We start from the raw sequence: 106599 nt of genomic DNA, 5'->3' as shown, positions 1-106599 counted from the left end.
TCTTTCTTTCTTTCTTTCTTTCTTTCTTTCTTTCTTTCTTTCTTTCTATATAAAATAAATAATAACATAAATATTAATGTATGAATATTATTTTAATAATTTAAACAAATTTAAATATTAAATATATTTAATAACTAATGTTAGTATTAATTAATGTTAATATATATAATTCTGAAAGAATTTACTTTCTAAATGAATCATATGAACTATAAGGAAATAATCACAGAATCACAGAATCACATAGGTTGGAAGAGACCTCCAAGATCACTTAGTCCAACCTCTGACCTAATACTAACAAGTCCTCCACTAAACTATATCACTAAGCTCTACATCTTATCAATATTTCCAGCCAATATTTTAACTCTTCTGTTTCTAACTTCAGATTAATTAGACAAGATTCTTGACAAGATTTTTTCTCTAATTGGATTAAAAGTCCTGCTGTTATCTGCTTCACTTTAATAAACCTTTTAAAGAAAATGAATTTTCAACATTATCAATCTCAGTTAAAGACCTTTGACCCCAAATTCCCCTTAGTTTTATCTTCAGTTTCTGGAAATTCTTTCTAATTTTTCTGACCTTCAAGGAGGTCACATGTTCAGCTATTAGTCTTAACAACTGTGAATTTTACATATAAGATGTGTTCTTCATAATTTTAATTGAAAACTCTTTGGTTAGTAGCTAAAAACATTGGATATGTAAGTAATTCTTTGTCTTTTAGCCTTGGTAATCAAGTACTGGGAAATCACAAAATACTTTTAGACACCATTTTACCATGAACTATAAGTGAGTATTTCATTTTGGATAGCTTTTATAAATATTAGTCACATAGGTATTACTCACCATTGCAAACAGCCTTTCTCAACAGGACACCCAATAGTTGTGTCATGTATTGTTTTGGATAGGACTTCATGTGCTCAAGCTGATAGCTCTCCATAAGATTATCTGCATAACCAGGGACTAAAATGCTATTTAATATTTTCATGACTTTGCTGGTCTATACAGAAGCAAAGTAGATGATTTTTTGCTAACACATTTTGGAATGCAATATTGTTTAGTGAGGTTTTTGAAGATTAGCCACATTCATTTAGAGCTCAGATTATTACTCCTATTACTTAAGTCAATCTCTTAAATCCTGCCTTCCCTGCATCTAATAACAGTATAGATGTAACCATTGACCAACCAGAACTGACAATTTTTCTTGACTTGTGTTCATAGAAGACCCAAAGGCCCATAATTAAAACTCAAAATTATAATTCATTTTGAAGGCAGAGGAGAAACAATATTTATTTTTATTATCTGGTCTTTGGTCAAAGGTTATTGCTATAGGTGAAACTTTATTCCTCAGCTGACTTGAAAGGCCAAGCAGGAACCTTGCCTCTATGTGTATGCGGCGACTTCCTCTAAGCAATCTGCCCAGACCATAGCCTGAAGAGGGCCTCAAGGCACATAAATCTCAAAGGCTATGAGATAGTCCAGATGGCCTCAGTAGGAAAGGGTGTCTTTTCTCTATGTATTCTCATTGCATTTTGACTAATGTGTCTTGGCCAGTAAGAAGGCTTGGCCTAGATGTAAATATGATCTCTTTTGTTTTCTGCTAGTTTTCCAAGAGGGCAGGCACTCCTTGAAGTGCTGTTAAGTATGGAGTGGTTTTCAGGCCCCAAACCATTTGCACTTGCCAAAGGAAAAATACTTTCCTATTTGACAATAAGAAAATATATCTGCACTGTAAAACATTGTGTCTGTTCTCGTGACTTCAGAGACTCCTTTAGCTTCCTATCTTCCCCCTCTCTCCCCACTGTTGGTGGAGTGCATGAACCAGGGTCTTGTGCCTTGATCTGGGCAAGGAGGAGCTCTGCTCCATCTGAGAACATTTTATATGACCTTCAAGTCACGTACTTAGGAGAACAAGGACAGGGCACAAATACATGAGTCTCTGGACAGTTAGAGCTGAGGGACAGAAGGCTAGCCAGCCCCCACAAGTTTCCAGTACCATGGCAACCAAATAGTAAAAAATAAAGAAGAAAGTGGGTGGGATGTTATATTTTAGTCACTTACAAACAAGAGATGTTTTTTGATAAAAAAGACCAGGGAAGACCTGTGTGGGCTGAGCAGCCTTAAGAAATTGTGATGGCAACAGAGGGAAAGCCTCCGTGGGCAAATGAGGCAGAGAAGGGAAAGGAAAAACTGTGTCAGAATGAGAAAGTGGAGCTGGCTGGGAGGTGTGTGGAAGATTGTGGCCCTTCTGCACCCAGGAAGGGCTGGGATGAGTGCTGGTTGGTGCCATACCGGTGGTAGTTCCATGAAGGGCACAGGATGGGTCATGGAGCTGGATGAAGGGAGCTTGCAGGTCTGCTGGGCTGCAGGAAGGGAACAGCAGCTCATGGAGTGATCAAAGAGAGCAGCTCAGGTGTGGGCATACTAAGAAAGGGACATTTGTAATTCTGTGCATTGGATAAAATGCAAAGCTTTATTTCATATTTCTTTGTGTATTTTTGATCACCCATCTGAGAAAGTAACTAAATACGTCACATGAAAGCTATGCTATTTCATGATTAAAAGCCTGTCTTAAGCTAGCACTAGAAGTGTTTTAATGTGGAGCAAGTCAGATGTTTCCTTCAGAGCTATCTAGTTATCTGTATCTAGGATCTTTTTACATTTTCAGAATGTATATCAGGATGTACATTTACATATACATCTTTTATAGCAAGGATGATATACAAATTTTATATCAAATTAATTAACCAAATTTTAATTTTAAAGATGTAATTTTGCATAGATTTATTTTAATTTATATATTGGATTAAATATTAAAATATGTATTTCATTTTTGTGACACTGATGAGACATCTTTTTTTTCAGCCATAATATTTTGTAAGTCTTTAAAAAAAGTTATGGGACAATCATCTTCAGATAGAGATCTTTGGCGTGTGATTATTTCTCTTCTGGCCAGGTGCTATGTGCCAGTCTGTGCCTGTGTTTTCCTGTTTGATCTAAACCAAAATTATTAAAAAAATAAACACACACACACACAAGACAACAAAAACACACACAACAGGTTTCATGTGTGTCCTGTTCTTACAAGTTCTTTAAACATATTTCTAAAGTACTGTTTTTATCTCAGTATTTATGGGTCAGCAGGGATGACAATAAGAATCTCTTCCATAGGACCATTGTCACTGAAGAGTATTCCCACAGTAGCTTTGAAATAAAGTATATTAATTCAGAAAGCAACCTCCTAAACTTACTATATTATATTAACAATTTCTCTGTAAAATGAGAATTAATAGGTTGTTTCTGGTGATGACAATTGCATTAATACCAGTTATGGTTTTCTTCACCCATCTATAATGGAAGTAAAAATATGGGTATTATATTAATTCCATTTATAGTAATAAAAATATGGGATAGTGAAGGATGCAAGCAATCAAGGGAAAATGAAAATAAATATAGCATAAATAACACTGATGGAGCTTTTATTATATTGCATTGACAGACTAACTTGCATTGATACACTAAAACTGCACTCAATAAAATTTGTGTTCATCACAATGAAACTAAAATGAAATTCAGAGAAGACATTATCTTTCCACAGATATCTAATTATATTACAGCCTCACCAGAAGATTATTATTTTTCTGGCTGTTTTCCTCAGACATCTACATTAGGGGCTTTAAAATCTTCTTCTTCTGCAATAAATATAAGCAAGCTAGCTCTAAGCACTTTTGGGTCTTCTGATGAAATGCATGGAGGAACTGAAAGTTGTCAGTGTAGATCAGGATCTGCTTTTAAGCTCTCCATTCTAGTAAGCATGAAATGCTCTCAGGTCAGACAACACACGTAAATCACCTTTTATGTCAAGCCAGGCTACACATAAACTAACAAAAGAACTATTTATTTACCAAATATAAATAAATGTACTGCACTGTTTGCAAAAGTTGTTCAGGAATAAAAAGAAGGAACACCTATCTATGTGGTATTTTTGCTTCCAAGGTCCATTCCACCCTCCTGAAGTCAGCTAGGAATCTGACAGATGCTTCAGTCTTCCTGTCTAAAGCCTGTTTTGCATGCAACCTGATTTTATTCAATTGCATTCATGGAAGTAGATCCTGGATTTGCTGTTTCTGCTTCACAAATATCATAATTCTCCTGCAGAGATTTAACAGATTGAAAATTCCCTCTGCAAGACTCATGATTTTGGGCAAAATTTCAACTTTCCTGCCACCAGAAAAGTGTCTGTTTTATCTAATCTGGAAAAGTTAATGTCTCTTGGGTATGATCCAGGACTAATCTTATTTTTCCATGCAGCTAATGAAGGATTATTTTCATGGTGAGCTGAGCCAGTAGCAAAGTCATTCACTGTAGGGCAAAAACATTTCCTACTTGTCAAGCCAATGATTTATATCTCTTCTCATTGACCCTGATTTTTCCTAGAAACATAGGACTAGACAACCATACATTATACTAACATTCATTGTACTAACACTACAGCTTTTTTATGGCTTTTGATAGAAAGATATTTTCAACAGACATGACATTAATGGATCACTTTCAGAAATTGTAGATTCAGAATGGATATCTTTGAGCAATAGTATCAGAATACACTATACACAGGGACAAGTTACGTTAATAAAGTGAGTTTCTACTGAAATTTAATTTGTGCCTCATTATTCTCTTCTGCTTATCTATATGGAACTTTCTAAAGTAATTCCGTATGGCTTGATTGTCTTTGCAGGATATGGGAGACACTTTTTTAACATTATCAGTATATTTTAAAAAGAGGTGTCAATAAAGTATTGTGATTACAGCCCTGTAGTTTAGTAGCAAATAAAAAACAGCAAACAACATTAGCATAGCTAATGCCATAGCTAATACTATGCCTGTCTGAATAAGAAAGGAGTGTAACATATGAACAGGTTATTTAAATATTTTTTTTTTTTATGAAAAAAAAAAAAAAAAAAAAGGTGACATAATCTGTTTAACTGTAAAGTATCAGCTTGGGTTAGAACCCTTTCTGCCTTCACAAACAATTGATCTCCACATCCATCACATGTCTGAATACTTGGCTACAACCCTGGGCTTAGCAGCTTATGCATAAATATGTTGCATAGAAATGAGAAGTGGCACCCTATGCAAAACTTGCATCTACTTTCCATCTGCTTTTCTTCTATTTTGTGCTTTTTCCCTCCCTTACAAGGTCCTAGCAGATTCTGCAGAACTTCAGGCAGAAAGAAATTTGCATATGCAAGTGCAAACAGAATGACACTGGAGAGGGAGAGCTGCAATTCGATTATCTCTTAGTTAAATGCTGAGAAAATCTGTGATCTTTGGGGATTACTCAGAATGTCTTAGGAGGCTGTAAAAACCTTACATTGATGAAAGTCACTTTGAATATATCATCTAACCTTCCTGTGTGAAAAGAGTTTTTCTCTCCCATCCCCCCGTTGAATTCTGGCAAGCTCTTTGCATTATCTAAAGCTACTAACATTTCTGCAGCTTCAGGAGACGATCTACAGAATCCTGAGGAATCTACATTAGCATCTCTGGGGTTTGGCTAGGTTTTGTGTTCCTTGCAGGCTGCTCTAGGGATTGTATACACTTCATGCCAGTGTGTTGATGGATGTTTTGTGATGCTATATAAATATTTCCTCTACTTTTTTTTTTTTTTTTTTTTTTTTATACTTTAAACTTTACAGGTGGAGAATGGGTATTCTATGTCTCAGAAAGGGTGACTGTGAGAGACTTTATCAGAATGGCCAAGTTAAAATAATTGTTTATAATTTAAAATTCACTTCCATTTAAGACACTTAAAAATGCTGAGAATACCACATCTACTTATTTAACCATTTGGTGGCTGTGCCACTTTTCCTCAATATTCCTTTATAAGAGCAAATGGATCTACTCAGAGAAACTGGTATCACACTGTGGGACACAGCTTTCTTCTAACTCATTTGCAGTAAGGTGCCTGATGTAATAATTTTCAAGTTAAAAAAAGGCACTACATTCTATTTCTGTAGGGCAACAAGAATAGGATTTCATAGAAGGCTATTCCCAAGGGCAGGCCTGTGGGAAAAGCTGCAATAAACTGGCTCCCACCATTGTATTGTCCAGCAGACCAAAAAAAGCAAACAAATAAGTCTCTTCCTTTCTCTTTAAAGAAACACATATCATTATAATTCTGTTGTACATATCATTATAATGCTGTTGTTTAATTTCTGTGAAATATGAGTAATATCCATGAATAAAAGCATCCAAACCTGGCTGCTGGCAGTTACAGCATGAGATTGATTTCTCCAAAGACAAGTTCTGAAATGATACAACACTGCCTCAATTCATTGTGAAGAGGCCAACAACCCTGTCCCTTTAAAAATATTTGTCTTCCTTTTTTTTTTTTTTTTTTTTTTAACTTCCAGCCTTGTTTAATAAAACAGTTTTAATGCAAGATGTCCACTTAATAACACATCGTTCAAAGTTAGTAATATTTTGTCTTGTAGAATTTTTCATGTCAGGATCATGAATTAGCTTACAAGTACTTGCTTAAGCCAACTGAAATACTGTATATTTAACAGATGTGGATGGAAGTACAGAAAAAAGGATGTTAAAAGAGGTCCTCCAGATCATGGATTTTCCTACATTCTGGTTGTGATTATTATGGGTGGTGAGAAGAGAGTGTTTTTTTAAAGGTTTTAGATTATTTCAAAATACATACCAAAGGTCTTCCAGAAATGTAGATTGCCTCATTTACTAAGCTGTCATTCACAATAATAATAATAATAATAATATCTTTTTTTTTTTTTTTTCAGACTACATGTAACTTTTGTTATTATTTTTTTTCCTAATAAATGGTGTAAAAACACAACCAGAGTCCATGCAGCTGCCAAACCTAAAGAGACTTAATGCTTCCTCTTGAGAACTGCTCTCACTGGGAAAAATGCTGACTTACAAAAAAGCATCAAAAGTGCAGTCTGTGCTAGGGAAAACAGAAAACTTGGCTCAAAGAGAGGGAAGGTTGATCCCCTAGCAGAAACAACAGTTCATCCCCATGGAGCAGGCACAGAACTCCACAGAGGTGGGGTGTGGATCTGGGGGACGTGAATTATGGAGCCAAGAGCTCTGGAGACTGAGCAGGAGCCAGTGTTGTATCCATTTTACCACTATCTAAGGGCTCGTGCAAATAGTAAAGATCCTGCCTAGCCTCAAATGCTTACAATCTGAGCATTTACAAGAAGGACTGATCTGAGATCAAAGGAAATTTGGAGGATTTCAGGGGCCTGGGCAGAATATCGCCCCTGCTTTAAGCAAGGATTGAGATAAGAAATCTAACTCCAAAAATATGATTTAGGGACCCAAGCTATAAACAATGCCAGCACTCTCCTGACAGCCAGCTGGCTCAGGAGCCTTTGGCTTACTGACAGAAGCCATCAGAAGGCTCCAAGCCAGATTGTCATATGGGTGATGGTGGCTTTTTACATCCCCTTTTTTGCCCAAATCCTCTTGGATAGTTTTACTCTCTTGCTTTGTCAGACCTCTAGAAGTAAAACATGCCATAGCTAAATAAGACTAAACTGAGTTGACAAAAAATCTTCTTTTTCATTATCTAGGTCTTCCCAGCAATTATCAATTAAAATCAGTTTTCCTATTTAAAGGGAAGTGTGGTTTTATGTTATCTGTGGGAAATCTCAGAAGACTATTCTTTGTGAAAGACTGTGGGCTGCGGGCAGGCCTCAGGGTGTCAGGCAGGGCAGGGCTGTCCCAAGGGGGAGCGGATCTGGGTAGCAGGGTTGAGCTTGTTGTGATGCCTCACTTCTCAGTGTGTGGTTCTGCAGGCTCTGGTTAGCACGTTGGTTTGATACATAGTTTTGTTTTCCTGCTGCTGGTTTCCCATATAAACATATAGCTTTGGATGGGAGGTGAAAATAGAATTGATCGTGGCCTGGAGCATGACGTGATCGTTGCTTGAAGAAATGTCCACATCTTGTCTCACACAGCTAATTTCTCCCAAAACAGCTTTTCCTTCATCCATAAGTTTACAAGAGTTTTGCACAAAGATTGTAACTCCTTTAATTTCGTTCTGCAATTCTCTAACCATCTTGTCTTCCAGTGATTTCTAAGCCAAGATCTGAAACCCCCAGCTCCTTAATTTAACTAGTGTTGTCACAGCTGCTCGAGCTGTTCTCTCTCCCATTCCTTCAAAAATTCATATATATATACATCTCAGAGTGCAAGTGTTTACACATTCATACCCATCGTGAGGGTCAGCCCCTGTTTGAAGAGCCTGGCATGGAATCATCTGATTACCCTGACTGTCATTCTTTATCTTATAAACTCGATTAACTGTGCTCACCCAGAAGCTGCTTCATGACAGTCCAGTTCCTCTGAGGTTCTCACCACTTGTACTTTGCCCTCTTCTTTCAACATTTTTCTCAGCTCTGACACTGCAGTCCCTTTCTATTGATATTCCTACTATTTGCCATCTTTACTGCTTGTCCTGCTGCTTCCCACCTCTCTTCCTTCAGGGCACTCCGTTGTCCTCCTCCTCCTCTCCCAGCTTCCAGAAGTCACTTGAAGTATCCCACTCCCTGTTGCTTCCTTTGATGCTGACCAAACAATTTCAATTTGCTGTAACTGGCTCCAAATAGTGTACAATCTCCAGTTTACAACTGATTAACACCCCCCAAAGCATCAAGCTTGCTGTTTGACCAAAAGTTGAGGGAAATCACCAGTTTCAGTTGTGCAACAGGTTGGCCAAGCCACAGCTCAAGGACTCCCCTTTGATGCAGCCCTAACCAGCAGGTCAGGGTTTCAGTTTGATGGAGTGAAAGCTGTCATGGATGGCCAACAAAATCTAATAAACTCCTCTGTGTATTTAACAGACATTCAACTATATGTTTTTAATTTTATTGTGTGTATTTGAGTGGGATAATATTTTCAATTTATTTTTCCTTGCACTGAATGAATTCCTTTTCATGTGTTCTTTTGCACTTTAGAAACCCAGCATTGTTTTTCTAAGAAATTTTAGACAGCAGTAAATGTGAATAAAAGTTTAAATTTTCTGAAAACAAGTAAAATAAAATTTAAAAGGTTCTCAACTCCAAAAATGAAATTATGGTTACAGTTCTGATTACTTACATAAATAAATCTGTCATCAGCAAATGCAAAAACAAATGATTATAGGGAATCAAGTTTAAACATAATCCGTCATAGCAAAATTTAATTAAAAAAATGGTGTGTATCTACTTTATTTTCTACCTTTATCAGGACGTGTCAAAACAAAAAGAAGACCAACCCGGCAGACCAAGAAATTGTGGAAAGACCATCAACTCTGTTTAATGCTGTGTTCAAATATGATGGTTAGATGAGATGATCTTGAAGGCCTTTTCCAACCTTAATGATTCTATGATTCTCTCAAGCAAAGGAAAACTGTGGTCAAGAGAAGCCCTTCTGCAAAGCTTTAAACTTGTTTATAGGTCAAGTGTGAAAAGTGGAAACATTAAAAGGGATTGTGACAGATGATGCAGATTGTGTTACACAATGCCAGTGTTTTGGCACGGTGAGAAAGATGTTCACAAATCCTCTTTGGACCTTAGACATGCTATCTCCATCTCAGAAGAAGCAGACAGCAATCAGTTAAGGTGAACTAACAGTAACTTCATTCTCTGTTTTCTTCTCAGGTCCCATTTTCTGTAACACATAATAAATAAGTTAGTTTATGTAATATATATCTAAATGTAATTCTTGATTGGGACAAATCAATTAATTCTCCTTCGGCTAAGGAGCTCAAGAAGTGCTTTGCTCCAGTAATGATTTCTCAAAGCTGCTGTGGACAAGATCTGAGTCTCTATGCTCTACACTGCCTTTAACACTATCCCAGCAGTCTCTGGATCATCAGCTACTTCTCCTCAACTTTACTTCATATCTCAATGTATGCAATGCCTGTCATTAACATTCTTCTATAGAAACACCACTCTTTTTGCTCTACCACATTCTCTGTATTATTTTATGCACTTTCAACAAAAAAAACAACTCACAGCAAAATGATACATCTTTCATGGTACAGATGGGTACCACATGACATTCAGAGAAGGGTTTCAGGCCAAGTGTTATTCAGTGTGCACACAGCTTATGTACTTCAAGAAGCATCACCATCTACAGTAAGAACATGACCCAGGGTGTGCAACTTGGCCTGGACTTCAGGGAATGCTTCTTGTGGGCAGTGTCACTGCAGTAGTACACTGCAGTAGTTACAATTTAGTAGAGTAATGCATGCTTTCAGTGAAAATTGCTGCTTACAAGTTGGGTGCTCTTTCATGGGCAACTTCGGGATCTAGGCTGCCAAGGGTTGGGACAACATGTACATTATAGCATAGCTCAAAATGTCAAAGTCACAGGTTACAGGAGCCAGCTGCTACAATGAAGAACAACAGATGTGCCTCAAATGTGAGCCCAGATCTTTGAAGACTGAGCCTAGGAAGTCTAATTTTTATGACCACCTAACCTCTCATCAGCACAAAGCCTATAGTAATTGTAGCTGGATTAATTGAGTCAAAGCAGAAAATTCTCAAAAAAAATCCTATTTTCCTACAAAACTGTTGAATTGAAGTAAATAAAGGCATGAGAGATTTTATTTATTTATTTATTTATTCTGTGAAACACATCCCATAAACTAGGGTGAAAACTGTGTTTAATACTCCGTTCTCCAGGTACTAATAGAATGTATTTGGGCCAGCCTATTCTCTCTCTCCTTCTCTCTCATTTTTGGTACCACTGATGTGAAATTTTGTTATAAATCTTTTCATGTCTATTCCTTTGATTTAACTCAATGTTAAATGTATGTAAATATACAATGGGGCTTATGAGTTTCCCTAATATTATGAGGGAATTATATCCATTTGGCATCTTCAGAATGAGTGCCAATATACTTTATCAGGAAGCACATTTTATATTTCATATTTAGAATTACTGAAGTGGTAAGTGCTATCTTTATAGGTTGAGTTTATATCAAATGCTGCTTCTGTATGCTTCAATGTCAGGTTTCATTTAGTGAAAGAAGGTGGTTTCTTTAGTTAATACTATGTAGAAAAAAAATTCAATTACATAAGACCCTGTGAAAATTAAGAGCTTCAACATAACCCTTGTATTCCTTCTGGTGAAAAGGAGATAATCTAGGCTGTTAGTATGTAATGTTTGAATAATAATAATAATAATTAGTTCCATATGTTTGAGAACTATGCGTTTACTATCTGTTTAATCTAGTCATTTTACACTATAGTCTAAGTTTATTCATTCACTCAAGAGAAGTTTTTACAGGTTTATCTGAAGTAGATAGGAATGGGAGGGTGGGAATAGTGTAGTAGTATATCCTTAGTCACTTGTGTATTGCCTTTCCTACTGAATAAGATATTTAAGCATATTATCTATAGTTTTCAGTTTAATGTATTATGGATTCAAAAAACAAATTTGTTAATTTGAGGAGAATTGGATTATGAAAACAGGAAAAAAATCACAGTCCTTTCTATAAATAAAAATACTTCTACTGTTTTGACATACCTAATTCTTGAGCTGAGTAAGGGTAAAAAGAGTTAACAAACTAAATATATGTGAAGTGACTACTGCTAACAGTTCCTCACAATATTCCAGAAATGTTCCATATGGAAGGAAGCAGATCTGATACGATTTTCAAGAGGGAACTAAAAATAAGAGGATGAAAATAGACAAAGACTCTTCTGTCATAACTAGAAGAAATTGGTCCCTTAGGTCTGAGAACTAAAGTTTGCCAGGAGAAAAAAGAGTACGTTTCCTAGGGACAACAGCAGAGAAGAAATAGAAATCACGATAATGCTGTGAGACTCAGTTATGAGAAAAGATCAACTGTCAGAATGCTAAAAGTGCAAAATCATTCTCTGAGACTAAGGTTTTTGAAGAATAAATACTATTGTATTAATATTGTATATATGGGGGAGGAGTAATTATTTGCATTTCAGGATTTTTTGTTGTTGTTGTTTTGTAGCATTTCTTCACTAGAAGGATAGAAATGTGATTTTCATATATAATGTTTGTTAAGAACCAAATAACTCCACACCACATCTTAATCTAGTATAAATTCCATTACAAAAATATTTACTTTTGATTTTGAAAATAAAGTTGTGTGTCAGTCAATAGGCTTGGATGTTCCTCTTCCACTATAGCCAGCCATGGCTCTTTTTCTTTACATTTTTTTTTTCCTTTTTTTCTTTTTTTTCATTTTTTTTTTCATTTTTTTTTTTTTTTTCCTGCTTGACTTGACAGTGTTACACAGTTCTTGCAGTATACAGGAAGTCCTGTAAAAAACTGTACTCCTGCATCACCTTAGGCTGCAGCTGTATGCTTGCAGGCAGCTGAGTGGATCTAACAAACTGCCAGAGTGAAAGGAGGTTGGATCCTGTCTTCGCCAGCCCTCTTCCTTCCTTGCTCCTTTCAACCAGACCTGCCTGGGAAGGGCCCTTGTACTGATGCCTCTGAGGCTTGCTTTTCTCTTGATATTTATGTGTTACCTCAATAAGTAGATTGCCAGTTTGTAGATTCCCTGGTGTACAAGCTTTTTCACATGGAAATATACTTTTAAATATATATATATATATATATATATATATATATTTTTTTTCCAAAGCCTTCTGTCCTTCAGTGCTTATGTGGTTTCTAGCAATAGGCGATCAACAGATATTTTTTATATCAGTCAAAATGCAATGACTTCTTACCTAAAATGTTTCAGACTTTAAGTGATTTAAATGCTTACAAATGCTTACAAATAAATTGCAATATGAATAGATGTAGTTAAGGTAAGCAGCTCAAAATCTCTAGTTTCTGCTTTGTTTTAGGATCTGTTTTTCAGAAGTTATGGAGAGGAACAGTATCTGTGGTCTTTAGTGTGTGTTTTTAATGCTCAGTAAGTGAGGCTTTAAATACTTTAAGGATGGGTTCTTGTGTTCCAGTCTGGTAATTAGGATGTGGCAAGTTTGTCACCTTTTAAATCAGATATTATAATTTCCTACATCTATATCTATAGACAAGCTGCATCTATAATTGTGATTCTAGTTCATTTCAGTTCAAAATAAAAAACTTAAGTCTTTTGCAAAATAATATTGCACCTGAAAACTTTACTGAAAGATAAATACTAAAAATGAATTAATCTTATAAAAATATGTTAAAATTATTAACATATTAACTTATTTGGGCCTAGTTACTTTGATTCATTTAGGAATAAGAGTTTATTACATGAACCATCTATGTTTTTCGTAAAATATTTTTTCACAATACAAATGCATTGTCTTGCTCATCTAAGAGAAAAACAAACAAGCAAAGAAACTAAACAGCAAGCAAGTACTTTTCTTTCTCAGAAATCCTCAAGAATGTTACCTAAGTAAGCTTCTTGCCAAAAAAGCTCTGGCTTCTTTCCTTCTTCCTACAGTCATGCTTAACTTTATCAGCTGTATTGCTCTCTCTGAAACCCACAGCTGGTGCTGATACCATCGCCCCTACAGTAGCTCCTAGATTAGATTTGGAGAAAGCTCTTAAACAGATGCTTGAACAGTAGGCCTCTTTATCTGCAGCTTATTTTATTCTTGGCTTGTGCCGTCATGATGGAATACCAAAGTAGATGGAGACTTATGAACATACTCATCTGAGTGTTAGTGCCTAACATCTCAGTGCTCTGGAATTTCCTTCCAAATTAGATGTTTTTTTTTTAATATCCACAAGAGCTTAGCTGGTCTTCTGTTAGGACTGATGATGTATGCCTGGGAAACTCACTGGCTGTACCACTTGTTCAACTTGGTTCAAGACTAGTATCATGTTGCAGCTGTTTGCTGCAAAGTAAGCTGTAAATAAATGTAGATTTAGAAGTGCTATTCTGTATCTTGTGTAACATAGGAAATATTGATCAGAATATACATTTCATGATGAGCTCTTACATCTGTCCTCAACTTGTCCTCAAGTGGATTTTTATATAAACAGGTATTGGAATTTTTTCAGGTATTGGAAATTCCAATAGTTTCCACTGTGGAGACAGGACAACCACTGTTATATGAAATATATAGAATTGCTTGTAAAGAAAATATCATTGTCCACTGATTATTTTACAAAAATTCCAGATTGTATAAAACATATATTTTTCTCATTATCACTCAGCCTATGCAATTTGAGTCCTTCTAGCTACTTGGAAATCAGCAAACTATTTCACTTAGCTTTTCCTTTTTCTTCCACATCATGTTATTGTATTTGTTTGGTATTTCCTTCTTTCCTTCTTTCCTTCTTTCCTTCTTTCTTTCCTTCCTTCCTTCCTTCCTTCCTTCCTTCCTTCCTTCCTTCCTTCCTTCCTTCCTTCCTTCCTTCCTTCCTTCCTTCCTTCCTTCCTTCCTTCCTTCCTTCCTTCCTTCCCTCCTTCCCTCCTTCCCTCCTTCCCTCCTTCCTTCCTTCCTTCCTTCCTTCCTTCCTTCCTTCCTTCCTTCCTTCCTCCCTTCCTCCCTTCCTCCCTTCCTCCCTTCCTCCCTTCCTCCCTTCCTCCCTTCCTTCCCTCCCTCCTTCCTTCCTTCCTTCCTCCCTTCCTTCCTTCCTTCGAGCTCTCCAGTCTCATATTTCTGGTTCATTGTTTGTCCACTGATTGGTCATATATGCAGAAAAACCTTTTTCCACAATAATGTGTTTATTAACCCTTTCAAAAAATTGAAGGGCTTTTCTTTTCTCACTCTTCCCAGTAAATTACAGAAAAATGTTTTATGTCTCAGTGCTTGTGCAAAAGAGAAAACCCAAACACCACCAAAAGCTGACTTCAGAGTAAAGCAGATTGTGGATTGGCTCTGAGCTTTCCAGCCATTCTTCTGAAGAACGGAGCAAAGGAATTTATTTAGGGCATCATATTTTGACAAATTCCATATTAAACTTGAGGAACGTATGTATTAAGAGTATTTCAACACACTACTTTTATAGAAGAGCACAAGGCCACAGAATATGAGACAAAGAGCAACAGGTCCTAAAGAAAAGACATAGGGTGGACATTGTACCTTTCATAAAACATTAATATTTTTCTCCTCTATTTTTCTTACATCTCATTCTATTTCTAGCTTCTTTTCTTGATTTTGTTTATCATTTGTTCTTTTTGCCATCATTTAGGTGTGCCTTGTCCTTATAGTTATCTTGGCTATATAACGAATGTTATACCCCTAAAACTTCCACTTCCCATACCAAAAAGGACTCTAAGCTTCTCTGAAAGATTATGATACCTTCTGTCACTTTGGTGATGGAGATGTTAAATGCCAGTGGAGGTTGGACTAGACAACCTCTAGGCATCCTTTCCAACATATTTTATGTTTTTGATTCGATTCTGTGGTTTAAGGATGGACAAAGGGGAATATACCTACCAATTCTCTCTCTTTGGGGACTGAAACGCACCTTTTATGGGTCAACTACAGGCTCTGGTTTTATATGTGTGGCAAAACATGCCTGAGAAAATTGGTGTTCACTTGCTTCCCTGCTAATCTTTTGGCTTTTCTTATGTGCTACAGGGGAAAAAAAAATCAAAAACAAAATAACCCACATCCCCAAAACATTCTGCAGTGTCTCTGCCAATAATGGAGAGCTTGTTCTTTCATCCTCCCCTAAAACTCTTTACATGAGACACTCAGCTCTGGTTTTTCTCGCCTTCTGTTGAGACCAGTTCATTATGTCCAGCCATCGCAAGCTGGCATCTGCACAAGAATGTTTTATGGGTCTGTGCATGTTCAGATGAAATATGCTCCAGTGTATTCTTCTGTGCTTGTGTGCTTGGGTAAATGTGTGCCAGGGAGAGGGGCAGACCACTCAAAAAAGGGCAAGCTGGCGCTTACCTAACACTTTCTGAATTTTGAATGCTGGATGGTATGCATATGTAGTTGTGGGTATAGCTTTAAGCTTGAGTTTGGCTTTGGACAGGATGGAAACCTAGACACTACAAATTACTGATGGATATTCAACACGGCCTGCCTTCCTCTGCTGTCATTTGACCCTGTACTCTCTTGCTCTGTATCTCCTCTGTGCACTGAAGCTAACAACAGCTTCCCAAATAATCTCTGGTGCAATAAAAGAAAGCCCTATGGTTTTAGGGATTGTATTCTCAGACAAAAGAAAAAAAAATAATGATAAAAATAAGGAAGTCAGAAAGACATGCTCTGAATCAGATTACAGTCCTAAGAAATAGTCTCATTAAAGGTTCTTGCTGCTAAATGCTGTTTCACTTGCCTTCAAAACTGTCTGCATTAATTACTACCTCCACTTGGAAGTTATTTACATAAAGTATTGTTCTCATGTCACTGCTACAGATAGCAGCTCCTTGCTAGGTGTGAGAGAAAAAGAGCAAGTTGCAAATTAATTCAGAGAAAGTTGGTTTTAACACGTGGTGGGAGGGATGAAGTATTCATCCTGTAATGCCCCCTCTTGCACAGCGGGGTATGGCATCTCATAAAAACCTCACATTGGCAGTGAAGGTACAGAACTGTGTGACAGTTACTGTGTTACAGAACTGTCTGTGCTTCACAAATTATGTGCCTCACTTTACATAGCTTGTGCCCCCCATTATTTGATGTTTTCTCTCGTTTACCGTGGGCCCATGGGAAACAAAAAACAAACAAACAAAAAAGAGGTGATCCAGATATCTGAGGAGAAATCATAGGAAACAGGAAATGTATCTGCTTATATTCTAGGCTGGGAAGCATTTTTCCATACTCTCTGAGGGGAAGGTGTGGTGTCTAGCCCTCGTGACTAGAAGTGAAACACATAGAGCAATAGAGGTCACCTGTCTGTCTGTCAAGTCCTCTATTGCCAAACTGCTTCTACCCCTACCCCTGGCCTGGGTCAGCTTCACGTGGCTGGTTATGGATAAGCAAATGCAAAATAGTCTGAAACATTGCATGTCCTCTTCCTTAACTACCTTCTCCCCCTGCCGCCCGGAGAACATTTAAATGTATGTATAACACAACTTAAGTGTGATTTAAATTCTGCTCAGAAGGATTAGAAAGAGTAAAAGAATTCTTTTCTGCTTTTGGCCTGTGGTACAGAATTGGCTAGAGAGATTATATCTGAAGAGCAAACCTTATCATATGCAAATCCACTTGATAGCATGTGAATCTTCACCTAGAGCAGGAGAGAAAGGAGTACAGAGCCTTTGAGAATGTCTTAAAACATAGGTTACACTGCAAATGCTTGCTGCTGAAATGCCAGCACCTGTTTCTGTTTGTTTCTAAAATTTAAAAGCTGATTACTTAAAATAGCTATAATGACTGGAATCGAGAAGTTACTTAACAGTAACTTCTGAACAGGCATTACTTAATTAACAGGCATTTTTACTTAAATAAATGGATATTTAGAGATATAATTGCTATATAACTCATAATGTGCATTTATTGAAGATAATGGAATAATATATACTCATATTTTGACAAAATCTTGTAATACCTTTACATTATGCAATATATATTAAAAGTTGAGTAAATAATTCTTTCTCAGATAATGTTTATTTTCCAGCTTTTCACAACATATTTGTCTAACAGGTTTTAATGTTTTTCCATTGCTGGTTTTTATATTACATCAGAAATGTGTTTGGGCTGGTGACATTTTCATTAGCAAAGTTAATTTCTATTAAAACAAGGTTTAAATTACAGCAGAAAATCTTTCCTTGTTATCTCTATTATGCAGTTAATTTTTACTTACTGTTGGGCATCCAAATTAAAAATAAGACTGTTTCTACCAAATTAATTTAATCCCTTTCAAAATGAGTTAACATCTTTGGAAGTAGACAGCATTAGTTCAAGTTTAGAAGGTCCATTCCTGATTTTAGTCAGGAGTAGCTATTCTAGAGCAATGCCCACGTAAGCAACTTTGCTCAGAAGCAGAACTAGAATTTCCTTCTTTAGTGAAATGCTACACTGTTGAAAAATGCTTGTGTTTTGAAGTCAGATTCAACTACCATTTTTTCAGAAAATCTAAGAAAGAAAAATTGTGGTGAACATTTCTGTTCAATATGTATGACGACTTCTTAAAAGAAAACTTCAGTAGCAGTTCAGCTATTCAATGTTTGGATAAACTTCTGTATGGCTGCTGAGGCTGACACTGACTTCCTAGCTAAAAAAAAAAAAAAAAAAAAAAAAAAGGAATTAGAGGGAAAAAAATCTACTGATCTCTCGCAAGCTGAAATACCTGAAAACTATGAGGTTAATTCATTTTTTTTGTATCTTTCTTGTGATACCTACTTAAAAAAAAGTGAGATTTTTCTGGATCCAAATAAGATTAAATTGGGGAGTTTCAATATTTTATTTTATTTTATTTTATTTTATTTTATATTTTATTTTTTTAAAGGATTTACGATACTGTCCTTGGAATAAACAATGCAGATAACATGCTCGGCTGATCTCTAAAAGGAAAAAAATTGAAGACACTAATCAATTTTATATATTGTAAAGTGATTATACCCAATGGCCAAATAAAGTGTAGTTATGTAGTTATGTTATTTTTCTAGGGTTAAAAAAAAAAAAAAAAAAAAGGATTTTTTTTTTTTTAAAAAAAAACTAACTGAATTTGTTTCCTCAAGGTTACAGTTGGAAATAAATTCTGCATTTTAGTACTTGCAGGAAAAAAAAAAAAAAAGAGAGAAAAAAAAAAAAGAGATAAAAAAATTACTCAAATGCTTTTGGAGCCTGGAAAAGTAACTCTTTTAGAAAGAACACTTCAAAACTTCTTTCAATTCCATTTCTGTTTCCAGCAGCAGCACCCAGTGGATTTGGTTATATTTGCCCCGCTGGTGCTCTGAGGTCCTGACTATCACTGAGAAACTTTGCCTGGAATGACTGAGGAACAAAGTATGCCTCGAATAACTGGAAATTAAACAGGAAGGGAGTGTTCCATCTTACTAATTATCATAAATCTAGTTTCTAGGGAATAACTTCAGAACTGGAGCTTGTGCTTTGATGTTTCTGGAGATCATATGGTACAACCAAATATCAACTTTTGTGTTGCAATGCTCAGTCAACATGCTTGTTCTTTGGATGGGTGATTTGCCAGCTCATTCTGTTGGCATGTTTTCTTGTTTCTTCTTAATAGCAAACTGCAGTTAGATGATTAACATAGGCTACAAAGTGATTTTTCACATATTCAGGTGTATGTTATTAGTCCTCTGCTGTATCTCACTCTCAAGATGGCAGAATGTATTATGAGAGAGGTCCTCAGTTCTTGGAGGGGTGTTTCCCCTACCTCAGCTTCATTTCATTAAATATAAGTATTTTTTAAAGTGTTTCACATTGATCTGGTGATTTTATATCTCAACAAGCGAGAAATTCTCACCTGAGCTGTTCTGCCAGCGTTGCTCTGAAAGCAACAACCTCAGGCAGAGAATTTGTAATAAATGGTGGGAAACTATAGCACACACAACCTCTAGAGACTTCTCTGCAGTTATTATTTATTTATTTAACTAGAACTGTAGCTTTGGTTGATTTCCAGAAATGCAAAGTTCCAAAACATGTGCTGAAACAGAAAGAAACTTGTAATGAGACTGGAAACAATTAATGAAGTCACGAATGAAGTTCAGTTCAGAGATGTATTTGGTAGCTTTGAAAGCAAGTTAAATACCTTACTGATAGAGCAGAGAACTATTTAAGGACAGTAAAATGGTTGTGATCAGATTAAGTGAAAAATTATTATAAAGGGTATCATATACTCTTCAAAGAACAACTTGTGTTTTCTTGTTTTGCTGCTTCCTCTTCAAACAGATTTCTACTTTTCTAAGAGGTGTAACATCAAGTAGATGGCATGTTCTGATATTTCAAATGCTTTATTTAATTGCCAGAACTGTATGATGGCTGCCTCTCTCTCCTGCATTTGAACTCTGCCCTTATTAGAGCACTGTTATCACTTTACAGAACCACACAGGAGAGTTTGATGTGGAAATCAGATTAATTTAAAAAATAATGTTAGATAAAACTATCAATAGTTTACTGCATAGTAAATTTGCTTTCATATCTCTTTCAGTTCAGATTAGATGGATATTTGCAACACACAAGGTCCATTATAAATTTGCAGATTAAATTCAGGAATCCCTGTGTGAAATTCTTTGATTTAAATGCAAGAGTTTCATGTTAACTAGTTAATCTGAATAGATTTTTTTTTTTTAAAAAATATATTTTATCCTCTTCTTTTATGCTTTTTATGATCTTCAAAGTAATATAGAATTCCAGGATCTGGAAATAAATATTTCTGATTGATATAATTTTGTACCGTTTTTCCCTCTTAGGAGATACAGTGCTTAAAAAACACAGTTTAATTTAATGGGCCAGTTTAACCATCAGCAGGGGCATATAGGCTGGGGGCTGATGTGTTCTGCATAGGAGGATTCAGGGGGCTGAGCAATCCCTTCTTTGCCAGGGCATAACAGCATTCTCCACCTTGCTGTGGGAGACCTGCACTTTACCAGCTCCACCTTCCAAGCTTGAAAGGGCCAGCTCCGTACTGCACAATCCCTGCCTTCTCTCCATGAGGGAAGATCAGTCTTCCTATCACCACACGCAAGGAGAATGAGGCTAAGTCCTTCTCTCACTCAATAGATTAATCATTAAAGTGTTTGCCTAGGGAAGGAGGACAAGTAAAATTAAAATTACTTCTCAAATTCCTACTCATGAAGATGGGAGCAAGGCCACGCTCTTCCCTACCTCTTTGGATCAGGGTTGCTGTGCAAAATACAGTGCAAGCATTCTGGGACCAGAGCCCAGGGAAGCTGAAGACAGGCACCACTTAGCATGCCCTCTCTTGGTGCATGACTAGCTGGGGCACAAAAATCTGGCTATGAAATGGTCATAAGAAGGTGCATGTGCTGCTGGGTCTGGTATGCTGCATGTTTTGGTTCAGGATACACACACTGCTCCTCAGCCTTAGACACCACAAAGAGGCTGGGTAATGAACATGGAGGTAAGGGATGGGAAGCACATGGGGTTGAGTAGACTCATGGCTGGAGAAGTCACATCACAGGAGGTGGTGGGGATGCAGCAAGATGAAGCCCAACAAAATGAATGGAGGCTATGATCAGTCTGGCCAAGAGCAGTGAGAGAGTCACTACAAGGAGAGGTTAAACTTCAGGTGGTCTCTAGGCAATTTTATCAACAGGAACTGTATGAGAACTGATTACAAAAACAAGCAGATGATTAACTTCACCAGCTGTTGTTATCTGATAGGCAGGCATGTTTAGGAGAAAATAGGGTTAAATACCTATGCAGCATGACTTTTTTTTTTTCCTCTGAGGACATACTTGCAGTGGGTTTCTGTACTCACAGCCAACAAGTGTATAACTGTGCAGTACTCCTTGCAGTCAAGCTAGCAGTGCTCCAGTTATAGCTGTGCCATGTCCACTTTTGGTTGTCATGGTGACCTCACACTTCTTCCAAGTTACAAAGATAACAACTTTTGAGATTAAGCCATCTGGGACAATTTCAGAAGTCTAATCTTTATCTAAACAGTTTGAAGCTTTTCCTTCCTAAACAGTAACTCAAACATTTACTGCCTGCATAAAAGAGCTTAGCAAGGCCTCTAAGCTCAACTGGGCTGCGTGAAGTTTTAATTGAAGAATATGACTCAAAAAGAGGCTGAAGTCAATTCAAGATAGCTGCAGGATGTGCAAGATGTATGCACGCAAGGAAGGAAACCTGAGGTTCAGGGAATTTTTAGGTATTGTCCATGCTGAAATGCAGAAGGTCTGTTTGAGTCATGCAACTCAGAGCCAGATTTTGAATCTCAGTGATAAACTTGGTGGCCTACATGGAGATACAGATTAATTCATTTTAGGTGCCCCCAGGGACATGGTAGGTACATGTGGTTCTGGCATGTGCAGTCACAGAGAGGTAATGGTGCTGAGCTGCAGATGGCTAAAGAGCCCAACTCAGGGTGGGGCACCCACAGAGCCTTTTCATCAGTGCATGGGATTTGGCAATCCTGAGGCTTGCTCTTGCCAAGAACTGGATTTGTGAAGATATTCTGTTACATGCAGCCTTCCTCCAGGGTATATGACTGAAGTTCATGGTAGTTACCTGTAAAGTTTGCTGAATCCAAATACTGCCTCCTCCTTCCCCCCAACACCCCTCCATCCCACACACATGTATGTATGCACCACATTACAGGTACATTAGTATGCTTACTGAAAGTGTTTCTCTGTATCAGCAATTCTATTTGAAGTGTAAGAAATACCCAGTTGCAGCTTGTAACAGTACTATTCATTTTCACAACTGTTTTTTTTGATGCAAAGGTTAAAGCATTTAGAACAAAATCATTAAAATAATAGGATTGGTAATAGGATCGTTCTAGAATGATATGAAACAATAACAAACTGCCAAGCAGTACAGCAGTGTCTATAGGATACTTTTTTTTTTTTTTTTTTTCCTCAGCTTCTTGCAAAGGAGTAATTGCCCCAAGGAACTCATTGCATTATATCCAGGGATGCAGTTCAAAAGATTTAGATGCTGTATCTCTCCTTTCACTGATGCTATTAATTGGTTTTGAGACACATCCCCATTTTGTCATTTCTAAAGGTGAAGGCTGTTCTGTGTTTTGTTCATGATGACAGCATTGCTGAGAAAAGGAAGGTCTAAAATATTTAACTTTAAGAACATGACAGATAAAATAACCTGTGGGGTCCTAATAATCATCAATCACAATGTAAGAGATGACAAGGTGAAATTTCTAAGATGACATTTTGTCACTTGGGGTAGTCACTTAAACTGACAAAAGCTATACATTCTGCTCTGCAGCTTCTTTACTCTAATTGGGCCAATTTTACTATCATGCTGTTATCTTGCACAGCAGAACTGGTGACAAACAAAGAGGCTTTTGTGATCTCGGTTGAATATTTTTCCATGAGCACAAGAAAATATCTTCATTGCCAAAAACAAATGAAAATTGTCCCTGTATTTTGTGACTGGCCAGGAGCCCAGGGCTCATGTCTGCCTGAAAAACAAGTCTAATCTGGATTTTAGTTCCTGCTTGCTTATCATGGGATCGTGCAGAAAGGGCCACAAGTCAGAGGAACTATAATTGCATTAGGGATTTCTCCTGTTATGTGTTGAAATAACTTTCCTCAGGATATTATGGAGGAAAAAGAGGAATAAACTTCCATTCCCTCACTCTTCATGATTTTGGCAGTCTGGTTTAATTTTGCCTTATTTTCTATTATGCAGTAGCACATAAAAAATTCCCTTTAAGCATATACCAACATGAAACTTGATTGCGTTCACACATGCTTCAGTGTGGTTATTAGGAAACTTAATCCCTTTTAGAAAGTTTGAATTTTGGAAGAAAAATTAACACCAGTGGCTACATGAGAGTATTAAGGTAAAGGATCTGTAAGTTGTTAATGTAGTATTACATTAGAAAACACTTATGTTTTAACATTCAGAAACTTTGTGCAAAAAATGTAGTAATGCACAGTTGTTAATATGGAATAAAATTACACTGGAGTCGCTGGGCATATATCCAGCTGATGAAAAGTATTGTAATTTCACAGAAGTGTTAAGTCATTCAAATGTACTGCTACTGAAGAACAGTAGGTTATTATAATAAGCATTGTTGTTGTTGTTTTTCTGATTGACAGAAGTAGGAAAATGCTATTATTAATGCTTTACATGCCTTGGATAAAGATTTCATTTGTTTTCATCCACTAAACAAAATGCTTATATTCATTGCTTTGGAATTCCACTGAAATTGGAAAACTGAGGGTAAATATTTTCCTCAATCCTTTAGCACATTTAACTCTCCAGAGTTCAGATTAAGTGGTGGCGGACAGTAGTTAGTCAGAAACATGCATAAGGCATCAAAAAAATGTAAGTCAGACTACCAAAAATATTATGTTGGTGTCTCTTTGGCTGAGGTTATGTCTGCTTTCTCAGTATTTAATTATTGTCCATTTCCCCATCTGTGTACACTACAATTACCATGATCCTGACATCAGTGAGAGCTGTTTTGTTAGCTGAGAGCTCTCACATCTCATTGCCATATACCCTGCTGTTAATCCTGCCTTCCCAAACTTCCAGGCCAAATTTCTCTCCTTTATGTTACATTAATGATGTTTTCAACATAAAGTATGGTAATCTCCAAACTCTGCAGCTACTTGGTGCTCATTTATCTGTACCTGAACCGAGTGCCCATTGTACCTCTAACCCACCCATGCCACCACTGTTGCTCCTCAGGTTATGACTTCTGGTACACCATCAACTCAGAGCCCTGCTGCTCTGTGGCGTCCTTCAAGCACATCACAGAATCACAGAGTCACAGAATGGCTGTGGTCGGATGGGATCTCTGGAGGTGTCATGGTCCAACTCCCCTGGCCAAGCAGGGTCACCTACAGCAGGTAGCCCAGGACCATGTGTGGACATCTTTTGAAGATCTCTACAACCTCTGTGGGCAGCCTGTGCCAGTGCTCCATTACCCCCATAGTAAAATGCTTCCTGATATTTTTGCATTCCACTTTGTGCTCATTGCCTCTTGCCTCATCACCAGGCACTAAAAAGAGCCAGGCTCTATCCTCTTTGTACCCTTCTTTCTGGTATTTATAGACATTGATGAGATTTCCCCCAAGCCTTTTCATTTTCAGGCTGAACAGTCTCATCTCTCTCAGCCTTTCATCACAGGAGAGGTGCTCCAGTCCCTTCCTCATCAGTTCCATCAGTTCTGCCCTTTTTTCTGTATCCAGACAAACAACCACAGCTCTTGTTCTTGTCCATGCCCTAAGTTCTGCCATCCCCAAATCCTGTTCTGCTGTCTCCCAGCCCATTAACCCTGCTCTCTGCTCCTTCTCATCAGTCCTGTCTGTACCTCACTCCTATTTGTAAGCCTCCCATGGCTTTGCTTCTCTTTCAAAGCTCATCATGTCTCTTTTAGAGGTAGGTTGAAAGCCTCAGCAAGTTTATATCTCTCTCTTAGGCTGGAGTCATTTCCTTCAATCTCAGAAGGGGAGAGGTGCCAGAGCTCCCTGAGCAGCTCAGTTTTTCTTCCTATTCCCACCCCTTGTCTTGGGCTTTTTACTGAAAAGACAGAACAAATTGCTGAAACCTGAAAGAAAGGATAACACCCTTATGGGATAAACTCTGGTCTCAGCTAAAAACACTGGGTTCTTAAGTGCCATTTACTGCAAAAGAAGTGCATTAACAACATTCAGAATTTGTAGTGGTAAATTATATCAAAATCCTAGTATTTGGTTAATAGCAAGAATGGGATGAAAAAGGTTGCCTAAAGCAGGCACAAACAAATTTAAGCCCATTAAGGAGCTACAAGAAACTTTCAATTCTGAAGCTGGAATACTTTGCATAATCAAAGATACACTATAGATTGGAACTGGAGGCTAATAATGAGGACATATGCTTTAATGGCACAAAACTTTAAAATGCATGATTAAAAAATGAAATGCATTATGAAAGATTCTGTGTGTAGTAGCATATATTATGGAAGAAAATTCTACAAGGAGACAGGACTTAAAAAAGCTTTTAAACAATACTGACACAAAGTAATACACTCATTATTTGGCAGTGCATTATATCTTTATTTAGAACAATAAAGTATATGTATATAATGTAAATTCCAAATTTGAACTGGTATAAAAAAGGATCAGGGAAAACATCTGTCTTTAAGAGGACACATATATACACACATCACATTATATAAATTTTGTTGATTACCATCAGTCAGAATATAACTATGCAAGACTGTGCTAACATTTACATCAAAATAAATGAATTTGCCCATGATACAACCAGCAAACATCTGTGTCTCTATCACTAAAGAGTCTGAAGTTTCCGCGTTCCATCACTTTGATAACATAATAGCAACATGCCACCATTACTGTAGATCTGCATTCGATAGACAGTTGAATCAGATTCCTGAACAGAAGAATCTTGGATAATTGTTAAATGTAAATCTAACTCAAAATATCTGTACTTTATATGTATGATTAGCTTTTCAATTTAATAGTTGTACTATGGGTGCTGAACAGTTTCAGTGTATTACAAAGAGAGAGCAACAGAGAAAACAGAGCTGGTGAAGACCAGAATCTAAAAATTGTGCAGGTTGTACACATACTCCATAGTATAGCACATTAGTTGTTCATAAGCTTACTTATACAATGACCTTGTGATGAAATAAGTACCATTAATTTATTCAAGTAAACACACATCTAAAATAGCACATTGAGTTACTCAGCATATCACTATCTGCTTTTTATTCTCACAAGGCCACTATTAATTGCATGCAAAGTTCAACTACTCCAAAGGAAACCTAAAAATTTTAGTTTCTCACAAAACCACAGATATCTGAAACCCAAACTTTTAACTTTCATATAAAAAAAATATAACACTCACTTCTCCCCAACTTCATTTTAAGAGAAAGGGCATTCATTTCTAACTGAGTTAATAATGCACAGGCTATATCTACCCAAAAACAAAATTGAAGAACTGATCACTCTTCAAAAGTCAGATAGGTTACAGCTGGATAAAGAAGCAACTAAGGGACTATTTCTGCTGCCACTATTCCCGCAAAATAGTAACTCATCCTACTTCCATTGATTTCAAAGATGACTCATAAGTCAGTAGTTTTTCAAAATTTAACTACATCTGAAGTAAGAGCCTCCTTGATGGGTAGACAAAATGGGCACAAAAGCATACAAATAATTTCATGCTCACATTTTCAAGTGCCATGACATCCATTGACTTCACAAATGTCTAGAACTGTCCTTCTACCTTGCAAAATGACTGAGACCACCTAATATCTTGTACAAATCTCTCAAAAGTGGGTAGGAAGAACAGGGAAACATGAGCTCTAACAACAGTTCTGCTAGTCTGTGTTGTACTATGTTCAGTGTATGTACAAAACAAAAACAGATTGTGATGTCAGGTTGGAAGGTATATATATGAACTTTCTTTCAGTTCACACATAGCCTTAAATTTACCTCGATCTGCAGCAGAGCTTGAAGTACATGACATTATATGAAAGTGACACAGCTACTATTTCAATATGTTACTCTTAGAACATGAACATTTTGCTACTGTCTATCTGGGTTTAATATATGCTTCAATTTAAAGCTGATATTTAGTCTTTTACTATTGAACAGGTAGAATGTATATTAAGGAGTCTAAAACATCATATCTTTTGAATTTAAGGCACCCCAATGTGCAATGTGATTGCGTTTTTGATTTTCTGGAAAATATGTATTTAGGAAAACCAACATTCTTATAAACAAGGAACATTAATAAATATATATTTTTTTTTTGTTTAAATGAATCATTGAAAAATACTGTAATACTTTAAATGTATAAACTTGCTTTGAGAACGTATAGGATAGCAACATGAAATATTGAAGTTTTTTTTGTAAAATGTGTAAGGATAATTGCTTCCACTTTATGTGGATACTTTTCATTTCTTTCAAAACCTACCTGAAGTTATTCTCCCCCTTACCATCAACTGGGTCATGCTGACTTTTCTTTCAAGGTAACTCTTAAATAAGTTTAGAGGCCTAGTGAGCAAATAACTACACATTGTCAAATGAGACTGAATTACTGATGGAAAATTCTGACTGATTTTTGCAGAGCTGAAATTTGCAATGTGCTCATTTTGTAGAACTAGTGGGCAACCCTTCTCAAAATTATTTCTTGTTAAATGGTGAGTGCTCCAGCATCTTCTGAATAAAAATGAAGGCCTAATTCTCATACTGAGCTTCTATAGAACAGAAGTTCCTGAAATGATGCAAACCCCAAAGCTCTGTTAACATTAATTGAACTGTGTTAATTTGCAGCAGTTGAGCAGGACTAGAGGGCACTTTTCTGACACTCAGTCAGGGCAAAAGGGCCTTTGTATAAGTGATAATGATCCATATGATAATAAATAATGATCCACATGATCATACTTTGGTATCAGAGAATTCAAGAGAAATTTCACCATTGATCTCAGTAGTGTAAAAATGCAATGCAGGATGTCTACATGCACACATCAAACATCTGAGTTTATTTTTTTCTCTTGATGGGTATGAAAGCCAAATCAATTTTACCAATAATACAGTTGTGCAAACATACACTTATGTTATATGTAGGTTATATACTTTTTATGCATGGTTCTCAGGAAATTAAACAAATTATTAAAAATTCCAAGAGAATTCTTTAAAAATTAAGTCTGTCAGTGTACAAGCAGCATTTGGACAATGATCTTAGATATGGTTTAACTCTTAGGTTGCCCTGTGTAAAATCAGGACTTGATGATTCTATGAGGTCCTTTCTAGCTCAGGATATTTTATGAATCTAAGTTAAGTTATACTATACTTTAAAGAGAACTATAACTTTCTGCAAAACGTATTTTTTGTTTTGTTTTGTTTTTTCTTTTCTTTTTTTTTTTTTTTTTTTAGAGTTTTTTCAAGTAACTCAAACTAAAACTCTTATTAACCTTGCCAATTTGAAGTGAGCTACCCTTACCTTCTAAACTGAAACCCCTAATACATATGAATGATTCATATTTGTTATCTGGAAAGCGCCAGGATGAAAATATGCACAACTGCACTGGTAATTTTTACCATTGTATTTTTAGGATTTACTTGAAAATGCACATGTGTACATCAGTCCTGTACAGATTCCATGGATGCTATAGCAGCAATAGATATAGAAGACAAGTGAGAAATAAAGCCTTTCTCTTTTGTTTTAGGAGAATTAACCTTAAGAGTGGAGAATGCCAGGATATTAAATATTAATAATCATTCAAAAAACAATGCAAATATTAATTACAGATGATGTAAGTAAAAGTTAATACATTCTCAGGATCTTTCATATTTTCTATGCTATACATTTAAAAACAAGATATCAATGGCATGCATCTTCAGCATTTAAAATGCATTTCATAGGTTTGTCTTTATTTTGATGTTTGAACGCAGTTCAGACTCTTTACTTTCTCTTCCCATGGCATGGCTGGAAATTTCACCACTGTTCATGTATCCAGCAGTTACTCCTAATGCTTCAAAGCTCCATGATGTATTATCACCTCCTGTTTACTTTGTCTTCATCCAGTATTTGCTTCTTCTGAGCAGACACTGCCAAAGCTGATGAATTTTTGAGGCTTTCTGGGGCAGGCATACAGCCACCTGGCATCCAACAGAGACCACATGTTTCTGTACACATGACCTTTGCCAGGCATAAACCCAGTTCCTTATAAGTAAAAGGCTAGTACACTGATCCATGGCATGACTTTACTTTCAAGTTTTATATACAATATGGAAGAGTATGTTATCTGTATCCATTTCCATGCTTTCTGTCAGTTCACAGAACTCCGTTTGAAGACACCAAGGTAAGTTAGAGGACACAGAACTTAAATTAAGGATGCAAAGGTATTTATGACTTTCAGTGATTACAAATAGTTGGAGGCATTTGAAAGATGCTTTTTGTTCCGGACACGTACTTTGTTTGCCAGAGTCAGCTGCAAGTATTAATGCAATTTAAAATCCCCAAATGCCACGTAAGGTAGATATTCACATAAGATACAATCCTGCTAAGTGCACACTCTTCTTGTTTTTGTTCAATTCAGTGTTGGTTTCACAGTAAGAAACACAAATTGTCCTCATACTACGTCATGTCTATGGAGTCATGGGCAGCAACAACAGATGCAGACTCAGTCTGTCACTCCAGAAGGAATATGAATGTGCTTAAAGCTGCTTCATTTATGAAGCGAACATGTAACTGTTACCTGCCTGAAGAGAAAAATGGAAATTAAAATGTTGCTGATTAGTATCTCTGTATTGCCAAACAGTAGAGCTTTTCACAGATATGTAACACAGACATTATTTCTCATAATTTTGGAAATTTATTCCACAACACTTGCATGGCATTCATTTATTCAGAAACAAAAAAATATTGTTAATGAGATGTATTTTCAATTTCATGCCAACTCCTGTCCAAGAACACACTTGCCATAAAAAAGCCATTAATATCTAGTTGACAGTGATAAGATAACTCTCATGGTTGTGCAGGGCTTTAAAATGTTCTGGACAAGCCAATATCAAATGGACTTTCCATTTTTTGAAAAATAAATGACTTGTCCAATGCAGTGATGATTTCTCTTTTTAGTGAGCAGATGTTAGAATAAATTAGCTAGGGAGACTGAAAATGGCTATGAAGATAACTACCAACAGTTTGGAGTGGTCCTGAGAGTGCCCACTGCAGGGTGCACTGGAAAGCCTGGACTGCCAGTTGTACTCTGATGCTTGCTCCTTCCACTCTGACATAAAATGAAGCATTCAGCACTTCCTGAATCTTCCAGACCTTTGCCAGAGAGGCCATCCACAGGCTAAGTACAGCACTAGTCCTGCAGAAGAAGCCCCTTGCCAGAGACGTGGTCCTATATGTAGAGGACTGCTGAGACTGAGAAAGCTCACTCGTGTTCGCTGCTCACTCTTATATAAAAACACAAGAATGATGGATCTGATAAGGCTATGGAGACCGCAAACTGTGTCGAGTAAACAGCTGAAAGAAGCTCAGCTCTATCCTGCTATTTTAAGGATTTTGTTTTTTAGATCATACTGCTTTGAAACAGCTGTAGGAGAAGAATTCTCCGTATTGGCTGTCAAAACCAAAAGAGAAGCAGTAGCTGAATTTTGGAATTCTGCCATTTTTCATTTTGTAATATTTACATTAACAGTTAAATACCTAAATTATTGATTCAGAATTAGGAGCTAAAGACCTTCAGGTGCAAACAAAGCCTACTGATAACAAGTTTTATTTATTTATTTTTTCTTCCCAAAGTGGACTCTGAATTATACCACATTTCAACAGACAGTTGAACACAGTTAAGCTTGTGTTAGGACTTTCAACCATAAGAACTTACCAGTACATGAAACAGTAACAGTGTTGAGGGAGAAAAAGTAACAGCTACACTTGTAGATGTTCTTTTTTTTTCTGCTGCAACATCCTGAAATAAAAAATAAGTACTTTGTTACTACAGTGCTAGTACTATAGGTACTATTGCTATAGTTTCAACGAATTAGAATGGAAGGTTTTATCGGTTAGTTACAATAAAAACATTTACATATAACAAAAGGGGTGTTTGTAATGTAACCCAAACTATTAGAACTTTTGTTTACTAATAGGTTGTTCCTACTTATAGATGAATTTTCAAAATTTCCTCAGGGAAGAGGAAAATGTATGTCATATTGGTAAGAAGTCTTCACGTATAAAATGTAACCTGTTTAAATTTTCCTCTTAGGCCAATGTCTTGCACTTAACTAATTGTTCAGTTTTCCTCTTTTGTCTTTTCCTCCTATAAAGCAATGTTTTATATTTCCTGTGAAGTCAGAAGGAAGATTCATATTCAATTTCATGAGTTTTAATACTCGTGAGGATGAGGTGCAGGATGAGTTATTTTGAGCAACTTATATATTTAGTAAATATGCAGTCTTCCTTTCTATGAACTGTTCATGAAGAAAAAATATGTTAAGTATGTGTGATTCTAGAAAGTTTAAATTCACTTTTTCTGTTAAACATTGAAACTTGCAGCACAAGTGACCAAAAGTGCTAGATCAGAACCTTCTCTATTCCTGCCTTCATCTATGGGCAGCATGAGGCATGTCATACAATATGAGAAGTCTACAGTATAAGATCTGTTCTTCAACACATTAGATCCTTTTCATAATCCCTCACAGTTAAAATTTGACTAAAGACTCTGAAATATTATATTAAATAATATTCATATTTTATTATGAACTATACTAATTTGAACTATTCTAACTTAAACTGTCCCTATGTCCTTTTTGGAATTGAACAGACTTCTCCCCCTCTGCTCTGCTCTTCTGAGACCCCACTTGGAGTACTGTGTTCAGTTCTGGGGCCTGTAACATAAGAAAGGCATGGACCTGTTAGAACAAGTCCAGAGGACGGCCATGAGGATGACCAGAGGGCTGGAGCCTCCTATGAAGACAGCCTGGAGAAGAGAAGACTCTTCAGACACCAGCCTTCCAGTGCCTAAAGGGGGCCTACAGGAAAGCTGGGGAGGGACTCTTTGTGAGGGAGTATAGTGATAGCACAAGGGGTAATGGCTTTAAACTAAAAGAGGGTACATTTGGATTATATGTTCAGAAGAAATTCTTCACTCAGAGGGTGGTGAGGGCCTGGAACAGGTTTCCCAGAGAAGCTGTAGATGCCCCATCCCTGCAAGTGTTCAAGGCCAGGTTGGATGGGGCTTTGAGCAACCTGGTCTAGTGTGAGGTGTCTCTGCCCATGGCGGGGGAGGGAGGGTGTTAGATCTAGATTACCTGTGAAGTACCTTTCATCCTAAACCATTCTGTGATGTCTTGACCCAAGTTATATTCAAGCAACTCTGAATGTCTTCCATTGTTATTTCTGGGTATATTTAATTGACTGAGTTATACAGAATTATTTCAGCTTAAAAATAGATAAAGCTTTAAGTATGATTTAAGCATGATTTAAGTATGATAAAGATTTAAGTATGAATAGGTTTTCTATGAAAGTTTAACAAACAAACAAAACAACAACAACAACAAATAGAAAACAGTATAAGATAGGGGAGTGTCAAAAAGTGAAAGAACGTTAAAAATGTTAATGCAAGACAGATTTGAAAGGATTTAGAAGCACAGCTAAGAAGATACTGTTTTCTTTTTGTTTAATATCAACCTAGTTTTACACCTTACAACATATAACAAATTCACTTCTCTTTGTCATTTCTTTTACAGGTCTCAGCCATCCTGGGTTTACTTTGTTCCTCCCAAGTAAGATACTCCTTTGAACCTTCTGCTTCTCATCACTATTCCTTACTTATGGTGGGAGTAAGGACAGATAAAGGAAAGGTAATGCCTCATTAATAAAACGAGGTATACAGAAATATCCTCCATATCAATTCTTACATTTCAAATAGGAGCTCCTTTAAAGGACACACCCTACCTAAGCACATATTTTGACTCCATAGCAAAACACTTGATGATTTGGTTTGGTTTTGTGTGTATGTCATTCTGAGAGCTAGAGAGGAAACTTCAGGAAGCATCTCTCAAAGATGAACTTAAAATTGTATATGTGTGTGTAAAGTGAAACATTATACCTTATCTCATTTTCCTCTTGACAGCCATGACACTCTGTAGTTTCATCACTTTCTGGTCTGGATTTGGGATGTGCTTTCTAGAAGAAAAGAAATGCATTAAACGTAAAAATTCTAAAGCTTCATTAAAAACTCACAAAGCAATTGTTGTATGTCTCAGTTTGCTTCAGATTTTCAACATTAAAATCATCTTGTAAAACATAGGACAAATCTTATGTAGGCCACATTCCTACTCCAATAATTTTACAATTAAAGCCTTTGTGTTGTAGGTAAGCCACAATGGCTAAAAGTAAAAGGATCCTTCTCGTGATATAATAGAAGAACTGAGAAATTGGGTAAATCCCCTGTTTTTAATTTCCTGTTAGAGAGCTAGCATGTTGCTAAGACAAGATTTACAGTTTGGTGATGGAACTGAAGTATTTCACAACAGAGATTTACATTTGCATGTCACACAGTTCAGTGAAGATCAAAAGAGATGTCTCTTGCTTTCACATGCAGAATTGTTCTGTTCTTCCTGCCTTTGTATAACTATGAAATATGCTATGTAAACAATTAAATGTAATATTTCTTACCTTCCAATATATGGCTCCCAAAATAAAGCCAATAAGAAGAGACAGTAATGATGTCAATGCTATGCTGATCCCTTGAAGGCTGGAGCTGCTAATGAAGCCAAGTGCTTCTTCTGTAATTACAGATGTTCTCGTTAGTGAAGACAGATTTATGGCAGAAAACTATCTTCAGGGCAAAACTATTAGTAAGAGCACTTTTATGCACCACCTACATAACAGAATCTTAAATAGCAGAACAGATACTTCAAAGTGCTGTGTACAAGAGGTGCATTTCATACAAAATCTCACAGGAACTGTTTCGACCACAAAGATGGTCCTCCCATTTCTGCAATTGCCCTGTTTAATAGTTCCAAGACTAATTATCCTTTTATCATTTGTAGAGCATTTTCTCTTTCCTTTACTTAAAAGTGTTGGATTTATCAGTTTTTAACAGTCCTATTTTGTAACACAAATTTTTTTGAAGAGAAAATATCTGCCACTTCTAAACACTCACTTCATGTATTTGCTTAAGTTCAATAAAACACATCCTACTGACTGCAGATAGACATTCTGCCTTGCTACTAACGATCCATCAACACAAGGCCTCTCAAGGGAGATTATTTTAACAAAATAAGCCTGAATTCACTTCTAATGTCTGCCTGGAAAGGTCCTGGTGATTTCATTAAGATCTAACCCTTGTAAGTTGAAGTCTAGCTGTGTGCTATTTTGTTGCTACCATTTTTGAGAGCTTTTTACATTTCATATGGAAGAGCCCCAATCCTAGTCTTTTATGTACACAAGCAATTCCATTCCCCTCACAGAGAGCTGTATACCTGCCGAGACTAAAATGAGGCCATCCAGTTATTTAATCAAGAGCAGGATGTGGAAAGTCCTATGGATTCACCCTGGGATCCACCTTCTGAAATGCAAAGTGAGAAGCAGGAGACTGCCAGTTTAGACACCATCCACTCAGTTTTAGTTGATATCAAGATCTGCAGTCTGCAGCTCAAATGGTGGGCGTATTGTCAGCTTATAGGAAAAGAACTAAACTAAGCACAGGGAAAGTGTAGGTGATTAGGCATAGAAATGAAAATGGACTGATAGCACTAGCAATTTTTGTGACTCATAAAAACAGCAAACTTCTAAGCATGTATGGTATGATATTCTGGGTCAATCGATGTGCATTTAGTACATTATTAAACAGCCACTAAGAAAACACTCTAGAAAGGAGCATTCTCATAATATCTGGAAACCTATTTTCATCTCTCTGAGTTTTTCTGCAAGTCACATTAGAAGCTTTTACACAAACACTCTTTTTATCTTTGAAATCCGTCCGTGTTTACAGAGTCACCACAGGGAGAACTAAAAAATAAGAAAACAGAAAGTCTGAACCCCATTATTATGCACCATTTACAAGGCTCCAGATTCCTATGATAGAGACTTCAATTTTACTTACATAGAGTAGACTTGTCACACTAAAAGGCAACATCGGTCAAGCAGAATAGGCAATAGTTTGCTGTGAAAGAAATCTGCCTACAGAGGAGAAGGGAAACAAAGTTCTACAGAGATGAATGCCAGTTGAAAAGAGACTATTAATTAGTCTGCCTCTGTCTGCTCAGACATTAAAACCAAGAGCAGAAATTAATGGGAGGGGCATATCTTTTATCAAAGTCTGTCCTAGGTTAGGTATAGAGGACGTTGGCTTACAGAACTGAATCTGGCAAAGTCAAGTAGTGTAGAGAGAGCCTGAATAGATTAAAAAATAAAAAATAAAATATTGTCATTATTTTATGAGACTTGTATTCTCAGAAGAAAATTCCTATATTGTTCTTGTGTTCTAGTCAAGAAAAATTAAATGCTGCTTTGTCTGATCACATTAGCCACTCTTCCCAGTGTGAGACTGCTATTATACAACTGAACTTTTGGTGATGGTCATGTTTCCTGGATTCTGCCTAACGTTCAGAACGAAATGAAAAGTGAGATAAAGATCAGACGAAAAACTCTTCAGGTCACATGAAGCATAAGCCATTTGATAAGATGTTATAGCAGAGTGTAAAACCTCAAAAAACATCTGACTGCTCTGCAATGCCAGCCCACATGCTAAGGCAAGCTTGCTGATTTTTATGTAAACTTCTTGAGAAATTGTGTGCATTCAGGGAGATCATTGCTAGTCTGGCATGTTGATTTTTACAAATTCTCAAAAAAATTAGATTGTCTTAAAACAACAGAAGAGCTTTCTTTTCAATTAGGCATCTAAAAGTGGAACAATGATTTTGAGAAGATATCTTTAATGCAGATGCTTTCTTCAGCATCTATGGAAAGGATTCATAGAATCATAGAAACATGGAATGGTTTGGGTGGCAGGGACCTTAACGATGATCTAGTTCCAACTTCCTTGCCATGGGCTGGGACACTTCACACTAGACCAGGTTGCTCAAAGCCCCATCCAGTCTGGCCTTGAACACTCGCAGGGATGGGGCATCCACAGCTTCTCTGGGAAATCTGTGCCACAGCCTCATCTCCCTTTCTTCCGAATATATAATCCAAATGTACCCTCTTTTAGTTTAAAGCCATTACCCCTTGTCCTATCACTACACCCCCTGAAAATGAGACCTTTCCCAGCTTTCCTGTAGGCTCCCTTTAGGTACTGGAAGGCCATTTTGAGGTCTCTCCACAGCCTTCTCTTCTCCAGGATGAACAACCCCAACTGCCTCAGCCTGTCTTCATAGGAGAGGTGCTCCAGACACCTGATCATCCTCGTGGCCCTCCTCTGGACTCATTCTAATACTTCCATGTCCTTCTTATATTGGTGGCCATTGGCAAACATTGCCAGCTCACGTTAAGCTTCTCATCAACCAACACTCCCAGGTCCTTGTCCTCAGGGCTGCTCTCAATCTATTCTCCACACAGCCTGTATTTGTGCTTGGGATCGCCCCAGTCCAGATGAAGGACCTTGCACTTGTCCTTGTTGAATGTCATAAGATTTGCACAGGCCCACCTCTGAAGCCTGTCCAGATCCCTTTGGATGGCATACCTTCCCTCCAGCGTGTCAACCACACCAATCAGCTTAGTGTCACTGACAAGCTTGCTGAGGGTGCACTCAATCCCACTGTCTGTGTCACCAACAAAGATGATAAACATAAATATAAGTTTTATGCATAACATATAACTTATAATTATATAATATAATTAGCTTTCCAAATTTACCTTTAAAAAGCAAATAACAAAAACTTATTTAGATTTACTTTCAAGTCTGGAAAAAAAATGTCTCTTGGAAGATCTGGAGAGAATGAAATGAGTCATGGTAGATTTTGTCATGTGCCTTTTTTAGGAGCATCTAAAACAGAACAGGTAGGGAAATTTTCGGTCTGGAGAACCTCTGCGAGATCTGCATCCTAATGAAGAAAGAGGAAATAAGAAAAGCAAGCTGGCTGCCAATAGTTTTATTATAATTATAATTCCTTCAGTAGAGACTTTTACCTCTGTTAGAAAATTGAACTAAAACAGCTCTACACTAAAACATTCCAGCTCCCAATGGTTGTGAAGTCAGAACAGGATAAGAAATAGGAGGAACCAGATGGTTTGGTAACTGAACTTCTTGGGCAATGCCAGAGGAGCTGCTGGCTCTGCAGTTGGTATATTATTCACTTGAAATAGACTCTATCCTGTAAGGTGCTAAAGGGGAGTGGAAGCAGGCCAGCACCCCTCCAAGCTCTCACTTCACACCTTGTGGAAGAATCCTCTAGGAAGTGAGCTCATTTGAAGTAGATTCATTTATAATCTTCATGGATGTTAAGCTGTGATTGAAATGCATTTACATTGAAAGCCACTGAGCTACACAATGAAGTTATTGAGCTGCTTTCCACCTTGAGCCATGTGTGTAGGTTTAGCAAGCAATTATGATTCCAACCACCAGCTAGATTTTATTACCATTTATGTCTCAAAGGAATTTTCACTTTACCTCTGCTTAGCTCCAACACAATTACCACAAGATCTTATCTACAAAAATGTTGAACAGCTCTCACCTGTTCATTAGGGTTTGCCATTAACTGTAAAGGTGGAATAAAGAAACAAAGGCACAGAATGCAGCACCAGTTGCATTAAGCCATGGGTAATATTTTCAAATTGTTGTGCAATTACTGAATTAAACTACAGTATTCTTTGCTTAATTATAAAAATCAACCTTCTCTCTAAAAACACCTCTAGAAGTCCCCGTGTTTACAGAGCACACATGTTATTTGAGCTGTTCAGTACTGAATAATAAAGCTTAATTATTGTGAGGAAATTATAGGCAAAAAATGGAAGAAAGCAACACTGAACCTTCCATAAAAATATAAATTGTACTATAGAAGCAAGATGCTAAGGTGAGAAGTGTTAGTAACAGCTATCAAGTTTAAGTTTAAGCTGGGAAACATGAGATTCATTTGGTAGGGTGAAAACAAACAAACAAAAAAATACTATCTACTGCTTGATTCAAGCACTGAAAGAAGAGATGAAGTTCAAGACCTCTTATCCTGACATTTGTTCTTTACATAGGAATCACCTCATCTGCATTCTCTAGACTATGAATATGCATGGGATAACGATCCAAAGAACACCAATGGGACTGGGACTTAAACAGTTACTCAGAATTTAAATTGGATTACAGTTATGTAGAACCAAGAGAAGAAAACATAAATATCCATATTACATTTAGTTGGGATATGATTTTTGGTGTAGACCTTGTCAGGGCTCACCTCTATTACAGTAGCTCAATTTTATCATTGTGTAATAATGATGAAGTAACGAGATATGACATGCAATAAATGTGGCAGCAACATGAGAAAAATGTAATTTAGCTAATTTATATTATATGCAATTCCTATGATAATTCTTTCACAAATTATTTTATTAGATGATTTACTTCAGGTTTGCCTAAGTTGAATTTAGAATAAAGAGCAATTCAAGTCATCTGGCTCTCTAGGCAGACTTTCTTAATAGATTCAATATTTATTATTCATCTGGAAGGATTCTTTTGTAAACTGTGAATGCTTCTCAATAGCCTAGAAACCATTAATTTAAAATAGATAATTTTAAAACTGTATAATAATAAAGAGGGTTATTACAAAAAAAAAAAATGTATCTAGGGATGCTTTTTTCAGGTTTTTTCTCTTCTCCAAATGTATGCCTTTCTGAACTTTGAATCTAGTGATATTGTTCTGATAACAGACCTGCGGCTGGCAGACTGGGTCCCCTGTGCTGAGGATTCTCCTTGTGGAAAGTAATAAGGCTTATTCATTTTTTTCCTTCTAGGAAGGCAGGGATTAATTTGAAAAAAGAACCTACTCAACAGTAAAGCCAAAACAAACCTAAAATTGGTGCCAAAGACCATTCTCTGGCAGTAAGAGAGAGATGCCAATAAAGATGTCACAGATCTTTTACCCCAAAAGCTCCCAACTAATGACAAAAGTGTAACCAGTCACCATCCAATCTCCAAGTTAATGCAATTTAATCTGATTATGCATTCAAACTGTCACCAGCCCTAGACATTCAGTCTTTGTCATTTCTACATAAAGCTGTTAACTGCTATCCAATTTTCAAATAAATTGCTTAAGAGAATGTTAATCGGTTAGAATACACCTTACAGCATATGGCCAGACAAGCAATTTCTTTGACTTACTGCATTACTTTAATTAGGCCTTTTTTTTTTTTCTTTTTTTTTTTTTTTCCTACTTGATTATCAGTTCCAGTTATAAAGCAAGATTAATAAGCCTGTTTCTGTACTCCCGTTCACAGTACAGACACAGATGCCAATTCAGAGGTTGAAGCCCTGGCCTCTGCCCTCCTGTTACTCTGATGGGTCAAAACTCCTTTCATCTGAACTGCTCCTGTAATCTCTCTCTATCTTTCTTTGGCTCCTTGATCCATTCTCATTGCTTCAGGCTGCATTTGAATATTCTTCCTCTCATAGTTACATCAAAAATTATCACATGTTCAGACCTGAGAGATACAGTTATGCACTTTTTAGCCCCCTCCTCATGCCTCACAATTGGCTCTGGGCTCATAAGGTTATTTGCAGCCAGCTCTGTGACCTCTTGGATATGAATTTATGGCAGTGAGATTTCTCTTTTTGAGAGAGACAAACTGGCAGCCAGAGATTGAAGGCAGATTTTATTCCAACCTTCTTCTCAGAGGATTGGGGAGTGATAACTTAAGACCTTGTCTTAATTAGAAAGCAACCAGAAGGGCTTTCAACCTGACAACAGCTGTAAGCCAACTAAGAGGTAGCATATATGGTTTTGAAAACCCAGAGAATAACTAGATTACACATTTGCAAGTGAAAGATGAAGAGACGAAATCTATTCTTAGCAGTATCTGTCCCACAGTCAGGAGCTTCCATTGTGCCTACCAGGCCACAACAGGCTGCCTCTTTGGCTATGCTTTCTTCAGCACAAGGAGCACCAGCCACACACTTCAACATCACACATTCAGATAATATGGGTGTTTGTGAAATGAAAGAGAGAAATAGTAAATAGGGATGCACACTGTCATCCTGACGTGTCTGGGTAAAAGGAACAAGGGAAACAACAATATGTATGATAAGATTTATGCACCATTTCAAGAACCTCTATGGAAAACCCCCTCCTTTTTTTACATGGAAAGTTCCAGAGAGTATTCACATTGTTGTACATTATGTCACTAAAGTCCCCTGAAAATCTGTTATTTCTCTTCACCTCAGGTTCCTGTATCCTTTCTAACCTGTGATGGGTAATGCTGAGATTCTTACGGGAACAAATCCAGGCTGTCTGACCTGTCAGTGACCAGTCATGTAATACACTGATCAAGACAGATGAGAAGCACGAAGATGGCCATGCCAGACAGAAGATTAAACCCTCAAAAAAAGTGTAGTAACTATGTTCTTGGTCTCAACTGAAAGCACACTGAGTGTGGAGCTGGTCTTTTTGGAACTACAACAAGTAAACAGCAGTCTTCAGGTTTGGTGTCAAGTCTGGCATCAGCAGTACTCTCAAAATACAACATACAGACAAATTTTTCACCCAAGTAAGTATCCTGAGCCCAATTCAGGACTGCTATTCTATTATTTGGAGAACCTTCCTCTTCTGAGAGTTAAAATGAGGTATCTGGAATAGCCAAGTTTGCTGAGGTCATATGACTAGTGAGACCTCATGACAGCAGTGAGCCAAAATGAGGAGACCTGCCTCTCCAAGTGCATGAGAGCTGTCACAGCATTGTAACTTTATACCATTTCTAAATTTTGATTAGACAGGTTCATTGCATTTTACTATTGCAGCTGAGAAACACATAGTACACCATCAGGCACAAGTAATTTCCCATTAATTTGTACAATTAAGACATTCTTTTCCTCTGAGCTCTCATAACAACCAGCCACCAGAACAAAATGGAGACACATATATTAATTCAATCACTTGTACTTACTGTTAGTGTTACTGCCAATGCTGTCATTCCTAAGGGAGCTGGCAGCAACAGGAGGAAACAAAATTGTTTTTGTGACAGCGACTCTGGAATCTAAATAGAAAACGAGTGTGTCAGCATTATGTAACTTAAAATACAGTTCACTCTATATAAGATGATTAGCTATAGGACTACTCTGATTTGGCTACAGGGCTGTTCTAAAAATTTAGTTACAGGGCTTTTTTCTTAATAAGACAAGAAAAAGGAAGCCTTATTAAGAGACATATGTGTCCACATACTGAGCTGCTGCTGAATAGCTATTCTGGAAAAGCAATCACTTTAAATGTGTTCTTAGGCTGTAGCACTGATCTACTTCTAGTTACTACTAGTGTAATTGGGCAACTAGATACATTGCCCTTATTAAAACAGCTAATAGCTGTCACTAGAGAAAGTAAAAGAAAGAGAATACAAAACCTCAATTTACTGGAAGGATGAGAATGAACTGCAAGAGCCTCACCCAAGTTAAATCTTTTAAATCAAGCAAACATGACCCTTTTCGGGAGTGGGATGGTTATGGAGACGACTTGAGAATACTTCAGTTTACAACTTGTCCTAGCTTCCTATTCTTTAAGTAGTGCAAACTTGGACTCCATTACTGCCTTATAAAAATTAAATAGAGCATTAATAGTAGATAAGATGAAGAATAAGAACAATGTAAAAAGCTGATCCAGGATGTGTTTGGGATGAAAAGAAACAGAGCAGAGTATTGTGAAGTTATTTGGATTATATTAAGGAATGATGTCATTAGAAGTGATGGCATTATCTTTACTACCAGATATAACTCTACTTAGAACAGAAATACAAGTTTTGGTGCTGGTCATAATTTTAACTTGCAGTAAAAAGAGACATGGAGATACAGCTTCAGATCCTCACCATCTCTGAAATTGAAAGAAAATCACCCATTTCTATATACTTAGTTTCTGTTCCCCAAAACAAGAGCCATCTTACCATTCTCTGGTGTTTCTACTGTTGAAGGAAGAATGCAGTCATTCTTATCCAATGTGTCTGCAAACTCCTTGTAGACCTCAATGGTACTATTAAAGACCTCAAAAAACTGCTCAGGAAAGAAGCGATGTTCTTCATAAAGGTGACCATTTTCTTTTATAAAATCCTAGGGTAAAATATAGAATTCATCTTGAAAGGGTGAAGTGAGACGCTCATTTCATCACTTCAACAGATGATTAAAGTATCCAAAGATGACATAAAATAGCTAAATTTTTAACCTGCAGAAGACCAAATCTTCTGTATACAACCTTAACGAAACAAACAAGCCCTCTGATATGAGGATTTCAAATTAATCTTGCAAACAGAAAAATATTAATCCATGGTTGTAAAAATGCCAAGGAATGAAAGCAATCTCCCATCTCATGCTGAAAATGAAGAGGTTTTTCTTTTTTTTTTTTTTTTTCTTTTCTTTTCATATATATATATATACATCTAAATTTGAGATCACTCATTAAACAAACAAATAAACAAAACCTTGATTTCACATTACTTTGTTATGTTCTGCACGATCCTTTTAATCTGAATTCAGGAACACAACACAATCATAGCTATTGTCGTAAGAGTACAGGGAACAGAATACAATAGCTAGGATACACCGTGGCATAGAAGCAGGCTGAGATCTCTGATAATGTACCTAAAAATAAGAACAGGACTATAAACAAGGAAGCCCAATTACTTTGAGGTCTAACACACAAGTTTGTTATGCCAGACTAAACAAAAATATTGAGGTCCATGTTAAGATCATTTATGTTTTTTTTTTTCTCTTTTTCTTTCTACCTGACCCTGGCTTTCACAACAGCTGTTTCTTATGCCAGCAGTTCAAATTTGATCTGGGGTTGCTACTCTTTACTCCTAATAGGAATGGTAAGAAAGTTAAATGTGTACCAATGAAAATTTCCTAGTTCTTGGTTCCAAAATTATTTCCTCTTTAATGCTGAATTTCTGTGAATTACAGGGTATTTACTCATTTTTGCATTCTGCAAAATAAATTTCCCCTTTCCCAGCCATATTCCAGTTGAGGGTCCTGAATCATAATGACAAGAATACAGAAAACAAACAAACAAACAAACAAACAAAAAACATAAATTGAAGATTGGACAGAATTCAATTTGGAATGGAAAGATAGGGAACATCTAATTACAGAATAAATTCTCAGAAATATAATGGCAATATATGACAAGGTTACAAGCTTATACCACAACAAATGACATTGGGTGTTTTGGGGCATTTAATTCATTCTAAATGCAAAGAAGCAATTACTACATCTGAGGACTTCCTGGACAAAAATAAATGTATAGGGAAGATGAAATCCTAGTCCTATAAAACATGTAAAACATGATGAATTTGGGCCATTATTTTTCAGTGAGACAATACCTTTGACTACAGAACTTTTAAATACTGATAGACTGGTTAGAGCTGGGTAAGAGATTTGAAAGTTAAATTTTCCCTATCAATTTCATCCTAGAGAATCAGACATCTCATATGTCTGATCCATCAGATATCCAGAGAATCATAGAATCCTCTCAGCTGCTGCTGGCTTTCAGAAACATATGGAAATGGAGCAATATCTTCTAGTCTTTGCTGCACCTTAAAAAGTTACATTAAATCATGGTGAAGCTTTCTGAGCCTCACAAACTGTGATACGTACTTTAAGAGTATATTAATAGTTTCAACCACATGATTTTTACATTACGTTAAGGTCACTAGGAAAATATGCAATTTAAGCTGGATGTACAAGGAAAATTTCTACTTGTTGGAAACAGACATGAATGAATTAATTATCTTAAGGATGGTAATTTCACTACTTATATAACTGTATAAAGGTCTTTGCATATACTGTAATTTCATGTAATCCATTTTTCTTTGAAACAGGAGATGACAACTATCCAACATTAGCACAATGCACACAGCAGGAACAGGAACAAAGCAGGATTTCAGACATACAGCAATAGAAATGAAAATAAATTGTAAAAAAATTAAGTAGAAGTATCCAACATAAAAGTAGAAAATCTGCATTAGATTACCTTATTTTTATCAAAAGCTAGACATGCCATAAGATCATTAATTATCCTTGTGAGATTATTGATGATTGAATAGTTGCTTAAAACATCAGACATATCGGAAATATCAGAAAATTTCTGGAGAAGACTATGTAGACTCCTTGAAAATTCAGGCACCATCAAATGCAACCAACAGTGATTAGGCTGTCAGGGGATAAAAAGAAAGACAGAGAGATATATTAAATATCACACTTTTCCAAAAACTGGTTATGCAACTCAATGTGCAAAAGATTAGTTTGTTCTTTCAAATTTATATTATCTTGAATGTCTAAATTAAAAATCACCTTCTTTTTTGTCAGCCAACTTTTTCTTCAGTCCTTTTGGTAAAATTTCTATTCTCACTGATACTGACATATTTATAGTTGCCTGTTTGATGCCATCCTGTCATTAAATTCTTAATGAATGCTAAGCATCAATCTGTTGAGAATTTGAGCCTTAGGACATACTACTATGAACCCTCTTCCATGCTTTCATTAACCTTTTTTTTTTTTTTTTTTTAAAAAAAAAAAAAAAAAAAACTGCTTTTTTTATTTTTTCCTCCTTTTTTTTTTTTTTTTTTTTTTTAACCATACTCAGTTTTCTTTGTATCATTGTTACCCTACATGACTCAGTTAACCCCAAAGATTCTTGATTTAAATAATCCATAGATTTAAATAATTCCATAGATGTTTTGCTATGGAAATCCATGTGTGCCTTTATCCACCTCTGAACTAGTTAGCTCAGTGAACTTCTCTTAGTGCTTTTACTAAATGCCATTCCTAAGAATAGTTTCTATACCTAAAAGTCTTTCTTTTCCTGAGTTCTTTACAACAAAAAAGTTTTACACAACCTGTCATGGTATCTGCCACATCCGTGCCACCGGAATAGAGTTCAAACACTTTAACTGATTCCTGTGCAGCTAGATTGCAGATAGAGTTTATACAGCTGTCCACATGATTAGAACCTGGTCCTTCATTTTGCCACCTTACAGGGAGTTTTTAACTTCTTTTATTTGGATTTATGTAACAAAAGTAAATTACAAAGCCACCCAGTTCCACTCTCCCCAGAAAAACAAAAACAAGAACCAAAACAATACCAAAAACAACAAAACAAAACAAAACAAACAAACAAACAAACAAAAAAAAGAAAAAAAAAGAAAAAAAAAAAAAAAAAAAAAGAAACCATCCTAACTCCTAACCCAGTATGGTCAATAGAAATGCAGGTGACGTGTTGATGTGTTAGTCACATCGCAACATGTATATGGAAATCTCTTCCCAATAAATATTGCATTATTCACAGTAAATGTTATGGAAATTTGTTCCATATATGGAGCTAATTTTTCAACTGGTAAAAATGTCAAATGATCATTCAAGCCTGCCAGCTACAAAGATTCTGGCCCAGCAACCCCTAAGGAAGATGTACCCACCGTATTACTAAAATTGTTTTGAATGTTCCATGAATGTTCCACAGAATCACGTAATCACAGAATGTTAGGGATTGGAAGGCACCTTGAAAGATCATCTAGTCCAGTCCCCCTGCTGGAGCAGGAACACCTAAATCATGTCACACAGGAATGCATCCAAGAAGGTTTTGAATGTCTCCGGAGAAGGAGACTCTACAACCCTCCTGGGCAGCATCCAATGAGACTATTCATTCCTCCTTCTGCAGCACAAGGGAAAATTCTGTCACTATACCTGTTTCTAGACTTAATATACCTGTTTCTAGACTTTGAGTCAATTTCTGCAATAAATCTGCATACAGATTTTTTATTCTAAAAAAACTATTTACTACTATCAATATCATCACCTAGAGACAAATAACTTTCTAAGTAACAGAGCTGTTCTGCCATGATCTGTATATGTCTTTGATGAGGAAGAAACATCCATACTTTCAAAGACCAACCAGATCACTAGGCTTCCATGCTTAGAGAACTGAAAGCAAACATTGTTTAGCTCCACCTCAGGTTTCATTTTTGTGTACAACTCTCACACACTACTAAGTGTTCTGTAATTATATCAATAGCTTTAAAATGAATGAAACAAAATGTGAAATGGATAGTGTTTGGCTTGATTCTCTGCTTCCCTTTTCTCATTCAAGCACTACAACAGGAGGAGAGAGGCAGAATCAAAAATCAGCGTTGGTTTGTTGAAATGTACTCCATTCAAGCAGCATGCATTGAGGCATCTCCCATCAGGAGACAGAAAACAAGTTTTCTTTTGCTTTGGTGTAGCTACTCTGAGCTGCAAACTTGCAAACTTTCTCTGAGGTTTTGTGGATATAAATTCTACTGTGGCAGAGATGCGCAAAATCTAATTGCTTCTAGTGTGCAAGAGGAGCATGTAGGAATTTCAGCAAGGATTCTGTTTTGCTGCTCCTGTGGTTTAGCAAGTGCATGGGAATCTCCTCTGGCTGAACTGTTTTGACCTCCAAACCTGTATTTCACGGGAACTTTAAGTTTTCTTTTTAATAATATCAAGACATGCATTCCCATGCTTTCTCAATACCTACTAAACACGGGGATGAAACTGTTAAAACTGACAAACCTGACATTGTTTGTCAAGGAGAAACAGAGGTTTGACTCTGCTCTTTTTATGTGTTTGTGAATTTGGACTAGGAATTATATCTTGTAGTACTTACAAACCTGACTTCCTCTGTATTTGCAGGTACAATGATGACATTTAGCTTTTTCTTTCTACATTTATCTAAAAGTTTGGAGTTTATCTCTCCTTTTGAATTTAGCCCTTACTGCTGTCATCTTTGCCTTTTAACCTTCAGGTTAGACTACACACTTCGCTCTTTCAAGACTACTTTTAACACCACTCAAGTGCCTTGAGCTAGTGCATAATGCAACAACCATTCTGTTTAATGGATCAGGTCAGTCTGTTCCTGTTACATGCACTACACTGGCTTTCCATCTCCTTTACTTTCACTCTGCCTTCCTACCTTTAGTCATTTACATTCTAGTTTTTCTACCTTGGGTACAGTTCTCACTTTGTGCACACACTGGAGACTGAAAACTATTGAAAAACAACAACAACAAAAAACCTGCAAAGCACTGTTTCAGTTTTTTCAAAGCTGAACAAAAGATGTTTGCTTTATGCAAAGCCCTAGGTTTCTCAGCTTGCAGGGACCTTTTAGATTCCAGAACAAAACCTACATATTCAGCGAGTCCTTGCTGTGGTATGTGCTGTGGTACACAACCTGAAATCCCCAGAGAGGAATTTGGCAGAGCAGGACGTGAATACCGCTGAATACTTCCTCCTGGGAAGGCAAGCAGCCAAGAGCTGCACCTTCCCTCACCACTACTGAATGTGGTGTACAAGCAGAGTGAATATGGAAATCCCAGCTCTAAACTTCCCTTCTTCTTATTTAATTCTTGGCTACTCATCATAAATGTAAACTGGATCTAGGTTTCTGGATGTGATGCAGAAAGATGACATGGCGTTTAAACTATAGAAGAAGAAACTGCTTACTGGCAGCCAAAACTGAACCACAGAGGGAGGTAAGAGTTAAGCAGTGAGAAAACCGGGAGTCTATCGCTCAAGCTGACTCCCTGGTCTTCATCCACAACATAAACACTTCCCATAGAACAGCAGAGAGAACTTAGCTCAGCCCACACTGGGCAGCTTGTCCCTAAGTGGACAGCAGAATCCAGGCTATGGCTGCTCTCCACCGATGCTCATCAGAGTAGGCATTGAAATCGTTGAATTGCAAAATGCATTGCAGCCAGGGGATGGTGGCCTGTCTTACTGGTAATGGCTATTTTGAGCAATTAATTATTTTTTTTTAAATTAATTTTAATTGTATTATATAGGACCTAGTGTACATGACTTCTATAGAATTTGTTTTGCTGAATTTTCCTGCCAAAGGAATAAAGTTTAAGGAATATGCATTCAGCAGAATTTCTGTGTTCAACTTCTTTTCTTCTTCTCTCCTCTCTCCATTTTTTATTTTTTTTTACTGCAGGCAACAACCGAGAGAACATATTTGAAAATATTTCAAAAATTAGACAAATATTTAGTAGAACAAGCAATAAGATAGTATGAAAAAGTTTTTAATACAAAAGGCTATAAAATTTTAAAGAAGGTAGGTGTTTACTTAAAAACATCATTATGTATTAACTATGGAGTTATATAGAAAGAATGATACACAGCATGTTTGAATGAAATAATGTCCTCACTTTTTGTCTGTTTGTTTAGTCACTGACACTGTTATTTGCTCAACTTGGGCTTCTCTTCATTGTCTAGTCCATTTGCTGTACTTTAACAGAATTTCTACAAGCTTAAACTAGAATGACATTTTAGGATATATTCCAAAGTACAATTCATAAGAAATTATTTGTTTAAGAAAAAAAAAAAAATCAATTGGCATAATGAAATAATACCATAGTTAGGTGTATTTATTTTTTTTTTTCAGAGAAAATGATAAAAAAAAGGAACATGAAGAAAGATTTTTTCAGGATTCTTGTAATTAACAAGGTTTTTAGTGACTTCAGGAATCACTATATATTCCTGTCTTTTAAATGAATACTTGCAAAAGTGGAACAACAATCCTTCAACTGTAACTTATTAAGCCATAGGACTAGCTACAGAATGTTATCACCACTATAGGTTGTAGTGGGCTGTTTTATTGGAATTATCATGAAGTGATTGTACTTACCAAGCTATCCATCTTCGGGACATATTTAAGGGTTATCATATAATCATTTGGCAGATTTCCAACCTACAATAAATAGATAATAAAAATGTTATTGCCAACTATAAAAATTAAGACATTTTCCATCATATTCCACTGTTTTATATTCAACAGAATCCATCAAATATTCAACACAGATTTGTGTAACCTACAAGATGCTCTGCTGATGGTAAAAGATGAGAGCTCAGTCAAAGTGAGGGAGTTAAATTTGTGTACAAGTTCCCAATTCACTCACAGCAAACAGGCTAGAGCCCCTGATGTAAGAGTGAAGAACATGTTTGAACTAAACTTGCATACAGTTTCCTATAGAATTGCTACTAAATCTTATTTGCTCAGGAGAGAAGTATCTTCCCACACCTCCCTAACTTCCCCAGATCCAATCTGATCATGTTCGACACTGCACAGAATAATTGAAATCACTAATGCGGTGAGAAGAAGTGATGGTCTGAGGTTATTCACTACTGCAGAAATTCCACGGCATTTCCATCTTTTAATGGCATGTCTTCAACTGTTGGGAAAATTTGTGTGGCAATTTGTATGTAACCTGAAATTCTCCAAACAGGCATACCCAGTAGTCTTTGATCAAGCCCTTTTCCTTCAAGTAACTTTCAGCTCAAGCAGGCATTTGAACCTAACAAAATACCTGGCTACATTATGCTTACAGAAAAACACTTAAGCACAACTTTAACTTTGAAGCCGTGCCTCCTACTAACAATGAGCAATATAATCACATCACAGAAATGTCCTGGGGCAAAGGAGGGCTTCTGCATACATCAACTAAGCACAACTCTACCATTGTGGGTAAGTATGGGGTGCACTGAAGCAAGGACAAGGAGTGGAGGAAGAAGTCTTACTGAACTATACAATGCAATCTCCTACAGATGGGATACAATACTACTCTGAGATATGCTTGATATGCTATCATATGGGGAATGTGCTGACTGGCTGGGGATATGCTGCCCTGATCCACAATCTCTTGAAAAACCTTGTCCAAAAGGTCTACCAGTACTATGATGCTTAGTGATACAGCAAATCTATTCTCATTTGTATTGGCTAAAGATTCAATGCATACTTCTCATTCTTATTTGAAATCCATTTAGACAAAAGATGTCAAGCATATACATAATTCCCTTCTTGAAGTAGAATCTACACTTTGTTCAGCAAAGCATTTCTGCTCCTTTGGGTTAAAGATCATTCTGTCATGACTGTTTCTGCTTCTGCTGCTATAGCAACCAGCAAAGTGATTTTTTTTCTTTCTGTGCAGTTTTTAGGTAATATTTTTTTTGACACAACAGAATGTTTTATTGTTAATTAAAATTTAGTTTCATTTAAAAGTTGAAACAGCAATTTCAAAATGTTCAGTTTCAAGAAATGATCAAGGACAATACTTATGTCAGTCACTAGCAACTTCCAAGCATTTGTTTTTGTTTTTTGTTTTTTGTTTTTACACCATGGACACCATGGACACCCAGTCCCTCAGTTCAATGACCTCTAGCTTTCTCCTACAGCAATAAAAAAAAAACAGGTTTTATACAAACCATAATGAATTTGTTTCCATAGATCAATTTTCTTTTATTATTATTATTATTATTTTTTATTTTTATAACCACACATTCTCAAAGCAGCAGCTGCAGAAGTGCCACTAAAAATCTCTATATCAAATTCTGTTTACCTGGAGTTTTGAGGAATTGATTCAATATACTAAAAATAGAGAAGATTATTGCAATGCATTTGGTCTTTCTTTAGAGAACCTTGAAACTGTCTGATTTATTCTAAATTCTTATCCACATTTTTTTTTCTTTCTCTAAAACCACCCTGACATTATAACACATTAATAGATAATGCAGTTTCTTTCCAGCTTCCTTTGCGTGCCTAGAGAGGTAGGATTAGCAGCACTTCAACTAGCAAAGATAATGAAGATGCTACTCTATGTGCAAGTTTCCCCTACTCACTCTAGTGGGATTCAGTACTTAGCAATGTCAGCAAAGCTACTGTTCTTTAAGAAAGGTCACTGGAAGATTAAATTTGTTCCAAATCAATGAACACTACAAGAATTGATATGCATTATGTATACAATCTACTTTACTGGCATCAGAGCCTGTCAAGCACTTTTCGTGCATACTTAAAAAATGTAACTGCCCAAGAGCTCTTACAGCTCCTCAAACAAAGCTGGAAAATACAGCTCAGTCTCAGATTTTTTTTTTTTTTTCTTGACAGACTGCGAATCAGAAAAGATATTTTTGAATTTATTATTAAAAATGAAGACCAGTGAGGGGGGAAGGTGTCAAACACAAAGTACATGCCCCACCCCAAGACATAACAACTTGTTAAAGTTTTATTGATAGAACTCCACATGCCAGATGCTCTGCTGATGGTAAAAGATGAGAGCTCAGTCAAAGTGAGGGAGTTAAATTTGTGTACAAGTTTGACTTCCCAATTGACTCACAGCAAACAGGCTGCTAGAGCCCCTGATGTAAGAGTGAAGAACATGTTTGAACTAAAGCTGTGCATTTCAGCTGTCTTGCCTTCCTGAAATGAATCTTGATATTTTGTTGAAGGCCAACCACCAAACCAAAACTAACCACTTGCTTTTTAACTGCGGAATTATCCTTATGCAGGAATGACAGTATGGGCCAAAAAAGGGTCAAACATGGCTGCACACGTTTTGCACTTGTGCACAAAGCCAGAAAGTATTCTGTGTACCAGCTCTGAGCAAGGTGGCTGGCTGCTGCAGTTCCCAGCCAGGAGCAGCACAATGGATAGAAAGGGCTATGAGCTGCCTGAGCAAAAGAGGATGAAACATGACTGTCCCTTGAAACTTCCTGAGTTCTGGAACAGCCTTTCAGTTCCCTTGCACAAGTCCTAAAGTACAGTGATAAATCTGGGGAGTAACAAAGCACCTGCCTGCATAATCTTCCTTGTTTTATAAAAGAGTAAAATTTTTTATGATAATCTTGGAAAGTAATGTGTACAAAAAAATAACCCTACACTGCAATTAAATTGGCCCCAAATTTTCTCTGATTTAGTGGTTGGTATGGTTGCAGAAACTTTATCAGGCTCTGAGAACAAAATATTATTTCCAAACATTAAGAACAAGGAAATTAAGTCTTTAAATTCATATAAAACCAATATTAAGTTCTATATTGCTAGTTGTAACAAAATCTCAAACTGGGGAATATAAGATTCCTTTTGACATACAGAAGTTTGAATATTCAATACAGCACCATTAACATTGCCCAAATATAATTTTTGAAATATGCTTATGATAACATAGATGGGGAGATAAAAAGAGATGTTGTAAAAGTGGTTTTGGTTCCATAAACTGCATTTCACCACAACAGCAGAACAGAGGAGAGGTAACTTATGTCTGCAGTCAAGTGCTTTGATATGAAGGTTAATGCTCTTGGAAATTTTATGGAAATAAGCTTAAATATCACTATTTTTTATATGGAGACCAATGATAAAATAAGTCTAGAGTAAATATTACCATTTGCTGTTGTAAATGGTTTCCTTTTTTATTCAGAGGCACATGATGGAAAACCTTACTTTCCTTTTTCATTTCTAACTCTCATTTCTCTCATCCTCATTCCCATTTTTTTTCCATCTTGAATACATCTGCTTCTTCCCTCTTTTCTTCCTCAGCTTTTCTTTTTCTTCAGGAGCTTCCACTTTCTGAAATCTACTTTACCTCATCTGCTAATGAAGCAGTTAATTAAATCTTTATCATTTGGCTTAAGACAACATGTTAATGATTTCCGTTCACACTTCTTACATTTTTTTATTTTTTTTTCCATGTAACCCTTCACTCAGTAGAGTTGGATCCATTTGAAAATAAATGTTGCAGAGAGTGTAAAGTGCACGTTTCCAGAAAAGATTCAATGTGAAAGCAAGGTGTTTGAAACAACATCTTGAACAAGCAGTCTGGTTAGTAAATGCTGAGTATTGTTTGGGCTTCCAAAATTCAAAAATATATATATATATATTTAGAAAAGTAGATCACAGAAGAAGAGATGAATACTTTAAATGTTGTTAATGAATGAACCCAAAGTACGTAGGTATGCTGTATATGCGCTCCATACCTCAGTAAAAATTCTACTTATATTTAGGCTTGATATACCTATTTAACAAACATATACACTGTACACTGAACAACTTCTTAATTCTTATGCAAAATCAAAGCCACAATTACAGTAATGTAGTACCATAGCTTTATGCTGACTTACTCTGCTGAAAAGAACAATGGGGACAGGCTTTACTGACAAGTGCTGCAATTACAGTTTTATAATACGGAACATTTGTTCATCAAGTAATGTGTTTTCTTCCAGACACTTTCATTAAAAAAGAGGCATCAGTTCAAATGATTAGTGATGCAGAATTAATACTCTCTAAATACCTTAATTCTCTATAGGTATGAAACTATGTTCTTTTAAAGTTCTCTCTATTTAAAAGTAAAAATATTTTTGAATTGTTCTGTTCTTCTTAAAATGATTTTATTTAGGATACCTTCTACATACTACAAAATTACTTTATAAAGATTTCAATAAATTTAATCTAACAGAAAATACTATGAATAATTTTTGTATTAATAGTCTGTTTGTTAAAACTCAGAAACCTTTATTTTATTGAATCTCTTCCTCCTTTCTGATTATAGCTTCTGCTAAGAGTCTATTATGATGCTAGTGAAAATACAGTTTAACACCACTGAAAGCAAGTTACACCATACATCTCTCCTCAGTTTCTTATTCAACATAAAGTTGATTAAGCTAATGAACCACATTTTCAGGCACTGCACAGTGTGTCTTATTTATTCTCCACCAGCATAGGCGTAGTAGACATGCCTGATTTATATTCACAGAAAGTGTTGACTGGGGAATGTTCTTCTCATGTTCCTGGAATACAGTAGTTTAACAGAACACAGCCACAAGAAACCAGGAAATATTTAGGAGATGCTACAACAACTGTGCAAAGCCAGAATGTGTTACGACTTCACAGGCAGTGTAAATAGTGCCTTTGAAGATGAAACACGAAGCTTGCCATTGATAATAAAACAAAAGATAAACAGCTTGAGGGAAATAAGTAGAAGATATATGGTCAGAACAGCACAATAAACAGACAGAAGGGCAAAATTATAGAGGCTGAAGCCAGAAAAAGACTTTTCAGTAGACTGGATTTTAATTCACCGAGAATCTGGAAGAAAGATGTTTTTGTATAGAGAAAAAGCTACATAAACACTTTTTTCCTCTTATGACAGAAAAAAAAAGGAAAAAAAAAAAGGCATTAGAAGTGAACTTAATACACATTTCAGAAGTGGCAAGAGACAAAATGGACACCTTTATTATAGACCTGAATAGCTGGGGAGATAGCGTAATATTACTTTACAGTGAGAAGAAAAAGGCCCAGGAAAGGATAACATTTGAGGGAGATGAAGAGCTCATAACCCTCCCATGTGGAAGATTCAGTCCATACAGAATCTAAGCTGATGTCTGAATGTTTGTGAGGAAGACAGGCCAACATCCTAAGATAAATGATGGTACCTGAGTATTACTGCTGCACAGTAAGTTATCTCACACAGATACTGAATTAGACACATGACTTTGAACAAAAGAGTCCAAAGAACATGGCAGCGTGGCCAAGAATAAAGCCTGCAGAAATGACTGCCATATTGCTCTCAGCAAGCATGATAAAGATCTGCTAAAAGCCTTTGTATAATAACATCACAATAACTATGGGCAATAACAGTACATACAATAATATTATCTTCTGTGAAATCCCCAGCTCCTTCTGGGAAATCCTACAGTTTGTTCTCAGTGCGAAAGGGGAAGAAAGTGATTAAAGACACAATATTCTACTGGCATAAACTCTTTGGATCATTGAAGAAATAGATCTATAAAGACCTATAAAGAACTCGGTCACCTATGGAGGCTATGTCTAACGCTGAAGGCTTAAATCTTCAGAATATCATTTCTCAATTAAATCAGCATATTTTGTTTCAAAATGCAGGCGTGGTCCAAAATATTTATAGTAATTTACAAGAGTCATAGGCTCTGCCTGAACTAAATTTTTAAGCAAACATGTTGGAGTCCATATTGTATGTACTAAGTATATACTCCATATAAAATTAAAAAAATCATGAATACAAAACAAATACTTCTTGAAAACCTGTTACCAAATCTATTGCTATCCATCCATTCTGAAAACAATGTTTCTCTTTAATTAATCCAGATAAGTTAATATAGTAAAATACAGTGCTATGCAGAAATGCTACAATTGTGAGTGGTCTGCTCCAGGTATTAGAAGAACTACAGATGTTTACCCATACCAAATGTATGCAGCCATGTTGAGAACGCCAGCACTTAGGCTAGGATTTTTTTTTAAAGTAGTTCAGGAACCATTCCACAGCACACACACAGTGGTTTATGTAGACACTTCCTAAGACTAATGGAAGTGGGGTGGGAAGAAAAGATCATTTAGGAGTTCAGGTAGACACCATTGCTTTCAGTGATGTAAGCTTCATGATGCAGCCATGATTCTCTATCAAAAATTTGATAACAAATTTATACCAAATATGGTTTTAACATTATTAAGAATGACAGTGTGCTTTTCAGCTAAATAATATGGTTAGTCAGCATTATCTGTGAGTTTCTGCCTTCTCTTATAAAACTAGTCAGTCTAATTAAAACCAAGAGTTCTTGTACTCAGTTTAAGATCCTACAGTTATTTCCACATTATCTCTTCAGTTCAGGCTTTATAGAAATGATTTCTGCACAAAGAAATCCATGCAAATATTAATATACACAGACAAAACAGGGAAACAGAGTCTCATCAAAACATTTTCAAACACAAGTTTAAAACAAAGATAACTCAGGTGTCTGGTGTTCAGCCTTGGCATTCTCTGCATCTGTCTGTTATTTCTCACACCCAAAATATCTTTGAAGCTTTTAGCTAACTTCACCAAAATTTTGCATTCTATAAAGAGATATGAAAGGCATATTGGTAAGTCAGGAGAACAACAGTACAGCATCTTCACTGAGGAGTGGCAGAGGAGCTCAGCCCAGTCGCATTCTGCTCAGTCTTGGCAGCATCAGAAGGGCAGTGTAAGCCAGATAGTAGGCAGGGTTTTTCTTCCAAGACAAGCAGTACACATGCATCAAAACATTGGCCACGTGAACTCCTTCTTTCCAGCCAGCAGCCCAAGTAAAAGGGGATATGAACCTGGTAGGAGCTCAGAACATTGCCCAGGTATGCCTCATGCCCAGGGGCCATGGGAGAGAACTAGCAATAAGGCTGTATGTGGGGAGAGGATGAGGAGGTGTGAAGGAGGGTGGGGGTATGGAAACATAGTGCTGCAGTGGTATGTGCAAGAACTGCAGTTGCTGGACTAGACAAGAGGAAGATGCAGGAATATGACATGGAAAAATCACAGTCAAAACAAAAAACGACTTGATTTTTGTTGTATTAGGTGTATGTCATAATATTTCATAAAAGGAAAGTGTGATTGCTCAAGCTGCATAAAAATATTTGTTATCTGTATTTATACATACTTGAAGTTTAAATTGTAGTAAAGGGAAAGTCAAATCATATGTTCTGAGGGTATATAATTAACAAAAAGTTATTGCTAACCTTGTCCCAGACAATTTCATCAGCCCTCACAGGATTTTTGTTGTTCTGTCATGCTTTCAACAGTTTTAAATCAAAGCTTAATACTCTTTCAAGAGATGAAATATTATCTTGAAAAAACACGCCAATTCTTCAGACTTATGCCTAAAGGGACTAATGTGAAGCAGTAAGCATTTAAGAAGGACTATAGAGGACCCCCAGAGATTTGCACTATGTGCCAATGCATATAACAATGCCCAAAGAAAACAAGAACATTGCACTGGCAGCAAACGCAAGGGACTCCAAATTAAGTGTCTGAGAGCATAAACTCCAGTCTTGCAACTGTTTCTCCATACCACAGCCATAATTTTCAGCTGAAGACAATAGGTAAGTGCAGGTATTCTTTTTAAATGTTCAGCACATAATATTTCTTCAAAACACTGGTGCTAGATCCTGTTAGATACTGTAAGTCAACATAATCAATGACTTTAGTGGAGCTAAACACCAACTGACTTCACACATGAAGATGCAGTTTTTCAGGTGAATGCAGTGTTCAATTAAGTAACAGTTAAACTATACTTAAGCTGATTTATAGACGCAGCTGTCAGTCCTTCAGATTTAAACTTCTTGGTATGATAAAGCAAGTAGAAACAGAAACATAGAATATTCTTTGTAGCCTACTCCCACCTAAGATTATAAGAGTTGTTCGGTCATTATTGCTTTGATTGCCACAAAGATATTAAATATCACATTATTTTTTATATATGGTACAAGTTTCCCATAAAACTAAGGTAAAGACTTGCGTTTCATTTTCATGTTGTTTGTCGTCAGTCTACTCCCTACATGTCAACAATGCAAAGGCAGCAGTCTTTCATCTACATGGGAAACAGTCTGTTCCCAGAGAATGTTTGAGGAATCAAAACTTTTGACAGTTTTTATGGAAGTTTGGAGACAACAAAACACATATGTATATGTACTCTAAATTGGTCAAAGAAGTCACCTGTTATACACACTGAAACTATTCCCCATTCTCTGCAATAAAGGTTTTGGCTTTGATCAGGTGACAGATGTTAATGGATTTTTTTAAGTATTCCTCTAGTTCTAATCTAGATTTGTTAACTTTCCTTAAAAATGTAAGGCCATTATCCAGTGACTATTGTTTAACATAAAGAATAATTTAAAATAAATGCTACTTACCAATTTTGCAATGTCATTTACATCATCCGTCACTGGATTCCCGCAGGAACTCTGGGCTTTGACAAGAGGATTAAGTAGGAGTAGTTGAAGACAAAAGCAAGTGATAATCCAAGTCTATATTTAATAATAATAAAAAAAAAAAAAAAAAAAAGTGAGCCATCTCCAAACATGAAGTAATAATAGACTGTAGTAATGCTTTTCATATATGAAGTCAAGATGCAACAATACTTTCCATCTTTCATGAGCATCTACTCATACTGCTATAGTATGGAAGGGGTTCACAGAAATGCACTTAATTGATCTTTTCTGGAAGAAAGTATCTTTAGAGTAATAATGGAAAACTTCTTATTGAGCCATCAGATTGCTTGTGCAGAATCCTGCTAGACTTAATTGCCTAGGTAAGATTCTGCAAAGTTAACAGATACCAAAAAAGAGAAAAAATCACTATATTCTTCATCATTGACATAAAACTAACTAAATGCTTCTTTCATCTGATAAAGTATCCAATAAACCTGTGTCTCTAATGTGATAATGGATGATTAGGAACAAAATGGTAACAGACCACAGCAAGATAAAAGGCAAAAGTTTTTATCACAGCCATTACATTTACAAATTTAAACTGTCAACAAAACCATAACTGGACTCTGCCCAAATACTGAGGTCTCAAACAGCAATACCACACTTTTTTTTTCTAAGTGACATACCCTGGCCTATCGGGAGCAGTAGCTTGGCTTTGAAACTACCTTTCTCACTAAATCCTATTGGAAGAACAATGTAATGTACTTAAACAGGCTTGTGAGATTCGGACAGAACAGATAACTAGAACTAGCTGTGATGCACCTGGGTTTCTTCTTGGCTACATTGCCTGAACTTCCATCACTTTCTGCTGTTCCTTTGCTTTGCTGGTTTTCCACGGAGACCTGTGCCAAGTTTAAGCTGTAGATCTTTATTTCCAGAATGTTAAAGCATCTAAGTTATGGATAATCAAAAGTTGCCTCTGGTTATAAAGCTTCTTGTGCCAGCTGACTGAAGCTGTCAACAAGAGTCAATGATGTGTACATATACTGCAAGTATGGAATTTGCCTGTGCAGGCTCCCTGGCTTCCAAAAGGGCAGGACTGGGACCAGCATTTGCTTCTGCACGAACTGTGACACATCTCAGACCCATCTGTTCTCTGCATCAGGTAGTAGGCTCACAACTTCAGCCTGGATTTCCTCAACCCTCAGTTTAAAACCAAAGCAAATCAAACAGTCGGGATGAAATTCTCTACAAAAGCAGAGAGATAAATTACAGATTTAAGGTACTGAATATCATTATAGTAACCTAGAAGGGCTAAAGAAGCATGAAAATTAAGATTGCTTGGGAGCTACATTATTAACATGAGGGAACAGTGCCAGACACAAGTTAAGTAAGTAAATCTCTCTCTTATCTTTCTTAAATCTTACATATATCTTATATCTCAAGTAAAACTTGTAAATTGCTTTCTTAGACTATGGCTTCCTGACTTATTTAGGCAAAACTTCAGTGTGGGCTGCAGTTGAAAAGGATAGTCTGGCCTTTTGTCTTCTCTTCTCCCACTGTCACTAGTGAGATGGCTGAGTAAGCTGTAACAAACAGTCAACTTCCATTCTTGTTACTCTGCACTATCCTTCAAGCAGGCCAGCTTTCTGATCCAGCTAACTACAAAACCATGGAGGAGTGAGTACCCATACACAGAGACAGCAGAAATGCTTGGTTATATTTGTACAAATAATCACTGGGAGAAAATAGTAGAAGTAATGTGAAGTGAGGTACCTAATAGTCTTTAAAAAATAAAAATAAAAAAATTACACCATACAAAGCTTTGAAATTGTGCAAACAGAAATAATCCAAGCTCTTGGGAGATGAAGCTGTCAGGCTCAGAGTGAGGCTTGATACACAAAAGACAACAACTCTGTGTCTATTTCTGGTTTTCTGATGAAAGGGCAGTGAGACTTGGAATGTGGGGGCCTGGTTCTGCTGATTTTCCTCCTCTTGAGTAATTTGGCCAACCTCATTGTGTTTGTTCCTTTGCTCTCTATTTTGCATATAGAAGTGACCAGGATGCTGTCAGTCTCTGAAAGGACCTTTGAGAGCTCCTTGCAAAATTCATGTATATGAGCTCAAAGCTTAGAGAGAGAACTAGCTTTAAGTGGTCAGAGAAACATCTCCCCCTCTTCACATAAGCTGCAGAATTGAAGAGGAAACCAAAGGGGACCTCAGTTAAGAGACTACTTTCCCATTGCAATTTTTTGAAAAAAGCCATTGTAAAAAAGACAATAAATTTGGATAATAAATTTGGATAATAAATGGGACTAGCTATACTGTTTTGAAGTAATATACATATACATGATATATATACAATAAGTATGTATATTATATATATAACTATTGTTTTATCTTCAGACTAAACCAGTAACTAACAATTACACTTCCCAAGGATCAGGGATGTTTTCCTGATTTCTTCTTTGGAGAAGAAGTCACTGATTTCTTTATTTGGTTCCTCAGAATTGAGGAAGATAGGAGTAAGTAAAGGAAGATGGAATTGTTCTCTGACTTGTGTCAGTGTCACAGCACAGACCTAACAATCTAAAAATCAGAAAAGTAACAAAATCAATTCATTGGAAATAGTGTGTTGTTTGTTTGTTTGTTTTCCAGATCAACTCAGTAATATGAAAACAAACAGCAGCACATTCTAAATAAAACTAGAGCTCTGATGCATCCTGTCGATTTTTGTACTTTGTGATGCAAAAGGACAATCCATTGATGAAGTTTAAAAATCTCTACTTCTTTTGTAATTATACAAATCAATAAGAATGCAATGTTTTTTGAAGTAATGGGATTTAAAAGCACAGTCATTTTTATAACTGCTATTAAAAACAAATGTGTTGTAAATTTGAGATGATCTGAGGCTTTTCTTGCTTATTTGTCCTATGTCATCCAACAGGAACTGAAAGTCTGAAAAATACTGCTAGTTTCAACATGCCTATCATCCAAAATCTTTTAATTATTTGCACTTACAAAATATTACACATGCCTATAGGCACATTGTTCGTAAGGACAGAAGAGATCAAAGAGCTACGCTATTTCTGTGTTATTTACTAATGGCCAAACCTGCTGTTTGAGCAAAACTTGAATAGACTGAATTAAATCAAAGGCAGAACAAAAGAAAAGCTTAAACAACAGCTTTATAAATAGATTCCAGTTTTACACTTTACTAAGCATAAATGAGAGTTACCCACACAGCAGTCATAACAGATTTCCATTTATAATTACTTCTCAGCTAAAATGGTATTTTCAAAGCTGGCCACAGGATTTAATCACACATCATCACATTACCTATCATAAGCACCCTATACCACAGGGCCTTGTTCTATATTAGTTTCAAAAAAAAATTGTTATTCAATAGTTTTCATGTTTTGAAATCTCTTAAATACTGAATTTAAGAGATTTCCAAAAGTTGCTTTTGGAAAGGGAAAAAAAAGTAATGATTAGACTAGAATTACAACTATTACATACTTTTGAACATTCTGCAAAAGATTTTTATCATTGCCACAATCTATAATTTCAATTAACATCTTTTTAGAGGCCTAGCTAGCAATCCAATGTGTTGAAGGCTGTCCTTTCAGTTGTAAATCAACAACTTTTTCATTCAGGCTGTTTGCTTATGATCTGGAGTGTTGACAAAAGCTGATGAATGAATGTCTTTGCAACTTTTTCACAGTATGATATCAAAGATATTCAATTACCCTGGTTAAGTGCAGCTAGATTCTTAAGTGAAAAAGCAGAAAGGGGAAAACCACATTGCTAAATAAGCAAAACATTGGCAAGTCTGGATATTTCCAAATATCTAGTTCATACTGAAAACAATTTTAATTTTAACTAGGAAGAAATCATCAAAACCAAATGGAAATAATAAAATGAAAAAATAATTAAGCACAGGGAGAGATAGCAACTGCACAGATGACCAGGTTCTACCTTTTAAAATTTCTTGCATTCAGAGCAAGTTAGCCACAGAATTTTTCACTCAAGTTTCTTGAGTAAACCAATTAACCACAAATAAGACACAGCTGAAGCAGGGTTAGGTGACAATGTAGAACAGAATTCACCCTGGCCCAAGCTTTCCAATTTTATTTTATGTTTTATTTTTTTACTTCTTCTAATGCTGGGGTAGAAACATCTCTCAATATTGGCTCCTCAGGCTGCTTTGTTCATTCTGCTTTGCTGAGGCACAGGTTGTGAACCTCTGCTATAGATAGCATTGGTTTGTCAGTCATGGATAGCTAACTTAATGTTTGTACTTAAAAAATAGCTAATAATGTTCATATCTTAAAAAAAAATATTTTGTAATAAGATACAAATAGAAAATGAAAATAGGAAAAACAGATCTTTCTTGCCACCCCCCCTTTTTTTTTTTTTCACAAAAAAAGTATCCAGAAGCATAAAAGTACAATAATTATTTGATATGCCTACTAACGTATGTAGTTATTTAGCTGTGTTAGAGACATTTAAAGACACGGAAAAACTGTTTTTAACCAACTAATTTTGGCAAGTAAGTTTTGAACTGGGAAAAAGTTCAGAAGGAAACTTACTTTGGGAAGTAAGTTTTGAACTGGAAAGTTCAGAAGGATGGTACTAGTCTCACAGAATATAATAGCCTATAGATTAAGGTGGTCACTAATGAGTGGCAGATCTAGGTTAAATTTCCTCCAACCACTGTAATTTCAGCTCACAGGAGCTGGGATCTGTTTGTATGGTATCTACCTCCTAATTACCAAAGAAGGGACTTTTCCACCTGTGACATTTTCCTCATTAGAAGGAGCCAAATGAGTTATGTCTGATTACTTCTCCCTCTCTTCCCCCCTCTCCTTTTTTTTCAGAAAAAATGTGCATTTTACACTGGAAAATTGTTATGTAGAGGGAAAATTAAAAAAAAAAAAATTCTCTGCACAGGCATCAGAACGTTTATGTGTATCCTCGTCTTGCACATGCTACTCCATCTGGGCACCCTGACTTCTGGGAAGCTCCCCAGTCAACATGAGAGTTTTCTTGAACAACCTTTTGGCAGTCCATTGAACAAAATGAAGCCTATCTCCAGCTAAGTGAGTCACCCTGCTGGGATGAGACAACTAGGAATCTCTGGATCACGCCCTAAATGCTTTGTTATGATTACAAAAAGCAGATGCATACTTTTCTAGTGACTGATATTCTTCTTCATTTTTTCAACATTGATGTAGTAGAGAGAATGGTGATAAAAGTAAACAAAATTCATTAGAGAGCATCAGTGTGACTTATTTGGATTCTGATTTAAACACAGGCTACAGAAAGACCAGTTCATCTTGCTGAGTAAGCTGTGAAGTTCTTTAGACATTGAATATTAGAACACATATCCAGTTACTTACAAAATGCAGAAAACTTTTCAACCTAATTCTGCATATACTATCTAACATACATTATACAAATGTACTATAGGGGGTAAAGAGTAAGGAAATTAATGAGTTATTGTTACAAACAGAAATAGAGAAAGGGTCTCTTGCCCCTTATATTCAGATGAATTCAGCAGGCAACCTGCTTTCATAGCTGTTTCATCTATGTGTAACATCCTATATTTGACTTTCCATAAAGTTCCCAACCATAAAACCTCTTCCCCCTAACCTTTGCAGATTCATTTATTTTTCAGTGGGTGACTTTAGGAATGTCTAATGACAACTGATAAAACCAGTATTTTTCAGCTAATTGTCCATTTGATGACAGAATGCCAAAGTGGCACTTGCTGGACTCCACCAGCTGCATGTGAAAAGTTGCTGTATCCAGTTGCTTATAAACCTTGTTTCCTTCCAAGCTACACTGTCATTGAATCATAAATCACTCTATTTGAGTCAAGGGATAAACATATTCTAAACCTGCTAAATGCTAATATATAACTACATTTTCTTCACTGTGTTCTTCAGTTAGAAGGAGAAACCATTCCCTAGTTCTGCAAAGATATGAACATCTTCCTGAGGCAGACAACTTTAGGATACAATGTCATATTGTGCTGAGAAAAGGATGAATCTCACTATTCTTTCCCACAATCCAGATCTTGGGAAACCTAGGAAGCTCCTCAGACAATATGTTAACTTCGTTTCATGCAAATTCAGGCCGATTGCTATAATCATTTTTCCTTTCTAGCTCTTCTTGACAGATGCAAAAGCAGCAGGCTGCTCCAGCCAATATGCTATTTTTGCACTTAGTAAGGCACTATCCTGCTGTGCTTGGTTTTGTGTTTCAACCAGAACTGAGATGGACATTATAAGCGGAAGTGTAGACTGATACAGACTTTGCCTTGCAAACCAATGTGATACAGGTATTTTGTAATTGCATTTGGTAGACTACAAAATAGTGCTTTTAATGCATAAATTATTCATTTTCTACCCCTGAAAGGATACCTATGTAAAATATTTGGCTGTCCTAAAAATGTTGGCTTTGGCTCTTCAAAGATGTTATCTGTTCCATAACAAATTTTGTCCACTTTTTAATCTCACTTGACAGTCAGGGATTCAGGCAGTTTCCTTGCAACCTAAATCTGTCCTGGATGACAGCCAGTTTGTTTGATTCCCAAACACTGGGAAGTGAAGTTACCAAGAGACAGGTAATAATATATGGATGGTGCCTCTGGAGCTTATGCTAACAGTGTCCATATAAATATTTACTGATTTTCATCCATCAGATGGCATTCTAATTCTGCCAAAAACCAAGAGTTCTATGGACAGAAACATTTAAATAGGTAGAAAGTCTAAAACTAATAATAATAACAAAAGATGTATTTTGGAAGAAATCTTCTTGTTAAGTCAAAATCAGAGATTATAAGGACTTCACAGGTCATGTGTATATAGCATAGCATTTTTAGGCCATAAGTACCAGCAAGATATTTTTTTTTCTTCCTTGTAAAGTTCCATTACATTCATCACTGATCAGTACTGAAATTTTACATTATTCTTTCCCAGTGAAGTGCAAGAGAAAACAATATTTATTTCTTAAGGGAGACATGGAGATCCAAAATACCTGCAAAATTAATTCAAATAGTAATAGCAGAAGACGAGACTTCAGTTGACTCAATAAAACATCACACAAACTCCAAAGAGGAAGTAGTTTTTTTGTTTTGTTTTGTTTTGTCCCTGGGAACTTACAAAAGAATATTATAGCATAAATCCAAAGGCATTATTAAGTAATTGAAAGCAGAAGGCAAAGTAAAATAAAAGATTATCTTGGCATGGAGGAGAAGATCCTCACATTGTATGGAGGTGGATGATCTGACTTCCTCAGGGAATGAAAAGATATTCTCTTAAATAAAATGCTTAATTAAAGATTGTTTTTAAAGATCTCTTTATGATGTTTTGTTTGTTTGCCAATGTTCTGGAAAAAAAAAATCACTTTCTTGAATATTTTTTGGAATTATAATGAAAATGTATACATGACTACCCCTTTTAACCTTAAACTTTCAAGCTCCAATAAAGGAAATGGAAGAATAGTTGTTACAGAAGTTCTTTATAGGATCTTTAATTCTTACCATCTGCTACAAAGTGCAATTAATTTGGATTAGAAGAACTTCTACACTGACAAAATTAAAAAACAAACAAGCAAACAAACAAACAAAAAATAGTGAAAGTATGCAAGCATCAATGATTTTGGCATGAAATGAAACTCATGCACATGATGAAAATGTCTCTGTTTTCCCTAGTAGCTCATTATTAGTATTAGTTTTATTATACTTTATTAGTTTCATGGCTACAGACTTTGCTAGAAAGTTGCTGCACTAGAAATCTGAAGAGTTTCAGTTCACATTTGAACTTGTGAAAAGAGAAAAACAGGAACAAAACTTATTCTTACACAAAATTAGAAGGGTACTAGATTTATTTTTTCTTTCTGATATTTTATAGACTCTTGTGGAAGTAGAGGATAATTTTAAAATAAAAATCACAGATTTGCCAACTTGGCTTAAACCAAAGACATGTCTCAGAAATACACTCAGAAATATAGTTGTTTCTGAACTCTGAATAACTTTGATAACTTCTCTGATGGGTCCTGTATCTTTCTAGGGATATAAATTTGGAACTATCTTCTCTGACCCTCTCAATAAGAAATTTTAGTCAGAAACCTCATTATAAAACGATAATTGCTCAACTTCAACGAAAACTATATATCAATGCAGTTGAGGTGATGTGTTTCACCCAGCTACGTTAATAGTATTACTTTTAAAGAACACTGTTCAGATATCTCAGATCTGCCCACACCAAAATATGCTTTCATAGCTCTGAAGAATAATATTTTGTCACATTGATATTGTATTACATATTGTGAGACTATTAACTTCCTGACATTTTACAGCTGATATCTACATTGGTGGCCTACAAGAGCACTCAGAGTAAGGTGAGAAACGGTGGCTGCAAATGATATGGTCTGCATCATGCTAAATAGTATGGGTTTGAGTTCCAGCAACTTTCCTCAGTCATTCTGCCATTGTGAAGATCTCGTGAACAACATCAGGCAAATGTGTTAGTCTGCAGTTCATCTTAGAAAGCACTTATCTCTGCTATTACTGAAGCAAATGGTATCTATAAGTAACCTGTATTTCAATATACAGGGATAGGTCTAGGCTGTTCTTCCAAACAGACAAATAATTTAGGCTCCTGGCACCTAAATCTCTTGACCAACTTTATTTGCCCAACCCCACAACAGGTGTCAGTTGTCAAAGTCACTGTGCACTTCTGGTAACTCCTGGGATAAGTACTGACCTGGTAGAGTGCTGTGATAACCCACTCCTTTGATATTGCGGACAGCTTATATTTGTAATAGGACAGGATAATATCAAATGGAAGGAATGCAGGAGTGAAGTGGGAGTGGAGGGAATGATAAAACTGTCTTGGGAATTTGTTCCAGATCTTCACTGTTCTCATGGTTCTTATACTGTCCAATTTGGGTGTACTGATGGCAGTTTATATCCCTGTTTTCTTATGGCAACACTGCTCCTTTGCTTATGTAGTTATACCTCCATCTTTTCAGTTTGTTCCTTTGATATATTTCTTCAGATCAACCCTATCTGAGTCTTTATTATGCCTTATTAACAAGCCTGTATGACTTCCAGCACTAGATTACATGGAGGCAATATTAAAAAATAAAATAAAAAAATAAAAAATAAAAGACTCATGGAAAACAAACCAACGATTCACTTCCTCTTACCTTCTCCCAGATCTCAAATTTTATTGTTTTACTCTGTATAGTGCCTTAGCTTCACAGGCTTTCCCCTCCAGCAAATGTAAATAGAGGATTGCCCTACGTCTCACAGAGCTTTGTTACTGCAATTACAGTGGATGCAGTACCCAGCCAGGTGGTTGCTTATGATTTGAAGAAAAGCTAACAACTTAAAATCAACACTTTATGTCATGCAATTTTTAAATGGGATTGCGTCTCATTAGTCAGAGCATTTTCTCCCATTGATAAATAACAGCTGACATAAAATGTATTCCTAATTTACTCACACAAAAGCTGGTTTCTTTGGATATACTCCAGGCAGTAGCACCTGCAACAACTTATAAAGGCCTGGAACAGGAAATTTTTGTGCACCGGAGCTGAGCTTTCACTTTGATCCCCCAAAGACTCAGCTGATAATTTCAAATTATTACATAACATGCATTTTTCTCTTGTAAAATGTTAGTGAGGAAACTGATCTTGCATTTAGAAGAGGTTTTTTGTTGTTGTTGTTTTGGTTTGGTTTTTTAAGTAAATAAATCAGATATTTGGACAAACTTGTAGTTACATTTTTCAACAGTAATTACATCATTGACAAAAGAAGGTCATTCAAGTTTTCAGCTGCTTTAAATCCTGGATCTTTGGGGGAATACTTAAGGGTTATTTTACATTTCCTTCCATCATCAGTAGTGATACCTGAACCTTTGAACATAAGTAAGTAATAAAAGCTGTCATCTACTCTTTCAGAATTTAAAAGATACTCTTATAAATACTGTCCCAAACCCATAAAATTACCTTGGAGTATGTAACAATGCTGAAAAGTATCCATGTAATATTTTACCACAGGATGAAGGACTGCCATTACAAATCTCAGATGCAGGAATTGGGCCAGGTCATGTTCTTCCATGGTGGAATTTCAGCTTCTACTCCTCAAAATTTATTTATTTTCACCCATAAGTTTGCCTTTTGGACATCATATCCATTTATGGCCTATATACTGTTCATGATTCAGAAATGTGGGTTTACAGATTTAACACAGACTTTTACAATCATCTTGTGTACAAAACACCATGCAAAGTCAATAAAAGACCTAGTACCTTCCATTGTGCATATTAGAGGAAAATATAACACAGCACTGCATAGTTTGTTAGAAACAGTATGAGTTTTAAAGCCAATAAATAACTTTTCACAGTGTTCTGTTTGCAAGAAACTACTTGTTAGGAAATGAAGTAGGCTTCCGACCCCCAGAACAGGCATTGCATACATTTCAACAGTAATCTATAGTCATTTTTTTATAAAAAAATGCAGGAATTTTCTGGAAGATAATTTTTCAGAGGGAAAAAAATCAAAGCCTCTACAGGCAAGCCATTTAAAAGCCAGTATCAACAAAAAAAAAATCAACAAAAGTAAAAATGAAAGCTGTGTCATTTGGCTTTGTTTCTAAGTTATCAAAACTATCAGAAAAGGCAGAAAACGAGGACTTTGAATATTGCTTATTTGTCACTATATATAAATATAAAAAAAAATTATTTACATTGTGTTTTTTGATATAGTAGGTAGATAACCAGAAGGTCTGTCACTATACCAGCTTGAGAATAGTTAGTTTAAACTTTATCATTCAAATCATGGAACAAATGACTCACATTTGTCAAAAATCAAATGAAGTTTCAATGAGCCCATCAGAAATGACATTGATAGGCTTATATTCTTCCTGGACTTATTTAGCAAGATTCCAGTAGGTTTTGACTTTTTGCTTCTTCCTATCACTGTACCTGACAAACTGAGATGCATTCATTAGGAATGCTTCAAGAAATTGTTTATGACATTCATGCAAGTTTATCTCAGTTATTTCCAAATAAAACTGAGTAAAACAAAGCCAGATTTGAAGTTGTTTCCTGGCTGGGAAAAACAACAACACTTTTTAAATTTCAAATCTTGATTTCAACTCAACTTTCTCATACTTATTTATGAGAGCAACCCAGTTGCTTTCTACTTCCAAAAATTACTCTAAGCTCTTAGACAGCTTTTTAGTTCCTGCATAATTTGGATCAGATGCTTTCCTATACATAATCAAAACCATAGCGAACAATTAAGCTTTAAGGTAATGATCTGTAAAAGAATAACACAACCTTACATTCACACTGCTATTAGAATATAAGGACATTAAGAACTAACATATATCTTTTGTGAAAAGAAGGTTTATCTGAAGTGATACACTGATGGATGAGATTAATTTCAAATGCCTTCAAGTTAACAGTTTGTGTGACTGCAGACAACTGACACATCAAATTAGAAACTAATCTTCAAAACATTTAAGTATGCTTATAAGACAACATAATTCCTGAGAAGGCAATAAGCCATTTACTTCAGCAAGCTGGAATTACAAATACATTATGCCCTGTTCTAATGCCCTGTTCTAAAGCTATTACCTTGGACATTAGTAAGTTCAACTACACCTTTTTTTTTTTTTTTCTTTTTTCTTTTTTCTTTTAACATTTTACTCTAAATTGAAAACACTTCCATATGTCAAAAATGTCTAAATGATTATTATTTCAACTGCAGATCTTCTTACCACAGAAAATGAACATCAACTTGTTTTTCATCGTATACTAAAATATATCTTGCCATAATTAATTTTAAAAGTTCTTCCTGAAATTATTTTCATGGGATATATTTATGTTTTACAGAAAGCAAATTGCCAAAACAGCCATTTTAGGAATTTGAAGCACTGTATAAAGTCACTCCAGGACAATGTAAATTGAAAATGGTAAAAAGTAATGGAGTAGGATGGGACTGATCAAAATGTTTTCTGGAATATAAAAAGCCAGTGCATGCATCAAAAACTTCAAGTATATTTTGAATTCCTATTCAGTCCCACAATGGGAAATAAATATTTTTAAATGCCTTTTCCTGCTGATGTTGAAGTACATGAGTATCTTTCAGGGATGCTCCTTGGAAACTCCACCATCTTTCAGTGGCTAGATCTACATGTGTCAGCACTGCATAAAATTTTACGAGTTCTAACCATTCATACTCACATGCTGAAAGAAAGATCTTTCAGCATAAATGTCTCAGCTGTCATTACTTCAGTAAGTAATTGGAGTTGAGATACAATATATTTCAAAGGGTTTTCCTTTTCTCAAAAGTACAGACTGAATTGTTACAGATGGTAATTTTGGCAGATGGTTGTATATGAAACTGAGTTTATAATTAGTCCAAATCTGACTCATGCAATTAAAGCAATGAAAATTTGAAAAATAAGAAGTGTCAGATCTGTACATGATGAGTCTGGTAGCCATAGGAAATAAATAAATAAAAATGAAAAGAAAAAAAGAAAAGATCGTTCACACTTGCAGAATGTATTGCCTATATGATATATTTTCTAATTCCATGAATTAGAAGACAAGAAAGCTTTCATGGTCACAGTGTAAACTAAAGTAACCATGTATTTTAACCTATTTAAGCGTATAATCCTTTTTTCTTCAGTGAAGGATAAGGAGATAGGCTGAAGCAATCTAACAGCTCCCTGCTGCTGAAAGAGAGCTCTCAGCGTCTCCTTCTCTGTAGCTTCCCTTGCTCTGACATTCATTCGACCCTTCACCATGTCAGTAAATTCAGAGACAATGACTAGCTAATTCAACTCAGAGACACAAAACTAATCCCTGAGGAATGACTGGAGGAGGAAAAGAGATGTGCAAGGATGAGAAGACTGGAACTACTCTTCACTAGTGACCTCTTGGGCTGACTCTGACATTTATCAAGGTGCACTTCAAGCAATATTATACCCAGTGTCAAAAAGCTTTCCAGACTAGTAACTGTGTGTGAAGGTAGCACTGCCTGTTTTAGCATCTTCTGACTTTCAACTGTGTTGGATATTTTTTTGCTCCTGTAATAATGAAAATATCAGTAAAGTCCCATAATCATTCTCTCCACTACTTGTATACCACTCTTCCTAGACATCTCTCTCAGTAGTTTCTTTCTTTCAACTTTCATTCCATCTTCACATGCAAATCGTTTCCATATAATGCTTTTGTCTATTTTGGTAGTACTATTTCTGTTATATTCCTTTTTCAGATGGAGCAACAGGGACTTTGTTCAAGGTGGCTGACTATCACCATCATAAAAACACTACACTTTTTATGTTTCTCTTTCTGCTTTCTCTTCATTCCAGTATCTTGGTTAATTTGTTCTACCACAGGTACAATACACAGATTTTTCATCCATTTTTCTTGACCATGTATAGATACAAGAAAATTAAAATAGAGCTTGGAAGTATTTTTCAACTGATTAAAACTACTGTTTTTTATGTAGTTACAATTAGTTCAAAATACTCCTTCCAAAATGCATCCCCTTGCACTTCTACACAATGAACTCCATTTGCCATCATGCCATCTGTTCTCCTGTCTTCTCTAAACCTTTAAAAAGTTCCTCAGAATCTCTTTTAGTTTCAATTAACCTGAGTAATTTATGTAGCCTGCACATGTTGTCATCAATCTGTGAACCCTCCTTCCAGATTGAACTATATGAGGTTGCTGACAATTAAAGAACATCACCACTTAGGCTTTGCCATGTTACAAATTAACAACTTATTCCTACACTTTGCTTTCTGTCCCAATACAATTTTTCCTCAGACTGTTATGATAAGGAAGCTACAATATGGGGCTACTTAGTTTTCTTCTTAGACATTTTTAGGGTAGGCAATCTAAGCAGGTCACTGCATCATTTTCCCTTTATTCACCTATTTTGAAACACAAAGAATCCAATTACATGAAAACATTTCTTTTACTGGAACTAGGATTTTCTATTCCTTTTATTAAACTCTTAATATAGAGTTCCCTCCTTCCTCCTGTTGAGTGATTTAAATACAGATCTACTGACAACACAACAATAGAGTCAAGCTGTTAAGAAAAAAATCTTTTTAAAACTCTGGACATATTCATTAACTCTGAAGACATGAATTAAGAGTAAATGTGTTAAGAGTTACTGCATATTTAAGAAAACGAAGGGAACGCCATGATTGCTGATTTTTTCCAAGTTATGAACACCTTGCTTTTACTGTAAAATTAACCTGAGTTGTAAGTTATATCCTGCCCAAAACTCTAGACCCTTCCACACAAACTGTAACTCTAGTATCCAGGTGATTTGTGTGGGGGTTTGAGGTGTTTTTTGTTTGCTTGTTTGCTTTTTTTTTTTGTGTGTGTGTGTGTGTGTGTGTGTGTGTGTGTGTGTGTGTGTGTGTAGTGGTGGTGCAAGGGATTAATTACATGCTGCACAGTCTAACAACTGCTAGCTCCACAAGTCCCCTGTGTTTTCAGGAAGACTGGGCACATTCCTCTGATATATATCAACTTGCAAGTACAATCTTTCAATTCTTTACAATTTTGGAGAAATATAAATTCCTGTTAAATGCACATGCCTTTAACATATAATTTTTAAGACACCAGTAATACAGTACGTTGAATTTAGTAAATAACTGATAAAATGTAGATATCTTCACAATATTTGCAATGATGAAACAAAACAAAACCCTTTGAAAGAAACTTCAATTTTACTTTGATTTTAGTGATGATTTTCATGGGAGTTACTTATGAAAAAATGCAGTTGTAAATTGTGTGTAGTAAGTTTAATTCTTATAGAGCTTTACTTTTGGTCAACAGATTTTGTGGGAATTAGAAAGAACTATAGTTTTCAGTAGTGAAACAATTGTGATGCATGTTCAACTGCAGCCTTGCTACAGACATGCTGATAGGAAAACTCATATAAATATTGACGTGATCTAATATGATTCTTAGATGATTTATACAGGTAGTTCTCCAAAGTTTCCTAGAATTGCTCTTTTAAAAGAACAGGCATTAAGTTGCCTGGCCTATCACGTTTATTTATTTTTTTTACTTCTGGAATTAATCCTACAGAAAATATATCCCATCACTGAGATTAGTGCAAATCTCCTCAAGAGTATGCATTTTTCAATGTCTATACTCTAAAATTCCAGTAAGATTTGAGTTAGTGCATCATATCGATCCTTATCAAGTTTATTCAATTGATACTTGTCAGGTTGCACAAGAAAAAAATCTTCCTAATGCTGGAATTGTGCAATTTAATCTGAAATAAGTAATGGAACATGTAGGTTAAGAAGATTAATCAATCACAGCAGATAAAGCCAAAAAGCACATCACAGTTGGACAACTAACACTTCAAACAGGTAAAATTCAACAGCAACTTAAGTAATGTTTTTGGGTGCAAAACATGAAGGATTTGTTGCAATAGAAATAAACCAGTAGGCTAAAATCAGATTAACTTTACTTATGTCTCAGACCATTTGTAGAGGTCAACAACATTCTGTTGCAGCTTTAAATGACCGGAAGTATTGCTGACAATCTACTAGTGGCAGATATTTAGTTGATCACTAAAACCTGCATGTGAGATTAAAAAAAAAAAAAAAAAAAAAAAAGCTGATGAGAAAGAAAGAGAAGAAAAAACAAGAAATTCACCCCAGTTGATCTAAAGGACAAATGAAAACACTAAATTAGATATTTCTAATATAGTTACATAATAAAGCTAAGAGATACAGCAGAAAGCAGCAACAATTGCTTCTACAAGAATTTCCTTTGATCTCATTATGCTCATTATGTATGTGATTCTTCCAAAAAAGTACAAATTTCATTAATATATTAAGGAAGAAGAAGAAGTGTCACTTCCAGAGTAGCAGACCAGTATTTCAGAGGGCTCTTCAGTTAGATTATAAGTATGTGTTGTGATCACATAAATTAAAATATTCCACATAACAGGAGATTTATTCTAATCCCGAAATGCTTAATTTTTTACAGACAAGATGAAATGCAGTAAACAGAGATTATTCAACAGAATAATTTTTGAAGTGGGTCTTAAAAAGTTGATAGGAAATAAAAATGGCCACTCAACAGACTACTAAAAACCTATAGAAAACACTCACCAGAGATGAAGCTTTGAATGAGTGGAAAAAAACAGAGAAGCGAAAGAGAAACCTTCCAGATTTTGGTTTCCAGAAGTGCAGAACTTTCATTTTAAAGTGACTTAAATGCAGCTGAGGCCAGGAAAGGTGCATGAAGAAATTAGTGTAGCACTATTTTCTGTCTGAATGGGGAGAGAGAGAGAGAGACGATGGAGAAATGCACAATCATTTTTAGATGTGTGCTTGAGATGTGACAACAGAAAATGAATTCCAGAAATTTTGGTCACATACATGGGAAGGGACAAAATCTTCCTCCATCTGTAGCAAAAGAGAATTTATGGGGGATTATGAACACTGCTTGGGAATGGAGTCCAGTCTTCACCAAATTCTAAAGTACACGATTTTCACTGATTTTAGTAGCCTGAAAACAGGGCTCACCATCCAGCTTTACACTACTAAAGGAACAAATACTGAAGAAATTTAACAAAACAGTTTGAGGCAGACTATGCTTATGGCCAGAATTTTAAAAGGACACGGATTTAGAGACTGCATGGCACATCTAGGGCATAGTCTTTGCCAGGGATTATAATACAGAAGATCAAAGCAGCTTCAGTGACAGTATTTAAACTTACAGTTTATAAATAAGTTTCATATTTCCTTGAAAATAAAGAATATAATACACATCAGAACCATTTAAACTTGTGTCAAGTACAGCACTGATAGTTTTTGCTATTAGAATGGAAATGCAATCCACACACTGTAGAACCATAGTAATTTCAAAAAGACAGCAATTATGAATATTGGAGATCTTTTTATCTTTTTTTAATAACCACCAAAAAGATCAGTTTATTCAAGAACATATATATATACATATATATATATACGTATATATATTAATACAAATGAAAGAGGGTGCCAAGCAGTGTTATACAAGCTTCCTAACTTCATTTGGCTGACTAATGTTCCTATTCCTGCATGCTTCAAAGTTGTAAAAGAAAAACAAATTTCAAGATCTGACGTGTAGATCTATATCAGTTTAAAGACAATGCATAATGTTGTCTGCTTGTCATTTTCTGCAAAAGACAAATTTTGCTGACTTCACTTAATAACTAGCAAATGGAGGCTGGAAATTAGAGGTCTGGAGCATAGGACTTCTTTATAAAAAACCGTTAGCATGTTTAAAATTTCAACCTCCCTAAATTTCTAGGCACTTCTTTTCATTTGTGATTTTTTTTTGCATATATGCAGCATACTATTAATTTAAATATATCATTTCTGAGTCCTCACTGAGTCCTCACTGCCTTACTTCAGTCCATTGTTTCAGTTTGAGCACAAAAGTCAGTAGCTAGGTATCCTACTCCCATTTATACACAATTACAAAATCTCCATAAACAGAGGAATTTTTTGGATCAACATGAAACAAAGGAACACAACTGACCTAATCCCTGCACACCCTAAAACCTCCATATTTACAGGAGTATTTCAAAATAATAAGCCTTGTACATCAATGCATTACTCTGAGATTTCAATATGTGCTGAACACACTGTAAGCTCATTCTTTTGTCCAGGAGCAACTCTTTCAAAGAGAGTTGCTGTGTGATTTGCACAGGGTTTTTTCTCTATTTTAAATGGAAATAAATTGTCAGGACATGCACAAATTAGTTTCACAGTCTGGCTAATATCGCCAAGATAACCTTTTTTCAAACGTAATTAAAGGTCACGTGTTACCAAACAGACCTATGAATCCACCAGAGATTATATATCATACATAAACAGAATGCATATATTGGTTTGCTTCTACCTAGCAAGTACAATGTAGCAAAGAAAAAAATATTTTTTCTCTCTGACTTCCATATTCAAATAAAATGTATTTATTTTTTTCAGGTATCATCATAAGGCCTCTTTCAGAAAGGAAAAAAAAAAAAAAAAAAAAAAAAAGGATCACTTATTTCTTCCTCAGAAAATGGAAAATGAGGAATAAACTTTAGTTTATTCCTGCCACTGAATTCTATATTTCACAAAGAACAAAAACACATGAAGAAAAAGCTATAGATCCAGTTGACAAAATGGTTTTAAGATTATGCAGTGTAGGACTCAGAATTTTTTTTTTTTCTGAGGAAGTTCTACTGCATTAAAGTATTCATTTATCCTCTGCCTTACTTCTTTGGCAGTAAAGCAGAATGTGAATTCACACACAGATTATGTCTCTGGTGTGAAGGAAATACACACAGTTGGCATGTATTTCTGCACACGTTATTCTAGCCTGAACCTGGACATTCCCAGGCTTCAGTTATTCCCATGTTACACACAGACTTTCAAACCTCTTGGGCAGAAGGCTTGCACACCACTTTTACTCTTAGACCTAAACTGCATATAAATTTGTGCACAAGCATAGTCTGGCATACAGATAAAGAATACTTAATATGTATCACTGTTTTTGCATGGTGTGTGCTCCTCTGTATATATGTGTACATGGATTAAATGGTATGAGGTAGATGGACTCCTCCCCAACTTTCAGTAGTTGCAAGGAAAAAAAAAAAAAAAAAAAAGGAAGTCATTTATATATGCAGAAAGACATTACAAGACTATCAGTACATTTGATCCTGCTCACATCAAGTACTTAAGATATTTCTAAAGCAATACTTATGGTCCTTCTAAACTTGTTAAGATATTTCTAATGAAGAGATGGTAGAGCAGACTGGACTACACTTATACATGGCCTTAACTGTCAGTGAATTAAAGTTCTTGGAGCTTGGCAGCAGAACGAATGAAAGGCAGCAGACCAGCTGAAGACACTAGATGAGAATTTATTTTCACTGAGACGGTTAACATGATTGCATTGAAGCTAGGTTCAGTCACATGGATGACCACACTTGGAAATACTAAGTTACACAAAGAAGTAGTGCTGGCTGACTGATTTTTACATACCTTGATTTGCAGACTCCTAAATCTTTCTGGAGGTTCAAAGGCTGGCATAATTCACAAACTGCGATTTTGGCCTTATGGCCTGAAAGGTAATCCCCCCTACATTCCTAGTTCATGTGTCAGCCCCCTTTGAGATTGAACAAATAAACCTAGCAGTTTACTTAATTTGGTTTTAAAGTATGACTTAATCCAGAGGAGTTAAAGTCTTCATATGACCCAGTTCAGATTTGGAGCAACACTAAAGTTATGCTTTGTTTATTTTTTATTATTATTTTTCCTCTGGCACAATTCATAATTACTTATACAAAGTAGAACAGATTCAACAAAATGGAGTGGATAGTTAGACCCTCCTTAGAGACCTGATTTCCCCCCAGAGAAAAGATTGGAACCTTGGTTTGTCTCACTCCAGTGAGTGTACTCAAGTAAATTATTTTAGATTAGTCTTTTTCTCCATGGACTGAATCAAGGCAAACCCACAATTAATTGCTGTAGACCACACACGCATCCTCTTATGATGGTCCAGCCTAAACCTGGTAGTATTGGTCTGAGCTGAAATCTGCAATCCAGCTGTGCTCCAGCCCCATGGCTGCAAGCACACATCCCTCTCTGACTCCCCATCTCCACAGCCCAAAACTAGTAGGAAGTCAATATCAGTGGAGGGAATACCAAGATACTCAGCCTGATTCCTAGAAAGACTTCACTGAGACATTAAGAAACACCCAGTGAATGGCTGTTAAACAGGCACCAAATCATAGATGTGAGAAGAGGTAGTTCTAAGGCTTGGGCTAAATAGGACCTTGAAGGTCATTTCTGTACCTGATCTCCATCCAGTAAGATTTGAAGCACTAAAGAAGAAAATGAACACAAACAAACAAAACAACAAATACTGCTGTTCCCACATATTTACAAGTGCTATTTAACAGCAGTGAAGGTTTAGGTCTAGCAGCTGTCTGAAAACAGGGTCTGCAGTAGACCTGGTTGAGACACCTCTCCAGGAGCTCCCTGAAGACCTGACCACCATCAGTGGATAGCACTGGGCTTGCAGGAGGGAGCCTGCACCCCTCAGCCTGCACCACTTTGTCTCGTGTCTAGCATTGCTTCAAGTGTTGATCTGGAGGCTCAGGACTTGACCACTTTGCAAAACAGTATGCTCCAAAGCACGGCACTAGCAGTGAATACCATAAGGGCCTCCCTTAGGGAATACCGGTAATGACTTAAACTTGGTTCTATTTTTGCCTTGCACCCAGACTTAAATCTGCTCCACATAGCAACAACAGCACAGGAACATGCATAAAGCAGAAAATTCCTAATTGGATCTACAGTGGTTATCCCACCCATCTACCTTGTGTAATTTAAACACTGTTTAAAAAGGAAAAGCAACGAGTCTTTCACTCAGTGATTATTAGATAACAATGGGAAATTAGGGCATAATTTATTTCCTGCGTTATTTTGATCCAAAGTGTTCATTAATCTAAACTCCTTAACTGGTTCTTATTTAGACTTATAGTAGAAATAATGTCTTCATTAGTGTATCTACTTTTATTAACCACAGTTATTATGCATGCTACCAGCTTTAATCAAATTAAACACCTAACACTATTTTTTTGTTGTTTGGAATGTATTTTTAATTTTCATTCTCATACTAATATAAATACCTGATACTTTTGCCAATAATTAAAAAACATCCAGCAAAGAAATCTATATTTTACAGCCTCCTAACAGTCAGTTATTTCAGTATCGATAATACTTCTGAATGTTGTTTTGCAGATTTCCACAGGACTCAATACACAATGCAAACAACAGCTGATCTACCAAAATAATGAGGAACACTAATCCCTCTCGACTCACCTTACGTTGGTCCATCTCCTTTTTCTGCAAGTGCACAGGAAAAAGAAACAAGCATTTGCAGTGTGTTTAAAAGGCTGATAAGCCTCAGGGTTGGCATACCGAAGACCAGGGAAAGAACAAACGCTTTCATTTTCCTCTGTCTGCTCCCACACCACTCAAATGGAATTGCGTAGGGAGATTTTTCCTGCCTTGCTTCAAATAAATGGGTGTTGTGTTTACATACTGCATACTGAGCATTGCCCAACCTAAGCCAAGGGCTGTGTCTTGCCAACTCTTAACTTGCGTACAATATGGCGATTACATGAGCCAGCATACCATTAAGTCACACAACAAAACTCGGAGAATGGCACTGTCAGCTTGCAGAGCCATACCTGAACAGCTGAAATGTCTTGCACAGAAGGAGAAACTACAGTTTTGTGCAATGGCAGAACAAGGTCAGAAAGTAGACTGAGTCAGAAGACTCAATCTAAACAATAAAGCCGAGTGCAATGTAGTTCACAGAGATAAAAACTAACAGACATAATGCAAGGGGGGGTTGGTGGGGGAGGGGGGAGGAGGAGAAACCCTTACAAAATATTCCCCTACCCTAAAGTCTTCCAGGTTATCTGCTGTGTATTCTCCATATTACAATTTATGAAGAACAAGCTGTCCAGGATGTCCTCCCCAGCTGCCACATTCACAACCTGACCTCCCATAAGCAGAATCAAAACTCAGGAAAAGAGGAAAGAGACCTTAGTCCATTACTCTAAGTGAAGAGCGCAACATCCTCCAGGCTTCAGCAAGTTCTCTTTATCTATCTGATAACCAGATCTCTTTATCTACCTGATGAGCTATGGTGAGCATGGTGTATGCTCACCATGAGCTTCAAGTATCTTCTAGTGCTTCATGTTCATTTTCTTGCAGAATGGGCAAGATAGATTGAAGATCAGAGCTTATAAATAATGGCTCTGCAAGCTCACACAAGTGTATCAAATATTGCCTTTGTATTTCTGTTTTAGCCCACCAATATAAGCCAGGAACAGGTAATTTGCATACTAACTCTTTTTTTTCAGGTATTTTTTTCCCATAATAATGCCTACAGAGGCTCCTACATCAGTGACACAAACATACTCTGGACAGGACAACCTAAAGAGATCATTTAACTACTAGCAATAATACGTGCATTTAGAGGTGAAAAGCCAAGCTCGGATCTCAGATCCTTCTAGCACTGAGGTTTCTAAGAAGTTATGCATCTAACGCACAGCTGAAGATCAAGTGCACAATCCAAATACCAGACAGTCTGTAATATCAGAAGCCTTCTGAGTTATCCTCATGCATGACCTCTCCTTGCAGCAACAAGGAAATAAGGAAACAACAAGAACAAGGAAATCAGAAACCTGCTATATGTTTTTGTAAGATTGTATCATACACTAGCTTCGGTCATCCTATTTTCAAAATTTATAAAGCTGTCCCAACATCAGTGGTATTCTTGTGTTGTAATATTGGCATGCAAAATGACATGAACTCCTTCCAATAATAGTTTTAATTACTAAGTATGCAACCCTGCAAATCCTCTCATACAAGTGATCCTTCAGTAAGATTAATTCATGGGAAATGTCCCTTTGAAAAAAGACTTAATATGACTGGACCCTAAAAGTTTAATCATATTTCTAAAGGCATTACCACTTATATATATATAAAGGAGGGGGGGTGGTATATTTAAAACAAGGGTTTATATAACCATCAGACTCTAGAGTTTCAGAAAAAAATCGTGTTAGGACTGACACTGTTGGGGAACATGCTTCTACAGTTCCCCCTGTCTGTCAGGTTAAGACTGAAGTAAATAAACTGACCAACCTGTTCACTTCTAGCCTAGCATTCAGCACTCCTCCTCTCTTTCAGCACTTCATTCGAACTAGTGTATGACTCAGCTGCTCCTTCAGCTACACTACTTATATGTTTTCCCCATGGAATATTACCTTAAACGTCAAAATCCCTGATCTATTTCAAGCACTACCCAGGTATTACTAAATGTTTCCAGGTACAGTGAGGTAGAGGTTCTCACTTTCTGTAGCAAGTCTACTGCAGAATTTATATTAAGAAATCTTAACTTATTTTCTAGCTTTCCAATCCTGATCTCTTCTCTAGGCCAGATATTGGTCAAGACAATAGGAAAAGTAGCCACAGAAGAGCATGAAGATTCATTTTGACGTGCTGAGTGCCACAGCGTGCTTAAGTCCTCCTTCTTGTATCCACATCACTTGCTCTCTCTTTGTACAAGGGTCTTCATATTTTCAGCTGAAAGTCTTCCTTGAAGTATCTCCTGCTCTGATCTCCCTGGAATGATTAAAGATTTGGTATCCTATTTGTTTGCTAATCTTTAAAATGAAAGAAACAATCCTTTGGAAAGCTAGGAGTCTGTCACTGTCTCCAAAAAGCAGGAAGCGTAGCTGCTTGAAGGCTGACAGATGCTTCACCACCATGACAAGAAGCTGTTCCACGGACTACAGCTCCTGAGCCCCTGAGTCAAGCCATATGGTACTGAATGTCAGGACTGCCTGTCTTTCCCAGTTTAGTGGGAGAGAGGGATTATTCCTGCTTTGCTCTGAATTTGCAAAAGTACTCTGTTGGTTTTTGAAGTTTACAGTTCATAGGAAATGAAATGCTTGACTGCTTGCACTTGTAAACCTTCATTTGCTCGCTGAACAGTTTTTTTCTTCTCTGAAGAAACAGCCCAGCACATGTTTCTGTGGGCTAGGATAACATTTTACGACTTTACTGCTTCCACTCCAATATCAAGAGAATGCATAAAACTCAGCACACAAATATAGCTCTTACAGCTTAATGAGACCCTTCCCGATTAATAACCTATCCAGCACATTTGACCAAGTTTGTGTATAAGGTCTGAAACAATAGTTTGGAGGCACAAGGCATCTTTAGTCACCTAAAGGGAATGGCTTCAACAAACATACACTGTTAGAATTCAGAGACAATCATTTAAGGCTATACTTTGCTGCAATTCAGCATCGCAAAAGTTAACAGTCAGCAATTAATACCTCCTTAAGCATGAGTGCATTCTCCAGTGCTTTGGCCAGCTGAGGCTTATATGTTTCAAAAAGCAAGTGTTTCAAATTCCTGTAATCTTTTGAAAAAGTATTTAACTACCCCAAAGACCTTAGTAAGATGCTTCCCATTTTCTTAATTTTTACGTCTTTTCCAGTGACTGTATGGTGATGTCTTCAGGCTGCCAGTGTGTGGGGGACAGCAGCTGCCATGAGACAGGGGAAGGCAAAAAGTATCTTGCTTCTTGAGAAGAAGGGAAGGGGGAGGCGAAAACCCCCAGCACGAGATCCGCAGTGCGTGTGTCCGTGCAGTTCTCTCTGGGAGCTCAGCCTCTGCTCCAAGCAGCCCTGACTCTCACGGAGGTCAGCCAGGATGGAGGGTAGCGGCACCTCGCAGAGTCAAGCCTTAAAGTTTTCTCTTTAGACTTTCCCCGAGCTGCTTCTTGTTACAGGATGAATTTTCCACTTTTCTCTACTTTTGCCTGCCCCTAGCCTTCCTCTGAAAATACGCACAACGTGACAATTGTAATCTGTACAGAACTTGAAGAAATAAGGGCATAAACCCCCACAAGGGTACAGAGAAATTCTTCACGGTAGGGTGAGGGAGGGCGAGGGGAGGAATGCCAAGGGGCTAGCTACAGAACCGACCCGGTGCGGCACGCCGAAGCGGCTTGAATGGAACCACTGAGAATAACAGCCACAGCACTGCTGCCTCAAATTATTTCATGTTTTCGCACTCGGTTCGTGTAGCCCACGCTCAGCAGCGTAACACAGGCAACTGATTTATTACGGCAGTTGTTTTTTTTCCAAGTGCCTTCCGAGGTTTCTTACGGCTAGGCAGCCGATCCGGCCCGCTTGCTGGAACTTTTCCACGGGCTGCGGACGCCGAGAAAAAATTTACCTGGCGGTAAATTTTGTTTTTTCCTTTTGAAAATTATTCCCCCCCCCCCCAGCTCCCCCCAGCTTCCAAACCGCTCCTGGGCGGCGGCGGTTCCCACCCGAGGCGCCCCTCACCTGGCGGGCCAGCGGCCGGACACCCGAAGGCAGCCTCCCGCTGCCCCGACGTGCAAGCCAGCAGCCGCCGGGGCCCTGCCCGCTCCTGGGGAGCCCTTCTCAGCCGGGAAGCTGCCCTCGGGCCCCTGCCAGCAGGCAGGCAGGCAGGTATCTCCCGCGGCATGCCCCCCGCCGTCCCCCAGCCGCACTCACTTGTGCCTTCTTCATAAGGAACGGCAGCGCTGCAGTCCAGCCCAGCCGGCCGTGTGCAATCTCCCTTCAGCTGAACTGTAGCTCCAGCATAATGCAGCAGCGGATAGTCCACGCATTGGGGTTGCCCACGGCGAGCCCCGCGCTGCCTGCCGCCTTCCTCTTCCTCCTCCTCCTCCTCCTCCTGCTGCTCTTCCCCCTCCCCGCCGCCGCCCTGCGCGCCCCGCTGCGCCCCTCTCGCCGCGGCGTGAGCGCAGGCACAGAGTGGAGCCGCAGCCGGCGCCCGGCCAGCTCCTTTATATCCCCGATCTGCCTCCGGCAGCAGCGGCGGCGGCAGCCCCGGCAAGACACGCCTTTCCCCTCCCTCCCGCTCCTCCCGGAGGACGCGGAGCCGAGGCGGATCCCGCGGGGAGGGGGGGAAACCCGAGCAAACTTGGGGGAAGTTGGAGTCAGGAACCAGCCCGGCCTGCCCCTTCCCATCGCGGGAGGGCAGCGAACAGCGGGCAGGGCTGCGGCGGCGCCGCCGGGACTCGCCCGACGCCCACGGGCGCCCCGACGGGGCGGGGGGCGCCCGGGGCCGGCCCGGGCGGGCGAGGGGCTCGTCCTGCCCCTCTGCCCGTCTTTACATCGGGCTGCGGCTGCTGGAGAAGCCCGGTGCCCTCGGGTAATCGGTGCTGGCCGGGACGAGCCGTCGGTCCCCGACGGGACGGGCAGGGCAGCGCAGGACCGGGCACCCCGCGCCCGCCGCCGCCTCGCCCCGGCCGGCGGCCCCCGTGGCGGTGCTGCCTTCGCACGGCCGGCCGGCACGGGCTGCGCGCCCCAGAGAGCTGCAGAAGGCTGCTTACCTGCTCTGGCCTCAGAAAAGTTGTTGAGCAGTGCCTCCTAATGCTTGCGTGAAGGGCATCCTGCAGGTGTTCCACCGTGCTGCGAGCATTTGCATGCTGTGTAAATGATTCAGCGGGGTGGGGAGAAGCGCTGGGGTTTTGCCGTACGGCATTCTGCTGGCAAACCCATCCCAGCGGCAGCGGCAGGATTTGAGTCCTCATCTGAGAAGACGGCTGTCAGGTTACTGCAGACGAAACCTCCGGCATGCATTAGGTGGAAAGACGAGTGGGTTATGGATATGCCATTTCCTGAGACAGCAATCTTTAGTGATGATTAAAGAGCACGTTAGCAATGAATGAAGAGACAATAGTCTGCCCAAATCAGTGGTCATTTCCCAAGGGAGATTAGATGTGCTATCACAAAGTGCGCAGTAAAGCATTCCACAAGAAAAAGTTCGTCTAGTTTTAGCCTGGAATTAATGATACATTTTCAAAAATCTAGGGTTATGGCCAAAGTAAAGAAGAGTTTTTAAGGCACAGAAAATAAATAAAAATAAAAAAATCGAATGCGTCCTCAGCTCCACTGAGTATTTGGGTTTCAGTGCAGGACAGATAAACATATAATCTCATTGTGTGTCTACATCCAATACAGAAAAGTTGGATAATAATATTCTTTTACAGCATCAGGCTACTGCTGAATTCAAAACTTTTTCCTTCATTTCTTGATTGCTACCATGCTGAATTACGTTGCAGTTCCTGTGTTACCTTCTTATCAGACTGTTTTATATATCCTTCTGCATCTAGTGATCCAAACACTAGACAAGCAGTGAAAGGGAAGAAGCCTGTTTTAAAAAAAAAAAAAAAAGGGGGGGGGGGGGGGGGGAGAAAACACCTGCTGAAAGGATATTTCTATATCACCTAGCAGTTATTAACCCTTACTGCTTTCACCGTATACACATTTAGTAACTAGGGCCAGGAAATTAAAATGTTGCAGCATATTTCCTCCTTTGAACAGATGACAGGTTTAGTCTCCTGGGGAGAAGCACTGGAAAGTGTGAAAGAGCAGTCTGTCATAGCAGTTACCTACCTTATGGGAAACACTTCAGGTCTTTCTCTGCTTTGAGCTTTGTCACAGTCCACCATTAGTCATCACAGGAAAGCTTAAATGGATGCCCTGTGTGACCCTATCAATGCAGAGAGGATAAGAGTTGGGACCCTAATAGGTTTCTTTACCAACCAGGCATTCTCCATCTTTTCTGTCCATCCCTTATCCGAGTCCTTGAACTTGCCTTTGTATTCAGCCAAGCCCAGCTATAATGGATTAATGCCCTTTTCATCTCTTCCTTCACGCAGACAATTCACGTGCATGTTGTCCTTGGCCTCAGTACAGTTTGGAAATTCTTTTCTCTGAAACTCAGAGTTTAATAGTTTAAACACATTAATTACTCATGTCCGAAATCCATAAGAAAACATGTTTTTATTAGTCTTGCCCATTTCCAGCACAGAAGTGACTGTTGACTTACCAAGTAAGCACAGGTTAGCCATGGACTGTTAAAGCATTGTGTGGTAGGTTTCTAAAGCACAACTGCAAACCACATTCAGTCTTTTATGGTTTACCTCATTTGCAGTTCTAAATGCCTGAGGGTGAACACAGGCTCCTCTCACAGTTCTGTGAAAACCTGTTTCTTCTCAGGGAAGCTATGGAAATAGTGCTGGTCATCCCAGCTCTTCATAGGATTTGGGACCTACTGAACAGGATTGTCCTTCACCAGGAGTGCTGTTCTATGTATATGGAAATAGCAACAAATGAAGTATAAACGAAGCCTTTCCAGTCTACTGTGAATGTTGGAGTCTCACCATCTTCTGCAGGTGAGAAATGGCTGCTAAATGCTAGCATTATTCGAGAATTTTGTGTAATATCTGCTGTGCGTTATATAACTCCAACCACGAGAATGAGCTGGAGCTCATGGGAGTGAGCTTACCACTGTGAATGAGCTCACTTGGTGCGTCAGTAGCCTGGCTTCTTGTTGGAGCAGCCAGAATCAAGGAGTATGCAAAATCAGATCTAGCTTCAGCAGCTGATGTTGCAGAGTTAAAAAATGTTCCATGACAGTCTGGAAAATTCAAAAAGATTACCCTATGACACCATCTAAATGGTGTCATAGGGTAATTTGCCCTTACAAGGGCAAACAACACTATGTAGATATTAGAAGGATAACACACTAATCCCATCTCATCTGTTACAGACTGTCAGTGCATGGAGGCCTTTGCTGGCACAGAGACCATCTGCAGCATTTGCCCACTTCCATATCATGGAGCAAAATTTCATTTGAATTTCTAATTGAGACTTCTTCTTATGCTTAACAGTCTCCAAAGTGACTTTTGTCCTTTGTGCTTTATATAAATGTCAGGGAAAACTTCTGTGGTAGTACTAATCAGTAAGTAAAGGAATGGCTCAATCAAGACCTAGATCCATGGGGACACCTACATCACTATGAAGCCAGTTTTATTTCAGTGCACACTGTAAGAGCACAGGATGCAGCTGTGTTTTTTCCTTCATGTGATCTGGTTCTAAAGATTAATTTGAAGGATGCAGTTTTTATATAACCATTTGATTCACCACAATGGATTAGTATGGACTGGGATTTTGGAGATAATGATATAATTTTAAGGTAAAATCACTAATTAGTCAATTCGTTTGGCAAACTAGAATAGAGATATCTCCAAATTAAAAATAAGCAAGCAAGCAAACAAACAAAAACAGTTAATAAAATTATTAAATTATTTGTTGAACTGGCAGTAGCTCAGTACCTTATTAAGCTCTTTCTTAAAAAAAAAAAAAAAAAAAAAAAAAAAAAAAAAAAAGAACGGAACCAGGTGGCTTCAGAGCATTGGAAACCTGACTGAGAAGTGCCATTGAAGGAGGCTGCAGTTGTACAGTAGTGTGTGAGATTGCTTTGCTCAGAATCATCTTTGAAAGTAAGCAGGTAGACAAACCTAAAGTGCAGTCTTTCTTTTCACTTTTCACTTTCTTTTCACAAGGAAAGTTGACTTTGTTCATCTTACTTCACTCCTGGACTAGTGGAAAGAAGGAATGACAGACTTTTACTGAAAAGCTAAAATTACATCTATGCGTTGCTCTCTTTGCTGTTTTACTTCGCAGTAAAATGACAGTTTTATTTCCATTATGATTTTACTGCAGGATAATTAGCATGCCAAAGATACTCTGTTTTAATAAGAATTTTTTTTTTTTGCAACTCATAAAGGCCAGAAGAGGAAGTTGCACTGACATTATTAGAACTCAATCAGAGCCTGTAATAAATACAATTGAAGTTACTGAAAAGTAAATGACCGTTTCCCGACTTACATGAAAGCTTTTTTCTTCTATTCCTTCAATATACAAAGGTTTTAAAGCAGTATTAAATGAGCATCTGAAGACCTCACTGGCTCAAGCCAACTCTCAACTAGAAAAAAAATGGCACATGGAGAACATAAATTGGGAAAAACTGGTGCAGCCAGAGTTCTGTGATCTTTGACAGAAGCCCTTTGGCTTCTGATAGTCCTCCAGATGTTTATAGACATTAACAGAAATCTGAGGCTTCTTGAAACTCTTGTAACATTTTGCAGCCACTAGGGTTCCAAGAAGATCAGAGCATGGCAGCAATTGAAAGATTATTATTATTTTATTTTATTTTTAATCTTAACTCTTCTTTTTTTTTTTTTTTTTTTTTTTTTTTTTCACATATGTTCTGAGAGGGGTCTGATTCATCATTCAAAAACACTACGTCTGCTTTTGAGGAACTAGTTACATGTGTGATCTTGGAAGTTACTCAGTTGTCCAGATCAGGGAGACCTGCTGGAGTACACTGTGGTTACTCTGATGACATGCCTCTGTTTCCTTTCACGGTAACAAAAGTTGCAGGGATAAACGGTGCCCATCTGCCACTGGTCTTCATGTTCAGTCAGTAAGAGGCCAGAGTTTGTATCGGGATGACAAACTGGCTGTTTTCCAAGCCTTGAGGTGGCATGTAACTGCAGTATACCATACAGCGATAGCTGCTAGTGGGCATGTGTTCTGCACTGTTCAGCAAGGCCTTGGTTACCAGGGTCCAAACATCTTCATCCTGTTTCTGCAATGGTGAAATGCACAACCTGCAAGGACAATTTACTTTGCAAAGAAATTGAGTTTGATTAGAAGATTGGAGAGCAATGCTCAATTATCCGTTCAACAGATGCAGTTAGTCCTAATTCTGGAGTACTCTCTTCCCACAGTTTGCCAGCTGTCTACTTTGGAGTGTCCCCTACCATGCTGGATGAAAAGAAGAGCAGTCATTTATCCAACACATACTGATTTCTTCAAGATGCTGCTGTTGGTCTGACTTCTAGGGATGAAATTATATTCCCATATTTACAGTAGGTGGAATTTTAGTGTCCACAGGCTTTTAGTTAGATAGGAAAAAGAAGTTTTGTCATTGCTTCTTAAACAGGAATACCAGAGGGATGATTATTCAAAAGTACTGGAGCTCATGCTTCCAAGGACCATATTCACAAACAGTGTAATGCACACTGGCTACATCATTACAAAGAATTGTAGTTACTATATTAAACAATAATTATTTTCCCAATATTCATATGATTTTTAATTTATCTCCCATTTTACCCTATTTTCTACATTGGAAGAAAAAGAAAACAATTATGCTGTACGGTCACCAAGGCAGGTAATGATGGAGCTAGGCAGACGCAAGCTGGTACATAATCTTGGACATCTACAGTGCAACTAGATGTTTATTACAGTATGAGACAACCACTGCTTATTATCTCTAAAATTCAGTTGTTTCCCTGTCAGTTTGTACAACCTAATGCATTAATTATAGTTATAGAATCTAAAAAAAAAAAAACAAAAAAAAAAAACACGTTTTTTTTGCATGTACAATTCCATTTCCAAATAAAATAAAATAACAGTTTGGCATTTGTGCCATGCTTAAGTAGTTCCTTGATATATTCTTATTTTGATTCCAGTAATTCAGAGGTGATAAATGTATGAGAAATACATATATCCGATCCCATTTTTTTTTTCCCCTATTTCTCTTGATTTGCATTAGTCTATGTCATCCTATTCACAGTAATTACAACCCTAGGGAGTTTCATGGTAAAATGGGTTCATTTGAAAACAAAAAGCTGTGGAAGTGGTATTGGATATAAATATCCACTGTTTACAGGGAAAACTGAGACTATTTCTGTTCAATGAAAAAAAAAATATATATATACATATATATATTTGTATAGTGCATTCCCTCTGAAGAAAGGGAGAGATACATTACATTATCAGGTACAGTGACTTCAGAGCCATGTTGTCATCACTTTTTGCTTGACGAAGTCAAACTGCATTAGGAATGTGGGAAGGATTAAAATGTATGTAGAAATAAAACGATATACTAGTTTGAATTCCCTTGCCATCAAGAGAAACTATATTGCTCAACCCTTTCAAAGGTTTACCCATTTTCAGCATAAAATGAGTTAAGTTTCTAGCCCCTGCTGGTTTATGGGAATGATGTTTTAGAATTTGACTCATCTCATAGTTGGAAACCTACTTTTAATTTGAAGCATAATATATTCATGGTTAATTTATACATGTTTGTTCTTGGGCCAAAGTTGTCCTTTACCATAAATAGCTCTTTTCTTTCCCTACTGCTTTTTGATCCTCCTTCCCAACCTACTGGCAATATGTACACTAATAAACAAAACAGAGACTAAGTATGGGCTCAAGTACTGGCATGCAATGGTCTGTGGTGTTTAGTTTTTTGCACTCTTTTTGGCACAGTTCTGGTCCATCCAGTGTTCCCCAAGCCTGAGCTCAGAGAAATATTGCAAGCCAAGAACTGCTTCCAACAGACAGTTCCCCCTGTTCTGGGGATGAGAGTTTGGCTGCATGGGCACAAACCATCCTCTGCCACTTACCCTAGGGCCAGAAAATGGGTCCAGGCCCAAAGCTGTGGTTTGGATTACCTCTTTTATCACTAAAAATAGTATTTGCAAATTATATTTAAAAAAAAAAAAAAAAAAAAGTTTAGTAAAACAGGTGTTCAGGAAATGCCCAACCACAGCACCTGTGCAGTAAGTTCACCTTAATTCTGGAATTTCCTCTCTTTTGAGGTTTGGAATTGCAATCAAAGCAGTCTATAATATGAAGAAAAAAAAAAGAAAGAAAAAAAAAAGAAAGATTTTTTTTTTTTTTTTAAAAAAAGAGAAAATGCAGAATTACTTCATAGTGAATCTTTATGTTCTTCACTTGAAGGTCCTCTAGTATTGAAGCTCACCAAGTAAGATTTCACTGTCAACAAGAGGTTATTGTACAGTGACAAATTGCCTACTCTTGTTATCCCTATGTATTCCTGCAGGGAAACAAACAGCTAAAGCTTTTCAACTGCTGAAGAAGAGAGGACAGGAAGAACAGGCACTGAGACCAGACCCTTTCTGGGAGACCACGAATTTGCTTTAGATATATATCTCTTTAAAGATAATAGTTAGAGTGAGGGAAAGGTTGGAAGTTAATGTTTTTCCCCTATTTTAAAGAATTCTGTGTGTCTGTGTGAGTACAGCTGTGGAAGGAGATTTCTTATCCAGTTAGATTGATGAGAAATACTTGAAATTAGCTTTGTCCAATAGTTTAAATCCTGCAAATTAACTCTTTACTTGACTATGGGTTTAATTGCATAAGAAAATACAGAATTAAACTACTTTGCTTTGATTGTCAGTTTCATTAAGATGGCAGTACTGACCTACTCACAAGCCCTGAGCTCTGACAGGATAGAGAATCAAGAAGTATGAAGATGAGATGTATAGTTTTTCCCACAAAGTTTTGGAAATAATCCAGAATGGAGGGCTTCAACACAAATGTAAGATTTTTTAAATGGTAATCATTTTCATGTATTATATTCAATCTATTAAGTCATTTGCTAATTTTAAAGAGCGTTTATAGAAAGGAAACGTACTTCAGTCTGCCTTCCTTTATGAAGTAATATAAATTTAATGTATTGTTTTCAGTAGGACAGATTCATGTGACAACTCTTTCCCTAGAGTTTCCAGCTCTGGGGACTGTTTAATGATTTTCATTTTCTTTCTCTCTCTGTCATGCAATACTGTCTAACAGTCATCATTTTCAGCAGCTGGAGAAGGGTGATTTGCCATATTTTCTCCCTTAGTCCTTCCTAGGTTAAGTGAATGAATTATTTCAGAAAGTATTAGGATAGTGAATGAGAGAGAAAAAGAGAAAAAAAAAAGTGGATATTTTTGTTCTCCATGTAATTCTAGTCTTATATACATTTTCTTAAGTTATTATTTCATCATATTGTGATTAATTGCATAAGCTTTGTATCTTGTAAATACAATTACTTTTTTATTCTAAACAATCTGTCTTTAAATATCATTTAGTTTCTTTGTGTTCTTTAATTATTGTAGAATTTACACAAGAGCAATTAATATACTTCTGATAATTTTTTTATTTTTCTTATATCTAACAGATCTCTGCCTTTCTCTAAGCCAATAATTTAACATTTTTAATGCCTTTTTATAGGAAAATCATAGTATGATTTTGATAAAGTCCATTCTCTTTCCTTTATCATAGCCTACCCTGTTAAAACAAGACTTAAAGAATTCATGTTTATTCTGACAGCCAGGAGCTGAGCTTATCTAGAGATGAGGACTGAACACTTCAGGCCTGTACTGGAAATTATTTGGTTAAATTTGACAGGAGCCAGCTGCTAAAAATTGCCATCAACAAATCCTGCTGCCCCTAATGGCATTCTTTCCCCAGGAGCTTTGGCACTCTGTACTTGAAAGGCCCTTCCTCCTCCTCTCTAAGACGGAGACCCAGTCGTCTCCCCTTCCCTCTACCTCTGCTTTTGTGTACAGGGGAAGGAGGAGCATTTCCTTGCCAACTTCTTGCCTTCTGGCCCTGGCCCTGAAATTGGTTGCTGTTCCCTTGGCAGCACATGATCCTGGAGCTCTACAGCTGTACACTGCAGCTAGTGACAAATAGACAGCTTCAAGCTGCCTACTTCATCTTCTGCAGCACATTTACTTTCTTAACACATTCATCTTCCTTTCAAAATAAAATATTAAATCCAGTTCTAGAAGGCAGAAATAACAAATGTGGAAAACAGCGATTTTCTCTATTGTTTGAAATACCACTTTTTCAGTGACAAGAAGCTTTGTAAATAAAATAAAGCAGGATTAGCTGTATTTTCATATTTCAGAGATACTGGTAGCTGTGGAAAAGGCAGATATGATAGCTGACCCTCCATACACCCTGAAACAATAGAGACGTGTTAAGGCATGAGGGCCTCATAAGATCTCTTTTAATATAATATGAAAAGATCTGTTAACTCTTGCTTAAAAGGTTATTCTAAATTCTGGTCATGAGTAAATAAGGCTTATTTAGGAGAATGAACAGTCTGTTTTGTGGAAATAGAAAAAGATCTTTGATCACTTGGTTTGGTAGGCAAAAAGCTAAGATTCTGTGTTTCTGTGGAGGTCAAGGAAATATATAAGTAAAGCAGAAACAAGAAGCTAGTTGTATTTATACAAGGATAGGTGTGGCCAATAATCAGTTTAAGATGGAAACAAGCAAACTACACAGGACTGATATTCTGAAACTGCCTTCCAAAAGGAGCAGTGAGAAGAAATAATTCCTAAATGGAGTTTAATCAGCGTATGTCAAAGATGTTAAATTGTGCTTGTAGAAGAGAATAACAGGTGACAGGAGTGTGAGGTCAAGGCAGTCTCTTGCTGTCCTGTCAGCAGAGGGATAATGGAAGGAATGCAAGTGCATAAATTTATTTAATCTTTCTTTGTCCCAGTGAATGAATATCCAGTATTTCCCTATGGACAGGTATGTGATAATTCTCTGCAATGATGAGAAGCATTCCTTCTCAAGTACTGTCATGGATGTCCTTTACAATCTCCTGTTTGTTCTTTCATCAATAGAACTTGCTGGCACAATTTTTATAGAAGTAGTAGGTGATACAGTGGAGATAAGGGCAAAGATAACTTTCTCTAACCTATGCAAGGTTGTGGTGCATCTCTTCATTGCTGTAAGAATCACAGAATCACAGAACTGTACGGGTTGGAAGGGACCACGAAAGATCATCGGTCCAACCCCCCTGCAAAGCAGGTTCCTCAGAGCAGGCTGCCCAGGTAGGTGTCCAGACGGGCCTTGAATATCTCCAGAGCAGGAGACTCCACAACCTCTCTAGGCAGACTGTTCCAGTGCTCCGTCACCCTCACCATGAAGTTCTTTCACGTCAGTGCGGAACTTCCTGTGTTCTATCTTGCAGCCATTGCCCCTTGTCCTATCCCCACAAACCACTGAGAAGAGGTTAGCTACATCCTTCTGTCTCCCACCCCTCAGATATTTATAGACATTGATAAGATCCCCCCTCAGTCTCCTCTTCTCCAGGCTGAACAGACCCAGGTCTCTCAGCCTGTCCTCATAGGAAAGATGCTCCAGGCCCTGTATCATCTTTGTGGCCTGGACTCTTTCCAGGCTGGACTGGACTGGCTGTGGCTGGACTCTTTCCAGGAGATCCCTGTATTTTTTGTACTGAGGAGCCCAGAACTGGACACAGTACTCCAGGTGAGGCCTGACCAGGGCAGAGTAGAGGGGGAGGATCACCTCCCCTGACCTGCTGGCCACGCTCCTTTTAATGCATGCCAGGATCCCATTAGCCCTCTTGGCCACCAGGGCACACCGCTGGCTCATGGTCAACCTGTCGTCCACCAGGACACCCAGGTCCTTCTCTGCACATCTCTCCAGCTGGTCGTCCCCAGCCGGTACTGATACTTCTGGTTGTTCCTTCCCAGGTGCAGAACTCTAAGAGCAAGTGTAGAGGATCAGAAGGTATGTATAAGAGCAAGTGTAAGGATCAGAAGGTGTGTTAAGGACTTCATAAATCACATGTTACCATGCCAGGATTCAGGGAAAAGACCTAATTCATGGTGAAGGTAAGCTAGAAATTGAATAAATTATGTTGGGGAAAATTGGAAATGTATTAACATTGTCTTTTACAGCAGAATAATGCTGGCAACAAGTGATCTTTCAAAACGTGTGTGAATGTGTCCATCCTTTTATAATAGAAACTGATCCTTCGCTTGTGTTGTGGCATAGACTAGATCTTCAGAAATCTAAAACCTTTTCTGTCCATTTGTCTTTTGTCTTGGGATGAAGTAACATGTTTGAGACTTTGGATCCTTCAGACTTATATTCAGATATCCTTGTGAAGGTCTGCCTGCTTCAGTGCCCTGAGTGAAACAGAAACAGAAGAACTAAGAATGGTTATAGAAACTGATTCTTTCCTTGACTCGGGGGAAATGTTATGGGACAGAGTTAGTCTCTGTTAACTTTATATAACCTGCATGAACTGTAGGTCAAGGGGATTAAAAAAGTCTGCAGTCAATTTTAAGATACCTGTTTTCACAATTTCCAGTTTTTGTGAGGTAAGTGGAGTAGTCAAAAAGGTTGCAAAACTAATGGTTTAAATCAAAATGTATTCTCCCTATTGAAAATTCCTTTAGTAAACTGAAGATCTTGTTTCAAGCAGTTTAAGCTTCATACTGAATTTTATTGTTCAGTAAAGTAATGAAAAATCCCATTGTATCCTTGATCTTTTCCCATTTGCTTTTTAAGAGAAATCCAAACATACAAAGGTACAATATTATATATTCTATCATTTGTATGTGTGTCTGTGTATTTATTTATAATCACTGTTTCAGTGAGTGCCGCAATAACAAATTTTGTTTTTAACCATCTATTCCAGCAATTTCATTTTACTTGGTGGAAATGATCTTGATTTACATACATGGTCACATGATCAGAATTTGACCTTCTGTTTGGCTTTTTGTTATGCTGTATGTTCAGTAACAATATAATGAACTTGTGCTATTTCAATAGCTACAGTGACATTAACAAATGGTCCTGGAACACAGCAAAGATTCTTCCGCAGATAAAATACCATAAATTTAGTTACTGGAGCATTGCAAGTGACGATGCTGAGGTTTGATTTTTAAACAGAATAGCTGTGTTAATCCCATCTTCACTGAATGCACAAAGAAAGAATTCATGGTAATTAGGAAGAGACAAATGGCAGCATTCACTTGTGGAATTCTGGGCCCACATATGCGTCTACTAACCACTTTAGGTCTTTAGGTTTCTTACTTGGCAGAAAAGAAATTATATACAAGGGGAACTTGCATACTGAAAGGAGGCTCCGCTCTGTCTCCAGACATAAAGAACATCTACGGGGTGAGTGGAAGCAGGTTTATAGTAATTATACAGGGAGCTGGAAACAGCCTGGTTGCCTAATATGTTCCATTTTCATTTTATGTTTTTCTTGTATCTGTATTAAATGTTCTAATACCTCCTTTAAGGCTGTTACAAATAAACAATTTAGGCTAGAAATCTGTCTTTTCCTTTGTCTCATGAAAGCCGCTTTGAATTTGTCTAAAACAGAAAATTGCAAAAAATGCAGTTTATTTTCCATGACTTGAATTCCCCAGGAACTTGAGCAGTCTGCTAAAATACTAGCTGAGCATGACGAACCTGAGACTGAATCTCTCTGTTCTGTAGAGGTACGTGCAGAACTGTGAATGCCCCAAAACCTTCAGAGCCATGGTAGTGATAGTGGAAGTGAAAACTGAAGGAAAAAAGATGGGCATATTGTCTCTGTTTAACAGACTCAGCCACACAGAAGTTTCTAATGATGGGAAAGAAAAGGAAGCAGGATGGACTTGGCTTTCTGGAATGGTGGTGATGGTGGTGGCACATGTTCTGCTGAGGAAAGGAAGCCAGCCTTAGCTGCTAGGTATTCAAATGTGACTGGCAGCTCAAGTTCAGGTGTGTATGCTGAAGAACTAAATTTAGGGGAGTTTCCCTAGATGTCATTTAATTTATAAATAGGGAAATTCACCCCCCTCCTTTCTAAAAAAGCAGGGAATTCTCTAAAGAAAATCTGTTCATTATACCATTAGACCATACTGTATGAATGTTCCAGAATTTAATAAGTGGTTCATATACTGTCTGTTGAAATCACGTTTATGTGTCTGATGAATTAATTATATAGAATGTCTAATTATATGTCCATCTACTTTTTCCCTTTCATTTAATGTGTGGGACAGATGCATAAATAGATAAAATGTCTTGAATTACCAATGCACAACTAAACATTAATTTGGTATTTCCTCAAATTCTTAGTCCTTACTTTTGCCTCCTAAAAATATTTTCATAAAACCAAGATAGCATTGGTTTTAGTATAGGCTGAAGAATGCATGCCAGAAAAGCCATAATCTTTGCATGTGGTTTAAAAAGATAACTCAAGCTTTGTAATACTGGAGGTTCCTTATATAGTGTTTCTTAAGGGAACATAGATAACAGAGATGTTTCACCCAGAACATAGTTGCCCTCCTTGTGTGTAGATTTATAATATTTATTCCAGTCTCTAAGTATGTATTACTCCATACAAACAAAATGTAATAGTATGTTAATTAACACATTGATTTATTAGTGGTTTTGAACAGAGTAAAAACAGAGAAGAAGAGGAAAATAGTTGGCTTATAAGGGGAATCTCCAGGAAGCAAAGCTAAATCCCATCATTTTATAAGTTTTGAAAAAAGCAGCATTTTTACCACACTGTGTTGTGGAGTTGAAGGTGATAATGTAAATGCACCAGAAGGGAGCAACTGCCTTGTGTGCTAAAAGCAGTTTGAAACACCTCCTAAGCATGGATCTTTTTGCAAAAGATCACAAAACCAATGCATTTAAAATCCTGATTGCGTGTTGATATTTGTGTATTTGGTTTCGAACACCATATTTTGATCCTTGTGTAGAAACTACTGGAATTATATAAAAAATATTAATTTTTTAAAGCAGCATAATAAAAACTGCCAGATTTAAGAATTCTATTGTAAGCTTATATTTAGGTGGCCTAAATCCCAGTACCCACCCTTTGTGACTTCAGAGTCCCTATCCACTAGGAAAAACTAGTTATATGTGGTGTATAGACCATCTTAATTTGGGGCCTTCCTAGCTGTTAAATGTAGAATTAGCATCCTCTTAAGCAAACAGATTTCTAGCATGGTTATTCATCCCTATATTTTGCAACTTTAATTCATTAGGAGTAATCCTTATTTAACTATAACTCAGTTAAGAGTACTCACATAAGTGTTTATTTTGTTGAATCCTTGAATTATGTTTACAATACAGTTCTGGTATAGAAATTAAAAACTTTTCATGACCTAGCTGTTATTTGCGTGCACTGAAATTGAAAAGTAAAGGTGAAGGAAAACATTACTTGTGACTTAAGCCTATAATACCTGACCTGCTGATAAGGATCCTGTCTTTTCAGAATTTCACTCTGAAAAATAACAATCCAAACATACCAGTTGTGCATATTTAGAAAATAAAGTGTTCTCACATGAATATGCTCTTTAAACTCTTCAGTGATTACAGAACGGGAATGGAGAAGAAAAGACGGATTCAGAATGGATCCTGGATCTGCAAATATGTTTTTGTGAAGCACTGGGAAAATGATTAAGAGCCTGATTTTAATAACAAAATTTTACAATAAGGAGCTACTCATTTTGTTCATACCAGGCCTTTCAAGATGCTTTACTTATGAGGAATTTTAAGTTAAAAAGCATCTACTGAAATCACTAAAAAGCTATTCAGTTAAGGAGTAACAAGAAACCTAAGTGATGCTGCTCCCACTGAAAATTTACTTCCTTGACTTCTATGGAAGTAGGATGAGGTTGATAATACTGATTTTGTTTCCTCTAGTGGTCATGTATACCATTGTTTTGACAGTCCTTTGGATCAGGTTTTAATCAGCTTTCACTAGGTGCAGATCTGGAAGGGAGCTCTGCAATACGACTGTTCTTTTTCATCACCATGGCAAGAAACAGCACCAAAAAAATAAAAAGTAAAAATAAAAAATTCAGAGGTGAGTTATAACTTCTTTTGAAAACTCACAAACCTCTTATCTGATATCCCAGAAGAAACACTCTGTACACTTTGATTAAAGTAATTAGTGTCATATTCTAAAGTCAGCCTTTGGAAACTCCTGATTTAGTTCTCTCCTTAGTTCTCCAAGCTGCTGTCTGACTTCGGTCCAAGGGACACTAATAAGACTTCTAAAAATCTTTTGAGAGAACTATCATAACTATCATGTGAGGGGCATTAATGATTATATATATATATATATTTCTAAATGACTCTTATGTTATGTCGCTTCTTTGAATTAATGGAATAACATCCTGAATCTATGGTGCTTTTTGCTTCTGTAGAGAACCCCCAACAAGATGCACACAGAGCCTCACTTTCTATTGCAAAACTAAAGAAAGAGTATGCTTTGCCATCACAAGAACTGGAGTTTAACTGCCTGTTTTCATTGTCTTGATTTATGGTACTTATGAGTTCATTCCCTCTGGCAGAGACTTGGACAGGGAAATCTGCATCTTTCTTTTAGGATATATTTCTTTAAAAACACTGTAATCTTTTTCCTGGAATTTTACAAAACAGCAGCAAGAACCTCATCCAGTGTAAATTTGTTTGCTGTATTGACTATGATAGAGCTCTGCTAATTTACATTAGCTGATTATCTGGCCTATGTATCTTAACTTTCAAAAAATGCAAAAGGCTGTTTCAGGGACCGAAAAAACCGTGCTTGACCTTTAAAATTACTTACACACAAGGGAGACAAGAAATGTGTGTGTTTGTTCTTGATCTCTTACTGCTTTAAAATTTAAACAAGTACTTTAAAAATAGTTTAGACCAATGTTAAGCACTTTGACAGGATTAATAGCATTCTCTCTCTCTCTCTCTCTCTCTTTTTTCTTTTTTTTTTTTTTTTTTTTTCTGAGACCTTCTCCAATTTCATTTTAGCCAAGGTTAGACCTGTAAGTGCTAAGCTAACTTTGCACTGGGAAATAGAGGAAGTCAAATACTGAGTAAGAAATATCATTGTTTGTCTTATTACTGGCTAAATAAGGCTGTGAATTACAAACCCTAGAACAGCTGACCTGCAAAAAGATGCGCAGATAAGTTGTAAGTTTATCTAATCATTTTATGCAACCTGAGAAACACAACTGCTCCACTACCATGCTGGCTTTCCTTTCCCTCATTTTCCTTCCATCAAGTTACAATCATTTTTTCACACAGCTGGACTTTAGCACCCACCTGTCTTTCTTGACAATGGCAGTGATATGTGTCCGATAATTTTTATTGCCCATTAACAAAAATTCAGTAGCAGCTTTAGTCTTCCAATCTGCTTTTACTTGCTGAGTTGTTTGTTAATGTAAATGTAGCCTTACCTGCCTGAAGAGATATTTATAGGCTGTTAAGACTTTCCATGGAACTAGCCCAGAGCTAGAAGTAGGAAAGGCTGAATAGTCTGTGGTAGATAATGTCTATGGGAACACCTACAGGCTTATACTTTATACAGTTGCTTGGTGGGAATGCATTCTTCATGCAATCATTTCCTGGGAAGCATAAAGCACTCCACAAAACATGCATTTTCAGATAGCCTTCTTTCACTGCATGATTGGAGCTCTATCTTTGATTGGTTCTTGAACTTGCCAGTGGTCATAAAAAGCTCAGAGGCAGAGGCACCATGTACCTTTTTAATCTTGTTTATTGGTTCAGCTCACAGTGATGAAAGTGAAGAAATCCATGTCACAGAATATAGAAGACAAGCTGTCACAGAATATAGAACATAAGAAGTCCTAAGACAATAATTTATTGACTAGATAATTAGTCTCTGCTGCTTGTTTCCTGAACAGTTCTGGTTATTCTCTCCTGAGTAGTTATAAGAACAATTATTTCTGTACTTATATAGAAAGCAATTATATTCAGAGTATATTTAAGAATATATTTGAGAAACCTTTAACTTTTTAACTTTCATTTCTTGTTTTTCTTCTTATCTGTTTTAATTTTCTGTTGTATCCAGTGAATGAATTCCAGATGCTTTCAGTCTTCCCACTTACTTCTCATGTTATGCTACCTATTTAATTAGGAAATGTTTGCTGTATTTAACAGTTTTTCTCCATGTGGATCTGTTCTATATAATTCTTATGATTAAATATATCATGTTACATATTAAATATTACATATTTTATGTTTTATATCTTATAGATTGTTATATGTACTTTATTTTTTTATATAATTTTAATTATTACAGTCTGCACATAGTGAGAAGAGAACAGCATAGCATTGTGTATCACAAATGGCATAAAATTTGAACAAGTGACATGATTATAGCCCGGCAAACTGTTCCCTTTAAATGGATTTTTGCATAACAACTATGTGGATAATTGTAAATCAGAGAATTATCTATTTCAATGAAAAAATTTCACGATGTTCCTAGAACAGTTAGTCATTTGGGGTGAAAAGATTCTGTATTTGTGTATGCTTCATATTGTTTGGTTTAGCAGCTTGTGTTTTTTGTAAAATGAATATGAGAATATGAATGCTATCTATTAACACCTAACTCACTGAAAACTATAAAGCTGTGTTTCAGTGGATTATTGCTTTCTGTTTTGAACATTAGTCAGGCTGATTTATCCAAAGCAATATAATTCTTCAATTTATGAAGAAGCTGATGAATTTATTGCTAATGTTCTCCATCACTTGACTAGTCACTGCAAGAGTAAAAAACTCATGTACAAATTTCTTACCAATAAGTCTTCATTTTAGGTCACGGTGAATGTTCTCCTTTTGTTTGGAGTTCCACAGATGCTGCTGATGTGCATATATTTGAAAAAGTGAATTTGGTATCTCCCAGAGCAAGATAAGCAGTCATTACAGTCATGTTAACCATGCAGGTGAAACTGCTGGAGTACTACATGTTACACACTTTCAATCTCAATAAAGTTTTAGCTGAGAGCTAAGACAAGTCTTTTCTAATTCTTAAATTATCACTTGATTTATTATCACAGAAAGACTGAAGAGAAATTGCATTATAGAACTACAATAGAAGAATTATAGAATGGACTATATAGCTTCTAAATTCTAGTTGAATATCTTAATACTTTATCTATTTTTCTTTTAAATAGAATTGTGTTCATAGGAACTCAGATACTCAGAACTTGATAGATTTTGTAAAAGGTTCTTGTTTTTAAAAGAACATTTAAGCAAGATAATTACTCCTAATTAGCACCAAGAAAACAGGGAAGTGACTATAAACTTGGGATATAAATGTTGGCCAATGTTTCCGACAAGGTGTTGATTCCTGCATTTTTAAATGTCATTAAAGAGCTTAGAAAGGGCAAAGAATAAGAATGTTGTGTCTGCCTGATGCCGACAAGACCAGAAACCTCTTCTTTTCCTAAACAAGTGTATCACAGTTGTTTACAGAACTATGTGTTTTACATTTATGTGAGACCTGGAAGGTAAAGTAATGACTTTACAGAATATGTTAATATTCTGCAGTTTGAAACATTTTAACAGCTAGCTTTGTATGGTAATGAAGGTACATGAAGGTAATTAAGATTTCAGCAAACACTAAACTTAAACTTAAATAAAACAAATCTCAAAAAAAAAAAAAAAAAAAAAAAAAAAAGACTTCTGTGTACCTGGGAAGTTGCAATACTGCATTTGCAACTCTCTTGTGTGGAATTCCAGTAGAAGCCATACAAGCGTCCAGAAATGTCTGCTTTCAGCTGTGATGTGGCATATGTTACCGTATGTTTTTCACAACTCCATTGAAAAGCACATAATGGCCCTTACCACCATGACCCTTATCTCAGGCCCTTACCACCTAAAATATGCTGTTGTTGCTCCTGAGGGTAGTATGAAGGCAGTGTGAGCATCTCCTGATGGTTCTGGCCTTCAATCAGGAAAGGCCCCCAAAACAAAATTAGTATTCCTTTAATTTCTTGCTGCTTTGTCTTTTAGCACTCCTGCTAACTCATTTCTGTTCACATCCTCCTCTCCTCACCTGAAACTTCTTAATGTCTTAAGAGTAGTTTTTGATTAACTCCATGCACTTCTGCTGTTCCTTTATATTAAGTCTTTTGATGTCTTTTGCTGTGTTATGTTTTTTTTGCATGATTCCTTTTTTTCTTCAGTTGCAGTTAATAAAGCAAATTCCATCATTCCTTCTCTCTCTTTCTTTTTTTTTTTTTTTTTTTTTTTTTTGGTGTCTCAGACTAATTGTGTGTTCAATAAGGTTTATTTTCATTAAGTACCTTGATACTTTACTTTTCTCTTTATTGTACCTTCCTAAGAGATCAGAGCCACATGCTCCTGAGATAAATTTTATAGTATGAGTTTTATTGTTATTATTTGGTTGCTTTCACTCCTTTTTTGTTCTTTTTAGATTTGTACTCCATCATTTTCCAATCACTTGCATAAAAATAATTGTCCATTTGCATATCCTCAGACACTTCCTCTATCTGTTAGCCTCCTCTAAAGCAACAGTCCCCTTATAATTACCTCTAACTCTAATATTAAATAGTTGGCGTTAGTGTACTGCAATATCTCACTCAGAATAAAAACTTTCTTTCAAATTAAAGTAACAGTACTACAATAGACAATGTACCTATTGTTTTTTCTGCTTTACTTTCATTTATGAACATTCTTCCATTTGGCTTCTTGGTTATTCCTGTATATCAGATAATATGTTTGATACATCTAACATTTTGTACTTCTTTACATGATATAGTAAACAGTCATAATTTAGAGTAGAATGTCTAGTCCCATTTTTCCTTGCTTGTTCTTCTTGAACATGTCATATTTTTGTTAGCAATATGTCAGACCTGTGTTTGACTTCTAAATTGCCAATTAAACTGCAGCCTTCATTGTTTACTAAAATGATATATATTGAGTTTATAAATTAATTTATTTTTGATATTAAGTTTCTCATAAAATCTTCAGACACAATAATGTATATGATTTGTGAGGACTTCAATATTTTTTCATTTTGAAAGCATGAAGGTAAAACTCAGAAAGTCAAATTTATTTCTTGACTCTCCACATATAATTTACTCTTTCCTTAATTCACCTTGCAATGATAGTGAGTTTTTACATGACCTTGAGTTTGAGCTTGAATTTCTAACTGTGTGTTCTAATGTCAACTTGTATATGAGATGAGATTTGGTGTACTGGATCAGACAAAAGCACAGCTAGCTTAGTAGTCTGTCTCCAACAGTGTCAAAGCTTAGTGAATCACAATAATTCACTTTGGAAAGGACCTCAGGAGATCTCTAGTCCAACCTCTATCTTCTCAGTAGCCTCTTCACAGGTATTGGAAGACTGCTATTAGGTCTCCCCTAAGTCTTCTTTTCTCCAGTCTAACAAACACAGAGAGAGAAAGAGCCTACAATATCACTTCCCCAGAATACCCTCCTGGCTTTCATCAATTTTTGGCTCAGTGACTAAATTTTTGTATCAGTGATGATGATTATTTTTTTTTAATAGCCCTTAATCACTTTGTCTTTCATTAACTCTTCAATAATTTTGTGGCAAGAAGTCTTATAGCCCAGGTACGTTACATTTTGGTTGTTTTGACCCAAACATTAACTAGTTTTATTTGATGACTTCTACTTCTACTGGAAGAAAGAGTGTAGAGTCTATTCAGTGGCCTAATGATGCTCTCTTTTTGGTTTTGTATTCCTTTTTTGCTACTTTTCATCAGCGTGTTGAAAATCAGAATCACAGAATCACAGAATCATCTAGGTTGGAAGAGACCTCCATGATCACCTAGTCCAACCTCTGACCTAACAAGTCCTCCACTAAACCATATCACTAAGCTCAACATCTAAACACCTTTTAAAGACCTTAGGGATGGTGACTCAACCACTTCCCTGGGCAGCCTATTCCAATGACCTTTTGGTAAAGAAGTTCTTCTAATATCCAACCTACATCTCCCCTGGCACACCTTCAGCCCATTCCTCTTTGTCCTGTCACCAGGCACGTGGGAGAATAGACCAATCCCCACCTCGCTACAGCCTCTTTTAAGGTACCTATAGAGAGCGATAAGATCGCCCCTGAGCCTCCTCTTCCACAGGCTGAACAATCCCAGCTCCCTCAGCCACTCCTCATAAGACTTGTTCTCCAGACCCCTCACCAGCTTTGTTGCCCTTCTCTGGACTCGCTCAAGCACCTCCGTGACCTTATTGTAGTGAGAGGCTCAAAACAAATATTTATTGTCGGTTTTTGCAAACTTTCCTCAAGTGGTCTTTTGGTTTGCCTTACTGCATTTTCATGTTTAACCTGCCAAATTTTCATCCTCTCTAGTTTCCATATTTGGATACCACTTCAACATTTTCAAACATGCCTTCTTGCGTTTAATAATCTTTCTTAGTGCTGTTGTTTAGCCATGCTGGCTTCCTTTTGCTTTTCTCAAATCTTTCATGACAGGAAGTATGCATATCCTTTGTACCTTTAGTATAGTCTCTAAATCGTACTTTTGTTGCTGGCAGATTTAACTTCTTTTTTCACCTTTTTATGGTCTTTTACCTACCTCTCATAGTATATTTTAACAGGCTTCATTATTCCTAGCTAATTATTCTTTTGGGGGTTGAGCACAATTCTAATTACTTTTTTTTTATTTATTTTTATTTTTATTTTTATTTCTGTTGCTGCTGCCATTTTTTTCAAGCGTACTGTGGTCACTTTTACAGTGTCATTCTTTCTCAGTAAATCATGATGAGGACAGCTGAATTGAATTAAAGTAGAACATATCTCCAGAGAGTAAAAACAACATTTCTGTCCAGTTTCTGAATTACTCTTATTTACCCTAAAAGCTTTCCTAGAATTCTACATTTTGGAAGCCAGCTTTCCTCCAAACTCCAGACTGGAGAGAGGTTAAATGATGCTATGTAGGGAAATCTGCATCACGGTGTCTATCTGTTTAAGAGTGTGAGTGAAGCATACGGGCAATTATTTCAAAAATGCTTTAGTATATCTGGTTAGACTCTGTTACAGAAGCATCCTGCCTATGTCTTGGCACAGTCATATGCTAATAAATGTCAGAAGAGCAAAATAAAACAGTCTGCTTGGACCCTAGAGATTCACCTAACCCAAAGAAATCTTCATATGACTCTCTAAAATACAATATATATATCTTTTGTCTCATTGCATGCAATCTAATCTTTTTTTTTTTTTTTTTTTTTTTTAGAAAACTACATAAAATAGAGTATACCCTTTCCAATGCATTAATTGTTTCTACCTCTACTGTCTCTTTATAATTGTTCTCTTTATCCCATAACTGATTTGGTGATATAATCTGCTGAATTTACTCTAGAAAGAGCTGTGATATCCACCAAAATAGCAATTTTTACCACTGTCTCTAATTAACCAGGGAATAGTTGTGTTGGACATCTCTGACTGTTTTTATTAGCATGGGTTATGCTTCACTGGTGACTGAATTTAGGGTACTGAGTACAACAGCTTGTTTCACTTGATGTTTCTTACAGAATTAGTAATCAGTTTCACAAATATGTTCCAAATACATAACACAGAAAAAAATAATTCCACTTAGGTAAGTCAATACTCTCCTAGCACTATTGCTCTAAAACATTTCATCTCCAGCTAATCGTCAGATGTCTGCACATTTTTAACATATCTTCTTCAGCCCAGCTGGAGTACTTTCTTCGATAGCAATATATAGCCTCAGAAAGGGACAGGAATAGAATGTTTAGTCTAACTTAAGCTGTTTTAGACATTTCATACAGACTACTTTAATAAGGAGTATAAAGCCACAACATCACTTTTAAGCTAATCTGTACTGGCATTGCCAGAATACTACCATTTGTCCACTCCAGCTCCATATGCCACACCTCTCATGTCAGCACTTGAAGTGATCTGAATCTGCAAAAAGAGACAGTTCAAATGCTCAAATATCAAAACTGAAAAAATAACATTTCACTTTAAAAAAAAAAAAAAAAAAAAAAAAAAGGAATTAATTTTCTGCTGAACTGGCTCTGAGATCACTATGTGGCTAGAAAAGAACAGGAACTGGTGGTAAGGGCAGAGGAAGAAACACCAAAAGCAGAAGTTTCTGTAGCTGTATCAGACATGTGGACTTTGTCCTCACCATCAGCTACATCTTTGCACATTACTAATAGACATTAGTAAAACCTTTGAGACTGCTTACTGCCACTTTAAAGCTGCCATCTTTAATGGCAGTTGCTACAAAGATCTTGAAACAACAAAAAATAGTTAGGATAAATAGGAAAAATATTTGCTCTAGTGACTGCAGTAGTAAATTGTTTTTTTGAAGGATGTATAAAAAGTAGGCTTTCCTTGCAAAAAGGGGAGAGGAGTAAGCAAGATTTTCCAAAAATACCTTACCTTCAGTTATGGTTTCAATTATTGTACCTGCATAATAAAATCAGAAATTTTCCCAATTTCTATATCCTCACACAGCCTTGCTAGAACTGATTAGTTTACTGAGACTCAACAGTTATTTTCCCTGTAACTGTAGTTGGCAGAAGGCCTTTTTTCATGAATCTGGGTGAAGGGATTGGCACTACAATGGTTTACACTGTATCATTATATTTTTAGGAAAGAAAAAATAAAAACATTTTCTTTCAATGAAATGGCAAGCTATGAGAAAACCACAAGAAGTTGTGCAATTCTCATGATTATGAAATCTTCACATTTTGTTGCCTAGGACTTGAAGTATCTAGCTGCCAAGTCTGAAATCCATGTCTTTTGTATAACAGTAGGCTAACTCCCTACTTACCACAGACATTATCCCACAACTTACTACAGAAAATGGAGCCAAAACAACATTGTATGGTCTACAAAGACTGTTAGCTAAGATATTAATCTAGTAAATACCAAATCTCTGCTATTTCCCTTTATATATGATCTTCGCAATTGTGTAACACAATTCTTTCTTTTTTTTTTTTTTTTTTTTTTTTTTTTTTTTTTTTTTT

The 106599-nt window shown here is 36.8% G+C and overlaps 1 protein-coding gene and 1 long non-coding RNA gene across 5 annotated transcripts in view; one reads left to right on the top strand and one right to left on the bottom strand.

Annotated features, from left to right (window-relative positions):
- Positions 1 to 25546: 25546 nt before the first annotated feature.
- Positions 25547 to 83239, bottom strand: KITLG (KIT ligand). Of its 3 annotated transcripts, none has more exons than XM_035337655.1 (11): positions 82847 to 83230; positions 57650 to 57763; positions 48821 to 48883; positions 44147 to 44326; positions 42066 to 42228; positions 41078 to 41171; positions 40713 to 40714; positions 33669 to 33778; positions 33100 to 33176; positions 30877 to 30960; positions 25547 to 29743 (listed from the first exon to the last, which is right to left on the bottom strand). In XM_035337655.1, exons 1-10 carry the CDS (start codon positions 82859 to 82861, stop codon positions 30921 to 30923), a joined length of 858 nt encoding a protein of 285 aa, XP_035193546.1. In that variant the 5' UTR covers positions 82862 to 83230; the 3' UTR covers positions 25547 to 29743; positions 30877 to 30920. The 3 variants fall into 3 exon arrangements, 2 of the variants coding, with proteins under 2 accessions (XP_035193546.1, XP_035193556.1); XR_004754097.1 differs by lacking the exon at positions 25547 to 29743 and adding an exon at positions 29753 to 30777 and having other exon boundaries at positions 30818 to 30960; positions 82847 to 83239; XM_035337665.1 differs by lacking the exon at positions 40713 to 40714 and having other exon boundaries at positions 41082 to 41171; positions 82847 to 83238.
- Positions 83240 to 94888: 11649 nt separating this feature from the next.
- The window catches only part of LOC118179095, a 17689-nt gene continuing 5978 nt past the window's right edge, over positions 94889 to 106599 (top strand). The window contains exons 1-2 of one of the 2 annotated variants that reach the window (XR_004756365.1): positions 94889 to 94966; positions 95398 to 95557. This is a non-coding gene — a long non-coding RNA (uncharacterized LOC118179095). Of the gene's footprint in view, positions 95293 to 95397; positions 95558 to 106599 lie in introns of both variants that reach the window. The other variant, XR_004756366.1, reaches the window with a different exon arrangement.

The sequence above is a fragment of the Oxyura jamaicensis genome, chromosome 1 (assembly GCF_011077185.1).
Source record: "Oxyura jamaicensis isolate SHBP4307 breed ruddy duck chromosome 1, BPBGC_Ojam_1.0, whole genome shotgun sequence".
Lineage (NCBI taxonomy): Eukaryota > Metazoa > Chordata > Aves > Anseriformes > Anatidae > Oxyura > Oxyura jamaicensis.
Note: the sequence above shows the minus strand (reverse complement) of the source record. Positions and strands in the feature narration are given on the sequence as shown.

Coding starts and splice junctions, on each gene's coding strand:
- KITLG (XM_035337655.1), bottom strand. Junction 41,172..42,065: donor AGTAGAAACACCAGAGAATG/GTAAGATGGCTC, acceptor TTTTCTATTTAG/ATTCCAGAGTCGCTGTCACA. Junction 33,177..33,668: donor TGGGAGCCATATATTGGAAG/GTAAGAAATATT, acceptor CTTTTCTTCTAG/AAAGCACATCCCAAATCCAG.